The sequence below is a fragment of the Lynx canadensis genome, chromosome B3 (genome assembly GCF_007474595.2).
Source record: "Lynx canadensis isolate LIC74 chromosome B3, mLynCan4.pri.v2, whole genome shotgun sequence".
Lineage (NCBI taxonomy): Eukaryota > Metazoa > Chordata > Mammalia > Carnivora > Felidae > Lynx > Lynx canadensis.
The window spans coordinates 53,515,396-53,659,574 of record NC_044308.2 but is presented as its reverse complement, the minus strand read 5'-3'; the positions used below and the strand labels follow the sequence as shown (position 1 = coordinate 53,659,574).

General features: G+C 41.6%; 2 protein-coding genes and 1 non-coding gene across 5 annotated transcripts; 2 read left to right on the top strand and 1 right to left on the bottom strand.

Moving 5' to 3' along the window:
* Positions 1-56,764: 56,764 nt before the first annotated feature.
* SLC27A2 (solute carrier family 27 member 2) lies at positions 56,765-106,359 on the top strand. 2 transcript variants are annotated; one of them, XM_030318215.1, is made up of 10 exons: positions 56,765-57,259; positions 66,124-66,333; positions 71,368-71,526; positions 73,826-73,950; positions 86,447-86,641; positions 90,418-90,508; positions 98,613-98,811; positions 100,311-100,408; positions 104,579-104,709; positions 105,901-106,359. In XM_030318215.1, the coding sequence occupies exons 1-10, from the start codon at positions 56,782-56,784 to the stop codon at positions 106,075-106,077; spliced, it is 1,863 nt and encodes a 620-aa protein (XP_030174075.1). In that variant the 5' UTR covers positions 56,765-56,781; the 3' UTR covers positions 106,078-106,359. The 2 variants fall into 2 exon arrangements, with proteins under 2 accessions (XP_030174075.1, XP_030174076.1); XM_030318216.1 differs by lacking the exon at positions 86,447-86,641.
* A 3,280-nt stretch (positions 106,360-109,639) lies between these two features.
* On the bottom strand, positions 109,640-131,552 carry HDC (histidine decarboxylase). Of its 2 annotated transcripts, XM_030318213.1 has the most exons (12): positions 131,456-131,552; positions 129,100-129,272; positions 124,907-125,020; positions 123,851-123,973; positions 121,176-121,310; positions 120,765-120,908; positions 120,241-120,307; positions 119,249-119,411; positions 119,068-119,158; positions 114,908-115,006; positions 110,834-110,935; positions 109,640-110,702 (listed from the first exon to the last, which is right to left on the bottom strand). In XM_030318213.1, exons 1-12 carry the CDS (start codon positions 131,481-131,483, stop codon positions 109,959-109,961), a joined length of 1,983 nt encoding a protein of 660 aa, XP_030174073.1. In that variant the 5' UTR covers positions 131,484-131,552; the 3' UTR covers positions 109,640-109,958. The 2 variants fall into 2 exon arrangements, with proteins under 2 accessions (XP_030174073.1, XP_030174074.1); XM_030318214.1 differs by lacking the exon at positions 114,908-115,006.
* A 676-nt stretch (positions 131,553-132,228) lies between these two features.
* On the top strand, positions 132,229-132,343 carry LOC115517310. The gene has a single exon (XR_003969774.1). It is a non-coding gene; the product is annotated as a U5 spliceosomal RNA (small nuclear RNA).
* The last annotated feature ends 11,836 nt before the right edge of the window (positions 132,344-144,179 follow it).

The following is a 144,179-nucleotide window of genomic DNA, read 5'->3' as shown; positions in this document are numbered from 1 at the left end:
CAGTCCCATTTATAATTGCACCAAATACAATAAAATACCTAAGAATAAACTTAAGCAAGGAGGTGAAAGATCTGTACTCTGAAAACTATAAAAAGTTGATGAAAGAAATTAAAGACAACACAAACAAATGAAAAAATTTTCTAAGCTCATGTTTTGGAGGAACAAATATTGTTAAAATGTCCATAGCACCCAAAGAAATCTATACATTTAATACAATTTCTATCAAAATACCAACAGCATTTTTCCCAGAACTAGAACACCCAATCCTAAAATTTGTATGGAATGTCCCTAAGTGGCCAAAGCAGTCTTGAAAAAGAAAAAAACTGGAGGCATCACAATCCCAGATTTCAATATATACCACAAGGCTATAATACTCAAAACAGTATGGTACTGGCACAAAAAATACACACATAGAGTGGCTCAGTCAGTTAAGCATCTAACTCTTGATTTTGGCTCAGGTCATGATCTCACAGTTTCAGGAGTTCAAGCCCCATTTCTTGTTCTGCTCTGACAGTGCAGAGCCTGCTTCGGATTCTCCCTCTCTGTCTGCCCCTCCCCCATTTGCATTCTCTCTGTCTCTCTCAACAAATAAACTTTATTTAAAAAAACATAGACACATAGATCAATGGAACAGAATAGAAAACCCAGAAATAAACCCACAATTATATGGTCAATCAATTTTCAACAAAGGAGGCAAGAATATAAATGGCAAAAAGTCTGTTCGATAAATGGTATTAGGAAAACCAGACACTACATGCAAAAAAAAAAAGAAACTGGAACCGCTTTCTCACACCATACACAAAATAAACTCAAAATGGAGCAAGGACCTAAATGTGAGGCCTGAAACCATAAAAATCCAAGAAGAGAGCACAGGCAGTAATTTCCTGGACATTAGCTGTAGCAATATTTTTCTAGATATGTCTCCTGAAGCAAGGGAGACAAAAGCAAAAATTAACTATTGGGACTACATCAAAATAAAAACCTTCTGCACAGCAAAGGAAACAATCAACAAAACTAAGTGACAACCAACTGAATGGAGGAAGAGATTTGCAAATGACATATCTGATAAAGGGTTAGTATCCAAAATATATAAAGAATTTATGCAACTCAACATGAAAATAATCCAATTAAAAAATGGTCAGAAGACATGAACAGACATTTCTCCAAAGAAGACATACAGATGGCTAACAGACACATGAAAAGATGCTCAACATCACTCATCATCAGGGAAATCCAAATCAAAACCATACAATTAGATAGCGCCTCACACCTGTCAGAATGACTAACATCAAAAACACAAGAAACAACAAGTGTGGAGAAAAGGAAACCTCATGTGGGTTTGGTGGGAATGCAAACTTGTGTAGCCACTGAGGAAAACAATATGGAGGTTCTTCAAAATATTAAAAATAGAATTACCCTATGACCCAGTAACTGCACTATTGGGTATTTAACTAAAGAATACAAAAACACTAATTTGAAGGGATATATGCACCCCTTTGTTTATTGCAGCAATATTTACAATAGCCAAATTATGGAAGCAGCCCAAGTGTTCTTTGGTAGATGAATGGATAAAGAAGAAATGGCGTGTGTGTGTGTGTGTGTGTATGTGAATATTATTCAGCCATTAAAAAAAATGATATCCTGCCATTTGCAGTGACATGGGTAGAACCAGAAAGTATAATCCTAAGTAAAATAAACCAGAGAAAGATAAACACCTGGTAATTTCACTCATATGTGGAATTTAAGAAACAAATTTAAATGAACAAAGAAAAAGACAAACCAAAAACAGACTTTAACTAGACAGAACTGAAGGTTACCTGAGGGGAGGGGGGAAGAATGGGTGAAACAGACGAAGGAGATAAAGAGTACACTTAGGATGAGCACTGAGTAATGTATCCAATTGTTGAATCACTATACTGTATACCTGAAACAAATATAAAACCATATGTTAACTATACTGGAATTAAAATTTTTAAAAAGAACAGAAAATAGGGGCACCTGCGTAGCTCAGTCGCTTAAGCATCCGACTTCAGCTTGGGTCGTGATCTCACAGTCTCTGAGTTCGAGCCCTGCATCAGGCTCTGTGCTGACAGCTCAGACCCTGGACCCTGCTTCAGATCTTCAGATTCTATGTCTCCCTATCTCTCTCTCTCTACCCCTTCCCCAGTCACACTCTCTCTCTCTCTCTCAAAAATAAACAAACACGAAAAAAAGGAAAAAAAGAACAGAAAATAGACTCAATTAGCTGGAATTCTTTACATCTTAAAGAATATGAGATTTATATGAATATGATGATAATAAACAATAAAGCATACATGACAAAATTTTTGTTTCCCCACAATACCATGTTTGGGCTTGTTATATTTTCATATACATCACCAATGGCCCAAGCTTCCTGATGATGTTGTGAAAATTTACATAAATGCAAATACATTTTTACTAAATGTTGCAGACATTAAACATATCATTGAGGTAAAATACCACTTCTGTATGATTTTTTTCCCCTGACCACCCCGGGCTGATTAGAAGGTCTCTAGTCTGTGATCCTCTGGCAAATTTACTACTTGTAGTAATGTTTAACAATTCTTAAGTTATCATTGCTACTGTAAACAACTGTGTAAAGATACATGTATTTTACTGAATTGTAAAAAACCTACTTAAAGTCAAGAAAGAGTGGCACTTCCTAGCCTATCATAGGGGCTCAAAAAATGTTTCTTAACTGACTACATAGCAAATGAATACTTTAGGTTATAATAGCTCTCCAACCTATGACCAAATCTATACGAACTGATATAACCCAAAGATGCATCATTCCCAATCATGATGATGCAAAGGATGGTGTCAGCTTTCTCCAAAAATCTGCGCCAGAGAAGATACAGACCCAGATGTGTGGCCAAAACATTTAGCCTCATTACACAGAAATGACTATTGGTCGGTAAAATGAAATTCTATGTGAGGAAGATCAGAAAGTTGCATTCCTCATAAAAAACACTAGTTGTCCACTAAAAAACAAATTATCTATATGGTATTTGTGCCAAAAATGTACAATCCAAATATGTTTAGGAGTTGGACTGGACTTTTCCAAAATTCTATACAATGAAAAACTGTTCTAAATTTAGAAGAAAACAAAGGGACTAAAAGCCAAACACAATGTGTGAACATCCATTAGATACTATACCAAAAATAAAAACCAGCTCTGAAAGATAATATGTTTTAGGGACAAATGGAGAAATTGAAAAACAGAATCTATGTCATTAACTAAAGTTATACTTTTTGGGTGTTGTGACAATCTTGTAGACAAGAATGTCCTTGTTGTTAGAAGATTTTCCAGGGATGCAAGGATGATTCAGTAGCCACAAATCAATCAGTGTGATACACCACATCAACAAAAATGAAGGATAAAATCAAATGATCATCTCGACAGTTACAGAAAAAGCATTCAACAAAATTTAACATTCATGATAAAAAAAAAAAAAACTTCAGCAAAGTGGATATAGAGGGCACATATCTCAACATAATAAGGGCCATGTATGACAAACCCACAGCTAACATCATCTTCAGTGGTGAAAAGCTAAAAATGTTTCCTCTAAGACCAGGAGCAAGACAAGGATGTCCAATCTTGCCACTTTTATTCAACACAGTACTGGAAGTCCTAGCCACAGCAATCAAATAAGAAAAAGAAATTAAAGGCACTCAAACTGGTAAAGAAGAAGTAAAATTGTCACTATTTGCAGCTGACAATAAACAATTGGGACTATATTAAACTAAAAGGCTTTTGCACAGTGAAGAAAACCATCAACAAAACAAAAAGGCAACCTACTGAGTGGGAGAAGATATCTGTCAATGATATATCTGGTAAGGGGTTAACATCCAAAATATTTAAAGAATTCATACAACTTGAGATAAAAAAAATCCAAGTAAAAATGGGAAGAGGACTTGAACAGACATTTTTCTAAAGACATACAGATGGCCAACAGACACATGAAAAGATGTTCAATATCACTAAGCATCAGGGAAATGCAAATCAAAACCACAATGAGATAGCACTTCACATCTGTCAGAATAGTAGAATCAAACAGACAAGAAATAAGAAGTGGTGGTGAGGATGTGGAGAACAGAGAACCCTCATGTACTATTTGTGGAAAGGTCAATTGGTACAACCACTATGAAAAACAATATAGAGTTTCCTCAAAAGATTAAAAATAGAAATACCAGGGGTGCCTGGATGGCTCAGTTGGTTGAGCATCTGACTTTGGCTCAGATCATGATTTCAGTTCATGGGTTTGAGCTCTGCATTGGGCTCTCTGCATCAGGGCGGAGCCCACTTTGGATTTCTCTCTGCACCCCCCCCCCCACTCATCCCGTCTCCCTCTCTCTCTCTCAAAAATAAACATTAAAAAAAAAAAAAAAAAAGTACCATACCGTCCACCAATTCCACCTCTGGTTATTTACCCCCAAAAAACAAAAACTCTCATTCAAAAAGACATATGCACTCCTATGTTTATTGCAGCATTATTTACAATAGCAAAGATGGAAGCAGCCCAGTGCCTACCAACAGATGAATAAAGATATGCTACACACACACACACACACACACACACACACACACACACACACACACTGGAATACTATTCAGTCATTAGAAAGAATGAAATCTTGCCATTTGGGACAACACGAATGGACCTAGATGGTATTAAGTTTACTGAAATACATCAGACAGAGGAAGACAAAACCGTATGATTTTACTTATATGTGGAATCTAAAAAAACAGATGAACAAACAAAGCAAAATAGAAACAGACTCATAAATACAGAGAACTGGTGGTCCCCAGAGGGAAGGGAGAGTTAAAAAGTACAAACTTCCAATTATAAAATAAGTCACAGAAATATGAATTGTTACATAGGGAAAATGGTAAATAATACCATAATAATTTTGCATGGTGACAGATGGTAATTACACTTACCACAATGAATATTTTGTAATATATATAAATGTCAAATCACGATGCTGTACACCTGAAACTAATATAATATTGCATGCCAACTATATTTCAGTTAAAAATAAATAATTTGGGGGGCACCTGGGGGGCTCAGTTGATTGAGCATCCAACTTCGGCTCAGGTCATGATCTCGCAGTTTGTGAGTTTGAGCCCCGCATTGGGCTCTGTGCTGACAGCTCAGAGCCTGGAGCCTGCTTCGGATTCTGTGTCTCCTCCTCTCTCTGCCCCTCGCACATTCATGCTCTGTCTCTCAATAATAAATAAACATTTAAAAAAATTTTTTTAATCAATCAATAAATAAATAATTTGGGGGCACCTGGGTGACTCAGTCAGTTAAGCATCCAGCTCTTGAGTTTGGCTCAAGACATGATCTCATGGTTCTTGGTTTCGAGCCTCGCATCAGGCTCTGCACTGGCTGACAGTATGAAGCCTGCGGGGGAATCTCTCTCCAGCCCTCTCTTTCTGCCCCTCCCCCACTCACTCTATCACTCTGTCTCAAAATGAATAAATAAACCTTAAAATAAATAAATAAATTTTTTTTAAGAACACAAGGGAACTTTCTGGGGTGATAGAAATTTTCTGTATCTAGTTTTAGGGTAGTACAGACAGGTGTATACACAATTGTCAAAACTCATCAAACTGAATACTTAAGATTTGGCTATTTTTGTATATAAATTACACCTCTACAAAACAAAATGAAATGAGTTTAAAAAGTAAAATAATAAAATTAAAATTAAAAGTCAGATTCACTTTGTGTCATCTGAAGAGCTCAACACTTACCAAGTGATTTCTTTTTACTGCAGAACATTATTGCAGCTGATTATTTTTCACCAGGGTTCAACAGTTGATCTATGTAGAAAACAAGAAAAGTACACAACATTAGTATTTGTAAAAATGCCCATTAACCATAAGTTTACACCTTTTAACTTTCTTCCTTGTCAAATATAGATGACTAGGAATCACTGACAAAATCACAAACAACAGATTCCATTTATCTTATGTAGATAATAATTCTACACAAAAATAATCTATTCGTATCATAGACACTATATGAAACAACATAAGGTAAGCCCAAATGTGCCATTCAATTGGGCATTAAAATTAAGCCAAATTTTCTAATTTATCTCAAACCCTATGAATCAGAACATAACAGGGGTAAAGCTACAGCATCTACTTTTTATTCAAATGTCATTAGATGACTCCTTCCCACAGCTAGCACTGGGAATCACTGCTAAATTGTGGGAGCTACATAGGAACCTAAATTATTGGCCAGGCTCAAGGGAAACAAAATGCAATTCAAAAATGTTCCTCAATTTATTCTGTGCATAGTCTTCCCCAGGTAGTTACCCAAAAAAAGCCAGAATAATGTCGTTATCATCTTTCAATTTTTCCCTACATGTGTTCTAATTTCCTTCATATGGCAAACTCTATTAAATATTTAGAATGAATATATAAAGGGGCAAAAAAAGGATTTCAAACATTTAGAACCCAATAGACTGTGGAAATGAAAATGAACCCAGGAAACATTTCAAAGACATGACCGGATAGGCAGAGGTACTGAATACATGTTCTTTCGGTTTCAAAGAGAAACAACTTCCTTGATTCCAGCTCAAAGAAGTAGTGTGGCAGGATGCAATAAACACACATGAAGAAGTTGGTCAGTCATATAGAGATCAGAGGAGAGGAACAATAATGCTTATGGCTTAGCAGTTACAAGACAGGGGGATGCAGAAAAAATTCATCAATGCCTATTGCTCTAATACATATCTCTCAGAGTCTAAAAAGCCTAAAACCATCAATATTTCTTCCTGTCATGCCCCAAGATCCACAAGTTCCCATCTGCCCCCCTCCAGGAAAAGCAGCAGCCTGCTGAGGGCACACCTAGTCCTGAATGTGCCTGACAAATAGTACTACTGGCATTTTGTGAGACCTACTGCTTTTCAAGGGACTAGATATTAAAATGATGAATCTACTAAGAAAATAGGGCAACTGCTGCCAGGTGCTGCTAGCAGGGATAAGTCCTTAAATATTAAATGTAAATCACTAACTCTTCTGTTTCTCCCCCCATACCTTCTACCAACTGTGCTGCCCTAGATGAGCCCTCTGCTGCCTCCTTGCCATGTACCCCACCACAGCCTCAGGCATCTGGTTGCCTCTAGGAAAGCCTGCTGACCAGTGATTGCTTTTCCCTGCATTGCTCAGAACAGGTTTCCCTGCTCCAGCCTTAGCCACCTACAGGCCAGGGTCCACAAGGAAGCACAATCATTGATACAAAAGATAAATGACATCTGTGACAGCCCTGACAAAAACCCCCAATCACTTCCCGATGGCCTTAGGGGGAAAAAAAAGACCAAGGGGAGCCTGGATGGCTCAGTGGGTTAAGCATCTGACTCTTGGTTTCGGCTCAGGAAATGATCTCACAGTTCATGTGATAGAGTACCACATAGGGCTCCATGCTGACAATGCAGACCCTGCTTGAGATTCTTTCTCTCCCTCTATCTCTGCCCCTCCCCCCACTCACTCATGTGCACATGCTCACTCATGTGCTCGCTCTTTCTCTCTCAAAATAAATACACATTAAAAAAAGAAAAGAAAGGCCAAATTCTAACATGACTCCTTGGATATTCCACACCCTTGGATGTCCCTGTTCATTTTTCTAGCCTGATTTCTCTTCATAGCCCCCTCTCCTCCTTGTATCCCCTCATGTTTATACTCCAGAAATACCCAGTTCAGCTTATTTCCAGCTAGGAGCCCAGCACATGCTCTTCCCTTTGCCTATAGCCACCTAACTCCATCCAATCTCTTAACCAGACTAACTCCTACTTATATTTCCAATATCAATTCATACATCACTTCCTCTATGAGGCCTCTCTGATCCCCCAAATTCGAGATAGAAGCGCCTCTATGTGCTCTCATGTAATCTAAAAGTTCCCATTTCAGAGCCCCTATCACTCTAGAACATAATCTCCTATTACATTATATTGGCTATATCCTCAGTCCACAAACTCCAGTAGGGCAGGGACTTCATCTGTCAGGTCCACAGTTCTATTTCTAGCCTCTAATGCTTGACTGGCATATAGTAATGCTTAATAAATATTTGATAAATGAAAGAATGAATGATGTCTTCAATTTCTATTAGGAATGGACCAAGGGCTTTCAGACACAAGAAGGCGCTTCCCTTGTCTAATTTTTTTATTCAAGTATAATTAACATACAATGTTATATTAGTTTCAAGTATACCACATATTGATTTCACAATTCTATACATTACTCAATGTTCACCACAATAAGTGTAAAGACACTTCCCTTTTAGCAACTACCCCTTCCCAGGACCCAGCCCCATGTTCTAGAATGTCTTAGACCTTCCCAAGCTGGGGACCACCATGCCTTTCTTGTCATCAACTTCTTCTTTCTGGCCAGACCCCATCCTCTTTTATACCCCATCTCCAGCCTAGGAAAATTGTCTAAGGATGAACAATATTTGCTTAGCAATAGGAACAGTGTTGCAGGCAAACTGAAGAACACAAGAAAGAAGAGAAATTAGCAAAGCTTAGGGAAGAGAACAAAAGGAAGCACGAGAGAGAGAGAGAGAGAGAGAGAGAGAAAGGCAGGCACTGAAAGGATGTTTTGAGGTAGGGCCTTCCTACAAGAAATAATAGGTTTTCATTGAAGAATGAAAAAGTGGGTTTTCATTGAAGAATGAATATCTTTGTTCTAAAAAATAGTCACAACAGGGGTGCCTGGATAGCTCAGTCAGTTAAGTGTCTGAGTCTTGATCTCAGCTCATGTCTTGAACTCATGGATTCTGTGACAATGATATCTGGATCTGGTGGCCCCATCTGGCCAGATGGTTAAGGCTCATCTGCAAGTTCTAAGCTAACTTGTTAGGGCTTTAAAATTCTCTCTGGGGACTACGTCAAATGTGTTGTGTTTTCATGGGCTCAGAGTCCCTGGAGCAGGTGAAAGGAATAATGATTCTTTAAGCAAGATGGCAAAAGGGACTCTACACCCTGACAGGTGGCAATTAGAATGCAAGCAGAAGAAAGAAATTCAATCTCTCAGGAAGTTAGTAAGAGTACTGGCCACTGGCCAGCTTATTTTTTCTTCTTAATGATTTGCTACAGTGCTTTGAGGGATTAATACTAACAGATACCTATTTCAAAAGATGAACATATAATATAAAGGTAACTAAAAAATATATATATGTGATATCACCCCTCCCCTCTCTTCTTTTAGATCCTTTGTAAGTACTTCTCATTTTAAAAGCTCCTAATCAAGCAAACATAAAGCAATACCATATTCTTCCTAAAACTACCTCTAAGCCATACAGCTATTTCATTTTTTTTTGTTTGATTTTGTTTTTCTTCCGTCACTTTATTTTTTTATTATTATTTTTTTAATTTACATCCAAGTTAGTTAGCAGATAGTGCAACAATGATTTTGGGGGTAGATTCCTTGATGCACCTTACCTATTTAGCCCATCTACCCTCCCACAACCCCTCTAGTAACCCTCTGTTTGTTCTCCATATTTAAGAGTCTCTTATGTTTTGTCCCCCTCCCTGTTTTTATATCATTTTTGCTTCACTTCCCTTGTGTTCATCTGTTCTGTGTCTTAAAGTCCTCATTTGAGCGAAGTCATACAATATTTGTCTTTCTCTAATTTCACTTAGCATAATACCCTCTAGTTCTATCCACATAGTTGCAAATGGCAGCTACTTCATTTTTAATTTCTCTAATATCACCTTCCAAAATGTCTTCAAAACCTTTTAAAGGTACTGAATAAATTTATTTTGTAAATTTTAGCTGTTTTGGCTCTCGTAGAAAATATTCTCTACTGAATAATTCATCCACAATGATAATATGATCACTATTGTATGAATTAATATTTCCATACTATTTGTGAAAGTTATTTCTTATTAATGACCTTCTTCAAGTGTTCTCACTCCCTAAGACATAAAGTTATAATGAAAAGTTAAGAACTGACCTTCAGGCCCCATATTGCCTCCAATCCAGTATTTTCCTTCTAACAGCACCAATTCCAGGCACACTTAATGGAGGATTCACACTAATACACCAGATGCTAGTTTAACTTTCAGGAACTGAAATTTAGTGCTGTCATTCTTGGACATTTATCAACTCACCAAAATACCCAGCTGACACTCCAGTTCTAAAAGATGTCAGAGGAAAGAAAGTCATCTTTTGTTGAACTTTTGGAGCAATTAAGGTCTAAGGAAATAAACCAATCAGGTGGGAGAAAAGGTTTGCTAACGTGAAATCTAGCTCTAGAAGTAGGAACTCAGGATTCTGAAATTCAACCATTTCCAAGTACTGAAGCAAATAGTATTCATTTACATGCATACATTCCTTGCTTTTGATGTCACCCCAAAATAGAGGAAATGGAAAAAGGAAAGCTGCTGGTAGGTCTTATTTAAATTTTTTTTTCAACGTTTATTTATTTTTGGGACAGAGAGAGACAGAGCATGAACGGGGGAGGGGCAGAGAGAGAGGGAGACACAGAATCGGAAACAGGCTCCAGGCTCTGAGCCATCAGCCCAGAGCCTGACGCGGGGCTCGAACTCCCGGACCGCGAGATCGTGACCTGGCTGAAGTCGGACGCTTAACCGACTGCGCCACCCAGGCGCCCCTGGTAGGTCTTATTTAATTCTTGATTTCATCTTATGCAAGTAATTAAAATGGTGGTTTCCTTGTGTGACAGTGATGGGGGTAGGGGGTTACAAAAAAGAGAGATGGGAAAAGAGGAAGACAGAGGAAGGAGTAGCTAACAGCTAAGTAATAGCTAAGGGTTTTTATGTATATTAATTCATTTTAAAAGGCAATGACTACTCTTTTTTTTGAAAACATTGAAAGTTATACTTGCATAAAGGATTTTTTTTTTTTTTTTACATTTCCAGTTCAGGTTTTGAATCTTGGTTACAGAAAATAACTCTTCTAATGGAAGAATAACAAAGCCCAAAGACGACTCTAGTTTGTTCAGGGAAAATAAAGAGTTGGTTTCAAACACCTTGAGACTGAGGGCAATAACAAGACATCCAAGTTAGGAATGCTACTTCAACAGCTGTATGCAAAGGAGAGCATCCTGTCCATAATACGATTCCACAAGGTCTCTACTTATAGTGAAAATGGGTACACTTGAGTGCAGGTGACTCAACATTTTAAACAAAGGATTCAAATGGAGATTCCCTTTAATGATATGAGGTCATTCAACAATCAAGTTATTACAGTTAATTCCCTATGCTCCAATTCCATGATCACCAAGCCACCTGCTGATAATAACTTGCTTTCCCACAGAAGTCTGCCTACAGGGAAAGAGTACACTAGTCATGCATGCTGAAATGAACATTCTGGTCCTCCTGACAGTTATACTACACGTTCTCAATTGTCATTCTTATTTTATATTACCAGTCTCCTGAGCTAGTATTAGTGTAACTCAGAAAGATAAATCTGGTTTTGGTATGCTGTTCAATTGTGGTCAAAAACCTACAGGACAAACAACCCGTTCTGAATGCAATAAACTCATCAAGAGGCCTCCAAGGGAATAGCCAGACCACTGACCTGCTTAAGGGGCAGCAGGATGTGGTGGTTGGAAGCTTGTCCTTTAGAGTCAAACAGGCTAACCTTGGATCCCTGCTTTTTCCACTAACTCATTACAGAATGCAGGGCAAATATACTCTGTAAGCCTCAGAACCTACTGGTTGGACTGTTGGGAATGGGGGCACATGATGAAAAGGCTCATTAGATATTAGTTATCTTGAAGGCACCCTCTGAACTTTCTCTGTCAAATTATCTACATAAACATTAGGATTAAATGAGCACAGTGAGTCTAACTTCCTTCAGGACATTCTACAATAAAACAAAGCAGATAAGTGTGAATGGATAAGAAATCTTTAAAGAAAAGATGTGTTTGTGGTGGGACGGAACAGCCCTGTGAATAAACTGAGGGTAGGGAAAACAGTGGGAAGAGAAAGATTGAAAACTCGAGATAGAGGGGTACCTGGGTGGCTCAGTCGGTTAAACATCCAACTTTGGCTCAGGTCATGTGAGATGGAGCCCGCCATCAGGCTCCGTGCTGACAGCACAGAGCCTGCTTAGGATTCTCTCTCTCCCTCTATCTCTGCCCTTCCCCCACTTGTTCTTTCTCTCTCTCCCCCTCTCTTTCAAGAGAAAGAAAGAAAGAAAGAAAGAAAGAAAGAAAGAAAGAAAGAAAGAAAGAAAGAAAAGAGAATACAAGGTAGAATGACAGAAATGCAAAGGAATTGGAGGAGATAGAAAAATAAAGGGAAAAGAAAGGAGCCAAGGCAGTTGAGGAAAAGACAGGAGCACTGGAAACCAGGAGAACAAGATGGGGCAGATTCCTGGCCGCTTCTCCTTCCTTACCCAGAGCACTGCCCAGGTGAGCCCATCCCTGCCTGTCTTCATCTCAGGGTCTTGAGAGGAACCAGAGTGCCCCCCAGGGGAATCCTCTACCTCCTTTGAGCACAGTGGGTTCTCTCCAGTTCTCAGGACACGGAGCCAAGGGAGAAAGGACCCATACAGCTTCAACAAGCCCAATCCCAGACCTCACCCCTTGTGAGGACCTCCTGTCCTCTTCTCCCTCTATTCTCCATTCTCTTCTGGTGAGCTTTCCTTCTGCCCTCCCCAACTCCGCTTTCTCGTCTTCTTTGGAAACACTGTACTATATGGAAGAGACTTTTAGGATAATAGGATTCCAATCCCAGCTCAGCTACTTTGTATCTAGTGTTACTTTGACCAAGTCACTTACCCTTCCTAAGACTAAACCTTTTATTCTGTAAAATAGAGACAATAATGCCTTCCTCCTAGAGCTGTTGTGAGGTTAAATATATACGCATATATGGTTCACTCCATAAAACATGTTCCCTCCCCTCCTCCCATTTGTCTGTTCTTCTACTACTACCTCCCTTTTTCCCTCTTTCAGTCTCCCAGCTTCCCTTTCCTGTTTCCCTAACTTTCCTTCAGGTTTTTCACTCAGTCACTTATTTCCCAACCCAATTCACCTGGTCTCTGAGGACTAACCCAACCAAGAGTGGAAGGGAGGGGGACTGACCAGCACCAGGGTGGCCAGCACCAGGGTGGGCACAGGAAAACCTTGAAAAGCCCTCTTGCCTGAACACTAGTGGCATCTGAGGATGGGAAGCTAGGAGGGCAGAATTAGGGCACTAGCCCTTTCCCTCCTCCTGCTGCCCTCCATCTTCTCTGGTCCTACCCTTTTCCCTTTCCTTTCTCTGCCTCCAGGTCCCCAAAGGCAAAAAAGCAAAGCCTCAGTGAATTCTCCCACCCCTGGACAAGGTGACCTTGGGGTCATATCTGCTGGCAACCCTGCCTACCAGCCCAAGAATATCCCCTGGGACCAGGCCCCCGAGGGATAAGGGAGGTGAGGCAGAAGCACAGGGAGAAGACTCAGGAAAGGGAAATCCTGGTGCAACAGGGAAATCCCAGCCTTGGGAGGGGACATCAGCGAAGGATAAGGGGTAAGACTGTGCTTCTTTCCTACATGGGTACAGCTTTGAGTGTGATAGTGGGTGGGAGGTGTAGATAATGTTTTGATCATATTTAGTGTCAGTGACAGCTGCCAACAGCCACAGTCACTTGCCAAGTGTCCACACTGGACAAAAGTGAACACAATTTAAGCCAGTGAGTGTGTGTGCATGCCTCTCTGTGTGTGTGTGTGTGTGTGTGTGTGTGTGTGTGTGTAAGTGATGGCTGTACAGCCAAATTTCTAAACTGCTTAGCAATTACATCTAATTACCATGGCCTAACAATAAATTATTCTATTTCTTGTATAATGTAGATTAGATTTTGTTGTGAGTTGTCATGTCAACACTGCAGTCTGTTTATGTTGCATTAGGCATGCAGCTGTTCCCTGGCCACAAAATTCTGAAGCAGTGGGAATCCTGCTTCCCTTCCTCCTCTTGTTTATCCCCTGTTCATTTTTTCCCTTGCTCTCCTTGTTTCTTTTTCACTTTCCTTTCTCCTTTCCTAGCCTGCTCTTGCTGCCTTCTCTAGTGCATTTCTGCCCTTCTCATGCTGCCTTTCTCTAACAAACATGCCTGCTTTGGCTTAGTCATCTTCCTTCCCCTCTCACTTCCCTTTCCTTCCACCAGTTTGCAAGTCAGACAGCCAGAGCCTGGTCCTGCCACCTTCAAAGCCTACAGCAAGTTCCCTCTCTTCTAAGCCTGGTGTTCTCATCTGTAAACAGGGACAGTTAGAGTAACTCACTGGATCACTAGGCATGCCCGTAAAGAATTTAGCACAGTGCCTCCTGCTACAAAGTTAGTACTCAAGAGAGGGAAAGCTTTTTTTTTTCTTAACTGTATGTTTAACTCTCCACAAGTAGAAAACCTCCTATCAAATTTGAGAGTCATCCCTATGGGTATTCAATCACCAAACACTTATGGGTGCCTATTCTATGTCAAACCGGGGCTCAGTAGATGGAGGTAAGGATCATTAGTTCCTACCTCTATCCCTTCCAAAGCCTGTAGTCTGGGGAAGATGAAAACAGATACACAGACCATTAGAATGGCAAGTTCTGGGCTGTGATGGAAGGAAGGACTGAGCACCATGGAGGCAGAGGAAAGGGAGCCACCAAGCCTGTTTTGTGCAGTCAGCTAAGACCTCACAGAGAGTAATTCTAAGTTGAATCTTTTTGAAAAGGAAAGAGTTTGCTCAGCAAAATGAGGTAAAGAGGCCAAAGGAATAGCATGTGAAAAGATCCAGTACTGTGAAAGGGAAGAGAAGGTTGGGGAAGTAGTGACAGTCATGGCAATGAGATTTTAGGGTGATGGAGCTGGAAAGGTAGATTAGAGATGGATTCTGAAAGAAGTGATCACCTTCATCATTGCCATCATCATTACTATTCACTGGGTACTTGATCTTGTGCTAAGTACTTGCCATGTATCATCTCATTTTATCCTCACCAAAACTATATAGGTGGGGACTATCATCATCCCCATTTGATAGGTCAGGTGACACAGAACAGGGCTATGTTCAAGACCCATGGTTAATCCTGCAGGTAATGGGGAGGAAGAAGAGATTTTTAGAGAATGATATGGTTATAATCCGGGCTCCATTGTCCACTGTCATTACTCTCTTGGTTCTCCCTATGCAAGTGCATGCTGTCGGCACTTTTAGGAAGGTTATGCTCACAGCATGGCCTGGCATGGAGAGAGGTTGGAGAAGCAGTAACAATAGGCAAGTGGAGCCAGATTCTAGAAATGTTTCTGCAGTTGAATTGACAGAGTTTATAAATGGCCCCTATGTTGGCATACAGGACAAAGAAGAACCTCAGATGACTTCTAGGGTTTTTGGCTCAGGACAATGAGGGGACAGAGGTGCCATTAGTACAGCAGGGAAAAGAGAAGGAAGAGAAAACAAAGGAGCAGGAATTGGGATGGGAGAATAATACATTCAGTTTGAACACATTAGGCTTGAAATTCCTCTTTATCTTTGAAAACATCCTCAGCACTAAAGACAAAAGACAGATTTGTAGACATGGAATCATCAACATACATGAAAGCATTGAAGTCATGGGAAATGAATGATCTCACTCAGAACAAGAATAAAAAGAAGTGAGGAGAGGACAGAGGATGAGGATGAGTCAATACAAAGACAAGGACAGGTCCTAGGGAACACTCAACCTGAAAAGAAGAGTCAGAGAAGGATATATCAAAATAAAATGTTCAGCCTTTCCTACTGTGGCATCTTCTCTGGGCATCCAGCACAGAGCCTGACATAGTGCAGGTGCTCGACAAGCTCGAGCTGACTAAAGAAAAGGAGAAAGGAAAGAAAGGGGAAAAAAATCTCCAAAAATGCAATGACCGATATATTTAGTATTTGCATTTACTATTTAATCAGAAATTACTATTTGAAAAATATTTAATATTGCTAAAAAGTCAAGTAAGTCTATAGGTATGTGGAACACTTGCAGGTTACTATTTTCTTTGACACCTTTTTTTTTAATGTTTATTTTTGAGAGAGACAGAGACAGGATGCAAGTGGGTTGGGGCAGAGAGGAAGTCAGAATTTGAAGCAGGCTCCAGGCTCTGAGCTGTCAGCACAGAGCCTGACACGGGGCTCGAACTCACTAGCTGTGAGATCATGACCTGAGCTGAAGTCAGACGCTCAATCGACTGAGCGACCCAGGGCCCCTCTTTGACACCTTTTTGTAAGAAATCCTGAAAACAAATACCAGCATCTAATTCTTGTACACGCAATGCAAGCATCTAGAATGCACCCATTAAGAAGTTTTATTTCTAGGAAAGCTACAATTATAATTTACTTTGAAACAAAAAGTGAAGTCTTTTCCTACTAAATGGAAATTTCCAATTTACCATGTAAAAACAAAATAGAATCCTCCTGTGCACAAAAAATCCCCCAGGGGCACAAAAATTACTTGATCCCTCATTTTTGAAGATGCATGCATGATGGAACAATATAAAAGCACAAGACAGATAAATATAGGTTTTTAAAAATCACTCTGAATTTACATTTCAGTAAATGCAAAGACTAGCACAGAACAACACCTGAACAAAGGTGGCCATTCGTGAAGAGAGATGTTGTTAATTCCACATATGATCCTATATTTCTTCATTTCCTTTCTAATAAGCCTTCAGCCCCCAATTATTGTTTCTCACCAGTTTCCTTTATTTTCAAAACAGCAAATTATTAACCAGGGACCTGAGAAACTCTCACATCTGTCAACCAAACAGCCAGAAGTATCGATTTCTCAGTTCAGACAAATCTTAGCACTAAAAACATACCACTCCAGCCTCAGAGAGTATTTTAGTAAACTGTTCATGTTTAAAGCATGAATTGGTCATAGAATAAACAATACCTTGAATAGGGGAACTAGATACAAACCCCTTGAAAAAAATGAAACCAACTACTCCCAAAGGAAGTGACAAACACCCACAAGCCAAGAAGAAATGGACACTGATGCTACTCCCATTAGCCATTTAATAGGTGATGCTAACTGAATAAAAATTTGAAAAGGGAAATAAAGCAGACGTCCTATTTCTCACACCCAACTAGTTTCTAAAGTATTTTTAGTTAGAGAAAAATGAAGACTTTTGCTAAACCTCAACCACACCAGAAGATGAAAAGATCAAAAGAGCAACCTAGAAAACAGAAACAGAAAGCCCTAGTCAGCCCTAAGCTAACTCTCCTCTTGGCTTCACCAACCCTTGAATGCTCCCCAAAAACTCACCTCAGCCTGGACCTAACCCTCTCTCCCAAAAGAGAGGGTGCAGGGAGATCAAACAGGTACCCATTCCATGACCATGCAATGAGAACAGTGAGAAAAGCAAAGCTATTCTGAAGGCTCTAGCAATTACACAGAAAACAAACTGGGTCTCTAGAGGACATTCTTGAGAACCTGAGATCAACTCCCGGAAAAACACTCTTGACCACTTACCGCTACCGGAAGCTGCTAGATGGCAGATCAGAATCAGCATCTCATCTGAAGAAGGCAGCGTTGTAGGAAAGCAGCTTCACTACCAGTGAGGAATTGAGGGAGAAAAAACACTCCTTGGAAAAATACCAAAAGCCCAGAAGAGCCTCTCCTTCCAGAGTTGCCTGCTACTGCTGCCAGGGCAGAACTGGTTAATCTGGAAGAAACAAAAGGAAGCTCCCTAGAGGCTGACTTCAGCAGGATGGCTTCCTCTGTGGGAACCCAGTGTTCAGTAGGATAGAAGCGGACAAGGGAAGAAGTCACAGTTATCACTTCTGCTTACCAAACTTGTATGAGCCCTCAAGTGAAGGAAATTAGCAAACATCTTTAGAGCTCCTACCTGTTTTTCCCAGAGATGAAGGAATTAGCATTTTTTAAAAAATTATTGCAAGGGGAGTTTCACTCTCACATGGATGAAAGCTAAGCACACTCAAGCAACATTTAATGCAAAGAATGAAGACATTTCTTTCCAAACATCCTCAATTTCAACTCTGAATAAAGCAAACAATTAACCCTGAGGATGCCAAAGAACAAATGCACATACGAAATGGAGTCAAACTTTTTAGTTTAGAATCCCTTTAAGGGGGCTCCTGTTTTTAAGATGGGATTAGATGAAAACAAAATATTTTGGTCTATTTTTAAAAGAAAGGATTATGTCTTAAGTGTGTCTCAAGCCATTTATGGGTTCTCTAGAAGTTGCATCAGATTTTCAGTTAAACACTGAAACCAAATATATTTTAATGTCTCTATAACCAGAGCAAGTTGATTCCCTGTACATATCAATCCACTCTCCTGGCCAATCCTGGTACTGAGCCCTCAGGCCTCCAGAGAGAGCCAGATCAGAGAAAAAGGAAGGACTGTTCCCTGCCAAGCCCTCCTCCCACCCCTAGTCACAAGAAACTGCAGATTTCTTGAAACAAGAGTGGTGGCTTTCTCCCTTGCATGATAAAAAGAACGAAGAACAGCCTATAAGAGGAAGTAATCATTTCTTCAAGATATTTAAAATGAAAGACTTTTTAAAAAATGTTTTGGGACACCTGGGTGGCTCAGTCAGTTGAGCATCCAACTTCAGCTCAGGTCATGATCTCATGGTTTGTGGGTTCAAGCCCCGCCTTGGGCTCTCTGATGACAGCACAGAGCCCACTTTGGATCCTCTGACCCCTCCTGTCTCTCTGCCCTTCCCCCACCACTGTCTCAAAAATAAACAAACATTTAAAAAATAAAAAATAAAAAAGGTTTTTAAGTGTAATTTCTATACCATTTTTTTAACCTACTGTATTAGCAACTCCTATACCCTTGGCAACTCCCTTTATTGAATAAGCTATAAAGAAATCAGCACCTTCTCCTACAATGTTGGTGGAGAAGTTGGTAAAATAATTTTAAAGGGAAACTAAGTAGTGTCTATCAAATACAGAAATGTGTATTTTTCCATCTCTTAGGAATTAAACTTACAGATGATCATAAACACATGTAAACAAGTGTGTAAAATGTTCATTATAGCACTATCTGTGATAGGAAAAAACTAAAAATGGCTTAAAAATAGAGGACTGGCCAAATAAGTGAAGGAACAGCCATACAATGGAGTACTATGCAGCCATCAAGGGGGAGAAGAACTGGAGTGAACCATCAGATGGTCTGGGCTCAGGTCTGCCTCCACCAGCGACTAGCCAGGTGACTTTGAGCAAGTTCCCAAACCTCTCTTGGCCTTGGTCCCTCACCTGTAGTCAGGTGAAAATTATAGTACTTACTGTAGGGAATTGCTGTGACCAAGACAGTGCCTGAGGCACAGCAGATGCTCAATAAATATTAGTGAGTACCAGTTAAAGAGATAGGCCTCTTTACACTGACATGGAAAGATGTCCAAGAGACACAGTCAAGCGGAAAGAGCAAGTTGCAAGAGTATGCATGGGATAAAAATATTGGCTAAAATATTTTAAATGTGCTTGCTGTTTACTGCCTGTTTCTTCCCAATAAAATAGAAGCTCCTTGAGAGCAGGGACTTCCATTCACTGTTGTATACCCTATGCCCATAATAGGAATTCAATGAATATTTGTTGACCTAATAAATCAGGAAGGATAAACAAGAAGAAATATTTAATGGTAGTTACTTCCGAAAAATGGCATGGGGGTGGAGGGGCTGGTGGGTCCTGGTGGAACTATGTCATTGTTTCTTACAAAAGTACTGCTTACATTTTTTTAAATTCTTTTAAAGTTCATTTATTTATCTTGAGAGTGTGTGTGCACACAAGCAGGGGAAGGACAGAGAGAGAGGGAGAGACCTCTGAGCAGGCTCAGTGCTATCAGCATGGAGCCCAACGTGGGGCTCGATCCCATGAACTGTGAGATGGCCTGAGCCAAAATCAAGAGTTGAATGCTTAACTGAATGAGCCACCCAGGTACCCCAAAAGTACTGCTTACATTTTTTTACAAGGAGCTTGTATGCCCACCAGTAAAAATGGAGCTCTTAGAAGATAGTGTTTTTGTTTACAGGGAGCATCTTAAGATATATGGTTGTTCCCCTAACAGCAGACCAATGAAGGAGCAAGGGATGATCCTCCCTATCACCTGATAAGTTAATGAGTCAAAAAGCAACTTATAAAAGAAGGAAAGCACAGAACTCTCCTTTTCTTCTTGGCTTTCTGTTTATCTTTCCAAATTTAACCCTACAATCTCCAAACCAGATCCTCTGTCCTAATGTATCAGGACCCCTCTCCTTTACCTAAACATCAACTGCACATCCCCACCATGGCATCTCTGCCCAGACCACTCTCTCCTCCTGGGAAACCTTTCCCTTCATCTTCTCAATTCTAAACCTGTCCTTCAAGGACCATATCACATGCTCCACATGCCTCCCCAGAGCATTTTCTGACTTTCCTAGCATCTCTGGTCCCTCCCTCTTGGACACTGCTAGAGACTAGGTTGGATATCATACACTGGCACTTATTCTGCAATGTGCTATCTCGTCTACCACCTTGAGGTGAGGAGTATAAGGACTGAGTCTTCAGTTTTGCAACCCTTCTCTCACCCTTCCCCTCCTCCCATCATTCACACATATGAACATGCACATAGGCACACAAACCTGCATTATAAAAAAGAGACTGTCACATTAAGGAGCTATGCGTTGCGATTTTGTTCCATTTGCCCAAGTTTCTGACACCAGCAAAAAAAAAAAATTTCATGTGCCCTGTCATTGTCCCTGAAATTTCGAGACTAAGGATAGCTTTCTTTAGCTTCCTTGGTATATTCTTGTTAAATGCTTCTAAAAGCTCTAAATTGGCTTAAAATTCTCTAGTTTTTCATGTACTAACTAGTCAGAATTTATTTGATCAAATTTTTTCCTAATTAACAACCCTTAATGAATGAGGAATCCTAATGGGAGAACAAAGTTGGGATAGAAAAAGGACTTACCATACTCACAGTAAGGCCAAAGAATGACTACTTCATGCTCATCTCATACACAGAGATTCTCATAATGCATACAGCATGAACAGAGGCAGGGGGATCCCCAGCAATGATTTCATATCATTTTGAAATGTTCATTCATTCATTTATTTTAAAACACAAGTATCTTGGGGCGCCTGGGTGGCGCAGTCGGTTAAGCGTCCGACTTCAGCCAGGTCACAATCTCACGCTCCGTGAGTTCGAGCCCCGCGTCAGGCTCTGGGCTGATGGCTCAGAGCCTGGAGCCTGTTTCCGATTCTGTGTCTCCCTGTCTCTCTGCCCCTCCCCCGTTCATGCTCTGTATCTCTCTGTCCCAAAAATAAATAAACGTTGAAAAAAAAAAATAGTTTAAAACACAAGTATCTTGCCATTAAATACTCCCTTGCAGAACAATCTTTGGGTGCTTTAAAACTGATTTTACGGTGTCACAAAATTATGTGCCTAAAATCACAGAACATCAGATTTATTTGTCCCATTACTTTAAGTCCCAAAGCTCTGGGGTGCCTGGGTGGCTCAGTCAAGCATCCCACTCTTGATTTCAGCTCAGGTCACAACATCATGGTTTGTGGGTCTGAGCCCTGTGTCAGGTTCTGTGCTGATGGTGCAGAGCCTGCTTGGGATTCACTCTCGCTCTTTCTCTCTCGCTCTCTCTGCCTTCTCGCTCTCGCTCTCTCTCTGCCTTCTCACTCTCGCTCGCTCTATCTCTGCCTTCTCGCTCTCGCTCGCTCTATCTCTGCCTTCTCACTCTCTCTCGCTCTCTCTGCCTTCTCTCTGCCTTCTCGCTCTTGCTCTGCCTTCTCGCTTGCTCTTGTTCTCTGACTTCTCGCTCTCTGCCTTCTCTCTCTCTCACTCTCTCCTTCTCTCTCTCTCACTCTCTGCCTTCTCTCACTCTCACTCTCTGCCTTCTCTCACTCTCACTCTCTGCCTTCTCTCACTCTCTGCCTTCTCGCTCGCTCGCTGTGCCTTCTCGCTCTCGCTCTGCCCTCTTGCTCTCTCTCTCTCTGCCCTCTCGTTCGCTCGCTCTCTCTGCCTTCTCGCTCTCGCTCGCTCTGCCTTCTCGCTCTCTCTCTCTGCCCTCTCGCTCTCGCTCGCTCTCTGGGCCCTCTCGCTCGCTCTATCTCACTCACTCTGCCTTCTCGCTCTCTCTCACTCTTTCTGCCTTCTCGCTCTCTGTCTTCTCGCTCTCGCTCGCTCTATTTCTGCCTTCTCCTTCTCTCTCGCTGTCTCTGCCTTCTCGCTCTCTCGCTCTCTGCCTTCTCGCTCTCTGCCTTCTCGCTCTCTGCCTTCTCGCTCTCACTCGCTCTCTGCCTTCTCGCTCTCTCTCTCTGCCTTCTCGCTCTCTCTCTGCCTTCTCTCTCTCTCTCTGCCTTCTAGCTCTATCTCTCTGCCTTCTCACTCTCTCTCTGTCAAAATAAAAAAAAAAAAAAAACTTTTAAGTCCCAAAGCTCTTTATCCATCTCTGAAATCTAACATTATCGCACATGCTGCTACTCCCCTACCAGGCTGCCTTATCACCTACACATCCCCTTGACTATCTCCCTCACTTCATTCATATCTGGGCTCAAAGTCACAAATTCTGAAAGGCCTGCCTTGGTCAGCCTACGTAAAACCACCCACACACACGCCAGTCACTCTCAATCCCTTATCGTGCTTTATTTTTCTCCATAGGAAAAACACATAGCTATTATACTGTGTATTTCCTTGTTTACTGTCCAGTTTCCCCAACCAGAAAGTCAGCTGTAGAAGAACAGAGACTTTGTCTTTGACTTGATGTATACCCAGGGCCTAGAACAGCGTGCAGCAGGTGCTTGAGCAATGTTGAATAAACAAATGAATAGTAGTAGCATTGTTGTTTAGTTTCTGTAGCTTCCTAAATATGTATGCATCCTCCTCTAGAATTTGAGCTGCTTGATAACAGAGCTCTGAACTCATTCCCTGTTGTCTATCAACAGTGCTCAGCAGATAGTAATTTATCAAATGAACTGAAGCTCAAGTCTAAAGTATAGTTCTCGGTATGACACTTTTTATTTCTACTAGATTTCCATGTATAATGGAACTTACAGTTTAATTTTTCTTAGCTCACCTTAATTTGTCAGTCCCCAAAGTAGTGCCAGTTGGTGGGCCTGATTTGAATAGAGCTTGTTACAGTGGTTAGCATCAGATTTCAGACTCCTTTGTAGCTACATCTAGAAGTATCAATTTCAGAAGAGGAAGAGGAGCCTAGGGGAAAACATGGAGGCCTGAAGCACACTGAAGATGAAGAAGCAATTGCTCACTCTTTAGGGCATGAACAGAAGAGAGAGACTTGCTCTGGATAATCTCAAAAGTGTCAGGAGAAATGAAGTTTAAAAGATCTGTTTTCCACTCCTAGATACATACCCAAAAGAAAAGAAGCCAGAGACTCAAACAGATACTTGTACACCAACATTCATAGCAGCATTATCCACAATAGCCAAAAGTGAAAACAACCCAAGTGTCCATCGATGGGTAAAGGAATAAACAAAATATGGTATGGAATACTACAGTCTTAAAAAGGAATCCAATTCTCATTCATGCTGCAACATAAATAAACTTTGAAAACATTATGCTAAGTGAAATAAGCCAGACATAAAAGGAAAATATTGTAATAACTCCACTTGTAGGAGGTACCTAGCATAGGCAAACAATAGAGGTTACTAGGGCTGGGAGGAAGGTAAATGGGAAGACATTTACTAGGTAGAGTTTCAGATTGGGATCATGAAAAAATTCCAGAGATGGATGGTGGTGATGGTTACACAGCATTGTGAATGTACTTAATATCACTGAACTGTACACTTAAACATGGTTAAAATGGTAAATGATATATATTACCACTAGATAATATTAGAGGACTAGAGCTTAATTTTTAATCTTCATTACACAGCATATACATTGTCAAAACACCAGAAGTTGTTTTTTAAAAACCTTATTTTGCTTTAAAATCTTACCTTTTAGAAATGTCCCTGTCTATAATCTAGAGTTTCCAAAGATTCTTCTCAATGATCACCTCAATTTGTCCTCACGACAATCCAATGAATTATGTTAAAGGAATTTTGATTAAATATCTGAGCACTCAAGAGAAAAATTTTTCCTAATTTACTCACCCTCTTACCTTTCCTCCAACTTTGCACACCTTTCATCAAAATTAAGAGATGGAAATTTTTATACTTAAGAATACGAAGCCATGCAAATAGTCATGCTATCTTTTCTTAACAGAATAAATAGCATCGTATGTCTGTCAAAACATCTAGCTCTACTGCCAAGATAGCTAAGAAAGCCAACAAATCACCATTTTACGTCAACAGATAAACCACCCATAGCAACTGGGATCAGGGCATCCAATATTTTCATTCGACAAGTGCAGATACTTTGCTAGGCACTTTGTGGGACACAGAAGGATAAACAAAATGTGGTTCCTAATCAGGAGACACTTACGTGCCAGCAGGAGTCAGACATGAAGATGAGGGGATTCTACAATCAAAGGGGAGAACAACAGGTCTCTGCTATTGAGAATGGGACCACCAGGAAGTAGATTGAACCACTTTGTGTCAATTCAATCTAATCCCAATGAAATGAACTAGTTAAGATTTAATCAATTCCCTGAAATATAGCCATTCCAAGGGTTTCAGGTTTGTTTGCTTGCTTGCTTGCTTTTAATGCCAGGAAAGGAAGGTTGAGCTAACTGAAATGTCAAACCAAGGCTTGGTGTCAACCTGAATGGCAGAGAAGTATCTCTGGCCTAAAATTATGATTTGGACATATACAATAAAAAAGAAAATAAAACTACAACCAAGTATTCCCTGATTCTGTAAATACTTTCTTGAGCAATCCAACTGCTACTAGCAGACTAGAAACCAACTTGAACATACTGAAGGAGCATCTCTTTGATAGAAGCCCTGGAGTGTATATTATAAACCTATGCCATAAGGCATGAGAATTGCAGGGGTATAAATCATATGATGTAAAAATTACTTAATTGCTTTAAACTTTAGCTTCCTGAGAAACCTAAGTATCCATCAATAGTTGAATGTATAAACGTGTATGTGTGCGTGCACACCTGCACACAGTGGATTACTACTCAGCCATAAAAAGGAATGAAATCTTTCCATTTGCAACAACATGGATAGACCTAGAGGTTATTATAAGTTGGAGAAATACAAATACTGTATGATTTCAATTATATGTGGAATCTAAAAAACAAAAATGAACAGGCAAAACAAAACACAGATTTATAAATACAAAAAATAAGCTGGGAGTATGCACAAAAAAAGCAAAGGGGATTAAGAAGTACACTCTTCCAGATAGATAATAAATAAATCACGGAAATGTGATTTATTTATAAGAGACAAAATACATTCAATAATAGTGTTACTACACTATTATATGGTAACAGATGATACTACACATCTGTAGTAACAGATGTTACTACACATTATATGGTAACAGATGATAACTTGACTTACTGTGGTAATCATTTAATATAATAAATGGAGAATCACTATGCTATACATCCAAAACTAATAGTATTATATGTCAACTACATTTCAATAAAAAAAACACAACTTTAGCTTCCTGGTTGTAAAACTGGAAAAATTAAAATCTGCTTCTCAAGCTATTTGTGAGGATTAAATGAGATATTCACTAAATGAATAATAAATTAATAAAAGAATGCATGTATATGTAAGTTACATGTGCAGTGATTTAACAACAATAAATAATACATAACCCAATGCCTGTCGTACAGTCATTGGTCAACAAAGGTCAATGTCCTCCCTGCTTTCTCCAGAATCTTCCCAAATGACTACCACATTTCTTTTATCAGAAAAGAAGGAAGACCTCCACATTCTGAGCTATTCCACCTCTCCAGTTCTTTCCATCCTGATACAACCATCTGCCTTCTCCTCTTGTCTCTGGGACAGTGGTCCCCAGGAATATCCTTTCTATACACCATAAAGCAGCACAAGAAATAGACAGTTTTAAAGGATGAAATCAATAAGGATAAGTGGCAGTTTTAGTATTTCCTTCCTCCAGCCCAGAGGATTATTTAAAAACCACTGTTCCAGGCAAGTTTCACCCAGTGACAGAAGACATTAAAAATGTTCCTGCCCACCATACCCTCCTCTCTTCAGTAATTGAAACCTACTCACTTTCCATTCAGAAACAGTTTCACCAAACCTTGAAATCATACATACCTTCTTGGTCCTTAGTATCTAAAAACAAAGTAGAATTTTCAACCTCTTATGGTTTTATGTACTCTATGGCACTTCCCATAGTGTGTTGGGCTGAATTTCATCAGGAAAAGGTAACTCAACTCCTCCTCCCCCCATCCTCCCCAACAATTACTTCCTCTTGGTTAGTTAACCTTTTGTGTAAGAAAGTAGGTTTCCTTACATTGGCCAACATAAACGACTGACCCATTGCTAGTGGTACCATTTCCTATGTGGGACTTTCCATCCTAGATGAAAAGACTCACCACTGAGTTTTAGTTATTACTCAACTATCTCACAAAAAGAACAGAAAGAAAATCAGAAAATGCAAGAAGACAGACATTACTTTAGAAGTTAAGCCCTGGATAAGGATGTAGATTTAGGAATAGAGCAGTTTCCTGCTCTACTGTTAAAATTTCAAAAATTAAAAGTAAATTAAAAATAATATAAACTTACCACTACATTAAAATTAAGCAAGTAGGATTTCAAAAATTAAAAAAAAAAAGATATCTAAAATCCTAGGTGCTAAAAGTCACCTCTGGGGAACAGCTCCTCCCAGGAATTTGGACTATTCCACAAGGGCTTTCCTGAACAGCACTTTCAGTCCTGACATTCAAACACAAAGCAGAACAGTAGGATCCAGAAAGTTTGTTATCCAAGCCACCGCACCCAAACCAGGTGATTTGCGTTTAACTTGCCCTTTCAAATGCATTCTGAACCATGTGTTCCAGAACTAGATGACCCAGCTCTAAACCAGACAGCCTAACTCCAAGCCAGACAACTGGTATCCCTAGTTATAAAAGTCATTCTAACAGTTCACTTCCAAATGACGAATGCGCCACAGCCAAAAATGGATCCTGGCACTGGCTGTTGCCACCAGTGAAAGCAACACTCCCCTAAATGATATCTCTCTTGCTATCAAGAAAGCACAGTGTCTTCTTTGCATATAACAAGTGCCCAGGAAATATTTGGGGGCTCTATTTTTTTTTTTTTTTTTTTTTTTTTTTTTTACAGACTGTTATCATAAGAAGTCTTTATGACAAAAAGAGGCATTTACCAGAAAGGAGTTGATCTGCATCAGTTTCAGGTCTCCATTGGCTCTTGCCATCTTAGAACCTTCAAGACACAGGAGTAGCCAAACACTTAGGATCTTCTAACACTTACTCCAACCCCACTTTCTCCTTAACAGACTGTCATCCCAGAAGGAAGGAGCAGGGCCACATGGCTTTAAAGAAGCTCTTACCTTTATCTCTTTACCCGTCAGTCTGTCCTGTGCATCAATAAGTGTGAAAACTCCCTACCCCTATGTGTCTTCTGGAAAGTGCAGGAGTTCAGGCTCTTAATCAGTACTATTTCGGGGATATTTCATACATTCATCACCATTTTCCAAGCCCCAGTTCTGTAGCAATCCCTCTGCAAGGCAGTGGGATCCCAAGATAACCAAGATCTGGTCTCTGCCCTAGCAAGAACTTTTCTAGTGGAAGGGAAATGAGTTCTACAATACAGTGTGGTAAAACCTCTAATAGAGGTACCCCCTGTCTAAATATGCCTTGGAACTACAGGAGAAGACATACTCATTTCTATATGGTTGTGGAGTATCAGAGGAAAACCTCAGGATTTGAAGCGGAATCCTAACAGTTGAATACGAAGGATCTGGTTAGTTCCACAATCTAACAGTCCATGAGAAAAAATACCACTGCTAATTTTTATCTCCTCCCCTTGGCAACTACTCTATACCACCTAAGAGAGTGGGGGCCCTTTACTATGACCCGAGTTTCCACTCCAAATAGCAGGAGTGAGTCACAAACACACATCCTGCAGCATTCATGAATGTAGAGAGCAAAAGTGAGTTCATCATCACGTCAGTACATCAGTGAAGTTTATGAGTTTATAGCAAATCAGAGACCAGGCAAAGTTTAGGAAGGAAATGAGTTCTGAATGCCTTAAGTGCTGCCTTGGGCACACCACCTGTGAGAAAAGCAACCTGAATGCATTCTTTACTGCATAAGGTGCTGCAGCTGTACTGTACTGTAGGTTGGAAGAAAATCCACCCTACTATGAAGCTGGAAAACTACACTGGGACATGGTACAGGGGGTGAAAGCACAAGATGGTGAGAGGGAGGCAAAACTGTCTGAGGTAGCTTCAGAGTCATCCTGCCCTCTAGAGGTATCCTATATTTAATGGAAAGTAATAGATACCATTAAAGGCTTTGAGTAAATATTAATTCCAGATGAACAATGACAAAGTGTGCATCATTCCAGTTCTGGACACATCCCCACTCATGCTGAGCCACCTTTAGGTAGAACATGCTCCAACCTCAAGGCTTGGGATCTACAGTGGCTGAGTGGATAATAAAGCTATGTCTGGGGCATTGTCATGTTCTTACACATCATTGGGTAAGGAAGAGGTTTTTCAGCTCTTCCCTTATTGGTAAGCTAGTGTTTCATCTTGTATCCAGTCTGTCAAGGGGATGGGGCATAAATATCTTCCCAGAAAAGGAGGGTGAGACATGGGGTTAAGTGATGCCAGAAACAGGGAGAAAAGGGGAACAATGGAGATAGACACCAGAATCCTGGTTTTTCCTAGCTTGGGACCTAAGCTTCAGAGGGTGCTGACTATAGAAGCATTCAGAAAGATGGAAGGCACCTAGGAATTCTGGGTTAGTGGCCTGTTTCCTCTAGCTCTAAAGGGTTCCCTTGTCTACCATGGCATGAAATCTAGCAAGGCTGTAATCAAGAGGAGAGCAGTGGAGGAAGAAGGTAACTACAGACACTTGAGGCTGTGTTCTTGCTTCCTTGTGGCTGACAAAGAACAAGGCCCAGGTCAAGATGAAGAGAGCACTCTGAGCAAAGAAAAACCAGAAAAACCCAGCATAGACACAAGGCTCCAACATCCCTCACTGTCACAGAGCCAAATGAATCCTCCATTTACCCAGATGCCTTGGGGAGAATCAGGGGGAGGAGAAGGATATGCAAAGGTCCTAAAAAGACTAAATATTCAAAAAGAGCTTATTTGAACTGGGAAATATTACAGTATATTATTTAGCTATTTCAATGTTTGTTAGAGATTATTTTTCCCGACTCACCCATCATGCCATGTGGGTTAGTGAGAAAGAACAGATACTTTGTAAAAAATTAAACAGCCACATTTTTTCATGCATGTAATAGAGTGAGTAAACTGTGGCCTACTATACTCATTTCCATCACTGAAGACAATCTATGTATGCCTTTTTCTTGTCACCTGGAAAAGTCAAATTCATACCAAGAATGCTATATTTCTTTGCTCGGACTGCAACAACAAATTATTACAAACTAGGTGGCTTAAAACAATAGAAATTTTTCCCCCTCACGGTTCTGGATGCTAAAAGTCTGAAATCCAGGTATTGGCAATATTGGGTCCTGGACTTACTGAGGGAGAATCTGTTTCATACCTCCCTCTAGCTTCTGGTAGTTGCTGACAATCCTTGATCTACCAATGCATCATTCCAGTCTGCCTCCATGTCACATGTTGTTGTGTCTCCTCTATATCTTTGTATCTTCACATAGCTTCCTTATAAGGATACCAGTCACTGAATTTTGTACCCCCCACCCATTCCAGTATCTCATTTTAATTTAATTAATCACACCTGAAAAGATTCTGTTTACATGTAAGTCCACATTCTAAGATTCTGGGTAGACATGAATTTGGGGGCACACTATTAAACCCAGTACAAATATAATAGGAGGTTTTAATAAACAGCCAGTATTGAAATTACAGGGTACATACAGTACAGGAAGATTTTCATTTGCTACAAAGAAAGTTAGAGGTCGCCACTCTTTGGCAACACTGGACATTTTTTGTTTCTCTACATACATTATGTGCACGTTGGGGCCTTTGTACCCACTACCCAAATGCTTTTCCCCCACCTCCTTTTACATGGCTAAATCTTCTACATCTGTTATGAACTCAATGCATCTCTCTAAAATTCATATGCTAAAACCCTTACCTCCCCCCAACACACCACACCCCCTCCGCCCCCCCCCACCACCCCCCCACACACACACAGCCTCTCCAGGTGATGGTATTAGGAGGTGGGGCTTCAGGAGGTAATTAGGATTAAAAGAGATCATAAGAGTAAGGCCCTTATTGACAGGATTAGTACCCTTAAAAGACTCACTGCAGAGCTTCCTTCCCCTTCTGCTTTCTACTATGTAAGGACATAATTAAATGACAGCAGTCTATAACCTGGAAGAGGGCCCTCCCCAGAATTCAACCATGCTGGCACCCGATCTCAGACTTGTGGCCTCCAGAACTGTTGACAAAGTTCTGTTGTTTATAAACTGCCCAGGCTACGGTAGTTTATAACAGCAGCCCAAATAGACTAAGACAGCATCTTTAAGGTCTTAGCTGCATGATCATTTCCCTTGGAACCCCCTTTGGAGATTATCTAAGAAATCTGGAACTCCTCCGAGCTCCTAAAAGATGCTGCATTTCTGCATCATGGCACATTACTTACCTTACTGTAATCTCCACCTGTCTGCTTGTCTGGGCCTCTAATACCTGAAGGTGGCAACTCAATGCCCCACACTGGGCCGAGCACAGAATGTAGGAGCATGCAACCCCCATGATGAGGTTACTCAGGCTCTGAGGAACATCTAGATAATCTTACAAGTTGCTCAACCTCTTTGGGTCTTGGCTTCTTCATCTGTAAGAGCCAGACTAACAATGTCTAACATTCCAAAATAATAATGATAGTCAAGAACTCCTAATAGCCAAACATCACTATGTTCTAAGTGCTTTACATAGAGCAACTCAGTTCTTTCTGAGAAGCCCTTTTGTAAATAAAAAATTGGAGAAACCAATGTTAAGCAAATTCCATAAAGTTGTAGAACTAGGTGTCCGAACTGGAATTTGAACCCTGGCAGTCTGATTCTTGACTCTATGTGACTAACCTATTATCTCTGCTTCTCTATGATGGCACACTTTTCATTCCATATAAGAGCTGGTATGAATTTATTCACCCCAAAAGCCTACATGTGTCTGATTACCCACTGATAGGCTAGAGATACAAATTCTAGTTCATTAAAATTAGATAAATACAGAGAATAGCATTCCAATACCCTATTTAATTTTTAACATCAATATCTAAAAGCATTGGTATATTTTGAGGTGCCTGGATGGCTCAGTCAATTAAGCATTCAATTCTTGATTTTGACTCGGATCATGATCTCACAGTTTGTGAGTTTGAGCCCCGCGTCGTGCTCTGTGCTAACAGTGTGGAGCCTGATTGGGATTCTCAGTCTCCCTCTCTCTGTCGCTCTCCCACTCACTCTCTATCTCTTGCTCTCAAAATAAATAAACATTTAAATAAAAAAATTTCAATGGTCTTTTTGTCAAAGTTTTAGTAATACTATTAGGAATAATACTAACAATGCTTATATGTATAATTATCACTAGTTATAATTAGTAGGATAAAAAAATAAAGATTATAAAATTGTGTCACTGCCACTTATGCATGTTCTCATACCCTTACTCAGCATTAGAAGCTGCTGAGTAGCAGCAAAATGTTTTGTTCTGCAAATTTTTAATGGATTGTATTTATATCAGACAAAACTTTTATCAAATTTTATTTTGTCCTTTTAAGCACCTTTTTTAAGTTTGTTTTGAGAGAGAGAGAGAGAGGGAGAGAGAGAATCCTAAGCAGACTCCATGTCAGCAAAGAGCCCAATGTGGGGTTTGAACTCACAAACCATGAGATCATGACATAAGCAGAAATCAAGAGTTGGACACTTAACCAACCGAGTCACCCCAAGAGCCCCTCCTTTTACTTATCTTTAACGGTTAACGCTAAAATGCATCGGTTCTATGCATGATTATAACAATGACACTGTAATAGCTATTCAGCAATTGGCCTATGGTCCAGCACCTAGGAAATTGACATGAAAATAGACAATTTATTGACACTATTTAGACACAGACTGTTCTAGAATTGCAGGATTTGCAAAATGTAGAGCACAGAACCAGCCATCCTAAGTTTGTGCTGGAGTTTGTGCTAAGTTTGTGTTGGAGTGTGGTAGAAGAAATAAATCACAACATAAATTATTATGAAAAATTATGCAGTAATAAGTGCCTCTATAAAGGTAAAAAAAAATTGCAGTGGGAATGGCAAAAAGAGCAAGAATAGAAGAGGCTCATGATCAGGGCAGACTTTGGGGAACAGAAAGCATTTGCACTGGGCCATGAAGGGTTGGTATGACTTAGTATACAACAACAAAGAGTAAAAGCCATTCAAGGAGAAAGAACACCAGTAGCACAGTCAAAGAGGTCAAAAAAACAGAGTATCTGCATGGATCATCTAAGGTTATCTGTCAGTCTATCTGGCAAATGGGAATGTACAGAAGGAGATAATGGGGAATAAGGAAGAAAAACCTATGTTAGGGGTAGATTATAGCCTCTGACAATTATCTTGGCAAGTGATAACAGAAACCTAAATTAAGGCAATGTCAATGGGAATGGAGAACAAAGTATAGATTCAAGAAGTATTCCCAACAAAGGGGCACCTGGGTGGCTCCGTTGGTTAAGCGTCAGAATGCAGCTCAGTGGTTCATGACACCCACGCTGCTGTCAGCAGGGAGCCTGCTTCAGACCCTCTGTCCTCCCCCCACCAAAAAAATAAACATTTTTTTATTTTTTTTTATTTTTTTTTTAATTTTTTCAACGTTTATTTATTTTTGGGACAGAGAGAGACAGAGCATGAACGGGAGAGGGGCAGAGAGAGAGAGGGAGACACAGAATCGGAAACAGGCTCCAGGCTCCGAGCCATCAGCCCAGAGCCTGACATGGGGCTCGAACTCCCAGACCGCGAGATCGTGACCTGGCTGAAGTCGGACGCTCAACCGACTGCGCCACCCAGGCGCCCCAATAAACATTTTTTTAAAAAGAAGTAGTCCCAAGATAAAATCAATAACACTTGGCAACAGGAAGGGAAAAAGGAGAGGGGCAAAGTCAAAGATGATGCCAAGTTCTAAACCCTAATGGCTGGGACAATGTTGGAGGTATTGACAAAAATTGGGAAGGAAAAGTAAAACAAGTTCCAGGTCATCTATGTCAGCTCCTTGCAGGAGTCTCAGCTAGCACATCATCATTAAGCAGAAGAAGAGAACATTTCAAGTCCAACAGTCACTCTATGACTCACCAGAGGGGAGGGTGAAGTTATTCTTACTCTCACAGCAGTAAAACAAAACCTACACATTGTTAACCAGATCCTTCAGGATGCCTGAATGTTCAGAGGGTGTCGACAATGACCAGGTCTTCACTCAGAACCTCAGAATCTAACCTTGGGCAAAGTTTTAAAGGTTTTATGTTCCCACTCTTTAGCCCTTAGCTGGCTGAAATCTGAAAGCTGTCTTTTCTCTTTTTGAGGTACAGTTTTGACATATTCATTTCCAAAGATCTTAGTTTCATCTACATTAAATAGTGTGACAAAGTCTCAACTTGTAGGTCGATCAAGGAGGTCCTGTAGACTTCATCATTTGGATATTACTTTCTATCTAGTCTATCTAAAGATTCTTTTCCTATGGGTATCAATCTTTAATCACTCCACCATCACTTGATGTTATCACACTTCAGAGAACCGTTAATTTTAACTGTTTCCATGAATCATTTTCATTGTGATTTGTGGGAATTGCTTGAACACCTAGACCATTTGACACATCATTTCTGTCCATCAAGATTGCTTTGGGTAACCTTTCAGTGTACATGTATCTAAGCTCCTACACATTCTTTCAAATTTAAAACAATCTGGTCACAACTTGCATAATTTTACCAAAGTGTGGGAAGCAGACCGATTGAATATCCAAGTGCAAGAATTCTGCATGGGACTTCATCCAGCAACACAGTAAGCAGATACTTCTGCTAAACAATGGAGTATATCTCCTAGACATTTTCATAAGTCATCATAATTGAAACTTGACATAAATAAGACTGTAACTAAATACTGATGCCATTGGAGCAGAGCACCACAAAGAGAAATGTCCTAAGCTCCTATTGTAATCTACTGGGAAATTTTTGGTCCAGTTAAGGGAACACAGATGTAACTTCAAAGGGCCTCTTAAAAAGTGCAAATTCTCACTGATAAACCCTTATCTCCTCATGATTAAACTGTACAGTTCCCAGACATTAAAAAATTCTCTCATGTACATCTCAAAGAAAGATGAAGCGGTTTTTTTTTTTTTTAATCCAACCTTGAGTCTAGAGACTTTCTTCTTCTGAATTATTGATAGAAGCATGGAATTTAACTACACACAACAAGTAGCAGCAAATCTGTTTGGATCTCCTAATTGTGTCAATTACTGTGATGCTAACCATGCCCATTCCATCCCAGAGTTTAAGTAAACAGGACCACCACTCTCTGCTCTTAGCAGAGGATTTATAGGGGCCGTGTGTCTGGCACTTGAGGAGATATTGGCTTGCTCTCATCCATGATTGCATATACAACATTGTCATATAATTTTCAAAGACTTCAAAGCTCACAACCTTCTGTGAACTTACTATCTGGGCATGTTTATCATGGCAAGGAATAAAGGGAGGAGTGCTATGCAGAAACTTCAAATTATAAGTACTTCACAAATGCATTCTGTATGTCTATAAAATGTCAAAATGTCCAGGAGAAAAATGAAAAGGACAATCCATCTACCACCCATACGGGGATAAAGCCAGGCTGGAACAAATGTGGCTTAAATGTTGGTTTGGAAGGGCTGTTTGATTTTTCCATGATTAAGATACTTCATCCTAATTGTTTCCTTTGCTAAATGAGTAGTGCCTAATTGGTAAGTAGAAATGAGTTCACTTCCTCCCGCTCTCTTTTTTGAAAGTGACCAGATGTCTCATTCGGGTGAATTATCCTTTTGACATGGTACTAAGAACACAGAACAGGCCTGCGTGTCTGAAGAGGCCATGTCACATGACTCTGAGAATAGGGACTCTGGAGGCAGGCTTGGCTATAGGTGAAGCTCAGCTGTGCCACCTTGTAGTTGAATACCACTGGATAAGTTCCCTATGTGTCTCAGTTTCCATGTCTATAAAATGGGGTAGTAATACAGAACCTACCTCATCAAGCTGTGAGAATGAAATAAAATAATCTGTGCCTAGTACATGGAAAGTATTCAGTAAATATTTTATTATTATAATTGAAACACTGGACAGAAGAAATAAGAGTACTTCTTTTCAGCCCAGGAATTAGCCCCCGAAGGACCAACAAAAACCCTCTTGTTGGGGTTCTGAATTCTGCATCCCCACAGCTTTTGTTCCTACTTTACTGGAGCACTTGTAATATTGATGCCCTCCTCTGCATGAAGCACTGTGCAAGAGGCTCCTCATACTTAGGACAGCCACACAATCAAGCAGCATGTTAGCGCTGATATGATGTCAATCTCTCCATGAGTACTTTTCCATTCCTTCTCTCATTAGGTTTCATTCATCAAGTAATGACCTATCATGGGACAGCCAATGGGCTACACAAGTGCAATGTCCCAAATCCCTGGCTCTCACCAATCAGTGAGTAAATTTTTCTTAAAAAAAAAAAAAAAATTGGGGGGAGATGCCTAGATTCCCTATTTTAGCCAGAACTTTCTGGGAAGACTAATCCCAAGGGATCACAAGTTATGCATCTATCTTTCTGTGCAGTGCTGGCTGCGGAGAGTCACCGTGCCCTTTGAATGCTGGGCATCATAATGCATCATCATGACTCACAAGTAATCAATCACTGAGTGACATTTAAACATCTTGATTAACTACCAGCCGCATTTTCCCGCAGTTATTGGAAGCTCCTCAGATTGAATGTGCCCTTGGGATAAGATCTGAATCACTGTTTCTGACAGCAACAATGCATATTGCCAGGAAATGCATAACTGGGGCACAAGAATGGTCTCATTTATGTCCTTCTTCACCGTAAGGCATCTGCTTCTCTCTCTCATTAATAATACTTACCATGCTTCTCGTGGGAAGTGACACACAGACCCTTATAGCCATTTGCAGGGTGAGAGGGGGAGGAGCATCATGTTAGACACAAGTGACAGAGAGGGGAGTGGACAGAATCCAACATTTCTTAATTCCAGAACCCAGGCCTCCTAACTGCCATACCTGGTGACAAGATTTCAAGACTTTCCGCTCAGCTACTCTTTCACCAAAGTCCTACTGATCAACTCAGTTTACAACATGTTGGTGTAAGCTGTGAGCACAGCCTGCCAACAGCAATGATCATCTCCATGCCACTCTAGGAGCTGGCTGAGAGAATCTATCACATTTTCATCCTTCTGCAATCTGAAGCCACACTCGGACAGTCTCTCTCATACACTGGTGGACAGAGAGTGGACTGGCATAAGCTTCCTGGAGCTCAGTCTGGTACTGTATCAAACACTTCACACATGAGCATACCTTGGGACTCAATCCTTCCATTGCTGGGAATATACAGAAATGATCAGAGACACAACAAAAATATGGTTAGCAAGAGACAGGGCAGCACTGGTCTAAATATCGATACATCTAAAACTGAATGAAATATACTCGGCAATCAGTTAACTACACCTGGACACCCTGAAAGGTACCACCGCCCACCTGGTGGCAGATACTGGAATTGAAGGCACAATGCCAAGAATGAACTATCAAATAGAAGGGTATCTTGTAAAGTCGACCCAATTTCACTGATTGCAAACATCCCAGTTTCAAACCAGAAATTAGAAAAAAACAATTTTAATAAAAACACCACTCTCTAACCACTTTTTATTTATCCTTTTCTCCTTTTGCTGCTCTTTTATACCCCCTCATACTACCATCTAACTAGGAAGACTGCCTGCATTGTAAATTCTTTCCTTTTTTTCAGAGCCAAAGTACACATCAACAGGACTCCATTGCTGGTATGGGAGAAATTGTGTGAATAAATAAGGTAGTTAAATGTGTCCATTCTATAGAGGACTTGGAGTGACTCTGATATAACAGACTGAATTAATAGTTCAAGTACTAGGTCATTCTCATTGTTAGCCATCTTCTTACAAAACCTCAAATTCATATTTGAGATAACTCACCGATTATCATAGACTACACATATTAGGGGAAGTAATGTCATTAATTGACTATGTTCTAAATAAAGGGTTTTTTTTTTTGTTTGAAATCACATTTTATCTTGAGTCCTGGAGTTTATCTGCACAGCAGGATGTTTTCTGTTTGATAGACAGAAATTAAACCTGGACAAGCACAGTAGGTAGCATCATAAAGAGAACACAAGAGTAGAGAGATTATCCCACAGGGGTTCTGAGAGTACCTAGAAACATAAAACCAAGTTCTCACTGTCCAGGGCTGCTTTACCAGCCTCCTATGCCCACAGGCTCTTCAACGTGGCCCCTACCTACAAGATCTGAAGACCAATCTAGTCCTTTTCTGATTCTGCCCCCCTTTGTCTTACTGGCACCAAGCTTCAAGGCTCTTACATTTCTGCAGCATCCTATACACTTTTAACTATTAATTGCCTGTAGTTTTTTTCTTTAATGCTGTCTTCTCCTTGAAACCCTAAGCATTCTGAAAACAGAGACTGCCTATGTCTCAGTTGTGGTTTTCTCCCGCGTGCCTAGCACAATGCCTAGCATATTGTTGGTGCTCAATAAATTTTGCACCACAAGATTGTGATTTATAATAAAAAAAAAAAAATTCTTTGGTCTTCATCCCCATTCCTAGCCTAGAACTTCTAAAACTCTTGGAATTTCCAAAGTGGAGAGAAAAAGAAGAGCCGTTTATGTTAATGAGGCAACTTTTGGAAAGCACTTAATGTTGGGGGCTGGTTGCCAGTAGAGTGAACCACATGATCAGAAAGTTGGCGCTTTGGGTCCTGACCTCCCAGTATCCCAGAAGCCAGGTAACCTTCTCTTCCACATTCAGCCTTTTGTGCAAATCTTTGCCTAGAACATGCCCACTGAAGACGGGGGGGGGGGGGGGGGGGTGTTCTGTGGCCCTCCACCTTGCTCTTACCAGCAAATACCAGGGAATTCCTCCCCTTTGAGGGAAAGAAGTCAGTCCCTGAATGTCCTCAGGCTTCTGAATCATGTTGATTCTCTTCCTACTAGTTCCACTCTCCCAGTCACTGCAGCTGGATTTTACCCCATGTGAGGCCCCTTCACAGGCTGTATCTTATGTAGGCTCTTCCCAGCCTGGCCCCTTTTCATACCAACAGAGCTCTGGGTCTGAGTGTGAGAACCTAAAGAGAGCTACTCAGACCCTCAAAGTACCTCAAATAAATTCAAGACCTGAGACAGTGTAGAGAAAAATACTAGGAGTTGTCAATGTAAAGAAAGTTATGTTGAGTCACCCACTATAATGTACTGAATGGTCCTAGACTCCAATGAAAAGCCAGTAAGAGCATTTAAAACATAGTCTACTTGAGAGCGTGATTTATTCACAAATATGTACTGAAATCTTTTTAAATTTCACAAAGCAAAATTGTATACACGTTAAAACAATGCAAATGGAAAACATGAAAAAAATCACCAAATGCTACTTGGTCCAGGAAGGGACTCAGAAGAGAGGAATGATTGCTGGCTGCTGTTAGTGTCCTAGTAGTGATATATAACACTGTAGCAGCCAGCCTTAGTCTGTGTCCACTATGGGCTAGTCATTACACGAGTTACATTACATAAATTATCTCAGATCTTCACCATAAACTTGCAAAAGAGATGATGTCCTCCTTTTGAAGATGAGAAAAAGGAGGTTAGTAGCTCTCCCCAAGGAACACAACTTGTCAAGAGAAGAAAGATTTAAACCAGTGTCTGAGACCGAAGGCTATGCTTTATCTCAACTCCACACTGCTTTCAGGACGTAAGTTTGCTACTCGGTGAGGTCACCCAGAAGGAGCTCCTACCTAAGGTGGGTGTCTTGGTAAAAAGTATCAAATCTATTTGTCTGGGAGGTGTGTGAAAGTTACTTGAGTCTGTTGCAAACCCCGAGTTTGGTGAATAAAAGGATCACATTTGAGGGTATTAAAGGTCAAAAAGAGTTACAATTTAGACTTAATAGCACAGGTTTTAACCAGCTTACACAGCCTTTTTAATTAGAGTGGCCAAGTGAGGAGAATTCTGCATTGAAAGAATGTAGGATTCCGTGTGTCTAGAGTAGAATTGAGTAAGGCAAGTAGAAACAACTGAAAGAACAGGAAGGAAAAGGGAGAGCTGAAGAAAGACCAGCTGGTGTGGAAGACCAGAAAAGGGCAGCCGTGGGGAAAAGAAGAGCATGAAGAAAATAAGATTCTGATTAAGTGTGCAGTGGGAGTTGGGGGGTGCCTGGGTGGCTCAGTCTGACTCTTGATTTTGGCTCAGGTCATGATCTCAAAGTTCGAGATATTGAACCCTGAGTCAGGCTCCACACTGACAGCACAGAGGCTTCTTGGGATTCTCTCCCCCTCTCTGCCCCTCCTCTACTTGGGTAGGTGGGTGCTAACACTCTCTCTCTCTGTGTCTCTCAAAATAAACAAACATTTAAAAAAAAAAAAACGTGCAGGGGATTTGTGTGATCTAACTTGGAGTTATTTGGGTGAAAAGGAAAAAAGACTATAAAGACTGAGAAAGTTGAGGCTGCAGTCAGTTGTTACAGATCACTTATTCTAAAAGCCTAGAAGGAAAATGAGACAAGCTGGTTGGAAAAATTAGTTTGGGTTCTTCCTGTGTAATTAGGATTTTGAATACAATGGAAGGAGAACAAAAGGGTAACAAAAATGAATACACTGACTCCTAACTGAACTCTAGGAGAGCCTGCAGGGTAACCATGGCAACACTAGAGCAAGGTGAACCACAAGTCTCCAAGCAGCAGAGCCCAGTATCTGAGGAGCCAGGCTGGGTCACTGCAGGTCCTGACTCCCGACTCTTGCAACCATTGGCCTTAGGACCTTAGTTAAGTCCCTTACAATTCATTTCCTAATGTGTAATGGGGGAGCAATAATCATTTTCCTGTCTAACCAGCACTGTTCCTGATCAACACTAGGAACTCATTAAATATTCCTTGGTTGATTACCTCATGGAGTAGTTATGAGGATGTAGATAAGAAATCATGTGGGAAGATTTAAAAGTGTTATAAATGTCATTATTCAGTAAATGTTATTTGCCATGATAGATCAATATTTATCACGTGTTAAAGTCATAACATGATTTCATTTGTTCAAATTACTAAATCTCAAATACACATGGAGTGAAATAGCACCCTGTTCTCTGGGGGAAATTTACACCTAAGTTTTACTATGTTTAGAGCAGTGGTTCCTAAATATCCACCTGAATAAATTCCAAGAGAATCAACAAGGGCACTTTTCAAGAGGTAGAGACATTTGGGGCCCACTCCTGCAGATTCTGATTCTGTAGTTCTAGGGTGAGACTGAGGGGGTGAGGGGTTCTATACTATTTGTAGTTCCTGAGGTGATTCTAACCTGCAGGCAGCTTCGGGAAGTACTGAGAATGTTTTACAGAAATACTGACCTCTCTCAGACAATTATTAGACTGTCCTCCAAAGAGCAAAAAGCCACAGGCACCTTCTAGAACTCTGCCCTGGCAGGACCTGTGGGACAGATATCCCCACTAGTATCTGTGAGCCCTGAATTACTCTTGGCCCACACCTGCTCCCAGGACCCACTTCATTCTGTTCCTATTTCACTTTTTTTTGAAGCTGCCTCCACCTACCCCAGCCCTTGTGGTTCTGCCCTCCTTCCCAAGACCAGCTGTAGCAAGGGGAACCACCTCCTTTTCTTCTTCCTGTCCCTGTAGATAAGCACATCAGCCATTTCCCTTTTAAGGGTTGTTAACCAATGATTACTACAAAGAAGGAAAACAAAAGAGAACAAACTTGGGGAAAAGATAAAGTTTCCAGACTCTCCAAGATCTTACTGCCATGATGTTGGGCCATGGTTCTCAATTCCGATCAGGGAGAGTGAAGTAGGTGAAAACTTTGAGAGGAAGGTTTCAGGCCAAGATGGCGGCGTTGGAGGATCCTGTACTTACCTTCTCCCCTAGTTACACTGGATGTGCAGCCACATAGGGAATAACTTCCTCTGAAGAAAACCTACAACTTGTCTGAGTGATCCCTTCACGTCCCATAGCAAAGCAGGTAGTAGAGGCTGAACAGAATCTCCCCATGAACTCCACCCCAGGTGGCTTGAGGCACAATCAGGAGGGAACTCAAAACTTGGAGCTTCTCTCTTGAGGAGTGAAGGGTTTGAATTGTACATCAGGCACCCCAACTTTTAAGACCTGCACTGAGAGGCAAGCCCTTGAAACGTCGAGCTGTGAAAAGGAGCAGGACTTGAACCCAGGAAACCAGCAAGGTTTCAGAAATGCTCTTAAATAGCCACACCCACTGACTCACCTGCCCCGGGCTCAGCGCAGTCGCAGTCGTTGAGAACTAATGAGGCTCACGTGCTTTCAAAGGCCTGAGGGACAGGCATCTCATTTAGCAGCATCTAGGGTCCAGCTGGTTGGCTCATGCTCCACCCCTGTCTTGCTCTAGCCAATGGGCGCCATCTTTTTTTTTTTTTTTTTTTTAACGCTAGGCTTTTTTTCCCTTTCTTCCCTCCCCCTCTTTTTTCCCACCTGCATTGCCTAGATGCTTTCCCCCTGCCTCACTCCAGCCAGTGAGCATGCCCTCCCTCTGTTGCTCCAGCGTGCCAGTATTTCCTTGAAGGGAGCTTTTTGCACACATCTTGCTGCCTTAGAAGCAGCAGGAGAAAACAACTTGTTACGTACAAGGAAGCCCCTAAAGGACTATTAGCAGATTTTTCGGCAGAAACTTTATAGGCAAGCAGGGGTGGGGGGAGCACAATATATTCAAAGTGTTAAAAAAACAAAAAAACCAAAAAAACAAAAAAAACAACCAACTTCCTACCAAGAATACTCTATCTAGCAAGTTATTCAGACCTGAAGGAGAGATGAAGATTTTTCCGGACAAACAAAAGCTAAAGGAGTTCATCACCACTAAACTGGCCTTAGAAGAAGTTTTCAAGGAACTTCTTTAAACTGAAAAGGAAAGGTGCTAACTGGTAACAAGAAAACATATGAAAGTACAAATCTTACTGGTAAAGGTAAATATATGGGAAAGGTAGTGGATTAATTATTTATAAAGCTAGTAGGAAAGCCTATGCCTATAGTATGATGTTGCTGGTACAAAGACAAAGGAGGGTAAGAGAAGTGAAAGATTCTCAAATAATTCCAGTGAACACAATAGAATTTTGCATTCAGACTTAAGTCATGTTTTCCTTCATTTAGTCACAGGAGAATGCTATGTTATAAGTGGCATGATTTGCAATTATCCATATGTTCTTACATATTTCCTCCTATCCACTCTGTCTGCCTTTCCCCAACCACCAACTATTTCTTCATACTATTTTCTTCATCACTTTTTCAAAGCTTGCCACCTCCTGGAAGCCCTGCCTGACAAGTCCCAGTTGATGCCATCAGTCCTTTGCTCTACACCTATGAAAACAGTTCATTTCGTATCATATTAAGCTAGTAAACATTGTGCTTAGCCTTGTTAAGTCACTTCTGGATATTGTATTGCCACTCCCTGAAATTAGGATCCCTCACACTGCAGCCCAGCTTGGCGCCATCATTAATCTGCTTGTGTGCCTCAACAGCCAGCTAGAAAGTGGGAGGGACCAGGGACGCAGGGGTGGCTCAGTCCGGTTGAGTGTCCAACTTCCACTCAGGTCATGCTCTCTTGGTTCGTGAGTTTGAGCCCCACATCGGGCTCTGTGCTGACTGCTCAGAGCCTGGAGCCTGCTTTGGATTCTGTCTCCCTCTCTCTCTGCCCCTCCCCGCTCACGCTCTTTTCTCTCTGTCTCTCAAAAATGAATAAACGTTAACAAAAAAATTAAAAGAAAAAAAAAGAAAGTGGGAGGGAGCAAAAGAACAGGATGAAGAGTAGAGAATCCTGCTGCATAGCACCTGGCTTGCAAGTTCCAGGTTTCTTCCCACCGGCCCCACCAATGTGGCTCTTGGCAGTAAGACTAATTATAGACCCACCTTGCTGCTGGGAGGAGCCTGCAGATAGAAGATACTTAGTTTCTCTATCTCGACCATGAAAGGCCATGACTGATATTAAATAGTACTTTTTGCAAGATCTGCTGAATTAATCAAGGGTATGGTGTTACCTCTATAATTTCCAAAACTAGCTGCCAGTTCCTAATCTGAGTTAGAATAAATCTTGCTATTTAATTTACTTTTCAATTTTGTCTGGTTTTTTTACTTGTTTTTAAAATCAGGATCAAACAAAAGGAACTAAGAGTAAGAAAATTAGGCTACTTTTAATGAAGAAAGCTTAATTAATTTTAGATTTAAAAGCACCTTTTACTGATCCTAAAATTATTTTTAATATTTGCTGTTTGTAGCATCTTCTCTGATTTGAGACCATCTATATAGATTGATTCAGGGTCAGAGTCTGTTTTTTGTTTTTTCTGGGGTTTTTTTCCAGAATAATATTAGATTACTGAGGGACAAACAGTGTTGAGAATTAGATTTTAAAAGTTACATTGGTATGATATGAAGAGTAAATCCATTTAAAAGATTCTGCAGGAAAGAAAGATTGTACTTAGACACGTTCCTTCCAAATAGGTTCATTTATCCCTTTCCCAGAACCCTTACCAACCTTATTCCTGGGATGTTACTGCCATCTAGTGGAAGTTTCAATAAATGTGAAATAAATGCTTTCTCAAGGTTAATTTTTCTAACTTCCCCACTACTCTCCCTGCCATTCTTTTCTGTTTCTCTTTCTTTCTATCATAGGTGCCATCAGGCACCTCATTGGTACCCCAGAATAGGAAATGTTTGGTCAGTCATTGGGAAATTCCTTGAAATTTGGGGCTTTGCGCCAATAGGACAATATTTCTCTTCAGCCAAAACTGATTTGTCAGAACCATAATAAGAGAAAATAGAAATTAAAATCTTTTTTGCATAAATGAAGCAATGTACAAAATGAAAAGTATATATAGTATGGTGCCTTCTGTAAGAAAGAAAGTGAATAAGAAAACATATTATATGTCAAGTGAATCTCAATAGAGCTGGGGGAAAAATATGTGCTTATTTATGCAAAATGAAACACAGGAAAGATAAACCAGAAACTGGTAGAATTGGTTACCTAAAGGTAAAAGATGAGAATGAGTGGGAAATATAGGGAAGGGAATGGACTACCTTAATCATATTTTCTGATATTTTTACAGAATTTTGACTTTTGAGCCATGTAAATGTTTTCATTTCCAAAATATAAAATTAAATCCACAGGTTGGATTGACTCTAAACTGAACAGAGACAGAAACAAATCATTATAAGTATGATCACATCAATAACATGACCACTTGAAAGAAGAAAAAGAACTATTCCAAGTAAATTTTTAATGCAAAACTCTAATTTTCCATCATCAGGGGATGGTCTAAGGAAAGAAATCCAAGAAAATCTTGAAGCATCTTTGGAAGGTTCGTTGTTGACAGTGGTATTGATCTAGTAATTCTGAAAACAGATTTGTGTGTATTTAGAATTTCAAATAAATAAATATATTGATATTGGGAACCAATTTTCCCCACTAGGGGAGATTTTTGCTTAAGATATGGAACAGGGAGAAAAGAAGCAAACCCTATAGCATTGGATTAAGGAATTATGGGGCACTTGGGTGGCTCAGTAGGTTAAGCATCTGACTCTTGATTTCAGCTGAGGTCATGGTCTTGCAATTTGTGAGATCAAGTCCCACCTTGGGCTCTGTGTTGACGGTGAGGATTTTCTCTCTCCTTCTGCTCTTGTGCCTGAGTGAACGCTCTCTCTCTTGCTTTCTCAAAATAAATAATAAGCATTTAAAAAAAAAAAGGAATTAGAGGTATCACTTACAAATTCTTGATTTGTAAAAGTATACTTTCCTAGTTTTGTCCATTGAAAGATCCTAGAAGCCATGACCCTTTGTAGCAAGGAGTACACCTTTGTACCCTGATCTTAGCGTCTAAACACCAGAGTGCAAGAGAAGGAAGCAGGTCACATGGGAAAAATGGCTGATTCCAGGGCTAGGTCAGGGAAGATACAAGGGAACCTGTAACATACTCCTTTTTCAGAACATAACAGCATGCTCAAAGGCTGATAGGGAAATGCAAAATAAATAAAATAAATAAATAAAAGAGCCAGAAAAAATAAATAACCGAAAAAACGGGGCACCTGGGTGGTTCAGTCAGTTAAGTGTTTGATTCTTGGTTTTGGCTCAGGTCATGATCTCATGGTTCATTGGTTGGAGCCCCACATCAGGCGCCGTGCTGACAGTGCGGAGCTTGCTTGAGATTCTCTCTCTCTCCCTCTCTCTCTGCCTTTCTCGGTCTCTCTCTCTCTCTCTCTCTTTTTAAGTTTAAATAAACTTAAAAATAAATAAATAAATAAATAAATAAATAAATAAATAAATAACTGAAAGAACTATAACATGTTGATTTTTTTTTAAATACATGACTCTATACCCATCTTTAAAAAGAGAGGAAAAGAAAAAAAAAGGATGCCAACAAATGCATGTGGAAGGGACACTAGAAATAGAAAATCATCATTCTAGAATCACCATAGAAATAATAGATTCAGCCAAGAATCATCAAAGTGTGCTAAAACCATTCAGTAAAAAAATTGGGGTATAAAAGAATATTAATACAATCTGAAAGTATTGCCCAACAGAATATGTATAAGTTACAAATAAAAACACAACTTTACAATGAATCTTGACTGACCAAACTTAATATGAACAATAATGGCATAATCTGATAGCAGGTGCCTCTTGATATGACACACTGAGAAGGATACAAATCACTTCTATGGTGGTCCTGCCAAAACTGCATGACCTCTCTCTAATCTTAAGGAACCATTAAATAAACCCAAACTGAAGAACATTCTACAAAATGCTTGGCTGGACTCCAAAAATGTCAACGTCAGGAAAGACTGAAAAAGGCTGGAGAGCTGCTCTTGATTAATTTTTTTTAATGTCTATTTATTTTTGAGAGAGACAGAGACAGAGTATGAGTTGGAGGAGGGCAGAGAGAGAGAGGGAGACACAGAATCCAAAGCAGGCTCCAGGCTCTGAGCTGTCAGCACAGAGCCCAACACGGGGCTCGAACTCATGAACTGTGAGATCATGACCTAAGCCAAAGTTGGACGCTTAACCGACTGAGCCACCCCGGCACCCCGAGCTGCTCTTGATTAAAGAAGATAAAAAAGACAGATAATTAATGACAATGTGTAGTCCTTGATTGGTTCTTGATGATTAAAAATTCTATAAAAGAAATTATTGAGATAATTGGGGAAATTTGAATAAAGGCTCATATTAGGTGATAATATTAAATATATTAGATAATAGAATTGCGTTAATTTTAAATTTCCCAAGTGTTATAACTCTATGAAGGCTCTTGTTTTTATGAGATACATGCTGAAGTATTTAGGAAGAAAATGTCACAATGTCTACAACTATCTCTCATATGGTTCAACATGATCTCATCCATAAATATGTTACTGTGTATTTCAAAAATATGAGAGCACCTTAAAAAACAACAATATGAAATGCAATTTTTAAAGTTTCCCTGGTAGTCTTATTGTCCAAATATAAATCAATACTACAGAGATGATAAGCAGAACTAATCTCAGAAGTCAAATCTGACAATTTGGTCATGACAGCTTATAGCACTGTGTTAAACAAACAAACAAACAAACAAACAAAAACGATTCTGATATATGCTTAGCCTCAGCCAGAGAGAATGCTATGATTGATGACTAGGTCTGTCTTTGTGCTCAGAAGGTCCCTATATATTATCTGTGTCATGTCGTAAGCATGAAACAGGGTAGCACAAAAGAGCAAGCTAAAAGCTAGAAGATAAAAAAGGTCACCAGTTCTAGCATCACCAGTTCTGAACTTATCTTAGATAACTGGCCTCCTCCCTCTTGAAGAAATCAGAATCAGACTTATCTTCCTAGTTACTATGACTAACATGATAATGAAACAAAAGGCAAGTGTTGGGTGGTACCCATGTGTGCATTAAGCTTTGAAGAACTCTTTGAGACAGAGTCCACTTCTGTGGGTAGGAAAGAACTGTAGGGAGGAGTTCTTTAGAGTAACAGACATTTTTTTTTTTAAATGTATGAACAGATGGGGAATATTGGTAAAAATTAAAACCCCAAGAAAGAGTCAAATTGAAGTGCTAGAAATTAAAAAAAAAAAAAAACACAATACCAGAAATGAATTATTTAGATAGTCTTATCACAGGTGAGGAAAAAATTCAGTAAATTTGAACATACGTCAAAAAGTTATCCAAACTGAAACACAAAGAAAAAAATGTGAATAAAAAACTGTGCATCCAAAAACTGTTGGACAATATCAAATGGTGCAATATATGAATAATTGAAGTCAGAGAGAGTGAGGAGAGAGAAAATAGGGGAGAAGAAATATTTGAAGAGATAATGACCAAGAAATTTTCCAAAATTAAGGGACACATCAAGCCACAGATCCAGAAGTTCATAGAATCCCAGGTGGGATAAATTAAACACACCCACACATACACACCTAGTATAACTGCTAAAAACCAAAAATAAAGAGAAAATCTTGAAGATATCCAGAAAAAAAAAAATAAACTATGCACTAAGAAACAAAGATAAGAATTACAGCAGTCAGAAACTGTGCAAGCCAAAAGACAAGAAAGCGACATCTTGAAAGTACCAAAGAATAAAACTATCATACCAGACCTCTTTACCCAGCGAAAATACCACTCAAAAAATGAATGTTAAATAAAGATATTTTTTTAAAAAACTACAGCTGAAATAATTCATTGCCAGGATATCTACAATTGAAGAAATGTTAGAGGAAGCTCTTCAGACAGAAGGACTATGACATCAGACAAAAACCTGAATCTACACAATCTTGTCACATAAGTAAACACTAAATTATGAACTATGATTTGTTAGTTAATAGAGTTAGTTTTTCGTGACTGCTATATGTAGTCATCAGAAGAATTCAATGGAGACATTACAATCTGAAATAACAGAAGAGAAAGATAAGACCAGCTAATTAATGTGTTTTACCATGTCCACAGTCCCTTTAGAGGGAAAATGCCAAATCTCTACTAGTGAGTACTTAAGTACAGTGACCATGTTTATAGTGAATCAGAGGCTCCATCCCCCTCTCTATTCCCACCTTCAGGCATCCCCACAAATACACAGAGCTGACTGGAACAGGACTGTACTTAACTCAATTTCAGTAATCTACGGGCTGGAGAGTAGCCAGTGGATATTGATTTTAAGAATATTATATAGCAGCCACTCTGGAAAACAGTATGGAGTTTCCTCAAAAAATTAAAAATACAACTACCCTATGACCCAGCAATTGCCACACTAGGTATTCATCCAAGGGATACAGGTTTGCTGTTTCGAAGGAACACATGCACCCCCATGTTTATAGCAGCACTATCAACAATAGCCAAAGTATGGAAAGAGCCCAGATGTCCACCAATGGATGAATGGATAAAGAAGATGTGGTACATATATACAATGGAGTATTACTCAGCAATCAAAAAGAATGAAATCTTGCCATTTGCAACCACATGGATGGAACTAGAGGGTATTATGCTAAGTGAAATTAGTCAGTCAGAGAAAGACAAATATCATATGACTTCACTCATGAGGACTTTAAGATATAAAATAGATGAACATAAGGGAAGGAAGCAAAAATAAAAACAGGGAGGGGGACAAAACATAAGAGACTCTTAAATATGGAGAACAAACAGAGGGTTGTTGGAGGGGTTGAGGGTGGGGAGATGGGCTAAATGGGCAAGGGGCATTAAGGAAGACACTTGTTGGGATGAGCATTGGGTGTTATACATAGGGGATGAATCACTGGATTCTACTCCTGAAATCATTATTGTGCTATATGCTAACTAACTTGGATGTTTATTTGTCAATAATATATAAAAAATAATATAAATACAAAAAAAATATAAAAACAGGGAGGTGGACAAAACATAAGAGACTCTTAAATATGGAGAACAAACAGAGGATTACTGGAGGGGTTTTGGGAGGGGGGATGGGCTAAATGGGTAAGGGGCACTAAGGAATCTACTCCTGAAATCATTGTTGCACTATATGCTAACTAACTGGGGTATAAATTAAAAAAATAAAATTTTAAAAATTAAAAAAAAAAGAATGCTATATAGGCATGGGGTGTCTGGGTGTCTCAGTTGGTTGAGCGTCTTTGACTCAGGTCATGATCTCATGGTTTGTGCATTCGAGCCCCACATCAAGTGCACTGCTACCAGCGCAGAGCCCACTTCGAATCATCTGTCCCCCCTCTCTATCTGCCCCTCCCCCACTCATGTTCCCTGTTAAAAATAAACATAAAAAAAAATTTTATATAGTCATGTATATGGGTAATTTGTTTGGACTACCACATTTGCTCCAGAATATGAGCTAGAAAACTGGAAATATAATTGAGCGAGAAGGGAGCCAATGGTGAAAGATTTGCAAGATGAAGGAGGTAATCACATGTCATTAGGCAACAGAAGATATGACTGGAGCAGATTCCATGTAGCAGACAGGGGACATAATATACAGAACCAAGGGTAAAATGTGTGGCAGGAACTACAAAACATTGATAGAGAAGAGTTGAATCACCGTAACAGCAGATGATTGATAAGTTAGGTTCTGGGGTCAGTAAAATGATCCCAGACTGCTTGGGAAACCAGATTCCCAGATCACAATTTTACTCTCCATGAGGCCTAGTACATGAAGATTCTTATTGTTCCAGTGAACACGGTGGCACTTACTTCAGAACTTTGTACTTTTTTCTCTTTTGTCAACTGCTGGACTTTTTGACCCACTGCCCAGTCTTGAGGTAGGAATCCTAATTTATTTGAAATACAATGTGGCTTAGTAGATGAGTTTTCTAGGACTACTGTAATAAATTGCCACAAACTCATTGGCTAAAAACAACAGAAATTTATTCTCTCATAATTCCAAAGGACAGAAGTTCAAAATCAAGATAATGGCAGGACTGGTTCCTTCTGAAGCATCTGGGAAAGAATCCATTCCAGCCCTCTCTGTCACCTGGTGGCTGACAGCCATCGTGGGCATTCCTTGGATGACAGAGTCATTTATAATCCCTTCTCTGCCTCCATTTTCATATGCCTTCTCTTTCATGTGTCCTCTTCCTTTCTCTTTTAAGGACACTTATTATTGGATTTAAGGTCCACCCTAGTGCAGGATGACCTCATCTCAAGATCCTTAAATTAATTACATCTGAAAGATCCTTTTTCCAAATAAGGTCACATTCGCAGATTCTGGGGCTCTACTGAGTAACTATCTTTTTCGAGGGGATGGGGGCAGAGAATCGTTCAACCCACGATACCTAACTAGGAACTGAGAAACAGGTTATAGCACCTGCTCCACGGTTCATTTACCAGCTGTGTGTGACCTTCAACACGTTGGCTAACTTCCCTGAATCTCAATTCACTCACCTGAAAATGAGAATAATATCTGCCCTGCCTTTTCCCCTGGAAAGTAGTGTGTACCTAGTACACTTTAAATACATGCTAACTTAATCAATTAAAGAGTGACCGAATAAATGAATTCATCTGGAGGTGTTCAGTTTGCATTATCAAATGAGACCTGGCACTCAGGAGAGAGGTTAGGGCTGAATACTCAGACTTGATACTTCAGCATGGACAGGAACAAGTGAGGCCACCTAGAGAGAAAGACAGAAGAAAGGTGAAGCTACAAGCCAAAGAACGTTAACATTTAAGAATCAGACAGGAAGATACAACTGAAACTAATGTAACATGATGTGTCAACTAGTCTCCAGTTAAAAAAAAGAATTGGGGGCACCTGGGTGGCTCAGGCAATTGAGTATCTGACTTCAGCTCTGGTCATGATTTCACGGTTCATGAGTTTGAGCCTCCACATCAGGCTCTGCACTGACAGTGTGGAGTCCGCTTGGGATTCTCTCTCTCTCTCTCTCTCTCTCTCTCTCTCTCTCTCTCTCTCTCTCTCTCTCTCTCTCTCTCTCTCCCTCTCCCTCTCTCCCCTCTGTGCCCCTCCCCCACTCATGCTTTCTCTCTCTCTCAAAATAAATAAATAAACTAAAAAAAAAAAGAGGTGAACAAGAAGATATTTCAAGAGAAGGTAAAGTAAGAGCAAAGGGACTCAAAAGTAAAGAATTAACCAACACATTCAGGAACGGAGAAGAGTGACTGGGAAGGGTAGTCATGGCTTACAGTGGGATATTGAAAGAGGAGAGAGAGCACTGTCCAACAAGCAGAAAAGAATCTTGAGAAGCACACATAGTATCTCTAGAAGCAACAATCGCCTCACTGGGATATTTCCCTCAGTTAGAACTCCACACCAAATCAAAGGCATTCTGGTGAGAACTAGCAAGAACACACAACTTTTTCTCAAATTGTACTTTGTCTTGATTGCTAGTTAGCAAGCACAACTGGGCTGCCACAAAAGAGGGGGAGGCCTGCTCCCTCATGTCTAACACCAACAACCAATTGTTCCCAGTCTCTCTCCTTCATTCTCCAAAGGAAGGGCCAATCTCAGCATATGCCATCTCCACTGACCTTTTACCATTTCCCTCTGGATACCTACACATCCTGTACATCTGTCCCCAAATGCTACCATGCCAGGTACTCCATAGGATACCAGACACCCCTCATTTCAAGCAATGTGATTGATTCATGGCAGACAACACGATTGGAGATAAACCTTCTCATAAGCCATTAAACGAATCAATGACAAAACTCGTATTTACACTAAGTGATGTCACAAAACAGCAGGCTTCATAAGTTACACACTTTTGTCAACCTTAGTCCCCATGCATTAGGTACCTCAAGGCCTACAAAATTAACACAAGGTACCCTGAGAGATCAGGGAATTCACTTAAAGGTCCCCAGCCAAAATGTGATGGATAAGGATTTGAACCGAGGTCCTCTGACTTCAAGTCTCATGCTGTTTTCTATGACTTCGTTGAGGAAAGCTGAATTCTATTTGGGAAGGCAAAACTAACAGGCACAAAATCAAAAGCCAAGCTGTAGGTTTATAAGTTCAATACAAGGGATAGATCCTCATGGGCTGGAGGATTTGAAAGAAAGTGTTTTTGGAAAACTTTGGTCATGTGAGGTCTACAGGAAAGTCCAATAAGTAAAAAGGACATATGTGGAACTGCTCTGATGAGCTAGGGTAGGATCCCAGACTGCCTTTCCCAGGCTCTGCAAGGAGTTCTCCTCCCTGGCTCCTCAGCAGTCCTGGGGTTCTGCTGAGCAGTTGGGAAACAACTGGGCTAAAGAGGTAGAATGTAGTCCCTGGACCAGCAGCCTGGTAACTTCTTCAAAACGTGAATTCTCTGACCCCACCCAAGCCTTACTGAATCAGAAATTTAGCAGGCTGCATTTCAGCATGCTGTCTGGGTAACTTGATCCCCATCAAGTTTGAGAACCAGTGGGCTACTTCATCTCCATAAAATAGGAGGAGAGACCACCCACGTTTGAGGTTGGGGTTGCGGACTTTGAAGGGAGTTGGGAACTGCCGCTGACAGGCCTTCTGCGAGACATCAGCAGAGATGGATGAGTGGGGTGAGCAGGAGAGAAGTCCTCACCAAGGTTAGAAGGTGCCAATATTCACTCCCCAGTATTTGTGTCTATCCCCTGACCTCCTCTGGCCATGTCTCACAATAGGACAGAAAAGAGAGGGCATTTGCGGTGACCTGGCACTCTGGGTAGAAAGTTGAAGGAAACAAGGGGTCCAGGAGGCTGCACAGAAGCTGGCCATGAAAAGACTAGACTTGAAGAACTAGATCTGAGTGAAGGTAGCCGGCAGGCTCAGTGGGTGTGGGGCATGGGAGAGGTGGGGGCACTGAGTAAGGACACTGGGGTGGAGAAGTTCTGTGTTTGAGGTCTCAGTGCTGAAACAATCCAAAGTTATATCGAAGCCCAAGATTTGGGTATACTTGATACTTCACTGTTGAATGTATATTTCTAAATGGACACACTTGCATAGAAACAAGTTGTATATAATAAACAAAATAAAAGTATTTTTCTACATTTAAAAATATTTTAATTTCTATCTTTTTTTGTATGTTTTAGTTTTATCTTCATCCTTTCTGGAATCCTTTCTCCCTTTTGTGTGTATTTTTTCCTTTTTCGTATATTTCTGTGGTAAAATATACTTGGTGTAAAATTAACCATTTGTAAGTGTCTGGTTCAGTTATACCTTATTTTTTAGTGCTAAAAGTGGTATTCCTTTATGAAATAAGAATAAAAACAGGCTGTAGTTGGTGGGCAGGGAGCTGTTTTTACTTGAAAAATGTAAAAGTTGGTATTTTATTTTGGGTTCCTAACTCTGTTTTGAAATGCTACTGGATTGGGAAATTCAGACATCTCTGAACCACTGCCTTAAAGGAGAGTTAGGGTTTAGAGGAAGAGAGTTCAAGGTATTTGAAAGAAGCCAGAATAAAGCCACAGAGAGAAAAATGTGCAGGGCAGTTTTGGAGGTGGGGGTGGAGGGGAGGAGGGTGTAGACCAGACGTGCTAAAATAAAGTGTTTTTGAAAAGGAGTAGTTGGAATGAAGTTTGGGTCCATTTTCAAATATTTAGTGCCTGGCGATGTTCCGCTTATTGTGGCAACTCAATAAATGTTTATTGAGTGCAGTGAAAGTTCGAGTCAGATTAGGAAGAGTGAGAAAATAAAATCTGAACTTCATTTATAAACCAGCATTTCCCAGCAGAGGTTCCTGGAATGTGTAACCTACTGATCTTCTCCACCCTCAAGGGCACCAGCCAGGACCCAGAACACGTGGTCAGCTCCAGCCTAGGTGTATTAAAACATGCTGTTTGTATATAACAGCTGGAGAAGATGGGAAGCAATGGGGAGCCACTGAAGATGACTAAGCAGTGGAGATATAAGATGACAGCAGTATTTCCAGGAACACTATTAGCCTGGTGGTAGTGCACGGTGGAGCCCAGGCTGGAAGCTAGAATCATTGGGAAGAAGAGCTCCAAGATATATAGGACTGACTCTACTGCAGCTCCATGGGTGAGCCTTGATTGGCTTAAAGAAATCAACATTTCTGTTCCCCAGGCCACAGAGATTGGTCTGGGGATGGGCATATAACCCAATTAGACAGATGATAGATAGATAGATAGATAGATAGATAGATAACCTCCTAAGAAAAAAGATTCTCACATTTCTGTCTGGAGTTGACATGGGAAGCAAGCATGTAGTCCGAAGGGGTTGGTTGGCAAGCATCTTTGGATCATGAGGGGAGAGACTACGTGAGAATAGAGGTGGTGGAACAATGGTGAAAGAGAAATGGGTTCCAGGTCCTAACGGTGAAAGGGAAATGGGGTCCAGGTCCTAGCACCAAAGCCACCAATGAAGGCTTCTCCAAAGCCTACTCTACCCCTGGACTCTGAAGTTACTGCTAAAATTCTTATTTCTATGCAAGCCAGTTTGGGTCTTGTTTTCTTTCGCTTGAACTGAAAGACTACTGATGCACAAGGCTGAAGTGATCCTCAGCATAAGAGAGAAGAAAGGGGTCATTCGCAGTGATCTAGCACTCTGGAAAGTAGCTATTCGAAGACATGACAAGAGGGTTCTAGGAGGCTCCCGAAAAGACCGGCCATGAAGGGACAGAGGTGGCACGAGGACATAAAGAGAGGGCTGGCTCTAGGGTGCCTGGGTGGCTCAGTTGGTGAAGCATTGGACTTTGGTCCCGGTCATGATCTGATCTCACGGTTGGTGAGTTGGAGCCCAGCATCGGGCTCTCTGCTGTCAGTGCAGAGCCCACTTCAGATCTTCCGTTCCCTCCTCTCTCTCTCTCTCTCTCAAAGATAAATAAGCATTTAAGGGGGGGGGGGTGGCTCTGAGCTTCCGCATGAAAGAAGCGGTGCCACAAGAATGATTTCTGTCCTGACCCCTCCTTTGATTAACACTACAGCCTACTCCTCAGGGATAACCAAGGCCCCCACCCCATTCCCAGGGAAATGATGCAACCAGTCACTAGCTGGTAGCTGGATCTGCCATGAAAGACTCGGGAAAGGGAAAGAAAGTGTTGTTTGAGCAGGTCCCAGGGATAAAAAGAGGGGGCTTAGAAAATGGAGGAGGGGAAGATTGTGAAAAAAGCAAAGAAAAGATTGCTAAAGAACATGGATAGAAACTTGGAGAATAAGAGGGCAGCATAATGTGGTTGCTAAGGGAGGGCCCTGGGGCCAGATACCAGTTTCAAAACTCATGAGTCACTTATTCGCTGTCTTAATTTACCTATTTGTAAATGAGCCTGAAAGTGCCACCTTCAGGTGACTGTGACGCTCCAGAAACATTACAGAGAAGCCCCTAGCACAGTGTCTGGCAGGAGGAAACGTTCATTACTTGTGGCTATCTCCTAAGAATAAGAAGATGAATGCGGGAAGGCAGGAGAGGAAGGAAACAGAACAGTGCTTTACCTAGATCCCCACCCTCCTCAGTAGCAAGCAGCAAGTATTCACTCCATAGAAGCAGCACTAAGGGAAATTAAAAAAGAGGGTCACACTAAAAAAATAAAAATAAAAATAAATAAATGGCTTTTGAGAAATGCAAGTGTTTCCTTAATTTGCTCTGTGTTGTAATGTTCTCTGACGAAGCCCCTTAGTAAATGTCTGTTGAAGTGGGCTGACACTAGTTGAGAATCGTCAACATACAGGAGAGAAGAATCACGTAGAACCAAATATTAAAAGTCAAACACACACATGTCCAAAACCGCCGGAGCTTGGTTTCAGCTGGCAGAGTGTGGCGCTCCCCCACGCCCAATCTGGGCTAGCTGGACCCGGCGGGGCCCGACTAGGATCACAGTGTCCCGTCCTCACCTACAGCCCAAGGACTGGGGTGAGGTGGAGGTGACAGTCTCGGGTGTCTCTGTTCAACCGTGAAATCCTCGCCACAGGAGACGGCCCGGCAATTGGGCTGCGGGGGAGGGTGCAAATCTGACAAGACACCGAGCGGAAAGCCCCTGGGCCCAAGAAGGGAGAGATGGGATTCTAATTTGGCAGTGGCGCCTGGTACCCGTTGCTAATAAATAACCGGACTCACATTTACAAGGCGCTTCACTGGTAATAACAGCAAGTCGTTTGTATAAGGCACCCTGCTAGTGGTGGCAGTGAACAGCGGGACGCTTACGTTATCTCCTCTAATCTCAACAGCCACTAAGTGCCTCTTGTCATCAGCATTCGGACAAGGAAACCGTGGCTCCGAGGTGGAAGGTACTCGGGTCACAACGCAGACCGCCGGCGGCGCGCGGAGCGCCTCAAAGCCTCCTTCCCCGCCGGGTGGGGGGGTGGGGGGGGAGAGACCACAGGGCCGAGCGCGCAGGTGGCTGCACACCCACCAGGGGGCGGGCTCAGCCGGCGGGTCCCTCCTGTCACCCCGGCAGTCCACACGTCGCTCCACTTGCCCGAGAGCCCGCGCTGGTGCCGGCAGCGCAGGTGCTCCGCCGCCGCCCCAGCGTCGCCGCGCGCCCCCCCGCGCAGCCCGCCCGCCGTCCGCGAGGAGCCCTCCCCGCCGCCGCGCTGCACGCCCGGAGCGCACCTCCTGTCCTCGCGGGGACTGGGGGCCTCGCCGCTGTCATGCTGCCCGCCCTGTACACGGCTCTGGCGGGGCTGCTGCTCCTGCCGCTGCTGGTGAACCTCTGCTGCCCCTACTTCTTCCAGGACGTGGGCTACTTCCTGCGCCTGGCCGGCGTGGCCCGGCGAGTGCGCAGCTACGGGCAGCAGCGGCCGGTGCGCACCATCCTACACAAGTTTCTGGAACAAGCGCGCCAGAGCCCGCACAAGCCTTTCCTGCTTTTCCGTGACGAGACGCTCACCTATGCGCAGGTGGACCGGCGCAGCAACCAAGTGGCGCGGGCGCTGCACGACCACGTCGGCCTGCGCCAGGGAGACTGCGTGGCGATCTTCATGGGCAACGAACCAGCCTACGTGTGGCTGTGGCTGGGGCTGGCCAAGCTGGGCTGTGCCATGTCGTGCCTCAACTCCAACATCCGCGCGAAGTCCCTGCTGCACTGCTTCCAGTGTTGCGGCGCGAAGGTGCTACTGGTCTCACCAGGTGAGCCCGGGGACCGCCCGCCCTGGCAGTGGGCTCCCCCGCACCTTGACAGACCAGCCACTGCATGGTATAGGGGGTTGGAAAGGGAACTTCAGGTCCGAACTGGAAGTGTAGAGGGAGGGGATGGCAACCCTTCCTCAAGACGCTAATGGTCATTAAAACAGCCCGTTGTGGAAGCTCTTTCAGGCACTGTGTTAAGCACCGTGCAGTACATAGTGTTGATTTAAATCCTCACATAACACAGGGCTTACTATCGGGCTTTGTAGGTGAGACCACCGAGGACCGTGAAGCCTTAGGTCCCAGGTTGTAGAGCTGAGGAGAGGGGTTAACCAGAGCTGTCTATCTTCAGAGTCCAGGCTTTTAACCAAAACCGACAATATGGGCATTAAAATGCAGAGAGTCTTGAGTGTGAACTATAGAGGATCCCGAACGTTCTCACCTCTGCTGTTTGATTGGCTACATGATCACGAGAAAGTCATTTTCCCTTCCTGTCCCGTGGTGTCCTCCTCTAATAGAGGGTCTTCACGGCTGCTTCGGGCTCTCAAATGCTGTTAGCCTCTCTGGATTCTCACTGCAGAGAAGGTTACCCCACCTGCTCCCCAAGAAGACTTTGGGGATCTGCTGCAGTGCCCTCGTCAGTCCCCATTACATCTATAACCAAAGCGACCGTTGGTTCTGTAGTTCCCTCCTGCCACACTTGAAAGGATGATCCTTTCAAGAAAATCCCCAACAATTTCTAGTTGCCTGAGAAAAGAGACGATTTAATCTCGTAGTAACTGGAAGACTCTCTTAAACCTATTACTTTACCTTTTGGTTCCTAAGAAAGTATCACAGTGATCTTTTTTACCAATTCAGGAGGGATTTAAATACTACTTGCCTGCATAGTATCTCAGGCTTTGTGTGAGGGAGGTCAGGGACTGCAAAGATTAGGTCTGTAATCAAGTCTTGTAGCACAAACTTTTGAGGTTAGGTTTAGAAAAGCAGATGATATAAAAACCACCAGGTAGAGAGTCCCCACAAGGTATAAGCTAGTTGCCACAAAAGGACAGGGAGAAAATAAGATGAATTACTTCAAGGATGTTACACTCCAGTAAAAGAACTAAGCCACATACCCAAATGTCTGTGAACGTGATACCCAGAAGGATGTGGTAAGTATGCTGAAAGAACTACAGAGTTGGGCGTTGGGGGGTGGATAGAGGCAGGGGATGAGCAGAGAGTGAAAATTCCTGGAGGCATTGACACTGAGCTGGGCAAGTGCAGTAGGGGAGAGGGGATTCCAGGCAAGAGGAGCCCCAGAGGCTGTTTTCATCAGGTTCATAACACAGATGCTTCATTAGAGTTTTGCTATGTAAGGACAACAATAGTGGTAGTTTTTAGAGGTTGTTTACTGAAGGGACTCTACTGTTGAGAAAATAAGGACTCAGGGAATTCAAAGAATGGCCAATGGCAGAGGCCTCACTTCCATGAAGGGGATTAATTTTCCAGTGCCAACTTTAATCAAGGATCAAGGCATAGAGATAATCTGATCTCCACTTCTCTCCTCTCTCTGAGTTGTACAAGGAAAAGCTTAGATGAGTTGCTTCACTGGACTTTGATTATCTCAAAGGCTTAGAATTCTCTCATATATCTTTGAATAACGACCTAGCAATACCTAGCATATAGTAGTAATTCAATAATGTTTGTCAAATTAATGAGTTCCATTATTCTGGTTGGTTGCAATAGGCTTTCTTCTCTGAAGCATAAGAACCATTGGGTTAGGCATGAGGACATGAAAAATGATGTAAAAAAGTTAAATATATCCTGATTTGAGAAAATCCATTTAGATCCAATCTCCCAGGCCCAGCCTCACCCTACCAGATTTGCTTACCTCCCAGTTCACCTCTGGCAGTTGGCTGTAGGAGAGAGGTGCTCTCCTGGGGTCTCATTGCCAGAGAGGGAGCTGGTCGTGAGCATAGGATGGGCTGGGACCATAGTAGGGAGGGTCTGTGCATAGGATAGTGGAGGACAAAAATGGAAACATCAAATAATAATGTACTCAAGGGCTGAGATCTCAAGCAGCCCAAGGTCTGAACAGAGAGCTAGCTTAAAGACATTCTCTAAAATTTTTCTTCTTACCCTGCTCATAACTAAAGGTTGCAAGACAGGTGGTTGCATCTCCATCAAAATAAACTAGCACTTTGCTAGCATATTCAGGAAGGCCAGCAGTTCTTTTTCCTTAGAAACAAGAAGGGTAGAAGCAAAACAACTTTAAATCAGACGTTAATGTTATTGAATCTGAAGAAGGATAGAATTCAGATTATTCTGCACATTGAGTATAAGTGGCCAGTATTCTAAAAAGACCTTCCTACAGCCTCTTGAGAAAAATAGGGAAGTAGATAGCTAGTAGAAAGGTGACATGGCTGCTTGTGGATATCAAATGATAACAATTATGTAAGTCCTGGTATGACTGGGTAACTTCATGACAAAGAATTATGCTTGATTCTGGGACTATTTAGAAAGTGAGAGTTCGCTTAAGTAAGAACTTTAAAATAATATTAAGAAGATATATAACTACACAAAGGTAATATGAATATGTATTCTCCTGTTAAAGATTTACTTGTTGCTGGTGAGACTTAACCTTGGTTAACATCTTTCTGACCTCAGGGCAATTTGTTTTGTGGGGGGGAGGGGAAGAGGTGAATGCACGCCTCTATCTGAAGGTGTTCTAACTCGTACCTTGTCAATGTACAGACCAGACAATGGGTTCTTAAATGTGATAATTCCAAACTGCCTATGCTAAAAATGCAAAATCACGGTTACAAATGGCATTTGAAAGGCTGTTTTCAGACTGTCTCCAAGGGCTGTCAAGAACCAGTTTGTGTTTCAGGTGCCTTTTTGAATGAAGAAAAGGTAAAGCCTTCAATCCTGACTTGCCCATATACCAACCATTTCACAATCATCCTAGAACTTTGATCAAAACACATTTCCTTTCATTGCCTCCTTTTCAGGTCCCACTTTATTGATAAGCATTTCTGGGGTGTTTGATTTAACTCTGTCAGATACCCATTCAATGAGGCAATGGAGTAGCAGAACAAGCCTCTAGATTAAATGCCTTTCCTAGCAGAAAGCTGCAGAGTTAGCCAGTAGCATCTTACCAGCTCAGTGGTGAAGACTGGTTCAGCTCGCCACCTGCCCTCTCTCCCCACTTTCTAAGAATGGGCCCAGGTATTCATAAATTTCTTCTTCTTTTATTAAAAAAAAAAAAGCAGAGAAACTTCATATGCTATCTTGATTTCTTTTCTTTTTTTTTTTTTAACAAGATAGATTTTAAGGAAGGGAGGAGAAATGTGGTAATCACTCAATTTTCCATCACTCCAGTGTGCACTGCTTTCTCTGAGGTTCTATTTCAATCCATGGCTTAAAACCAGACCATTGAGGAATCATCAGGTCTGCTCTACACCACTGAGATAACTTTCTGTGAATACTGTTTTTCAAACCCAGGCTTTTAATAAAGCTCAAGGCTATGCTTTTCAAAGAACATGAACAAGAGATTGTCAGTAGTACTCTTCAAAGGCAGATTCGACATGCTTCATTTAACAAGTACTGAGCAGAAGGTCAAATAGGCAGCATCTTCTAAAAAGTAAAGCCGTCTTTCAAAACTTTAACCTGAATGGCTGATATAAGGAGACAGGAATCCTATAAACCCAGTATATTTCTGTTCGTTTTGTATCTGTCTTTTCATACATAGACTCACTGAGCTTCTGTCCCCATTTGTAGAAATTGGGTTACTGTATCTTTACCACAGGGTTCTTGTGAAAATTATGACATAAATTGTGTAAAGCTACTCTACAAATTGGTCTATACAAATGAAAAATGTAAGGACTTTGCTATCAGTAAGGATGCAATGTATAGTGGATGCTGTGATAGACTACCCAAATCCCCTCTCAGGACTGAGATGCTCATTCCTTATCTGTTGGGAGCATTGGCAGCTAAAGTTCTCAGCTGAGACCACTTCCAGGATTTGCCCTTGCTTAAAAAGAGCCACTGTGCCCAAGGTTAAGCACTACCCTCCCCCCCCCCCACCCCTGCCTCCTGCATCCAGTGACTGGTTCATGGGCAGGGGTGAAGGTATACCCACTTTCCTTAGTTTGGAACAATCCTGAAGGGCCATCCCAGGCCCAGAGTCCCCATAGGATCAAAGGATCAGTTGAGCGAGTCCCCTATGTGACTGCATCACTGTTCAACTTTCCCTGTATCCAGTCCGCTTCTCTTACAGCCTCACAGATGTCATTCCCAAGAACATTCCTGCATGTAAACCTCAAAACCCAGAGTTCCCAGCAACTCAACCTGTGCCAAGTAGAATTATTTGAGCTTTTGTATCCAAGTGGTTGATTGCCACTTTTAAGTAAGCAGACTTTATGGTAAGAATTAACACACACACACCCTACATAAAAAATCTGTGAAGGGGAAAACATGTACATCCAAATGTAGTCATAAAAAGCTTAAGGAAAGACACTAAATAACAAAGAGATAGTTAATAACTGATATTCACTTCCAGAATTTCCTTTCAAATTTCAGTTTTATAGCAGCATCTCTAGGGGAAGAAAGGCTGCTACAATTGGACATGTTAGGTGTGTCTAATATGGTTGGTGAGTCACTGGACCCTCAGGTCAATGCCCAAATGCTAATTGTACACCAGCAGCCCAGAGGACATGTAGGGAAATTGTGTTGGGCAAGGTCAGTGGCCTTCCCTACAGCTGAGATGCCTTCTCCGAAAGGTATCACAAACTAAATGTTTGGTAGGGTAGGAAGATGAATGTAGTAGAAGATATATGACACCAAATTGCTTGAACTGTAATCAAGCATGACACCTGCTTAATTACATTTTCTTTTTCCTTTTTTAAAAAATGGAATGTAAATTTCATGCTGAAAAATTTATCATGGTCTTCCACGCAGTCCATTTGCCTGACTTACACCAGGGACTTGGGCCCTGCCCCCATCCCAGCCTCTTCTTCCAACCTTCTTCCCTCCTGTTCTACACTCCAGTCAGCTTTAGCCTCTTAGTTACTTTGGTACCATGTTGTGTGCCCCCCAGCCTTTACATAAGCTGTTCCCTCTGCTAGAAACAGGCACAGCCAATCTCAGTTGATCGTCAACTTGTTGCCAATTCCTGTTTATCTTTCAGGTCTCCATTTAGATGATCCTGCCTCTGGGCTGTCTTTGTGTTCCTCCCCAAACATCATAACCCCTATTGTGACACCTAGGACACCTTATTTTAATGGATAATTTCCTCCCCCATTAGGCTCTATAGAAACAGGGACAGTATCAGTTTTGTTCACTGTTATATCCAGTGCTTAGAACCATGCCTGGTACATAGGGAGCACCCTTTAGATAGATATTGAATAAATGTTGGGAAAGAGGGAGGGAGAGAAGAAAGACTAATCCAGGTAACTTATAACACAGTATTTAAGTATATAGCCTCAGAGGAGGGAGGGAGGGAAGGAAAAGAGGGAGGAGATTTCTTAATTCTTGAAGTAGCAATTGTTGTTGTCATTTTTAATTTATTGGTCTGGGCCCTTGTATGCAAGGCATATCTGTATTATAATAATTATTTCATTGTGCATTATATTTTATTAGAGGTTTATCAACTCATAGTATTGTAAGATCTGAATCCTTTAAAATCAACAGCTTTAGGGGCGCCTGGGTGGCTCCGTCGGTTAAGTGTCTGACTTCAGCTCAGGTCATGATCTCGTGGTTTGTGAGTTTGAGCCCCGCGTTGGGCTCTGTGCTGACAGCTCGAAGCTTAAAGCCTGCTTCAGACTATGTGTCTCCCATCTCTTGGCCCCTCCCCTGCTCATTCTCTGTCTCTCTCTGTCTCTCAATAATAAGTAAATGTTAAACAAAAATTTTTTAATCAACAGCTTTAGTTTATTCCTCTGTCTCTTCCACACAAACACAATCCTTTGTGCACATTCTTTGAATTACAAGCACTTGTTGAGCACTCACTACTGTTGACTATGTGAAGATGATTAAGTTATGATCCTTAATCTCAAAGTTTTCACTAATAGAGGAGAAAAAGAACAAGCAAGTTGTACTATGTACTAACTACTCTGCCAGAAGTATATGCAGGCCCCTGTGGGAGCACCTCACTTTGTAGAGGGAGGGAAGGCAACAGAGAGAAGTGTCACCAAGGGTGAGTCTTGAAGGGTGAGCTGGAGTTTTCCAGGTGACCCGGATGTAGGAGGGCACTCAAAGCAGGTAAACCCATTTGGACAAAGGCCATGAGATGTGAGGATATGGGTACATTCCGTTCACATAGATCAGTGTAGTTAAAGGAAAGGGGACAAGAGATGGTACTAAGAGATGACATCAGAAAAGTCCCCAGGGGTTAGACTGTGAATGAGCTCAGGACCTCACATGTTGCATAAGGAGAGTGGACTCACCACAAAGGATGAGCAGCCATTGAAAGATTCTGAACAGGGCAGTAACAAGAAGCCATAGTGTAGCTGATCAGTTGGAAGCAAGGAAAGATTAGAGATAAGGAGATTGATCAGGAGGCTAATGGGATGATCAAAGTAGGAAATAATGAGGATCTGGACCAAGGCAGTGGTAAGGAATGGGATGTTTTTATAACAGTCATATTTTTGGTTAATATTTTGAAGTGCTGAAGGAACCTGTTAAAATAAAAGAGTAGAAAAGGAGAACGGAAGTTCAAGGGGCCAAAAGGGGGAGAAGCTGATCTGATGGAGGTTAAAAAAATATTTGAGGCAAATAGTTTATTGAAGAATGGTGGCCAGGGGTGCCTGGGTGGCTTAGTCAGTTGAGCATCTGACTCTTGATTTCGGCTCAAGTCATGATCTCATGGTCCTAAGATTGAGCATGCATCGGGCTCTGTGCTAGTGTGCAACCTGCTTGAGATTCTCTCTCTCTTTCTCTCTCTGCCACTGTCCAACTTGAGCGCTCACGTGCGCACACTTTCTCTCTCTTTCTAAAAATAAAAATAAATAATAAATAATAATAAAAGAATGATAGCCAATAGAAACTCCAGGAGAAAACTCAGGAAGTATGATTATAGTGTGTTACTTCTGCAGTGAATAATATTTACATAGTTATAATCTTGTTGATCCTGATTATTGGTGTTCAGCTTCTAGAACCAACCAATAAACAAAGCTGGGAAGATGGAATTATAGCCTCAGAATAGATGTACATATTATTAACCTAGACAACATAAAGTGGAGATAGTAACTGTTGGGAGTGGACAAGGGTAAAACAAGGGTAGGGATCAAAATTGATAGGTCCCAAGGTAGCAGGAAAAGCACATTGTTTGGTGACAGACAAGTGACTGTTACAAGACCTAGGTTTAAAAAAAATGAAAAGTGATTTTGCCTCTAGGCAGCAGGTTTAGTTTTTAAGAGGGATGGGGTAAGGGACTGTTGATCTTTATTATAGACTCTTTTGTACTCTTTGATTGATTTTTACCATGTGCATGAGTCCTCTGGTTAAAATGTTTTGAAATTTTTTTTAATGCATCTGTCCAGATGATATTTTTTGTTTTGATGGAGACATCATATATAAACATCTGAAAAACAAAGTATATAGGATGCATTAGGTATAGCCTACCCAAGGTAATTCCTTCCGGTATTGGGTCACCTTCCTGTTAAGTATATTCACCTCAGCTATCACAAGTTCAAGATAAGTAAGCTTAAAGGTGATCTCATCTTGTGATTTAAGGGCACATAAATCAAGTAGCAAACATGAAGGTTTTTTTGGCATTGACCTATAGTAAAAAATATATTTGTCTGTGGCCCAGTACCCAGACACCCACATAACTGAAACAAATTTTTAAAAAACTGATACTTCCCTCTTACTCTGTGTGATACATTCTGAAAATTTATATTTCCTTCTATTTTAAATTTTTTTAATGCTGGTCACTTCAAATGATTTTAAAAACCCACTATTGTACTGTGCCCTATGGTTTGAAAAACATGCTAATCAGTCCTGTTTTTTTCTCATACCAGAAAATGTGCTTATGAAATTTGGAGGTTGTTTCTCAGATAAGCTGAACCTCCCTTGGGGAACTATTTGTTACTGATATGTTAAATATATATATATATATATATATATATATATATATATTGGGGCACCTGGGTGGCTCAGTCAGTTAAGCATCTGACTTCGACTCAGGTCATGATCTCGCAGTTCATGGGTTCAAGCCCTGTGTCAGGCTCTGTGCAGACAGCTCAGAGCCTGGAGCCTGCTTCAGATTCTGTGTCTCCCTCTTTCTCTGCCCCTCCCCCACTTGTGCTCTGTCTCTCTCTCTCAAAAATAAACATTAATATATATATATGTGTGTGTGTGTGTGTGTGTGTGTATATATATATATATATATATATATATATATACATATATATTATATAAAGTTCACTTCTATCATCTTAGTTAGCCTGGCTGCCTTGTTTTCATTCCTCGTCTCCTACCTTAAAATTGTCTTTTTTTCTTTTTCATCACTAGGGGACACAGATATTAGGAATAACCAAATTCATTTCTGGAGTATTTTGAGATGTATACCAGACATACTTATAAGTTATATGCTTATATATCTTGGTTTTTATCCACGTGTCCATTTGTACAGATTTCAACCAACTATCTGCCGCTTATGAAACCATTAAAACCTAGCCTTCCCTCAAACTTTGAAATCTTGTGATATTTTTCACATGTAGCAAATTCCATGTTTAATATCATGTGACTATAAGCTCCACTTGTCATGTCTACACAGTTCAGCAAAAATTATGCCAAAAACATAATTACTGTGAGGCTTGTTATACTAATAGAACTTTTTAAAGTGGACTAATTTAATGTGTTTGGATTTTTTTTTCCTTATTAAGAACTACAAGAAGCTGTGGAAGAGGTGCTACCAAGCCTGAAAAAAGATAATGTGTCCATCTATTATGTGAGCAGAACTTCTAACACCGATGGGGTTGAATCTTTACTGGACAAAGTGGATGAAGTGTCAACAGAACCTATTCCAGAGTCGTGGAGGTCTGAAGTCACTTTTTCCAGTCCTGCCTTATACATTTATACTTCTGGAACCACAGGTAAAAATAAAGAGAGGATTCTCAAAGAAATGGACCAATCCTGAAGGAGTTAAAGGTTGGGTTAGGTTTTCAAATGGTCTTTTCCTTTGGCAAAACTTACCCAATAACTAATACTTAGAGGATTTAGCTCTTTCACCTGTGGGAACTGATCTTATTTCATAGCATATAATCCTATTTGGGTTTGCCCAGGCTACACATATTTCCCCCTAGTTGGTATGTAGAACAGATAAATAGGTTAAGCAAGAAATACAAAAATAATAGTGAGGATGGATGGATGAAATTTGGCACTGAATAGGTTTTTGGAAGTTTTAAATGATTGTTGGATTTTTATTACATTATATTCCAAGTCCACACATAATGTCTAACCAATTATTAATGGGACTCCAAAGAAGACATTAGGACAATAATGGGGTTGTATTTTACATAAATGTTTTTACAGCTATCTTCCCATGCAACACTGACTTGGTGCTGTGGGTATAGGATGGCTGTAGCCCAGGGCCTAAAATAGTGTATTTCATCCAGTCTAGGATATCTTCAACTGTAAACTGCACCATAACTTTATGAGCCGCTAAGAGAAAACACTGCCAATTAACAGTGTTATTGGAACATTGCTATATAGAACATGCACTATTAAAGATAGAATGCACTATCCACTCTCCTATGAGCTTTATGGTCTATGTTCATACAATTCTCCTACCATCCTTAAGACAGATACCAATCTTATTCCCATTTTACCAATCCAGAAACTGAGAGGGTAAGAACTTCTCAAGACAGATAGAAGTGTCAAGATTCACCTTGGTAGGCTGACTCCACAGCTCATAAATCTGACCTCTCTGCCACAATACTGCCCAGTTCTTCCATTTAACAGATATGTGGTGTCTGCCTAATATAGGCCAGGGAAAACATTATGAAAATGTTAATAATATGAGGCCTGAGGGATATAGTTAGAAGGAGGACAGGAAGCCAGTATCAGCATGCTGACCATTATTACTAATATTGGAAAACTAAATATGTGAATCTTCTCTCTTTTGATTAAAATTTTATTTATTTTTTTTAACGTTTATTTATTTTTGAGACAGAGAGACACAGAGCATTAATGGGGGAGGGGCAGAGAGAGAGGGAGACACAGAATCGGAAGCAGGCTCCAGGCCATCAGCCCAGAGCCCGACGCGGGGCTCGAACTCACGGACCGTGAGATCGTGACCTGAGCCGAAGTCGGACGCCCAACCGACTGAGCCACCCAGGCGCCCCTGAAATTTTAACTTAAGGTAACGCACACATGAGTTTCCTTGTAGAACACTCTAACTGATTATAGGTAAAACTAAGGTTTCCTTTGAGCCTTTTATCTCAACACCAGCCTATAAACACTCCCTCCTTCACCTTAACAGGCCCTCGGCACCCATCTGCTCTCCCAGTTTTCAGACCTGAATGTCAACTTCCCTTCATACAATCACTTTCACTTAGTGTTTTCTTTAAGTAAATGAAGAAGGGAGATTGGGAATGGCATATTAAAACCAATGCCCAAAGCATGTCCATCCTTTTTCCATCTGCCGGCAGTTATATCCTAGCATGCCAACAGAATGGTGGAATGACATAGTTAACCAAATCCTTCCCCTATGTACAGATACTACCTCAATATATGAGACTTCTACCCTCATTTCTTAATAGAATGGTAAAATTTAATTGTAACCTTTGGGAAATGATTGAGAAAAATGGAGTCCTTGGTTACTGACAAGGAGTTCTTGTCTTAATGCCAGACATTAGACCTGCAGGTTGGTCTGCAGGTTTTAGCAGTCAAATATAAAACCCATTTAGTAGATCTGCAGGTTTTAGCAGTCAGATATAAAATCCATTTTAGGGAGAAAAAGAGAATGGAGGGGCACCTGGGTGGCTCAGTCGGTTAAGCCTCCGACTTCGGCTCAGGTCATGATCTCATGGTTGGTAAATTCAAGCCCTGCGTTGGGCTCTGTGCTGACAGCTCAGAGGCTGCAGCCTGCTTCAGATTCTGTGTCTCCCCCTCTCTCTGCCCCTCCCATGCTTGTGCTTTATCTCTCTGTCTCTCAATAATAAATAAACGTTTAAAAAAATTTTTTACAGGAAAAGAGAATGGATACTCCTTAATTTAATCCCGCAATTCAGAATTTATATTTAATTGGAAGATAAATGGTTTGGTGTGTATTTACTTCTCTCCTTATCTCTGAGTAAAATATTTGCTAAGTTACTCTAGTAAAGATTACATAAAAGAACTCATTTAATCAGTTGGAGAACAAAGTTCCTCACAGTCCTTAGCACAAAATTACATAATACCCACCAAACATTCGTATTTCTTCACTAACACAAAATCTTAAATTAGGAAATTTTTGAAAGTACTTCAAAGCAGCAAAGGCTATGTATTTCATTTTTAAAAATATACTATACCCCGTTCATGCTCTGTCTCTCTCTGTCCCAAAAATAAATAAACGTTGAAAAAAAATAAATAAATAAAAATAAAAAAATGGGGCGCCTGGGTGGCGCAGTCGGTTAAGCGTCCGACTTCAGCCAAGTCACGATCTCGCGGTCCGTGAGTTCGAGCCCCGCATCGGGCTCTGGGCTGATGGCTCAGAGCCTGGAGCCTGTTTCCGATTCTGTGTCTCCCTCTCTCTCTGCCCCTCCCCCATTCATGCTCTGTCTCTCTCTGTCCCAAAAATAAACATTGAAAAAATAAATAAATAAATAAATAAATAAATAAATAAATAAAAATATACTATAGAGCTTTTACTATCCAGACAATTCTTTTCCATGGATACAGTTGATTTATTGATGCCTTCTTCTATGTCTTCGTATTAGTGTAGAATGGGGCATTGATACTGACACAATGCCACTGGCCCTCTGTCAAAGAAAATGAATTTTGAATTGTGTTTACAATTATGGTAGTGTGCTGGACATACTGCTTTGCCTTATAATGAATGGCTGTTTCTTAGGCAATACCGATCAAAGGCACCATCAAATATGGAAGGGTCTGAGTCTGCAGAGAACTATCTTCCTGTTCACAACGTCCATTTACCCACTCAGGTCTTAACCTCTAGCCCCAGCTCCTTAGTAATGGCTTTGTGCCCTCCCCCCACTAAACTGACTTCCCCTGGGAAGCAACATAATTTTTTTTAATGTTTATTCACTTTTGAGAGAGACAGGCAGACTGTGAGCGGGGGAGGGGCAGAGAGAGAGGGAGACACAAAATCCGAAGTAGGCTCCAGGCTCTGAGCTGTCAGCACAGAGCCCGTCATGGGGCTTGAACTCACGAACTGCGAGTGGAAGTTGGACACTTAACTGACTGAACCACCCAGGCACCCTTCCCTGGGTACAATATAAATATATCCTTTTAATACAGTCTTACCAAAAAAGTGACAAAAATTACATGTAAGAAATTGCAAATATACCGAAACTACACTGAGATACCATTTTTCACCTTTCAGATTGGCAAAAATTCCAACATTTGAGAGCATACATAGGCAGGGCTATGAGGAACAGGTACACCCAGATATTGCTGGTGGGAGAGTGAATGGGGACAGCCCCCATAACTCTCAATGTGGCAATACCTATCAAAATGACAAAAGATGTTTATCTTTTGACCCTGCAATCTCACTTCAGCAAGTTTATCCTACAAATACAGCATCGTTCATACTGCAAACTACCATGTGGACCAGGCTATTCACTACAGCATCATTTGAAATAGCCAAATAGTTAAATAAATTATAATGCAACATACAAAGGACTTGATGCAACTGAGAGAGAGGGAGGGAGGGAGAGAGGAGAAGAATAAATGAATGAATAAATAAATAAGGGAAATTTCTTTGTATAAATGTGGACAGGTTTCTACCATACATTGCTAAGTAGAAGGGGGAGAAAGTGCAGAAAGGTGTGAATTTTTTAAGGTTATTTACTTTGAGAGAGACAGAGAAAGTAGGGAGAGTCAGAGGGGGAAGGAAAAAGAGAATTCCTTTTTTTTTTTTTAATAATTTTCTTTTTTTTAATTTCTTTTTTTTAACATTTATTTATTTTTGAGAAAGAGAGAGACAGAGCATGAACGGGGGAGGCACAGAGAGAGAGGGAGACACAGAATCGGAAGCAGGCTCCAGGCTCTGAGCCATCAGCCCAGAGCCCGATGCGGGGCTCGAACTCACAGACCGCTAAATCGTGACCTGAGCTGAGGTTGGACACTCAACAGACTGAGCCACCCAGGCACCCCAGGAAAGAGAGAATCCCAAGCAAGCTCTGTGCTGTCAGCGCAGAGCCAGAGGCGGGGCTCAAACTTACAAACTGTGAGATCAAGACCTGAGCCAAAATCAAGAGTTGGACATTTTGCTGACTGACCCACCCAGGTGCCCCTGGGTGGAGAAAGGGCAAGAACAAATAAGCAACTCTTCATATTTGCTTATATTTATATAAAGAAATTCTAGAACAATACTTAAAGAATGCATAAAAGTGATTATGAAGGAAAGTGATGGGAATGGAATAAGCTATTTAATGTCTCTGAATCTCAGCCTTCTCATCTGTGGATTAAAGAATATAATTTTATTTACCTCATTAATTATGAGAACTAAACGAAATTTGAAAATACCTTACAAGGTGGTAGGCACAAAACAAAAATTTGATAGACATTAATGCCTTTTTCTTCTAATTACACCTAACTCAGGTGACAATAAGCTATGGTCTGTGTGCCAAATACAGCCCCTCCCAACCTGATTTTGTAAATAGAGCTTTATCAGAACACAACCGTATTCATTCCTTTCTGTGGTTGGCTGCTATTGGCTATAATAGTAGAGTTGAGTAGTTTTAACAGAGGTTGTATGACCCTGCAAAGCCTAAAACATTGACTATCTGGTCTTTTACAGAAGAAATTTGCTGGCTCTTGATGTAACCAGTCATGGCCCTCTCCTCTGCATTCTCTAACCACTGGATGATGGATTCTCCTAAGCCAGATCTCTCTTCCAGACCACTGGTCTGTGAATGATTCCATCCTGACTCACTCATGCCTTCTCTTGTATCTTTGCAAAGGTCTCCCGAAAGCTGCCAAGATCAATCACTATCGCCTGTGGTATGGAGCTAGCCTTGCCACTGCAAGCAGAGTTAGGAAAGATGATGTCATCTATACCACCCTGCCCTTGTACCACAGTGCTGCGCTTATGGTCGGCCTCCATGGATGTATCATCACTGGTAAGACTTTTCTCTCAACAAGGCACTGGAGTCCAGTACACATTCATATGTGCTCAACAGGGAAAGTGATACAAAATTTGCCTACTTTCCTGTCTGCCAGGGACAGCGTTTAATTCAATGTTAACAGCAAAGCTATTTGGCTCACGTATCACCAGCAAGTATCTAGAATCATTTCTATTTCCTCGTGCCTGCTAGTCTGATAAATAATGCCACAGATGTTCAGGATATCAAGGAGGAAACTTCTTTAAAACATTTTTATCCAAGTTAAGACACTTGATTCTTAAGTTCTGTAAATAATTCCCCTCTGTCATTTATGTCTTCCGAAATCTGCATGTGGATCTCCATCTGCATCTGATGTAAACTTCTCCCTTAGCCGTCCCCATCCTACTTCGTTCTTCCCCCCTCACGCAACTCCTCAGCTCTGGTCAGAATACCTTGCTTTCCATCTCTTCTCTTTCTTTCTGAAATGTTGCCATTCAAATTAGAGTTGCCATTTTTTTCCTTTCAGTAGGCTTTATGCCACTTGTATACATTAAGACTCAGTCCAATGTCCACCTCTTCCAGAAAGCCATCTCTAACTCTCTAAGTAAAAAAAAAAAGTTAATTTTTCCCCCGTGCGGCATTTCCTTTTAAATACTCATATATGTATATATAATAACATATATCCACATACATATATAAATGCATGCATGATGGCCCAAGCCTCTCTTTTTCCCTCATCAACTTATTGATCAGCTGTAAAATACTTACCCCAGCCTCAGTACCAACCTCCACATCAGCCAGGAACAACTGACTGGGCCTGATCATATAGCTGGGCTCTTCAAGAACTGGGGAACTCTGAGGCTCCCAAAGGGACTAATTCACTGCTCACACATTTGCTTAAGCACCAAAGAAAGATACATTTTAAGGAAGAAAAAATCATATTTAAAAAATCTTTTCCTCTTCTAAAACATCACACTCTTGTATATTTAGGAGTAAAGCTAAACTAAGAGCATGAAAAAGTATTTCTGAGATGTTTTTATTTCACTTTACTACATCTTATGACTATAATTTGGTTGGGTGTGATATATATTATTTTTACCCATTGTAATATGATATAGTTTCACATTGATATATATATATTTTTACCCATCTTTCCCTATTGCTATTATAACAAATTACCACAAACTTAGTGGCTTGAAAACAACATAATTTTTTTCTCTGTTTTGAAAGTCCGAAGTCCTATAATCCAGGTGTCTGCAGAGCTGTATCCCTTCTGGAAGTTCTAGGAAAGAGTCCATTTACTTGCTTTTTCCAGCTTCTAGAAGCTGCCTGCATTCTTTGGCTTGTGGCCACTTTTGCTGTCTTCACAACACATTCCTCCAGCCTTTTGTTTCTGCATCCATCCCCTTCTGCCCTTGACCTGCCTGCCTTCCTGTTAGAAGGCCATTTATGATTACCTTGGGCCCACCCAGGTTATCCAGGATGATCTTCCCATCTCAGAATCCTTAACTTAATCACATCTACACAGTTCTTTTTGCCATGTAAGGTAGAATGTTCACAGGTTGTATGGATTAGAACATGGACATCTTTGGGAACCATTATTATGTCTACCTCACCCATCAAAGAATAGATTTCCTGCTTGTTCAAGACCTTGGCTCTCCATTGCCTGCAAAGTTAAGTCTGACTCCTCTACCTGGCACTTCCAAGTTCTCCATGATGGCACCCCTGGCTGCTTCTCTAGGCTCATCTCCCATGAGCCACCCCCTGTTCACCACTCCAGTTACAGGCCAACTGAGTCTTGGCTATCTTCCAACGCCTTCTGGACTGTCCTATCTTTTTGTTTCATACTGTTTCCTCTGCCTGGAATTCTCTTACCTTTATTCATATTCATTGCTCAAGACACAATTCAGATCTACCTCTTCCAAAATATGCCTTTCTCAGCCCTTGCCCCCAAGCAGAATTAATACACACACACACACACACACACACACACACACACACACACACACACTCATGTTCACATTCCCTTAGAGATTCATTTGAAACTCTTATTTATTGCACACTAATTTTTATTAGAAAGATGTTTGTATGTGTCTTTTCCCTCACTAGATTGAAAGCCTCTGTTTTTATCCTGGTTAAAGCCTGGTTTTATCCTAAACCATGTCTTATTCATTTTTGTATTGAATCTAATTGATACTCAAAACTTGTTTGTGAATATAATTCACATTTAAAGTTCTACCTTTCAAAAATGACAAATATAACCAGGGAGTTTTTTGTAGCATCTCTTTATTAACACTTTATATACACTTCTCTGTAGGTGCTACTCTTGTTTTGCGGAACAAATTTTCAGCCAGCCAGTTTTGGGATGACTGCAGAAAATATAATGTCACTGTCATTCAGTATATTGGTGAACTTCTTCGGTATTTATGCAACTCACCCCAGGTAACGCTTCATTCATTTTGCTTCATTCATTTTGAAATGAATAAGATAGAAATTCAAGTAACTTTGGTCATGCTAGGTTTCAGCTGCTTCTCACACATCTATCAGTTTTCAGTGTAGACTACAATTGTGTCATGATAAAGTGCTTGGCACCACACCTATCATATAGAGAGGATTTACTAGGTGGCAGTTGCTATTAATATTATTATTCCCTACCTTTTTACCTGTTTTCACATCTCGCCCTCTGTCTAACATATCCTCCACTTCCCTATTTGTTTAAAGCCTTCTCACTGTCAAAGCCCAGTTCAAATGATACCTCCTATGTTAAACCTGTTTGGTCACTCCAACAAAAGTCATCACTCCCTTCCCTTACATCATTTGATTTCTACCCCTTTGTGGCCCTTGTCACATTGTAAGTGTTTGTCTTCATACCTTTTTTTCTCCCTAAGCTATAAAGACTTTGATGGCAGGGACCACATCTTGCATCCTTACTTGTCTTATACCACAAGACACACAGGAAATTTTTACTTAATGTTGATTAAAAAATCCCCTTGAGGCTTTGAAACCATTTGACTAAGTCTGTCAACAAGCTGGGAGCAGACGCCCAAAGTTACTCCAGAGGCCTTGGATCTACTCTGTTTGCAGACGTCCAGATGTCTTGATGGGGCTGTTCGAAAGAACTTCTCGTTCCTGGTCCCTCCACTCTCATCAGAGGTCTGGCAGCCTTTCCGGGGGCCAAATCAAGGTTTCTCAGTGGTGACACTGCTGACATTTGGGGCCCATTCATTATTTGCTGTATGGAGTTATTCAGTGCACTATAGATATTTAGTAGCATCTTTGGCGTTTACACAGGACATGGCCATAGTACCTTCTCCCTCCCCCCAGGCTGTGATAATCAAAATGTCTTCAGACATTGCCAGATGTCCCCTGGCAGGCAAAATCAACTCCTGTTGAGAACCATTAGACCAGACAATGCAGTAAACTCGGCAGATTCTGCTTCTTTTAGTCCTTTCAATCATTGTAAGACAGCAAACTCAGAGGATCACTAAGTTGATAAATTGCTATTTAGAAGCACCTGTTATGTTCAACTTGTATAACAGCTACTGTGTGACTTGGAAAGGAATCTAGGATGCTCCTGCCCCGGTTCTTCCTCTCCTCACTTCATTCAGTCTTTGCCCACAGATCAGCTCATCATAGAGGCCCCTCCTACTAATTAACAAATATATCACCTCATCCCTTACCATCCCTCTCATGGGTGGGTACTGTCCCTCCTGACATAGTACAGGTTTATATGACAATTGTCTATCTCCCCCAGTTAAATGAACATTCCGTGCACCAGGGGCTTTGTTCACTGCCAGATCTCCAGCACTGAGATGTGCATCCGGCACGTTCTGGGCATCAACAAACTCTGTTGAATGAACCTCTAAATTCTGGCCCCTGAAAGATGTATGATTAACTTAAGAGAGGTAATATGTTCCCCCTGAAATGTTTAGGCTTAGCACATATTATTCTGATTTGGGCAGCAGATTCAACAGCTTCATGAGCGTCATAATTAGCTATGAGCTGGATTAGGACCTTTCCCACAGCAATTTCTGTTGATGTCATTATTGAATTTTTTTCACATTAGTATCCCATCTGGCCTTCAAGATTGCATGCCTCTCTATTAAAACTCAAAAATCCGTATGGAGCCCTTCTGTTTGGCTTTTCTTCTCGGCCTCAAAGGCACCCCTTTGTCAGTTAGAAGTCTCCTGGGGGAGGGTGTGTCAACTTGAAGAAAATAAACATGTTTGTGTAGCTCTTTCAGGCTTACACACACTCACACGTATAAACACTTCCACCTTTGTCCCTCCTTATAATGTTGTCTCAGATGCTGAAAAAAAAATGTGATTTGGGTTTTATATCCTCAAAATATATGTTGATTTGTTGTATAATTCATGGAATATATCAAATCTAGAAGTGGATATGGAGTTTCTGTTTGCTCATGCTTCTCCCCTACCCCTGATTTCTGGTTTGTTTTAAAAATACTTACAAGAATTGTAAGGAATGATCAAAGTTACCTCAAAAAAACTTTCAGTTAAAGACTTTTTAAAAATGATAGGAGCTTATATATAGAAAATCCTTAAGACAAAAAACTGTTTTTACTAATAAATGAATTCGGCAAAGTAGCAGGGTACAAAGTCAATACACAATAATCAGTTGTATTTCTATACACTAACAATGAAAAATCTGAAAAGACAATTACAAAAAACAATAACATTAAAAAACAATGACATAAGATACTTAGGGATTAACTTAACCAAGGAAGTAAAAGACACATATAATGAAAACTAGAAAACATGGATGAAAGAAATTAAAGAAAACATAAATAAATGAAAACACACCCCATATTCACAGATTGGAAGATTTAGTATTGTTATAATGTTGCAGCTACCCAAAGTGACCTATAGATTCAATGCAATTCCTATCAAAATCTCAATGACACTTTTTGCAAAAACAGAACAAACTTATCCTAAAAGTCATAGGGACCCCAAATGGCCAAAACAACCTCAAAGAGAACAAAACTCGGGAATTTACACTTCCTAATTTCAAAACTTTCTACAAGCCTATAATAATCAAAACAATATTGTACCAACATAAAGACAGACATATAAACTGATGGAATAGAATCAAGAGCCCGGAAATAAGCCCTCATATGTGTTGTCAAATGATTTTTGACAAGGGTGCCACGACCATTTACTGGGGAAAGGACAGCCAGTCTTTTCAATAAATAGCACTGGGAAAACTGAATATCCACATGCAAAAGAATGAAGTTGGACTCTTACCTAATACTGTATACAAAAATTATCTCAAAATGGAAAAAAAGACCTAAATTTAAGACTTAAAACAATAAAACTGTTGGAAGAAGACACGAAATAAAACTTTATGACATTGGATTTGGCACTGATTTCTTGAATGTGACACCAAAGCCATAGGCATCAAAAGAAAAAATAGACAAAGTGGACTTCATAAAAGTTTCAAAATTCTGCCTCAGAAGACACTATCAACAGAGTAAAAGTGCAGCAACCAGAATGGGAGAAAATATTTGCAAATAACATATCTTATGAGATATTAATATTTAGAATATATAGAGAACTCCTAGACCTCAATAACAAATAAAGAACCTGATTCAAATATAGACAAAGGACTTGAATAGACATCTCTCCAAAGAAGACATACAATGGCCAATAAGCATATGAAAAAAATGCTCCACATCACTAATTATTAGGGAAATGCAAATAAAAACTACAGTAAAATTCCACTTCATTCTCATTATGATGGCTACTATAAAAACATAAATAAATAACAGCGAACAACCAGCATTGATGAGGGTGTGGAGAAATTAGAATCCTATTGGTGGGATGTAACTGGTACAGCCCCTGTGAAAACAGCATGGCAATTCCTCAAAACATTCAAAATAAAATTACTATATGATCCATCAATTCCATTTCTGGGTCCTATACCCAAAAGAATTGAAAGCAAGGTCTCAAAGAATTATTTGTATGTTCATGTTCATAACAGTATTACTCATAATAACTAAAATGTGGAAGTAACCCAAAGGTCCAAGCCAAATTTGGACAAACCAAATATGGTATGTACATACAATGGAATATTATTCAGCCTTAAAAAGGAAGGAGATTCTGCAGTATGCTACAACATGGATGTACCTTGAGGACATTATATTAAGTGAAACAGCCTATCACAAAAAGGCAAATACCGTATGATTCAACATATATAAGGTACTTAGAGTAATCAAAATCATAGAGGCAGAAAGTAGAATGGTGGATTGCCAGGGACTAGGAGCAGGGGAGAATAGGGAGTTATTGTTTAATGAGTATAGCGTTTCAGTTTTACAAGATGAAAGAGTTCTGGAGATGGATCGTGGTGATGGTTGCACAACACAATGAATGAATTTAGTACCACTGAACTGTACATTTTAAAATGGGTAAGATAGGAAATTGTATTTAACCATATTTTTGGTTAAATGAGTAAGATAGGAAATTGTATTTAACCATAATTTTTAAAAAATAGATCACAATAGAAAACCCAAATTCTAGGGCTTTAAAGGGAGCTTAAAGAAAGACTGTGTCAAAAGGACTTCTCAAACAACGTGGATAAAAACTAGAATGCTTGGTGGAAGGCTCTGGATCAACATAATCAGAAAGTTTCTCGCTCTTAGAGCTGCCTAGAATAGGCTGTCACAGGAAGGGCTAACACCACCAGCCCCCCCAAGCAGTGGATATCAGTGAGGCAATTCCTGCCTTAGCTGAGCAGATAAAACAAATGACACCCCTCCACAGACAAAGCATTTCTCATCAGGAGAATCTGAGACAACGTTGGAGGGGTGGAGGCTTGTCCCTTGTCTTAATCATATTCAGTAGCTCCTCGGATAGAGCAGAGGACCAGGGAGAAATACTGGCAGCCACCATTAGCCTGAGGCAATAATGTAGTTCTCAAGAGGCAGGACTCTGCAATTGGCAGTCTGAAACCCGATTCTACTGTTTGAGTAGGATAGTTCAACTCTCATTTCCCCATCATCCAGCAGGGTAAATGATAGTACTTACTTCATAGGGGGCTGTGAAGACAAAAATGAGATGATGTATACGGAAAGCATGTACAAAGTACCTGGCTCTTAGTAAATAATCAACTAATAGTAGCCATTATTATCATTACCTTCAGTACCAAAGAATGTGCAGCTCATAGTAGGTGCTCCACACATATCATCAAAGGAATCAGTGAAAATTCTTCCCCAGAGACACGAAAGAAGAAAGAAGAGAAGACATCCAAACTAGTCAATCACTTTCATGTAGGGTTGAGTGGGAGTTGGCTCGCAAAGCTGTTGACTAGTGAATTTATGGTGTTATTGATTGTAGAAAATTATTGCACCATGTTACCTGTCTTCCATTGTTGTATTTGGCACTTGGCATCCAGCGTACCTGTTTACAATGAAAGTCCACTCTGGTTCATTTTCTGCAGTGTGCAGCTGTCATGTCCCATTTTGTTTGTGTAGTTGTCTAAAAAAACAATGTAATTTAGGGGGAAAATATGTGGTGGAACAAGATACTGCTAAAGCTCAATATTACTCCAGTAGGATGGTAGAAGCTGTAGGATGGGTGTAAATGAGGTTTTGTATTGCTTGCTAGGCATGTGGCCAGGGTGGGAGGAGCAGAGGGGAGAGGGAATAAGGAACCAGAAAAGAGTTCCAGGGGCCACACATAGAAGTTGTCAAATTTGGAAGGGGAAAGAAGACAGACCAGGACCCTGAGTCCACTGAATAGACTCAACTTACTTCCCTACTGTTAACTCCCTAGCATCATCTGCCTTCCTTCCAAAATTAGGTAGCCCCTGTGGTCCTTTCCCAGCCTAAAATCTCTGTCCCTGCATCACCTCCATTCTGACAGAAAACAGAATGAAGGGGTATTTAGCAGCACAGAGGGAAGAGTGACCAGTTTGACCTGTCAGGGCCAGGCCAGAGGCAGGGGGTGGGGGAAGGGAAAGAAAGCAGAAAAACAAATGAGGGAAAGAGAGCAGGATCAGAGAAGTTTACCCAGAAGGTGAGTTTGGAAGGGTGCAGAGATGGTTTCCAACCATGCACTTCTAAAGAAGGGCTTCTGGTTACCCAGAGCAGTGTACGCAGAGTGGAAGGAAGGGTCTGGCATATTGGGAGCTGAAAGCAGTGTAGTGGGAGGCAAGGCTGGTTGGCTGGGCCAGGTGACAAGGGCTTTGTTTTGTGAGACTTACTTGTGAATGACAAAGCACCACTAAAGGGCCTTCGATGGAAGAGTGATGGGGAGAGAGGGTGTTTTTAGACCGTCCCTTTGGCTTCACAAGTGGGAAGATATGCTGGAGGGAGAAAGCCCTCTTTGGTAAAGCAGAGAAATTGAGGCTCCTCCTTTGATTCCTGTCCAGTGGCTGCTTTCTTTTCTCCTGAGGGAGCCGGGCTGAAGTGTAGCAAGTTAGTTGTCAAGATCATGGACTCAGGAGTTTGTTTGTTTTTTTAAGATGGTGAATGCCGGGGCGCCTGGGTGGCGCAGTCGGTTGGGCGTCCGACTTCAGCCAGGTCACGATCTCGCGGTCTGTGAGTTCGAGCCCCGCGTCGGGCTCTGGGCTGGTGGCTCAGAGCCTGGAGCCTGTTTCCGATTCTGTGTCTCCCTCTCTCTCTGCCCCTCCCCCGTTCATGCTCTGTCTCTCTCTGTCCCAAAAATAAATAAAAACGTTGAAAAAGAAAAAAAAAAAAATTTAAAAAAAGATGGTGAATGCCTTCTGCCTTCTCACCTCTTGAAAATCTTCCAAAAACAAGGAGACCAAGGAAAAGACATATAAACTGCACTTCTTAGAAACTAAGAGGCATTGCAACAGGAAACTACATAGAACAGAGAGCTGAAAGATGAAGGTCACTGACATCACAATACTAAGAAAGGTGAAACCTAATAGGTCAGTACCAACAAGAAGGAAGCCAAGTGACTTCCTGAAACCTGAGAAATCAGAGGCACCAAATACAACTAGAGATGGGATCAGGTTTCAGGCTTGAAAATAGGAGGATTTTGGAAAATTTGTGTAAGAAGTAGCTGGACCTCTGCTCCCCTCTCACACCCCTTTAGGAGACAAGAGGTTTATTCTCTTGAGAAGACCTTGAAGAGCTGTGAACCTCAAGGACAGCAGGGATGAGGGAATGAGGGCAGTGGAAGACAGCAGGGATGAGGCACTGAAGATAGAGACTGAGTAAATATCTACTTATTAACCAGAGAGACCGCCAGCTCCCTTTCCCTGCACAGCTTCTAGAACTCCGTAGCTAATTTATGCCTATAAGCAAGAGACAGAGAAGTCTGATCCTCAGGTCGAACTACCCTGTCACAGGACCATGCAGCCCGCTTAGCAATAGTCACTGCCTCTGCACACAAAGCTGCTCAAACATCTTTTACTTGCCTTACTTCTGAACACGAACAGACGTCAAGGATCAGCAGACACCCAAGGAAAGCCTCCAGTATGAAATATCACCAAAAGAATAGAAGAAACAGCATCAACTCAAAGAGTTGGAGAAAACTTCCAAAAACCTATAATTAATATCCTCAGAGCTGTTAGAAGAGATATTCTATCCATGAAACAAGAATAGTATGCTACAAAAAAAACTAATAAAACCTCCTGAAAATAAAAATATGATTTAAATTATTTAATTCATAGAAAGTTTGGAAGATAAATTTGGGAAACCTTGAAGTTGGAGAAAAGATAAAGTGTTGGATGTGAGGGGAGGCACGATAAGAAAATAGAAGATCAATCCAAGAGGTCCAACATCTAATTAATAGAAAATCAGGAAAATAAAATAGGGAAAATGGAGAGGAGGATATTATCAAAGAAGCAATACAAGAGAACTTCATAAAGGGATGAAGAAGATGAGATATGTGTATATATATATATATATATATATATATATATATACATACATATATAATATAATATATATATACATATATATTACTAAGCTATAAAAAAGAAGGAGATCTTGCCATTTGCAGCAATGTGGATGGACCTAGACAGTATAATGCTAAGTGAAATAAGTCAGACAGAGGAAGACAAATACCATATGATTCCACTCATGTAGAATCTAAAAAGCTAAATGAACAAAAAAGCAGAAAACAGAATCATAAATACAGAGACCAAGCTGGTGGTTGTCCGAAGGGAGAGGGACAAGGGTATAAGTGAAATAGATGAAGGGGAGTAAGAGATTCAAACTATAAAAAAGCCATGGAGGCAAAAAGTATAGCATAGGGAATATAGTCAATAATTGTGAACCATGAGTAATGTATGGAATTCTCAAATCAATTTGTTGTACACCTGAAACTAATAAAACATTATATGTTAGCTATCCTTTAATGAAAAAATAAAGAAGGAATAGAACTTTAATATTTTTAAAAAGTGAAATGAAAACAGTAATGGTCAGCCTATTTGTACATAAAAAGAATGCTGAAGAGATATAGCATTTTAAGATAAAAAAAATTAAAAAGGAAAGAAAATTTCCCAAAACTGTAGGACAGATTGAAAGAGCCAGGGGGGTACCAATAAAATGAGTGGAATTAGTACTTTTAACACTACATCAGGATGAAACTTAAGACTACCAAAAAAAAAAAGAGAGAGAGGAAAGATTCTATAAGAATAACATTTGACTTGGCAACATCAACACTGTTAGCTGCAAGACTGGAAGCTGGAAGGTCAGTGCCTTCAAAATTCTAAGTAAAAAGTATTGCCTCTCTAGAATTCTATATCCAATAAAATTATCAATCAAGTGTACAGTAAGAATATTTCCAGACTTTCAAAGTCTCAAAGTAAATTACCTCCTCTACACTCTCCTTTAGGAAGTTACTAGGGAAAGTGTTCCATGCAAACAGGAGAGTGAGGAAAGCTGAGGAGCCAGGAGCCAGGAAAGAGAGACAAAGGGAATCCCCAGGCCTGGAAGGTAACCAGTCCGGACTGGGGCAGAAGGCTGAAAGGAAGCATAAGGGTCTGAAAAAGGAAATTCTAGCATCTGGTGGATTTCACCATAAAGAACATTGTATTTCGAGGCTGTTGGGGGGGTGAAGAAAGACCTATGAATCGAAACTAAGAACATGAAGCAATGGGGCAGGAGGCAGTTAATTCTAGGAAAAATTACAATTTACTCAAGAATTTGATCACGGCATATTCCTTGGTTCATCAGTAGTGTATTATGAGCAAAATAATGTGAGCACTGAAAATTGATTTAACCAATAATTGTGATATTGAAAAAACTGGAGAGGATGATAGAGAGCTTCACCTTCCTCTAGCACAATAGAAAATCAATAAATAATGTCTAACAGTGATGAATCAAAAGATAGCAGAATAAACATTTAACTTAGAAAATGGAGAGAAGAGGAAGCAGCTACAAAAATGGAAGGTGTCTGCGTCCAGATGGTAAAATAGATGCAAAGGATGGAGGCAGGTAAGCAGGGTGGTGACATTCTCCATTTAAAAGCCTTTCAGTATGTTGAACGTTAAACCACGTGGGTGCCCCTCTTTTTTTTTTTTTTTTTTTTTTTTTTTTATTTAACGAAAGGAAAGACTTCTCTCTAAGTCACATAGATTTGGATTTGAATCTTGGAGCAACTGTGTTGTTACCTGTGTGATCTCCGGCAAATTATTTTAATCGTTTTGAGGCTCTGCTTCCTCGATTATAATTGAGGCAAATACTGTTATTACCTATCACATTTCGGTATGATTCTGTAGAAACATGAGTAAGACAATAAAGGTCAAATACCTGGCACGTAGTAGTAAAGCCCTCTATAAATGTTTTCTGTTTACTCTATTTACCTGGTGCTTTCCATTCCTCTCTGGGCACCCTGACCTCTCACCTTTCGGTCATTAAAGCCTGGTGTAGATTTAACTCCCCAGGGTGTGTTTGCATGTGACCCCTCACCTCTGAAGTGGAATCGAAGGTTTGATCCTTGTTAAAGAAAAAATGAGCCAGTGACCCTTGACCTAAAATACGGCTCCTTTGAGGAGTGACTTTGGTGATAAGGAAACACTGCTTCTCCTGTGGGAAGGGAAGACTTGAGTCACACCCGGTACCCTCAACCAGTGGTGAGCAAAACTTAGATGAGAACCAGACATCTCAGAAGGCTCCAGGGCCCTTCATTTCGTGTGCACAAACACTTCCAGCTTAGAGACTTAATCCCCTGCTGGTGTAATAAGATCCTTCAGGTCATGATGAAAACTGAGCTGTTGGTATTGTGACTCTGAACCCAGCTAACTGCCACCCGCAGGTGACAGCTGCACCTGTGAAGCTGGCCTGCTTCCCATGCACCACAGGCACCTGCAGCTCCCCTGTGCCCCAGGCCCTGCCGGTGTCCTGATGTCCCAGCCATTAACTGTCAGGCAGGGAACTTGAGGGCTTCCTGGTGGAGGTTATTCCTTCTTTTATTGCACTGTAGGAAAAACACAGTGCAGGTGATATAGAGATGTATTTGGCCTCAGAGGAGTTAACAGTCCAAGCGGGGGAGACAGATGTTCACCACCCATTAGGAAAGGAACTAGGAGGGTGATTACGGGCTGCATATGGATTAGTAAGGTCTTGGGTTTACACATTGGAATGCTAGGTTGGAGCTTCTCACACAGGCCTGGGAGCAGGTAAGCCCCAGGTCTGGAGGTTATTTTTAAGCCAAAGTCAGTATTCTTCAAATATTTTATGATGTTTTCTTCCCAGAGGGGGAATGAGGGATAGCACTGTGGGGGGGTGAGGGTGGTCTCTGAAAAGCTGATAATTCTTACTGGGAATAGTGCCTTCTGGAAGAGTGCCCCTGCGATTCACCATCCAGATGGGGACACTTGAGAGTGAAAGCATGTCATTGATAAGCACATCAGGACAACAGCATAAGCAGGACTGGCCCCGACAAACTAGACGTAGGGTCTCCCTGCTTAGAGGTACTTGGTGGTTATAGAAGGAAATACAGATGGTCCCCAACTTATAATGGTTTGACCTATGATTTTTTGGCTTTACAATGGTGTGAAAGTGATCTGCACTCCGTAGAAGCCATACGTTGAGTTTTGAATTTTGATCTTTTCCCGTCTAGCAATATATGGTACGATACTCTCTGGTGGCACTGGGCAGCCGCAGTGAGCCTCAGCCCCCAGGCAGCCACATGATCACGAGGGTGAACAACTGATACCCACACAGCCATTCTGTTTCTCACAGTATCCAATCAATTACGTGAGATAGTCAACACCGTATTATAAAACAGGCTTTGTGTTAGACAATTTTGCCCAGCTCTGTAGGCTGATGTACGTGTTCCCAACACATTTCCCAACACATGTTCGGTAGGTTAGGTGAATTAAGTGCATTTTTGACTTATAATATTTTAATGGATGGTGACTTAATTGGGATGTAATGTCATCATAAATTGAGAAAGATCTATAGATTCAGTGACCTAGGGAGCTGATGAAGACAGTAGGTTCCCACTCAGTCATAATGTCTAAGGTTCATGCAGGTTCAGAAGGCTTCTCAGGTAACTCTCCTGAACACCCTGGTTAGGAACTACTACTAGCATGAGACCCCTGGTCCCTACACATTTCCTCCTCAGAAAGGCCACACAAGGGCCCAGTTTTTACCAGTGACCAGGATCTGTCCACCTCTCTGGTTAGGACTTATGAAGGAGGTCAGGCCTTTTGACCAAGGAGCTACTCAGAAATGAAATCCATCTATACTTCTCTCCTGACCTACTGCCTCCTCTCACATGAAAATCAATCCAAGGTTTGTTTTGGTTTGGTTTTTAACTGCTACACCCAAGGCCCTCCCCCTTATCAGAGAACGACCAGCCTCTCTATTCCAACAGTTCTTTTTCAAAGAGGGACTCTTACTCCAAACTAACTTCACAATGATTTCACAAATTAGGAAATAATGTAGGAAATGCTCTTCAGAACATTTGCTCTTGTAAGCAAACTGCAATCCGATCAAAGAAATTAACACTTGATGTGAGAGGGGAAGCTTAGTTACCAAGCACTCTTACCCATTCCATTCTGTTTTCTGTTAAAGGTCATAGAGTTACAGAATTTTCAAGTTAAAATTATACTTATTTACCTTTCTCTACCACCAGACTCTGATCTCCTAGAGGACATAAATTGCCTTATTAATATAAAACATCATTTAAGTTACTCTGGGCTTGTTTGGACATATTTTTAGGGGCCTCATAAATGATTGCGGTTGCATAGAAACCAGCCTGGTCCTAACTCCACCTCTTGGGGACACAAGCTGTCCTTTCAGTTCCTTACACTCAAAACAACTTTTCCTTTGTGATTTGTGTTTATAGCAAAGCACATTCCTCCCAGGCCACCTGAGGCAACTGGGAGCCAGCTTCCTCTCTCTCTTCCCTTTCCCAATCCCACTGGGACAGTTTCATTGTATACCTGCCTCTGGGTCTATCTGTGAAATGAGGACATGATTAAGAGTCTTCTCTCCAGCCCCCTGAGGCCCCCACAGTAATGACTCTGTGGAAAACCATTCCTCTCTCCTTGCACTGTGTTCCCGGTTTTCTTCTTCCTCACCACGTGAACATTGTGCTTCAGATTGTCAGTCTTCGATAGATCTTTCCTCCTTTCTGACAGTTCACTGAGATTCACCAGCCCCATCAAGAAAACAGTCAGCACACTGTTCTAGCTTCAGATTGGATGCGAATTAAATGTTGACATTACTTAGTTCTATCAAATTATCTCACCTTGCCTCTTAAAAATCAAAATGAAAAAAGCCAATTCTTCTGGTCATTAAGTCAGAGTTCCAGCCGGCGGCTTAAACTGCATGTGTTGGCAGGGAGGAGGTGTTATGTGTGTGAGTAACAGAAAAGATGTGCACAAAGGTGAATTCCTAACCAACATGAATATGTAGAAACATGAAGGCAATCACTAGTGTATAAGTACGGGCTTCAGAGAGGTTTCAATTTGGTCTCTCCTCCTCCTACCACAGAAACCAAATGATCGTGTCCATAAAGTGAGAATAGCAATGGGAAATGGCTTGCGAGGAGATGTGTGGAGGGAATTCATCAGGAGATTTGGGGACATTACCGTTTATGAGTTCTACGCTGCCACTGAAGGCAATATTGGCTTTTTGAATTATACGAGCAAAATTGGTGCTGTTGGGAGAGTAAACTACCTACAGAAAGTAAGTACACTGAAATATGAGAGTATATGTAGCCAGTTTTCAGAATGAAGAGACTTTTTTTTTAAGTTTATTTATTTATTTTGAGAGAGACAGAGACAGCATGAGTGGGGAGGGGCAGAGAGAGAGGGAGAGAGAGAATCCCAAGCAGGCTCAGCCCTGCCAGCACAGAGCCCAATAAAGCACTTAAGCTCACGAAATCATGAGATCATGACATGAGCTGAAACCAAGAGCTGGACACTTAACTGACTGAGCCACCTAGGTGCCCCAATGCAGACACGTCTTAAGAGATGTCATGATGACGTCATTTCTTACTGCATCAGAGCCATGGCCAATCCATGTAACCAAGAGAGAGGATTTGATCCTTCTCTATGACAGTGAGCACAAAGTGACAGGACCCTTTAATTTTAAAATCTTAATTTCTCTTTTTTTTTCAAATTTTTTTTTCAGTTTGTCCTTTCATTGTGAGAGAGAGAGAGAAACAGGGCACATGAGTGGGGGAGGGACAAAGAGAGAGGGAAAGAGAGAATCTCAAGCAGGATTTGCGTGCTGTGAGCACAGAGCCCGATGTGGGGCTCAAACTCATGAACCAGGAGATCGTGACCTGAGCCGAAGTCAAGAGCTGGACACTTAACTGACTGAGCCACCCAGGCGTCCCTAAAAATCTTAATTTCTCTTAATAACAACCTATTACACCTTTGCTATCTGCAACTTATGTGAAGTCTTCCTGATGCCATTTATACACGTATGTGACCAAACTCCAGAAGGTTGCCAGTTCCATAAGTTTACCACACACTGTGAAATCACAGTTACCTGGGGAGTTTTTCATGTATGCAGGTGCAGGGTGTCACCCTCTGAGCTTTAGATTTAGTAGTTCTGAGGCAGGGCCCAGGCATCAGTGTTTTCCAAAAGCCAGGGCTGAGGAACTGCTGTGTAGACCTTCGAGAGAACTGGAATGCACTCCAGTTCTAGGATCTTATGAACATTTGTATTTGCCTGCAAACTCCACCGGTTATCTCTTATGTGTAAGCCAGCTACCTGGTAGTCTCTCTTTCCTCACAGTCACTTCTGGCCTAGGGTCTCTAGACAGTCTCTTTGCATTTTTTTTTTTTTTTTTTGCTTTTGAGAAGTCTTCCAGGTGACCCCCTCTTTTTTCAGAATTCCAGCAACATTCAGCGATGCTGAGCCTCCACATGCGTGAGCCATCGCTGTTGTCATTACACCTCTGGCGGCCCTTCCTGCCCAGCTGGCCGTGAACAGATACACCAGAGCTCCCAGGCAATGTGTCCCCAGGGACTGATGGGCAGAGTACAAAGGATAGCAATGCATGTGCATGAGAGAGCTGCCCCAAGAGATAAAATTTCAGCACCTTGCATCCTGAGTGACCTTGGGCGAGTCATTTATGTTTCTTAGGCCTCAATTTTATTGTTTGGAAAACAGAAATAAAAAAGAGAAAATGTAGGGCCTAGTGCCTGGCCCAAACTCAGTATTTAGCATAAGGGGAAAAGGTTATTGAAAGAATTAAATTAAATAACTTCTGAAAAAAATTCTTAGAGGACATAGCCCAAGGCCTGTCATATAAAGTCTTGAATAATTGTTAGCTGTAGTGATATTATCATCCTGTTCCTCACATCCGGGCCTTATCACGAGGCATTCTCAAGCCTGGGGAACCACTCTGACATTGACAGCCACACCTGCGCCACGCAGGTCCCTCCACTGCCCTCCACATCTATACCATACGGTGCGGCAGCCACTAGCTATGTGTGGCCATCTAAATTTAAATTATGTAAATGGAATTTTCAGTTCAGTTCTTCACACACACTAGCCATGTTTCAAGTCCTCAGTAGCCACCTGGGTTCAGTGACTACCATGTTGAGCAGTACAGATGTAGAACATTTCCATCATTACAGAAACTCTACTGGGCAGTGCTGCTACAGACTAAGAATCAATTTCTACTCCCCACTGGAACCACTGCTGATAAAGTCAGTCTTTTCTAGTTAGCTTCAGTTCTACTTGTACCAAGCCCAGACGCTGGAGACCCAAGTCTAATGTAGTTCAGAACAAGAAAGGGCAGAAAGTTGAGTTGAGACACAGTGCAAGGTATCTATGTTGTTACTATTGACCCTCAAGAAGATGAGTTTCAAGGAAACTTTTGTTTTAAACCAAACCTAAGGACCTTAGAAGTCAGTGCTATGTATTAATAGTTCTTCCAAAAAAATATATATATATTTTTTTTTTTCTTTGCTCCTCATCCATGGACTGCCATGTTTTATTGTCAGTTTTTCTACTTAAAACAAGAAGAGGGGTGCCTGGGTGTCTCAGTTGATTGAGCACCCACCCAGCTCTTGATTTTGGCTCAAGTTATGATCCCAGGGTCATGGGATTGAGCCCCACCTCAGGCTCTGTGATGAGGATGGAGCCTGCTTAAGATTCTCTCTCTCTCTCTCTCTCTCTCTCTCTCTCTCTCTCTCTCTCTCTGTGTGTCTCTCTGTCTCTCCCTCTGCCCTTCTCCCTAGCTTGCTCTCTCTCTCTCTCTCTCTCTCTCAAAAAATAAAAGCAAAACAAAACAAAACAAAAAACAAGGAGTTATTTTTTAACTGAAGCAGAAAGGGAAGAAGATGCCCCTGCAACTGATGTGGAAAGAAACATTGGTTACCAGCCCCAAATTTTTTATACTCTTGCAAATAAACAAGCCCTCCATTTGTTGACTATGAATGCTACTTGCCTTGTAATGGTTATTTGCTACTATTAAATATAAAATTTGAAATGGACACAATAATCATGGCTAATCATTACTTCTAAATCCTGTCATATTTAGTAGGGAAAGTAATAGTAGAGAGTATTAGTAGGAGAAAATAATATACTGATTACTCTTACTGCACTACATATATTTAAATTCTTATGCCATTGAAATATGTAAAATATGTATATGTAAAATATAATAGAGTTTTAATAATTTTATAGCCATAGGCATGAAATAATTATACCATTGAACCTTAAATATATTGGAGAACAGATGGAAACATGAATCATCTAACAGCGGCATATAGGATTTTTAAAATCCATTGTGATATGTTCACCAAAACATGTGTATTGAGAGTGTTCATAACAGCATCATTTTTAATAGTCTAAAACTGGAAACAGTCCAGATGCCAGTTAACAGAAGGATAGATCAATTATGGCATATTCCTGCAAGGAAAATTCCATGGCAATAAAAAATAAACCACTGAAAAAAAAATTAACATGGCTAGATGAGTAACAGGTATTATGTTCAGTGAAAGCAGCAGCACAAAGGCATATATTTCATTTCCTATTTCATTTATTTCAAGTGTAAGACGAATTGATGGTGGGGCACCTGGATGGCTCAGTCAGTTAAGCATCTGACTTTGGCTCAGGTCATGATCTCCCAGTTCATGAGTTCAAGCCCCATGTCTGGCTCTGTGTTGACAGCTCTCTACCCCTCCCCTACTCACTCTCTATCTCTCTTTCTCTCAAAATAAATACACATTAAAAAAAAATTTTTTAAGACTAATTGATGGTGGTAAGTCAGAATAGTGTTTACCTTGAAAGAAAGGGGGCAAAGGGAAAGTTTTTACAGTACTGGAAATGTTTTATTTCTTGGTCTGGGTGGTAGTTACATGGATGTGTCCATATGTAATTTTATCAAGCTGGACACTAAAGATAATGTACTTTTTGGACTTCACGTATGCTGTACCACAATAAAAAGGAAAAAATGTGAAGGAATTTGTATTTAAAATGATATGTGTTCATTTTGCTAGAAAGTCATAACTTATGAGCTGATTAAATATGATGTGGAGAAAGATGAACCTGTCCGAGATGGAAATGGATATTGCATCCGAGTTCCCAAAGGTACAGTAGATTTTTGCTCAGCTAACCTGTGCCCTTTCTTAACTTGATCAAGTAACTGTTAAGAACTAGCATATCATTGCTAAAATGAATATATGGTAAAAAAAAATTTAGAGTGGGGGGATAAAAGAGGTTTATTTTAAGTACCCTCAGAAATAGTTACAGAAATTCCAAAAGATACTAATTTACCACTACATGTAACATAATTATACTTTGAAACCTAGCTTAACTTCTTAATTATGAGGTAAGTGTTTTGAGGAAAGGGATATGTAATCATGGTTGCAAAGCTATAGTTAGCTTTACAAGGTCTACCTTCAAGCTTAGACTACTGTGCATTTGTCCAAGTATGAGTGTAAATCATTATTCCATAAAATACTAGCATTTTTAGAATTACAAGTGTGTGGCCACATGGGATACTGTACTTTGTGTGTATGGTCTATATGTATGTATAGGATGTATATGGACATACACGTGCACGGATAGTGACACTTCCTTCAGCTAGCTTGTTGCCAATGGATTGTATGGCAACAGTTTTGTTTGGTTAGTTCGGTTTTTGGTTTCTTTGGTTTTTGTTCTTTAGCATTCACCACTTCTTATCGTTGTGTTATTTTGCTCCAAAGCTGGGCATTTTTTAACATTTCTCTCCAGGAGTGAAAAATGCAAAGTTGCTAACTGAAAATTCTCATGACCTCTGTCGCTCCCACTCTACCATATATCTGAATTCAGACATACCCTACCTGTTTCAAAACCCCCTGTTCATTTTTTTATCTTTTTTTAAAGTTTATTTATTTGGGAGGGGGAGGAGTGCAAGCAAGGGAGGGGCAGAGAGAGAGGGAGAGAGAGAATCCCAAACAGGCTCTGCCCCAACGCAGGGCTCAATCCCATGACACGGGGCTCGATCCCACGAGCCTGGGATCATGACCTGAGCTGAAATCAAGAGTCAGACACTTAACCAACTGAGCCACCCAGGCACCCCTATCACAAATTTTAAAATCTGGGAGTAGTTTGGAAAAAAAACCTTATATGCTAATTTCAGCCCAGGGTTAATTTAATAACTGGAGCAATGTCCATTGGCAGGATTTAGGCTTAGATGAGGGATAAACATATTTTCTGTAAAGTGGGATAAAAATTATTTTGAACACAGTTGCTTTTCAGAGAATTTAATATCAACTTTACTAACAAATATATATGGAAGTTCAAGATCTAGTATTTGGAAAATCTATGCATATAGTCAATCAAAACAGATTGAAAGAGAACTTTATAAGTTTGTGTCTTGGAAATGCTATAAAATTAAGATGGAATGATGGGGATATCTCACTTGTGAGTTGTCTTAGGTTGTGGAAAATTAAAGATTGAGGTAAAGGAGAAAATATCTTCCATTTGTAAGTTCAGAAACTGATTCTTACTAATATATGCAAATTATTAAAATGATAAGCATGTAAATGTTGCTACCATACATAGAAAATGAAATCAATGTTTTATCAGCTTTATAAATGATTTATAATAAAGGTAACTGAAGGGGTACCTGGGAGGCTCAGTCGACTCTTGATTGCAGGTCAGGTCTTGATCTCAATGTCATGAATTCCACACTGAGTGTGGAGCCTACTTTAAAAAAAGGAGGAGGGGATAATTCAAGAGGCGCAGGAAGATGGCGGCGTAGGAGGACGCTGGGCTCACCGCGCGTCCTGCTGATCACTTAGATTCCACCTACACCTGCCTAAATAACCCAGAAAACCGCCAGAGGATTAGCAGAACGGAGTCACCGGACCCAAGTGCAGACGAGAGGCCCACGGAAGAGGGTAGGAAGGGCAGCGAGGCGGTGCGCGCTCCACGGACTGGCGGGAGGGAGCCGGGGCGGAGGGGCGGCTCGCCGGCCAAGCAGAGCCCCCGAGTCCGGCTTGCAAAAGCGGAGGGGCCTGACGGACTGTGTCCGACAGCAAGCGCGACTTAGCGTCTGGGAGGTCATAAGTTAACAGCTCTGCTCGGGAAGCGGGAAGGCTGGAGGACAAAGGGAGGGTGAGCTGCGGAGCCCCCGGACGACAGAGCTCAGTTTGGCGGGGAACAAAGGCGCTCGCCAGCGCCATCTCCCCCGCCCATCCCCCAGCCAAAATCCCAAAGGGAACCGGTTCCGGCCAGGGAAATTGCTCGCTCCGCGCAAACACCCAACTCTGTGCTTCTGCGGAGCCAAACCTCCGGCAGTGGATCTGACTCCCTCCGGCTGCCACAGGGCCCCTCCTGAAGTGGATCACCTAAGGAGAAGCGAGCTAAGCCTGCCCCCCCTCCCGCCGTGCACCTTGCCTTCCCACCCCAGCTAATACGCCAGATCCCCAGCATCACAAGCCTGGCAGTGTGCAAGTAGCCCAGACGGGCCACGCCACCCCACAGTGAATCCCGCCCCTAGGAGAGGGGAAGAGAAGGCACACACCAGTCTGACTGTGGCCCCAGCGGTGGGCTGGGGGCAGACATCAGGTCTGACTGCGGCCCCACCCACCAACTCCAGTTATACACCACAGCACAGGGGAAGTGCCCTGCAGGTCCTCACCACACCAGGGACTATCCAAAATGACCAAGCGGAAGAATTCCCCTCAGAAGAATCTCCAGGAAATAACAACAGCTAATGAGCTGATCAAAAAGGATTTAAATAATATAACAGAAAGTGAATTTAGAATAATAGTCATAAAATTAATCGCTGGGCTGGAAAACAGTATACAGGACAGCAGAGAATCTCTTGCTACAGAGATCAAGGGACTAAGGAACAGTCACGAGGAGCTGAAAAACGCTTTAAAGGAAATGCAAAACAAAATGCAAACCACCACAGCTCGGATGGAAGAGGCAGAGGAGAGAATAGGTGAACTAGAAGATAAAGTTATGGAAAAAGAGGAAGCTGAGAAAAAGAGAGATAAAAAAATCCAGGAGTATGAGGGGAAAATTAGAGAACTAAGTGATACACTAAAAAGAAATAATATACGCATAATTGGTATTCCAGAGGAGGAAGAGAGAGGGAAAGGTGCTGAAGGGGTACTTGAAGAAATAATAGCTGAGAACTTCCCTGAACTGGGGAAGGAAAAAGGCATTGAAATCCAAGAGGCACAGAGAACTCCCTTCAGACGTAACTTGAATCGATCTTCTGCACGACATATCATAGTGAAACTGGCAAAATACAAGGATAAAGAGAAAATTCTGAAAGCAGCAAGGGGTAAACGTGCCCTCACATATAAAGGGAGACCTATAAGACTCGTGACTGATCTCTCTTTTGAAACTTGGCAGGCCAGAAAGGAATGGCACGAGATCTTCAGGGTGCTAGACAGCAAAAATATGCAGCCAAGAATCCTTTATCCAGCAAGTCTGTCATTTAGAATAGAAGGAGAGATAAAGGTCTTCCCAAACAAACAAAAACTGAAGGAATTTGTCACCACTAAACCAGCCCTACAAGAGATCCTAAGGGGGACCCTGTGAGACAAAGTACCAGAGACATCACTACAAGCATAAAACATACAGACATCACAATGACTCTAAACCCGTATCTTTCTATAATAACACTGAATGTAAACGGATTAAATGCGCCAACCAAAAGACATAGGGTATCAGAATGGATAAAAAAACAAGACCCATCTATTTGCTGTCTACAAGAGACTCATTTTAGACCTGAGGACACCTTTAGATTCAGAGTGAGGGGATGGAGAACTATTTATCATGCTACTGGAAGCCAAAAGAAAGCTGGAGTAGCCATACTTATATCAGACAAACTAGACTTTAAATTAAAGGCTGTAACAAGAGATGAAGAAGGACATTATATAATAGTTACAGGGTCTATCCATCAGGAAGAGCTAACAATTATAAATGTCTATGCGCCGAATACCGGAGCCCCCAAGTATATAAAACAATTACTCATAAACAGAAGCAACCTTATTGATAAGAATGTGGTAATTGCAGGGGACTTTAACACCCCACTTACAGAAATGGATAGATCATCTAGACACACAGTCAATAAAGAAACAAGGGCCCTGAATGAGACATTGGATCAGATGGACTTGACAGATATATTTAGAACTCTGCATCCCAAAGCAACAGAATATACTTTCTTCTCGAGTGCACATGGAACATTCTCCAAGATAGATCATATACTGGGTCACAAAACAGCCCTTCATAAGTTTACAAGAATTGAAATTATACCATGCATACTTTCAGACCACAATGCTATGAAGCTTGAAATCAACCACAGGAAAAAGTCTGGAAAACCTCCAAAAGCGTGGAGGTTAAAGAACACCCTACTAACGAATGAGTGGGTCAACCAGGCAATTAGAGAAGAAATCAAAAAATATATGGAAACAAACAAAAATGAAAATACAACAATCCAAACGCTTTGGGACGCAGCGAAGGCAGTCCTGAGAGGAAAATACATTGCAATCCAGGCCTATCTCAAGAAACAAGAAAAATCCCAAATACAAAATCTAACAGCACACCTAAAGGAAATAGAAGCAGAACAGCAAAGGCAGCCTAAACCCAGCAGAAGAAGAGAAATAATAAAGATCAGAGCAGAAATAAACAATATAGAATCTAAAAAAACTGTAGAGCAGATCAACGAAACCAAGAGTTGGTTTTTTGAAAAAATAAACAAAATTGACAAACCTCTAGCCAGGCTTCTCAAAAAGAAAAGGGAGATGACCCAAATAGATAAAATCATGAATGAAAATGGAATTATTACAACCAGTCCCTCAGAGATACAAACAATTATCAGGGAATACTATGAAAAATTATATGCCAACAAATTGGACAACCTGGAAGAAATGGACACATTCCTGAACACCCACACTCTTCCAAAACTCAATCAGGAGGAAATAGAAAGCTTGAACAGACCCATAACCAGCGAAGAAATTGAATCGGTTATCAAAAATCTCCCAACAAATAAGAGTCCAGGACCAGATGGCTTCCCAGGGGAGTTCTACCAGACATTTAAAGCAGAGATAATACCTATCCTTCTCAAGCTATTCCAAGAAATAGAAAGGGAAGGAAAACTTCCAGACTCATTCTATGAAGCCAGTATTACTTTGATTCCTAAACCAGACAGAGACCCAGTAAAAAAAGAGAACTACAGGCCAATATCCCTGATGAATATGGATGCAAAAATTCTCAATAAGATACTAGCAAATCGAATTCAACAGCATATAAAAAGAATTATTCACCATGATCAAGTGGGATTCATTCCTGGGCTGCAGGGCTGGTTCAACATTCGCAAATCAATCAACGTGATACATCACATTAACAAAAAAAAAGAGAAGAACCATATGATCCTGTCAATCGATGCAGAAAAGGCCTTTGACAAAATCCAGCACCCTTTCTTAATAAAAACTCTTGAGAAAGTCGGGATAGAAGGAACATACTTAAAGATCATAAAAGCCATTTATGAAAAGCCCACAGCTAACATCATCCTCAACGGGGAAAAACTGAGAGCTTTTTCCCTGAGATCAGGAACACGACAGGGATGCCCACTCTCACCGCTGTTGTTTAACATAGTGCTGGAAGTTCTAGCATCAGCAATCAGACAGCAAAAGGAAATCAAAGGCATCAAAATTGGCAAAGATGAAGTCAAGCTTTCGCTTTTTGCAGATGACATGATATTATACATGGAAAATCCGATAGACTCCACCAAAAGTCTGCTAGAACTGATACATGAATTCAGCAAAGTTGCAGGATACAAAATCAATGTCCAGAAATCAGTTGCATTCTTATACACTAACAATGAAGCAACAGAAAGACAAATAAAGAAAATGATCCCATTCACAATTGCACCAAGAAGCATAAAATACCTAGGAATAAATCTAACCAAAGATGTAAAGGATCTGTATGCTGAAAACTATAGAAAGCTTATGAAGGTAATTGAAGAAGACTTAAAGAAATGGAAAGACATTCCCTGCTCATGGATTGGAAAAATAAATATTGTCAAAATGTCAATACTACCCAAAGCTATCTACACATTCAATGCAATCCCAATCAAAATTGCACCAGCATTCTTCTCGAAATTAGAACAAGCAATCCTAAAATTCATATGGAACCACAAAAGGCCCCGAATAGCCAAAGGAATTTTGAAGAAGAAGACCAAAGCAGGAGGCATCACAATCCCAGACTTTAGTCTCTACTACAAAGCTGTAATCATCAAGACAGCATGGTATTGGCACAAAAACAGACACACAGACCAATGGAATAGAATAGAAACCCCAGAACTAGACCCACAAACGTATGGCCAACTCATCTTTGACAAAGCAGGAAAGAACATCCAATGGAAAAAAGACAGCCTCTTTAACAAATGGTGCTGGGAGAACTGGACAGCAACATGCAGAAGGTTGAAACTAGACCACTTTCTCACACCATTTACAAAAATAAACTCAAAATGGATAAAGGACCTAAATGTGAGACAGGAAACCATCAAAACCTTAGAGGAGAAAGCAGGAAAAGATCTCTCTGACCTCAGCCGTAGCAATCTCTTACTCGACACATCCCCAAAGGCAAGGGAATTAAAAGCAAAAGTGAATTACTGGGACCTTATGAAGATAAAAAGCTTCTGCACAGCAAAGGAAACAACCAACAAAACTAAAAGGCAACCAACGGAATGGGAAAAGATATTTGCAAATGACATATCGGACAAAGGGCTAGTATCTAAAATCTATAAAGAGCTCACCAAACTCCACACCCGAAAAACAAATAACCCAGTGAAGAAATGGGCAGAAAACATGAATAGACACTTCTCTAAAGAAGACATCCAGATGGCCAACAGGCACATGAAAAGATGTTCAGCGTCGCTCCTTATCAGGGAAATACAAATCAAAACCACACTCAGGTATCACCTCACGCCAGTCAGAGTGGCCAAAATGAACAAATCAGGAGACTATAGATGCTGGAGAGGATGTGGAGAAACGGGAACCCTCTTGCACTGTTGGTGGGAATGCAAATTGGTGCAGCCGCTCTGGAAAGCCGTGTGGAGGTTCCTCAGAAAATTAAAAATAGACCTACCCTATGACCCAGCAATAGCACTGCTAGGAATTTATCCAAGGGATACAGGAGTACTGATGCATAGGGGCACTTGTACCCCAATGTTCATAGCAGCACTCTCAACAATAGCCAAATTATGGAAAGAGCCTAAATGTCCATCAACTGATGAATGGATAAAGAAATTGTGGTATATATACACAATGGAGTACTATGTGGCAATGAGAAAAAATGAAATATGGCCTTTTGTAGCAACGTGGATGGAACTGGAGAGTGTAATGCTAAGTGAAATAAGCCATACAGAGAAAGACAGATACCATATGGTTTCACTCTTATGTGGATCCTGAGAAACTTAACAGGAACCCATGGGGGAGGGGAAGGAAAAAAAAAAAAAAAGAGGTTAGAGTGGGAGAGAGCCAAAGCATAAGAGACTGTTAAAAACTGAGAACAAACTGAAGGTTGATGGGGGGTGGGAGGGAGGGGAGGGTGGGTGATGGGTATTGAGGAGGGCACCTTTTGGGATGAGCACTGGGTGTTGTATGGAAACCAATTTGTCAATAAATTTCATAAAAAAAAATAAATAAATAAATAAATAAATTAAAAAAGGAGGAGGGGAGAGGGGTAACTGAAAATGCAACTTGAATAACATTGCATTACATTTTTCTGAGTGTATTTTAATTACAAAGAAAGTCTTTAATTTTTTCATTGTTGAAGACAGGTTTAGTACTAGCCTCTGTAAGGTTAAAAAATGATATTTGTTGGGGCGCCTGGGTGGCGCAGTCGGTTAAGCGTCCGACTTCAGCCAGGTCACGATCTCACGGTCCGTGAGTTCGAGCCCCACGTCAGGCTCTGGGCTGATGGCTCAGAGCCTGGAGCCTGTTTCCTATTCTGTGTCTCCCTCTCTCTCTGCCCCTCCCCCGTTCATGCTCTGTCTCTCTCTGTCCCAAAAATAAATAAAAACGTTGCAAAAAAAATTTTTTTAAAAAATGATATTTGTCGATTTAGGGGCCATGTTTTAAGATGTCCATTTTTGAGTGTATGGCAACAGTTTTATGAGAATGTTAGTAATAAAATTTGCCTACTGCTATCACATAAAATGACAATTTACTTTCTTCTCTCTTAGGTGAAGTTGGACTCCTTATTTGCAGAATCACACAACTCACACCCTTTAGTGGCTACGCTGGAGGAAGTGCTCAGACGGAGAAGAAAAAACTGAGAGATGTCTTTAAGAAAGGAGACCTCTATTTCAATAGTGGAGATCTCTTAGTGATTGACCATGAAAATTTCATCTACTTTCATGACAGAGTTGGAGATACTTTCCGGTTGGTTTCTTTGAGTTATTGAGTCAAAAACAAACACATGCACAATTTGGCTTACTCCTAAATTGGAACTGCATTCCACTTTGGCTGCAGTGCCCCATTTCCCTCTATCTCTTTGGCATGTCCATCCAAACTTCTATATTCCCAGAAAATAAGGAGCAAACCACAGGAAGTGTCACTCTTCCTACAAGTGTCACTCCTGCAATGCACAGATAAGTTGGTTGAGCAACACCAGTTGAGAAATAGGCAGAAAACCTGTGCCTGATTTTTGGAGCCTAACTAACAGTGTATCCAGTTTCTCTCATTTATCCTCAGTTGTTACCAGTCACCCCTAGGATAGCCCAGGGTTTCACACTATTTCCAGTCGTGGGGCTTTTCTTCAGATAAAATCAAATGCAAGCTAATACGGAGCTGATCTAGCTGAAGAGGAAGTGAGGGGTTCTGAAATCCACTATTCACCTCCCTCCCACTCTCCATCCCTAACCATTCCCACAGAAACCCAAGTCAGCACCATGAAATTTGAAAGTCATTATAATAAGACCATGAAACTAATTCCCAACAACAGCATGGTCCTCCAGCTTCTCTCATGGTCCTTTCATGACACTTTGGTTTGATCAACTTCCCTCCTGTGCAAGCTCCCTGAGGCCAGGCCTTGTGTCTGCTGGTTCACTCCCCGGCACCTAGCACAGTGCTTGACACACATAAATACTTTTGCGTGAATGCATGCGGAAGGGATGGAAGTTGTCTGGCTGTAGTAGGCAGAGCAAGAATACAAATGAGGAGACCTGAGCTCCTAGGCTCACCCCTACTCCTGGCCAGCTGTGCTGTCAAGGCTGGTAACCTTTTTCACCCATGAAATGAAGGTCCCAATGATCCAGAGTGTTCCTTCCGTTTTGGAGTATTCCATGACTCAGGATCCATACCATGATTTTATGCAACCTTCATGTTACTAAAAAGATACTTCCAGGAGATCTAAAGAATTTTTAAATGTAGACAAATTTTAAAGCCTTATTAAGTAGACGAGTGTAGGTTGGGCACTAACGTTTTAATCTCCCTGTAAATAAAGCATGGTATTTTATTTGCTACTCAAAGCTTTCTCATTGCCATGAGACCCTGAAATACAGGTATGAAACCAACCAAAGTTAGTGAGTGAGAAAAGTGGGAGACCTAAACACAACAAAAAGTTATTGAGATTTGTTCTTGATTTCCAGTACCTTTCTTAGGCCAACCTGTATTTCAACATTAGAACATTCTTTGTATCGTGTTTCATGTGGTGAGATTGGAATTCCACATTTTATTATTTAAATGCCTTTGTCTATGCCTTTGTCTTTTGTTTCTCAAGTAGAATGCCTCTCCTGTGACTAAGTTCCAGGGGATTTGAGAGCAGAGATGGGAAAAGAAATGCAGACACCTTGCAGGGCCTAGAAGAGATGCGTGCTCTGCCATGGAACCGTGGGCCAGGGACCACCAGTAACCTCTGCTAACCTTGCCTTTTCTTCCAGCTGGAAAGGGGAAAATGTGGCCACCACTGAAGTCGCTGATATCGTAGGACTGGTTGATTTTGTCCAGGAAGTAAACGTTTATGGAGTGTCTGTGCCAGGTACACATAAGTCTCTGTGTAAACCTATACAGTAACTGAACATCATTTTAACCCCATGGCAAAGTTTGTCATCACTTTTGCCTCCCTGCTGGAGAACCAGTCTCTTTCAGCCACCTGGGAGTAAGGGGCTGATGTCTGGTTTATATTCCATTATAAATCAGCCAACTCAGCACATCTGAACTTGGCCTTCCTCTGTGGCTCAGCTCCCCAGCTGTTCTTGGGCTCTCAGGCAAGCCAGATCTCTGCAAGATGCAGGGTCCCATGCTACATTTGGCATGCCTCGAGAAAAGACGTGTCAGGCTTGATAGCTGGGAAATGGTATCTTGGCCTCGGAACCGAGTATCACAAGTAACAGCAAGTATATTTGCTGGGAGAAAAAACTGAAAAGGAGCTGCCTTTGTCCAGACTTCTTTTAAAACAGATCCTTGACCCCAGCTCACCCCAGTGAGTTTCAGAATCATCACACAGAGTGGTGTCACCAAGCCTTCATCTGCAGATCTGCCTCTGCCAGCAGAGTGGGGAGAGCTGAGGTCTGACTTCGGGTCCTTGGCTCCAGTACCTGGGGCTGTTTGACTTCAGACAAATCACTAAAATTAGGGGTAATATCAGCCCTGACGTTGAGATTGTTAAGAGAACTCATTCGCTTCAATTATGTAAACACTAAACATACACCTACCAGACGTATACATGAGTGCTGTCATTGGAAGAAATCGTTTTAATTATATAGATGAGAGAGGATTAAAACTTCCAAATCACTGTCCAACTCTAAGGTGCTAGGGATATTAGTATTCCCCCAGAACTCAGTATTTGGGATTCTCACCTATATTCAAAATAGAAATCCAAGAGTCTCTCTTTCCTAAGCTGTGGTGGTTTCACATAACTTTGTGCTGTCTTTTTTTTTTTTTTTTTTAAGAATATTTGAGATTTTCTCTTCCCTGTTCCTCTCCAGCACAACGACAATGATATGATAGGAAGTGCAGCCACATCTCAGGTCACAGAGCGTGACCTGAGTGCACGCTGCTCATGTTGGAACGTGGGCTGAATTAACACGAGAGCCCATGGCAAGGTTGTCAGTCATCACACTGCGCTGGGCTCTCACAGACCCCACCTGGCGTGTTGTGTGCACCTCTAAATGCTGGATTTAGGTAGCAACACAAAAGAATGTGTATGAGAAGGTGAGAGAATCTGGGGGAATGCATTGGAAGGATCGAGTCCACTGCTCTTCAGAGTGGGGCCCCTGGCCCAGCACCACTGGGGAGCTTGTGAAACAACATGACTTCTCAGGCCAACCCCAACCCTTACTGAATCAGAATCTCTGGAGTGGGGCCCAGGGACCTGTGTTTTAACAAGCCATCCAGTGATTCTTAAAAGCAATGAAGTTTGACTTGGGGGTGATGAAAATGTTCTAGAACTAGATAATGGTGATAGTTACACAACATTGTGAATGTATCAAATACCACTGAATTGGGCACTTTAAAATGGTTAAGATGATGAATTTTATGCTATGTGTGTGTTACCACAAATTTTTAGAAGATACTAAATTTTGAGAAGCACTGAAGCCTCGTCTGACCAATCATCAGAATCATCTGGGAAACTTTCTTTTTTTTAAGTTATTGAAATTCAAATTAATTAACCTGCAGTGCAATATTAGTCTCAGGTGTAGAGTACAGTGATTCAGTCTGGGAGAGTGTTTAAAGCCTAGATATAATGGATCAGAACCTCTGGGGTTTGGGACTCAGACACTTCATGTCTTCTTTTAGTCCCCAGGTGACTCTAACAACCAGTAAGGTTTGGGAGTCACCGATCTAGAACAAAAAGGAGATTAATGGTTTTCACATGGTTGGAAGGCAGTCAAAGTAGAACAAGGAGCAGGTGTGCTTGCCATACCCACAGCGAGCAGAATGAGGGCCAAGGGATTGAAATGACCAGGGAGCAAATTTTAGCCTGAGATGTCTCCTATAACCAGAGAGATTAACAACACAAAAGTCTATCTCCTGAGATGGGGAATGGCCCACCAGCTGGGGCATGTAGAGAGTCTGGATGTCCACTCAAGATCCTGTGAGAATTCTTGCTGCATTGAAATATTAGAGATAGGGGCACCTTGGTGGCTCAGTCAGTTGAGCATCCAACTCTGGATTTTGGCTCAGCTCATGATCTTAGGGTCCTGGGATGGAGCCCTGAGTCAGGGTCTGCACTGAGCATGGAACCTGCTTGAAATTCTCTCTCTCTCCCTCTGCCCCTCCCCTGCTTGCTTGCTCCCTCTCTCTCTCTCTCCCTCTCAAATAAGATGGAAAAAAAAAAGATTAAAGATAAACTGAGAAGTGTCTCTCAGCTTTTAGATTCTGTGATTCTCGATGCCATGCCAGCTGCTGGCTGGCCTGACAGGCACACGGCCAGCCTTGCTGCAGCCCAGAAATGTGGCAGGTCTATCTAGAAGGCAATCTACCAGGGTTACTTTCAGTATCAAAGGGCTCAGCAAGGCCTTCACAGATCTCAGCTTTGGACCAGGAAGGTACACCAAAGTGTAAGCCCAGTTGACTGTTATTAGATGTCACACCAGAACTTCCCAACTACTCTCTAGAACTTTTTGTTCTCAACAGAACTTTCTGCAGTGATGCAAATGTTCTATATGTGCACTCTCCACTATGGTAGCCAATAACCACTACATGGCTATTAAGGACTTGAAATTGTGGCTAGTACAACTGAGGAATTGAATTTTTTTTTAGTTTGTGTTTTTAGAATTAATTTTGATAGCCAAATGAAACCAGTGGCTACCATACTGGACAGTGCAGCGCTAGAGAAACTCTGGCCAGAACAGTTGTAAACTGGAACCTCCCCCCCGGAGCTAAACTAGCCCCAAACCAACCCCTGGGAACTGGGGCAGAGATCTGAGACTCAATAGGCCTATTCGTCTCTCAGTTGGGCATTGTCTCTGTCAGAGCAAGAGGCAAGGAGCCAGTCAGTGCTGAAGATTTCTGTTGCATCAGCCTCTGCCTTGATTGGAAAAGAAGCTTATTGGAGACATTTGAGATTCCTAAGATGGTTGCTTTTGAGCAAGCTACGAGGGACCCCTAGAGAAAGAGGGTCCTGTGCCCTGTCTCCCTCCTTCAGATATGAGGCAAATCGTAGAGGCGTGCATTTCCTTTCTCTTAATGTTTCCTCTTGTTTCCTGCCTTCTTTGGAGCCACAGGTAAACACACAATCACCATGGGAGAGGTTTCAAAAGCTGGGGCCCAGGTGACAAAGGGCACAAGGCGGCCCCTTCCCCTCTCTGATTACAGCTAGGTAGTTCAGCGAAGTGGATCTCAATGGATCTCAACTCCCACCCAGTCTGCTGGATCAGGCAAAAGATGTATTAATACCTAATTATTGCTGTCTTTACAAGAAAACAGTGTAGTCATTGTGCTTAACTCCTCCCCACTTACCTTGCTGCCCAGACAGGAAGGAGCTGCTGGATCTTGGTCTCTGTGGAGACACAGCCTTGGGGAATATAGCTCATCAATGGGAGGGCCCACAGCCGCTTGCCTTTGCACCTCCCATCACCCTCCTGACTCCCAGCTTCTCTGAAATGCAGAAAGGCAAAATCTCAAAGGTGGTATTTGTGTCTGGACGCACAACAGACCTGACACTACACCCTAAAGAACAACCCGAGCCCAATTGTTCATGACTGTGGAACAAGGACTTCTCACTGGAGTCCAAAAAAAAAAAAAAAAAAAATTCCCTCAGCCACCAGTAGGGCCTGTTTTCTACTCTGGTGTTTTCATTTAGGCTGCTGAGAAGGATGACCATTGATTGCCTCAATCTGGTTTCCGACTTTGTCTATTGTTTGCTGTGTGAACTTGAACAAGTCTCGTACTATATCTTTAAGCCTTAGTACTTTCATCTGTAAAATGGAGATCATATTTATACCTTTTCAGAAGGTTGTTGTGAGGGTTGAATGAAATAGTCCATAAAACACACTTAGTATAGGGTCTGGCATATAATGAAGATTTAATCAGCGTATAGCTCTTGTTATTGTTGTTATAGTCACTTTAGAATAACTTCCACATATACCTGAAATAAAAATTCCGACTATCCAAAAGAAACCCATGTCAATGTTCTCAGCCCACTTTGAACTAGGAAAACATCATAAGTAGTATAACACGTCTAATTTTTTCTCTTTATTTCTAGGTCATGAGGGTCGAATTGGCATGGCCTCTATCAAAATGAAGGAAAACCACGAATTTGATGGAAAAAAACTCTTTAACCATGTTGTCGATTACCTGCCCAGTTATGCAAGGCCCCGGTTTCTAAGAATACAGGTGAGACTTCTTGTTGTTGAGTTCAATTATCCTCTCTTTCTTGGAGACCGCTGCGTCTTAGGGAACAACTCCCTTCTACCACAGTGACCATATTGGCCAGATTGTCACTACCCTTGCCAGGAAGCTCCACAAGGAAGCAGAAGTATCAGAAAATAGAGCTAGCAGAAGCCAAATCCTGATCCCCTTTTCCCTAAAATGACAGACCAGATCATTCAGCAGTAGTATTAGCAAATAACTCACAAAGTCTATGGTTTGATGAAGGATGACAGATACTTAAAATGTTTCCAGTTTTAAAGGATGGAAAAATCCACTGAAGCTCTACACCTTCCTACGGTGTGAAACTTAGTTGGGAAGCATTAGCCAGTTGGAGCTGTCAAATGTTTAACTATCACCACTAGGTGTCCCACATCACTAGAGGGATGTATTTTTTCGCAAACATTAATCCATGTTAGCCTAACATTCTCTCACTTTTGGACTCTGAGCAATATGATTCTGTAGCTGAAGACTTGAGAAAAGAAATGTTAGGCTACCAGCTATTGTGGAAGTTGTATGTTATTTCTGTTGATGTTCATAAAGCATGGACGTTTATAATGAGATGGTGGAGAGACATGAAAATTGAAATACGCTCAGATCATCCATCACCTGTCAATTGAAGGAAAAAAGCTTCAGCCTAGTGGACAAACAGGCTGAGAAAATAGAGTGGTCTGTGTGTAGATGATCCCTAACCCCACCCCACCCTAAATCTGGATATTTTAGTAAAACCGGAAGCTCACTAAGCAACAGACTGCCCTGCAGGGGAGGGGTAGAGGGAGAGAATCCCAAGCAGGCTCCATGCCTGCAGTGCAAAGCCAGATGTGGGGCTCAAACTCATGAACCATGAGATGATGATCCGAGCCAAAATCAAGAGTCGGACACTTAACGGACTAAGCCACCTAGGCACCCCTGCTCTGTTCTGCATTTCACCCTCCACAGCCCCTCCCTCCCCACAGGTGATCTTAAAGCCTCAGAGGAATGAAAAGCTACCTGCACAGAGGGCCCCCTAGTGGAGCTTCTGTAAACAGGAGGTATTGAACTAGCTTCCCCAACCTCTCAGGAGCCAGAGCTACCAGACACCCCACCCTCTGCCATTTGCCCGAACCCTAATCTGTTCACAAAACACTGCAACAGTGTGGATTGTTTGATGTTTTCCAGGACACCATTGAGATCACTGGAACTTTTAAACACCGCAAAGTGACCCTCGTGGAGGAGGGCTTTAATCCTGCAGTCATCAAAGATGCCTTATATTTCTTGGATGACAAAGCAGAAATGTATGTGCCTATGACTGAGGACATTTACAATGCCATAAATGATAAAACTCTGAAACTCTGAATATTCCTAGGAGGATAACTCATATTTCCAGAAAGAAATTAAAAGGACCTAGTGCAACCACTTGATATAATCCAACCTTAATTTGATTGAAGACTGTAACATGCCATTTTTTATGCATTCCAATAATGGGAGACTTTTAAAAATTATACCCGAGCCATTGCACGTGAAAATATTTAGAGATGATTAGTTTTCAGTTTGCACCTACTGTTTGTATTTGCAGACTAAGCTTGTTAGAGGGTGCATTATTTTTAAAATATGTAATAAAATAGATGAATGCTAACATATGAGATGGCATTGTCTCTTTCCTGACTTTACTCTACATGCAAATCCTGAGCCTAAGAGCCTCATTGGCATCTTTTCATAGGTGTCCTACTCATAATGATAATGGCATCCTAGGTTTAAAAAAAAAAAAAGGCAAGAAATTGAAAGGTGAGGGGGATGCAACACCAATGAACAGTCCAGCTCTACTGTGAAGCCACCTCTCCCCTCCTATCTGGGCCACTGTCTACAAATTGCATTGTCCAGCAGGTGAGAATGCCAACTATAGTTTTTGAAGGAGCCTAAGTCAACAGCCTCATAATTCTATATATTGAAGGTGTCAGTAGATATTTTTTAACTCCATCAAGGCTTGTAGGCTCGAGTGTCTTCAGGAATCACATGAGTAATGTGGACGAGAGAAACAGGTCACAAATGAATGTGGCAAACGTGAGGGTACTACTTAGCTTCAGTTGGCTGATTATTGTCATGTGGGAATACAGTTTAGGTACTTCCAAGATCTGATTATTTAGAAAACAGAAACCCAGATATTCATGTGAATCTCCCAGTCTTTTAAATTTGTGAAGTTTCAAATTTTATAAGACTTCCACGCACCCAACAAAATGGATGTGTGGACCAGATAAGTCCCAGATCTCCAGTGAGTACCCCCAGTCCCATATACTCCTCAAACCTGAGCTGGTTTCACTCCACACCCAGTCTCCTATCAAACAGCCTATTTATTTAAGGACCCTGTGCCCTTTGACATGATGCAGGTGGGTTTGGGAACTTCAAGGAGCTCCTTCAGACAGGCTGTTTCTTCTTACACTCAGCTGACTCCCTTCCTCAACAGAACTCCTTAACCTCTGCATATGTTAGCTACAGACAGTTTCAGGAATAGGTCCTCAGTAGCAGCAATCAAGACATGTTTACTAGAGTTTTTCCTAGGAAACAGGAATGTCATGGTCACTAAGTCCATGTCAAGGAAGTATAATCCAAGTATACCCCAGCCTCCTTAAAAGAAGTGGAGTTTCCTTCCCTAAAGGACATCCTCCGATGACCAGGAGCTGGCAAGGGGCCCCAATTCTCCCTCAATGTAATCCCCATAAGGCCCCAGGAAAACATATCTAGGGATCCTTAATGATAGATACAGGAGAGGTTGCCGCTCTCACCCCCCACACAGTACTAGAAGTATTTTTTAAACTCTCATTCTTTCAAGTGACTACCAAGAAGATTCATGACCTGAATCCCTGTCCCCACTCATTATGCCCAATGATGACCATTTCTGAGTGCTTAATATGTATAAGGGACTTGAGCGTGGCCTCAGGAAAACTCTGGATACCCTTGTGTCTTTGTGAATTTTGCCAATAATTTAGAACATTGTTGTTTATGAGTTAGCACTTAAGAATGTTTGCAAAATTCTAAGTATCTCTGCCTTCGCTATATTGATCTCCCAGCGAGAATTGAACCCAAGTGATGGGAAAGAGCATGACTTCTGTTTTCGGAAGTATCACGTTGTGCAGTTGTGTCACTTGTGATTGTGTTACAGTGGATCTGGTGGTAAGCAGAGGTTATCTCAAAGGGCATGTTCTCAGATGAGACACCAGCACTTACACTGTTAGCCAGAACATTAGTGTGCCTGTAACCAGAGCCTACTGGAGCCTGACCACCTTTAAAGCCACATTTTACATTTTCCAGTTAGAAACTCAGAAACTCTCTCTCACAGCCTGATGGCTTCCTCAGCCTCCACTTCCTCCAAACCTCTGTGATTCTGGCCAGGAACCACAGGTCCACTCTGACGGATAGAGACACCAGCACAATATCCTCAATACCCGGGTTCGCATGTGTGTGCATAAAAGTAAGCCCATGACAGATCATCAATTTTAAATACTAATTTCTCTCTTTTAAAAGGGTCACAAATTGTGGCTGTAAACATACCTGCACAAATCATCAGGTACAAATGGATATTTTTTAAAAATATAAGCTGATATCCGTGTAAATCATTCAACAGGTCTGATTTTAAATGTATTGTTTGGAAACGTAGTCAGTGCATAGATAGGATGCTATAGGCTCCCAAATAATTTGGGGATAAAACTAAGAAATGTCAGCATCTGAAATGGAAGCTAATGAGAATCACTATAAAAATGAGTAAGATTAACCAAGTGCAGTGACCTACCTAACAGATGATTTGTTAATGTGTTACTCATTTGCACATCCACTCAATAGGCATTTAGTGGGTGCCTGCTCTGGACCAAGAGATGAGATGAGCACTAGTGTGATAGAGTTTTCCAAGCCTCTATTTAGGAAGTCAGGTCAGACCTTCAAGGAAAGCTGACTAGAATGATCACTGGAAGGAAATGTCAACATGAAACTGCGCTCTTGACAAAGACTATCTCCTTGACCAGACTCCTGCCACGTTCCTCCAAGCCATCTTGTCGACCTTGGCCACAAGGCCAAGATGGGCCTCTGTCTCCCAGCCTCTGTGGGAGGGTAGGAGTCTAACTTCAATGCATACCAGTTAGCAAACCCAGATGCATTTCACATGAACCAATGCTGTCTTCTTGCCTTTTGTCATTTTTCAGTTCCCTGACTCTACCAAGTCCCTACTTGCCTCCTTCTCTACCCCTCATTCTCCCTTTAAAATGCCCAGTCACCTCTGTATAAATCAAAGTTGAGTCCAGTTTATCTTGGACTCTTTTCCCTATTGCAATAGCATATTACTGATTAAAATCTGTCCTTACCACTTTAACTAGTATCCAGCTTTGTTTGTTTACCATTTATGCCGTTAAAATAACCAATTTCAGAGCTATCTCATATGGAAAGAAAATGGTTCTTGGCATATAAATTAACCATAGTCAGGTTGCCTGTGAGCACAACTTTTATTTGACTACAGCGTCCAGAAGAAGAGAAAATGTACAAATTCCAAACCTACAGAGGGAACATTTAAATGTACTGAAGGACAGGGGGCCTGCTAGACTGGGAGCTTCTGATCAAGTACAAGCCTGAACAGCACGGTATGGTGGAAATGGCATGGGCATTATTGAAGACAAGGAGACCTGGCTTTCCCCACTTACAAGCTTTTGTGACCCAGAGCCTTAGTTTCCTCATTTGTCAACTGGAAGTCACAGTGCCTGACTCAAACTGCCTGCCTTCTTCATACCAAGGGCTCCTCCAAAGTCATTTTTTCATAGTTAAATCCAAATCTTTAGCATCCTGCAAAGTAGAATCCATAAGTATATGCATTTAGGCTCCAGGATAATCTCTTATTAATTAATCAATGTTTCAATGGTCAATTAAGTCACACAGGATATTTTTTTTAAAGACAAGTACAATTTATTTCTATGTTATATTTCATATCACAAGCTGAACCACAGAAGCTGCCTGTCCGTACACTACCTTGGGTCCTTTCTCTCTGACCAGACTGCTAGAACATTCTGTACCATGCTGGCTTAAACTCCCCATTTGTATCCTGTTGTGGGTCATGAAATTCTGTGAGAATCTGATAAAGTTATAGGCTCTCTTAAGAAGAATGCACATACACATAATAAGCACACAAATTCAGCACACAATTTTGAGGAGTTCAGAGACTCCCTGAAACACATTCTTGGGTTCTGGCCGAAAACCCTGATCTAAACCATTGCCTGCAGAGGGCAACAGGGCAACTGGAGCCCACACTGAGCGCTGCATTCGGGAAAGCTGGGGACACTGTAAAACTTGATTAGTTTTTTGAAGGCACTTTTCTTTAGCATCATCATTTCTTCTGGGAACCTAGAGAAGATTCTGGCCCTAGAAGAGCCCTTCACAGAGCCATCTGTGGGCAGTGGCTTCTGAGCACTCACAGGCATGCTGTTGCAACTGAAGGAACGCACTGCCTTCTTCTTATTTTGCACGGACAAATAATTGAACAGGAAGGAGGACAGCTTGTGCTTGGTGACATCCGGGGCCTCTTCTGAAAAGCAGTCGTCGTCAAGTGGGTCCAGCAGGGTTTCAAGATGGCAGCTGTCTTCCTTTCTCACAGGACTGGCTTCCACATGTTGAGGCTGCTTGATGATCTTCCTGGCCTGGGCTGGGTCATATCCGGCCCCATTGACAGACTGAAGGGACATCCCATTGGCCAAGGCTCTGGGTCCCATTGTTTGGGAGATGAGGTTCCCAACCTGAGGGCTAGGTTGGGAAGTACAGTGCTGACTCATGATAAGAGTGGCAGCATCTCGAATGAGATTCCAGTCTCTCAGGATGTCATCTCTGGTGGTGAACTGGGATGTCACAGTGAAACGAATAATCAGTTTGTCCTGGATAGTGGCCGGAATGAGGAAGAGACGACCATCTCTAGCTAATTCCTTTAATACACTTTCTGTGAGACAATTAGGACCCTGTTTGAAAAATAAAGAAAGTGAACTCTATATTACATTCCCAATAAGCATCCCCAGAAGCCCAGCATTTATATTTCTAAGAGGCTAACCAGCCAATACTATTAATCATAAGCCATAGAAGATGGCATTACCTTTAGACGAAAAACCACCAGGCCAAGGTGCCTCTTGGCAGGAATTTCAAAGAAAGGGTCATTTCTGACCAGAGATTCAAAATATTTTGCCATTTCAGTTCCCTAGAAGTGTAAGTAGAGAACAGAGTTTAATAATCAGACAAGGGACAGTTCCGCATAAACTTTCATTCTGCTAAACGGGTTTACACCAGTGACACCTTTGAACTGCAGAGTTGTGAAAGTCTTCTGCCTGAGTTTCTTCTCCATTTGATTTTGTTTATAGTCCAAGCTAGAAAACCTCCAATGGCTCCCTATTACTTGTCACATCAGATTCATCTCAAGAAATCACTTCTGAGGGCTCTTTTTCAACTCGCCCCCAGAACAAGAAGGCATCAATGCAACCTGGCCTCATATCTTGGTTTCACAGCTTTTTGACTGGTTGAGGTGGCAAGCGAGGGCAAAAACCCAACCTATTCTCTGCATTCCCAGCCACGTACCTCGTGTACCAGCTGCATCTGCCCAAAGGAAGACATCCTTGTTTTTACAGTATGTAGAGGCACCATGGGGCTGTCAACAGCTGTGCCCTCACCCTAAGCCTACATCTTTCCCTCACCTCTCAAACCTTTTCAAATCTTATACCTCAAATGCTATTTCATTTCCCCCCCTTTTTTTTTTTTATATTACACAGGGTACATATTTTTACATATCCTCCCCACATATGTCACGGAAAACTGAACCAGTTTATCAAGTATAGAATTTCTATTTGAGATGATGGAAGAAGTTCTAGAAATAGTAATGATGGTTGCACACATTGTGTGTGTACTTAATGTTACTGAATTGTACACTTAAAAATGGTTAAAGTGAAATTTTTATGTTATGTATATTTTACAATAAAAAAATGGAAAGCTTTGTACCATATTAACCTTTCATTGAAGTTTATGTCATTTTTTTTTAAGTTTCCTTTTTTTTTGTTTAACCTAGGATTATTAACCAAACAAGGGCAGGTCTTAACTTTTCTTTCATTTTAAAAAAATTTCTTCAAGCATCCGGAAGGATCTCAATAAAATATTTGCTAAGTAATTTCTATCACCTGGTTCTCATTGAATCACCTGGTTTTCGGACTTGATACTTGATTTCAAGAGAACTCAAAAAATTCAGCTAAGCACATCTTTGACCATGTTGAAGCAAGTTGCTGCAAACCTCATCCAGACCCCTTTCTTTCTGGGAGGGACCACTATGTAGTCTATTTAAAATGGTCTCCAATCACTGCCCAAGAACTTTTCATTTTCAAGTCCTAAAGCTCTGAGAGAAGGCACCCTTCTAAATGTTTTCTAACTATTTTATACTTTTGCAATTCATGTTCTAATTTCGCCAGGATTCTCCCCATATCTTCTTCCCCTCCAGGCCAACTTCCACACACCTGCCCTACCAATTTTGATCTTTCCAAGTAAATGTTTCTTAACTCTACATGAGTACCATTAAGACATCTCAGGTACAGACCTAGAGTCAGGCTAGGTAAGGACCATGAAGCTGACACTTTTGAGCAAAGAGACCCAGAAGTCATCTTTGTCCAACCTCTTCATTTTCCTAGGAGGGGCTGAGAGAAAGTGACTTCCCCAAGGTACAAGTGGCAGAATGCAAGTCTCCTGGTCACCAAACACATGCTCCTCCCACCATGCTCTGCTGCTTCCTACAACATAAGCTGTTTGCAACAAGGTAGAAACAGGGGCCAAGGGAAAAGGGAAACCACACAGCATCCCTGCCACCAGAAACCACCTTTATGGACGAATAAAAAACCTCCTGCTCCCAGTGCCCTGAACCACTCTAGGTCAAGGGTGGGCAAACTATAGTCCCAGGCCAAATACAGCACCCCCCAACCTGTTTTTGTAAATAAAGCTTTGCTGAAACATAGCCATGCCCCTTTGTTTATGTATTGTCTATGGTGGCTTTTGGGCTAAAATGGCAGAGTTGAGTAGTTGCAACAGAAACAGTATGGCCTACAAGGCCAAAAATATTTAGTGTCTGTCTTTTACAGAAAAAGTTTACTAATCCCAATTCTAGGTGACAGTAAATGATTGGTGATGATGATGATGATGATGACGACAATGATATGTTGTCATTAGAAGAAGGGGGAAATGGAAGAGGAAGGGAGAGAAGGAAGAGGAAGTAGGAGAAGGAGGAGGAAGGGAAGAAAAAAATATTCATCGACTGTTAGCTGAGCATTAGGCCCTGTACTATAAATAAGGTCTGTATATGTATTATCTCATTTAATCATCACCATAAACCACTGAGAGAGGTATTACCATTTCCCATTTTATAAATTAGAAAGCCAAACACAGAAAGTTTAAGTAAATTGTCTAAGATCACCAAACAGTAGGTAGAACTAAAACACCAAACCCAGATTCCATTTTCTAAAGCATCACTGTATTACAGAGGGATACACAACTTGGTTTTCTATAACCTTCAAGAGCTCACATAGTAGAAGATAGCCCAAAATTGTGAAGAGAGAAGACCTTCCACTCTTGAGCAGGGTAGTATGGGGCCGGTCTGGGTGACCACCCCAAGCATTGTTGTAAGAATCTAATAAAACACTATAAGGTATTTTTAAAATTTAAGATGCTATGCAAGTCATAATTGTGAGCACAGTCAAGTTGAAGAAATAAAATTAACTAACATCAAACAACTCTGTTTTAATTCCACCTCTTACTGTTGTGGGACATTGGTAATCTTTGAGCCCAGTTTTGTAAGTGCGCTTGAATAGGTGATCTTAGGAATGACAAGGAAGCAGTGATGGGGACAGATGGAATAGTCAGGAAAGCTCCTGGGAGAAATGGAACCTAAACCATTAATAACATATGGAGAAGAGAGAGCAATCCAGGAGGGCAAAGTGAAGGTGAAGGTGCAGAGGCAGGCTGAGGATACAGCTGAAATGGGTCATTGAGAAGCCTGAGCTAAAATAAAGGCTGATAACCAGGTCCTTGAAAGCCAGGCCTAGGAGTGTGGGGGAGCTGATAGGAATTCAGAGCTTTGACTTGTAAGAGGAGCATCAGGGGAGTTGACCAGCACCTACACATTGAATACCCAGTCCTAAGAGTTTTCCTGATGCCTTGTAACCTCCACCGTCTTCATTCCTCAGCCACTACCTCCAATCATGGGTCTGAGGATTTAGAGTACAAAGTGCCTAACATCCCTCAATATCCTAGGTGACAGTCACTCATTGATAAATGTCCAGTTGACAAATACCTTGACGTTTATTACAAATGGAAAATTACCAACAGTAAACCAGTCTTTGTTACTGCTTCAACCATCTTATTTGGTTTTGTGTTTACTTAATGAAGACGGAATTCCTAAAGGAAAGGTAGATGGACAGAGTAATAAAGGACAATGTCTTTGGATTTATCTAATGCTGTGGCTTTTACCAATGGCTTTGTCTTACTCATAGGCACTCAGAGAAATGAGAGAAAAACACTGCTGGCCAAAGTTCTCAGTGAAGTCCCACCCCTTTCATGAAGAATGTGACAGAGAGACAATGCCTGTCTCACCTCTGGGTCTTGTTTCTAGCACAATGATTTTTTTGTTGCTGTTGTCGAATTGAGTCAAAATAAATTGTACCAAATAGACTTTCAGTAAATACCTACTGACATGATGCAGAGATGTTTGTTCCAGACTTGGTAGGTCTACCTCTCACAGCCAGAAGAGCCATGTCTCAGGTGTAACCATAATAGGGACTCAAATTTTCAGACTGCTGTGATAATCGGAAAATTCTTAAAAGGATATACTGCTACCGTAGACACACTAGCTGCTCTGTGATTTATTTTCTCTTTCTCTCTCTGCAAACCAGGCACTGGGAGCATCACTCCCAGGTGCTTGATGATAGCAGAAGGAATAATGAGACACTTATTCAAGGGGAGACAGCAGATAGCCCTTGGTGTCATGTTTTGCTCAGTGTCCCTCTAACTAACAAAGAAATGGCTACCCTAAATAATCAAGTCCCAGGAGTCCAAGAACAGGCTCAGACACCTGAGCCAACACCACAGGTCCTCTGGGCAGAAACCAGCCTTCCTCCCCATGAGGACACATAGCAAGACTACATACATGTCTGACGTGTGCTTGAAGATTCTTCACCCCAAAGGACCGAATCACGAACCAGAGTTTAATAGAACGAAACCGCCGGCTCAGGGGGATCTGCCAGTGCTAGAACAAAGGAACACAGTGCTCATGGTTAGAGGCAAGGGCACTGCTCCCTCATGCACTCCTCAGCTTTATCATCCCCTGCCTGCCCAGACCTCCAGGGACAGAAAGTGTCACCATGACTCCCAAAGCTGTTGCTAAGGAGAAGCTAAGGCAAATTATCCCAAGGCTGCCCTGTCATGTGACCAAGTCATGGTGAAGGTGGCCACTAGTTACCCTTGTCCAAGAGCAAGACAAGTGGAAACCAAGCCCATGGCCCTGAACAAAGAAGGCATTTTGCTTCAAACGCTGCTTTAAACATTTCATCTCAGGCTGAAATTCAAGATAGGGGCAATACATGTTTTCTCTAAAAGAACCTAAGTTTCTTGAAGTGCAGAGAATAAAGTTCTATTTCTATTCCCCCCTGTAAAATGTAAAGTATAGTGGTCAAGAGCTGGGATGCAAGAGCCCCACAGACCTGGGTTTCTCCTCCAGCTCTGCCAGTTACTATCTGTGACCTTGGGCATTGCTGCCTCACTGGCTCCTGGTGAGACAGAGAATGGACAGCACTTCCGAAGGCAGGAAAAGAACCAATGCAAAGAGCCTCACAGGAAGTTGTCAGCAAGTGTTGGCTTTTTAGATGATAAAAATGTGAGCTACAAATCACAGCAGGATTTCTGCCTAGGACCAAGATAATCAATATTTAACCTGACTGTCTTGTCCTGACTTCATCCTGTGACACCCCTGTGCCCACAAGAGGCATCATTCCAGCTTTCAGATTTGAAATGAACATCCACATCTCGGCCTCTGTTTAACCAAAATTGACCCTTTGTTCCTAGTGACCAATTCAACAGAGCTCAAAGTTCAAGGTTCGGGGGGCACCATAGATCTAAACATTACCAAGCCAATTTCAAACTGATTTCGCAGATCTGAAAACAGACCAGTGGGTTTGGAAAACATTGGAAGTTAACCTGATGAGTAAGGTGGTTTCTAATGACCTCTTCCTCCGATGGTCAGAAAGTAAATGTCAGAATACTTCACCATAATTTCTGTTGACTAAATATAAATATTTGTCCCACTGAGTATTTATCTACTCATCCACAGGATTGCCAAATCCTCAAAACTGTACTCACCTTCACCGTTCACCCTTATTTCCTGACCCGGCACGCTCCCTTTGGGGACATTCCCCCTTTGTTGATGGACAAGGTTCTCCTACATCAAATACTAAGCCTTTTGTTTTTTAAGCAAAACATTCTAGTGGTGAGGACTGGCTTGGGGACTCATTCACCAGAAAAGTGCATCAAAACCTGGACACAGGACAAAATTTCTGTGACAGAGAAAGCAGTCAACTCTATACCCCTTGTTAGATAAACACTCTAGGAGAATAATGAATGGATAATAGGAGCCTTCTCTAAAAATATTGTTTCTCAAATTGTTATGGCCAATTGACTGCTTCATCTCACCAGCAAATTAAAATGAGAGGCAGAGGGGCGCCTGATGTCTCCATTGGTTGAGCATCCAACTTCGGCTCAGGTCATGATCTCCCAGTTCTTGGGGTCGAGACCCGCGTCAGGCTCTGTGCTGACAGCTCAGAGCCTGGAGCCTGCTTTGGATTCTGTGTGTCTCCCTCTCTACCCCTCCCCCATTCACGTTCTGTCTCTCAAAAATAAATAAATGTTAAAATAATAATAATACTTTTTAATGAGAGGCAGAGATTATTTTATTTTTTATTTCTTCATACTCTTTCGTATACCCGGTTTTTCCTCTGGCCATTATTCCAAACCCAATCCATGCTGACTCAGCAGGGTGGTTCTAGCTGATATTTTCTGTTAGAGCAGGAAATTTGGACTTACAAAGAATGACATGGATCTTCTTGAACTCGAGACATCCCCAAGCCTCCTCTGTGTCCTTGCAAGGTTTTGCAGGTCTCCCCTGCCAAAGGAAGATAATGCCCCATCCACTAGTGGGAGCTGGATGTCAGAAAATCTAGCCCTAATTTTAGGTGGTGCCAGGGCCTAAGGATGAAGTCCCTAAGTCTTCTCTCCCAGGAAGGTGCTCTGTTTCTGGCTTATCTCAAACATGGCTGGCCTTCAATTTAAAGCTACAGCAACCTGAGTGAAAAGGAGTTTGGGTCAGAACAGCAGTGAAGACTCCCAGGATCACAACAAACAGAAGCTTCAATTTTCTAGGACTTTCTTTGAGACTTGAAAATTAAATCCATACAGTTAGAGGTGGGGGAAGGAAAAGGATAAAACAATACCTTCTGGATGTAGAAATATAAATAATAAGGCTAAGAAATATAAATAACCAGTGCTAAGAAAAGTTTAATTCAATATTTTTATAAGTTATCTGGAAGAGAGAGAGCACCATTAAATCTCCAAACTGATGGGAATGAACCACAGGAACATCTTGAGATACTGGTGTGAACAAACAGACAAAACAAAACAAAAAAAGTAACACGAGATCCAAAGTGGGCCGAGGTAAGATAATACTCTACAATTATGATCCAAATTCACTTATAGGAGGATGGGCACCATTTCACACTCAAGAAAGAAACAACTTAGAATTACCCTGAAAGATCCTGCCCCTTAGGATGCTGGGGGAAAAAATTTTTTTTTAATTAAAATTTTCTGAAAACCTACCAGACAGGGCAATAGAGATGAAAGAACCATTATTTGTCTATTTTTATCAACTTCTACAGGGTCTGTAAGCTTACTACCTGCAATGGCAATCAACAGTCTCAAAAATCTAAAGGAAGTGTAAACTGGCCTGAGGGAGAATAACCAATAAAAATCAAGAGATGACAGAGCTATTAATTTAGGACTAAATGGGCAACACATCTCAGCTGCCCAAGGAGACAAGACAGAACCATCTCTTTACAAACTAAATCTCACAGACATCAGGCATTGCTCTCTCTGCCTCACTGCATTAATTCATTTAATCCTCACAACAAGCCTAAGAAGCCAATATTATCGTCATCCTCATTTTACAGATAAGGAAACCCAGAGAGAGAAGTTAAGTCATTTGACTAAGGCCACACAAGTTAACAAATGGAGGAACAAGGAGGAATAAGGAGGAACACAGGCCATCACCCTTTAGCACCTAAATGCTTAACCATTTTGCTATAGCAAATCTCTACAGCTTAAGAGTTTTTAGGAATATTAGCCCTACCGTTTATTGAGCATTTGGCACATTCCCAGTACTGTGTTAAGTGATCTACACGTACATTCCCATTTCAGCCTCATGATACCGTATCAAATCCGTGCCAGTGTGCCCATTTTACAGATGAGGAAGCCACAGCTCAGAGAGGGCCGTTAAGTTTCTCAAAGGCCCGCTCAGAGAGGGCCGTTAAGTTTCTCAAAGGCCCACTGCTGGCATGGCATTTCAAACCAAGCTCGTCTCTCTCTGCTCTGCTGCCTCCCGTTGGCCACGGATATATAACTGGTTTACATCTCTGTCTTCCCTACAATTAAAGGAAAGGCTTGTCTTCAAACTGAGGAGTAAATCTGAAAAGATTGTTTCCACAAGAGTCAGTACAGGCTGAAACTGTGGGTAGGTTCAAGAGACCGAGCAAGGTACAGCTAGTTGGGATGGCCAGGACTGCTCAGAGGCGTCCAGAAGCTCAAGAAGTTTGGTCCCTGTGCCCCATCACCTCCCATGGAGCCTCCCACCTTGTCTCTGAGGGGACAAGAGATAAAAGCGATTTAAGCAAGGATCCTCTTTCCCTACCCAAGGAAACTCTCCACCCTTCCCCGATGCTGGGCAGTAAGCAGAAAAGATTATCCAAGATGGAGACAGAAGGGAACTGATCCACTCATGATAGAAAAGACATTTCTGGGAATTAAGGAATGCCACACATACTCAGGAAATGTGCATACTGCCTCAGAGGTTGGTCTCGTTTTCTAGGCTTTTTAACAATTTTCTGGGTTTCATTGCATATACTTAGAAACCAAAGGCATACAGCAGTATATTATGGGATGGGCTCACAGTGTGCTAATTTCAGACAGGAGCCAACATAAAAAAGACCCTCTGGGGCCAGGTGCAGCCAGTTTCCATCTCAGAGGCCACCATTCCTGGCCACTCACCATGAAGTCAGTGGCCATGCCCGAGTTGGCATGCCTGAGGTAGATGGGGTTCACGCTGAAGGTCTGCTGCAGCTTGTACTTGTCCTTGACCCTGTGGGTTTCCAAATGGGATTAGTGGCTGAGGCCTCTGCAGAGGAAGCAAGTCTTGCCCATGGGCTAGAAGCTTGGCTGTCACACTCACCAGAACCCAGTACAGTCAAAGTGCACCATCATCCACTTGGAAGGATTAAAGGTGAAGGAATCGGCATACTCGATGCCCTTCAGAAACCCCCGGAACTCGGGGCACAGGAAGGCAGTGCCTGCGTAGGCAGCATCGATGTGGAGCCACAGCCCCTCACTGGCACCTGGGGAAGCAAATGTCACCCGGCTGGGAGGCAGGACTGGGGGTGGGAGTAGGGGTTACCACCAACCAGCTCAAAGGCATCTCTCTCCCTGTGCAGTGGCTGGTGGGCTTCAAGAGAAGAGAAGAAGGGATGGTCCACTATGGCTGGAGGATGTGGAGATGGGAGCAGGGGGGCACATCAATGGGAGTGGAGCCTCCTAAAGGGAAAGTCCACAGAGCCATACCTGGCCTTTCTTTCTAACTGGCCAGAGGGTTGACATCTTCTTGGCATCAACCTAGAAGTTCCTGGCACAGAAACTAACTTCCCACCAGCCCAAATGTTAACGCATCTAACACCAACTTTAGAGAGGGGACGTCTCTCTTTCCTAGTGGATTTCTTGCTTGGGGACTTTAAACAATCTGCTTTGGGTCTCTTCTCTGCCTTTATCTTCTCCTATGGCTTCCCCTAGCCTACCATTTTCCTTTTCTTAGCCTAGGAGAGAAAATATTTCACTGTGCCTCATTTACCCTGGGTTTTGCATATAGCTTACTTTGAGTAGATTTCAGCATACAACTGAGAGGGCAAGAAAACCTGGAGACCTCCCAGTGTTGTCGACTGACAGGATGCAGGGCAGGGATCGAGGGGCAGCTCTCTAACTCCTCGCCCACCACTGGGAAAAGCTGTGACCTGACTGCCTAGGAGAAGGCATTTGTGAGCTGTGGTGGCTCTTCTTACTGTCTCTGCAATGACCAGGGAGGATCATTCCACAGAGCTAGTTTTGGGTTCTTGCTGTAGGGAACATTCTGAAGTTCATTACTTGTTTTCCTAGCCAGATAGGGCAGACACTTACAGATGGGGCCCAGCTCTGACAGGCAGTCAAATGCACAGACCCCTGTGGTCCCCAGCGTTGCACACACCTGAAGGAAAATAAAGGAAGTTAACGTGGGAGGGTGGGCTCGTGTGACACATTTGGCCTGAAACAAAGATTCTAACCACAGGTATTCTCTACCCCACCCATCCCACCTCAACAGTATGTATTTCACATTACACTTTACCAAGACCCACAGTGAGAAATATATTTTATAAAGCAATCTAGTACATATGTATGTGTGTATTTGAAATAAAAGTCTCACCAAACAATACATACTCTGGCTACAGATAGTCTCTATTCTACTTATTTTTTCTTATGCGGGTTATGATCCACAGAATTTATTTCCTAACACACCAACAAACAATAACTCATAATTTGTAAAACATTGTATTTGACAACATCTCTGCTTTTCTTTGCAGCAGGTTACTTGCCTGAATTCTGCCCATACTCCTTCCTCACCTCCAGGTTCTAAAATTCTAAGCTTAGAACACATTCTGACTTACAAAGACAGGCACCAAGCCCCTCTCCTTGTCCTCTTTGATGGCTTTCTGAAGAGCTTCCCCTCGGAGTGAGAAGTTGTCATCCACAGGCAGAAATTTCATCTTCACAAGAGAAATCAAACCAGCTTTTTCTACTGATGAGTGAGCCTAGGACCATGGACACCTGTTAGCAGTGTCATCCTGGGATGAGCAGCCCCCTGGCCCCCCACCAAAAAACATACTGCTGAAGCCAGACTAAAGAAATCAAAACTAACATTTGTTGTGTGTCTTCCCCTTCGGTTCCTGGAGACTACCTCCAAGGCCTGCACTGCCCTGAGCTCCAGCATACTCATGTCTAGAAAAAAATTACTCAAGAGCTAAGACTCCAGAAGCCAAGCCCTAACCCCAAGGTTTGGCCTGTATTGGGCAACTCACCTGGTCAGAGGCATAGGCAATGAGCCGGGTGTTTAGGGAGGACTCGTCTGCCCCAGGTTCAGAAGCTTTCATTTCTAGGATTTTGTTCTTCCTTGCTGCCAGCAAGGCAATCAAGGTGGACTCACTGACTGTGCTCTGTAGTGGAAAAAGGATTACCAGTGGCAGCCTCTCCTTGAGTTCTCTGGGCATATTCCCCAGGCTTCTAGATGTGGTGTGGTGGTGGTGGTGGTGGTGGTGTGTGTGTGTGTGTGTGTGTGATAGCCATTCCTAAGAAGGGGCTCCTGCCAAAGGGGCTGTCCTTCCTCCCGACTCTCAGGCCTATTCCACATTCTCCCTTCACAACACCTTGTGCACTCCTGGGACACCTCCCTCTCCTCTCATTTTCTAGGGAGGTAATGAAAGCACATTTTCACCTAATACCAACCTCTTTATTCAGAGGCCACAGAGACCAACAGGAGAATGTTCAGCCTCAGCTAGGTACAAATTTGCTTACAGATATGTTTGCTCCCCACTTAAAACTTGCTGAACATAAAGAACTTTCAGTTTCTTAGGAATGGCAACAGTTTGTTTCTAAAGGCATAATCCAGAGAGAGAGGACCTGGCCTATGTGAGAGGCTAGTCACTTCGGCCTTGATACTGTTGCCAATGGCTCTCGTGACCTTGGGTTAACATTGCCTCTCTGGAAGATTCTTTTCCATTTATAAAATGGAAAGCATCCCTCTGGCTGCCTCCCAGAGTGGGAGGATTGATCATCCAAATGAGGGTTGAATAGGATTTCATTCTGGCCACACGATTATGGAAGTCCTGTGTGCCCCCTCAGCAACATTACAGAAATCTTGGTTTCTCATCATTCATTCACTCAGTCTTTGGTGCCTTTGCTTCTTGAAATCTTGAGGTGACCGACATCTGATAGCTCCTTGTTAAAAAGCCTGGCAGACAGTGTCATGGGGAGTGGTAGAGATCAAATCCCATTAGATATTCAGTAACTGGAAATTACTCTGCAACAAGGAAGTCAGCAGAATAGTAATACTAATAATAATGCCACCTTCCGTCTACATTGCTATTTGTAGTTTACAAAACTTTCTGTGGTCCCTTCGGCTCCTCATAAAACCTCTCTGAGGTTATTGTGACTCCTGTCTACAGATGAGGATAGCAATGCTCAGAGATGTTACAGGACGGAATCAAGTTCACACGGCTGATGAATACAGGAGAAAGCAGAGTTTGTATTTAGACAGGCGGGGGGTCGAATCCTCACTCTTCTACTTATCAGCTGAGCAAGTGGGACAAGTTTTTAATCTCTCTGAGTTTCAGGGCTCTCATCTCAAAAATTAGCGATGATAGTATTTACCTATGGAGTTCTTGAGATAATTAAATGAAAAGCAAGATCGTGTACAGCAGACATTTAGCATGTCTCCCAGATAGAATACCTGAAGCTGTAATCATTTTTGCAAACAATAAAGAAGTTCCACAACATGCAGTAATTTGTCTTCCTTGTGAGGATTTTAATCTTGCTGCAAGACTGGAGAGAGAGAGGGAGTCACTTAGCTAGCAAATGAGCCCAGCAACCTTTCTGGTTCTCAGCTCAGGGCACCATGGCTGGTTTTATTTTAAGGAAGAGCTCATTGAATGTCCATATCCACTCTGTGAGGAAAACATTATTGTTATTATTATTAATTATTATCATCTCTGTCTTATAGAATATAAAAGCAGGAAAATTACATATTACAGTGGAATTTAAGAATCTGAGAATTCTCAGAGCATCTGGGTGGCTCAGTCGTTTAAGTGTCTGACTCTTGATTTTAGCTCAGGTCATGACCTCATGGTTCGTGAGTTCAAGCCCTGCATCGGGCTCTGCGTTGATATTGTGGTACCTGCCTGGGATTCTCTCTCTCCCTCTCTCTCTGACCCTCCCCTGCTCATGTTCTCTGTCAATCTCTCTCTCTCTCTCTCAAAATAAATAAACATTAAAAAACAGCTTTAAAGAAAAAAGAATCTGAGGGTTCTCAAAGGTCTCAGAACCAAGCCCTCCTGAATATCCAAGGTTTATAGACGCGAAAGAACCTAGCAATGTGCACGGTCTGTGGGAGGCACTCAGCAAGCTCCATTATGCTGATTGCTCTTGACAAAAAAAGAAATATTTGAGGAACTATCATCTGACAGATATCCCACTGATAGGGTTATATGATAAGATAAATCGATTTATGTCATTAATTTTTCTTACTACCAAGGGTCTCCTGGACCCAGGAGGGAGGGAAAGAAGTTTCTACTTGCCTTTTTTTTTTTTTTTTTTTTTTTGGTCCATTGGCCATAAGGTGTTAAATAAGACAAGGAAGGGGAGTTGTCAGTTCATAAACTAGGAAACCTGAATCAAGCAATACTGGAAATGTGATAATGTGTTGATTTCTCAATCTGTTTCAAAGGAAAAAGAAAGGAAGCGTGGAGGCGGCAGCAGTGTTAGTGGCGGAGGTGGCAGCCATGACAGTGGTGGCATCAGTGATACTGGCGGCAATCAGGACAGTGATGATGGTAAAGGCAAGAGCGGTGGCAGCGATAGTAGGGCAGTAGATGACATAGGGGAACCTCCACGGAGAACAGGAGAATTGCCTGGGCAAGGGTTCAGCTGATCTTTCACTAGTCAGCCCTCAAGCTGGGAGGAGCTTTGCCAATGGAGGCACCTGCAAGACGCCGCCTCCCTGGCTGCCAGGTTGGTGATGCAGGAAGTGCTCTGGGAGTCCCAGCATTTTTGCCAGCCAGTCCATGACGTTCATCTCCAGCTCCGTGCATGCAGGGCTGGAAGCCTGAAAGAGGGAAAGCAACTTCATCCAGACAGCTCCAGGACACCAAATGCAACTCCACACCGGCCCCAGAAACACATCTGTCTCTGCCCTGGCCCTCCCTGGATCCCTGCACTACCAGTGAGAACCTGACCTATCTTCCCCCTGGACAAGGGGTCAATGTCAGTCCCTGGGCCCCATTCCTACCCCATCCTTTACCAAACCAAAAAGGGAAGAGAATGTAGGGCTTTGGATTGATGCCACCCTCAGTGAAGTGGAGTCTTTCCTAACTCCAAAGCTCTATGGAGAAACAGCCCTAAAAATGATTGCTTCCATTTGGCCTCCCTAGTCTCCCAAATATCCAGCCAAGTGGCTTTCTGAAGGCCAGGAACAAGTTTTAGGACTAAGAAAAAAGCACTCCTTCCTGGAAAAGACATCAACACTCCCCCTCACTCCTCTCAGCCTTCCCTCCCCACAACACACCCTTCAGGCTTAAAATATAAAGCTGTTCTAGGAGGCTTCTGGCACAGTTTAAAGCTGTTTGGTGCTGAGGGGGTTATTAAGGGAAGTCTGAGGCTATATCCCTCACCTCTCAAAGACAAGAACACAGGGAAAGTTGTACCCACAGGCACCAAAGTGCTTAGTTAGGATCACAAACCGTGGGAATAACCGGATCTCGGTCCAAATCTCATCTCTGCCTCTATGAGCTGTGTGAGCTTGGGGAGATGAGTTACTTAAGCCTCAATTTCTTCATCTACAAAATGGGTCACTATTCATGATTCCACAGGGTTAAAGGATAAGATGAGGTAATTTATATAGAGCTTAAGCCCAAAGAATGTAGCCATTGTTAACATTTAACTCGGAACCCACTTCAGAGGTCAGGACAAAACATGTCTGCCCCAGGATGTCACTTTCTGCCAGCTGCCACTGGTTAGAGCTACTGCCATCGTTACTCACCCAGGTGAATCCCAAGCAGTTGATGGCATCGGCCAGCATGTCTCCCAGCAGTGATGGCCACGAGGTGAGAGCCGGGTAGTAGGCGTGCATGTGGGGGCTCTGCCAGTGTACCACCTGGAGGCAGAGCACGTACATGTGTGGCACCAGGAGGCTCATCTGGGAGGCTTTCCTCTACCAGACACCCTCTCTGGCAGGGGGAGGCACCCACTCTAGAGATGGGCTGACACTTTTAAGACAGTCCAGTAAATGACACAACTCCGTAAAAATAAAACAGACTCATGGTGTTCTTGCCACCCATATTCCTCATAGTCTAAGCTGCTTCCTCAGTGGAGCATTTGTGCAAAGACCAGAAGGGAATATGCAAAATGAAAACAGGTATAGTAATTAGGGTTGTGGATTCTGGATAGTGTGCACATTAGTCTCCAGTGCTTGTCCCCCATGCCATCCTGCCCAGTAATAAAGAGGAAGAGGAGACTATGAGCTCCAGAAGAATAGGCTACCTGCCTCATCCAGTTTCTTGTGAAAAAAAAAACACCCTTTGGTCTATGGACGCTGAGCTCCCTGGGCACACAGCTCCTGCAGAGGATCAGGATGCAGAGATTCAAAGCTGTCCTTAGCTTTCCAGTGGGGATGGTGAAAGGAGAGAAAAGGGCAGGGGAAGTGCCAGCCCAAGGGCATGGGACCCCCACCTCCAAGTTAACCCCTGAGCCCACAATCAGGTCGAAGAGCCAGATGTAATCAGGAGCCAGGTGGAAAGACAGGGCCCCACATTAGACTCGTTGGTTATCTAATCTGACTTCATCTCCCTGTTTTATGAACATGCCCTTTTCATTTCATGTTTTTGAGCAATACTGTGTCCCCTGACAGGAAGACACTTCCCATACTGACAGAACCTTCCAAAACCTGTTAATTCTTAGAAAGGTACTGAATACCCATTTCCTCCACAAACCCTTCCCCAGTTTCCCAGCCCCCTTTGATCCTTTCCCTGAACCCATGGAACATTCTCATTCTAGATAGATGTTCCACTCTACTGAGAACTCATTAGTCAACATCTTAGTGTATCATCGAGCTATTTGGTATGCACAAATTATTTTTATCCCTCACTAGCAAGGGTAGTGTCCTAGACAGTGCAAGTGGTAGGAGGAGCATATGATTAAAGTCCAAGGACACAGGTTGCAGTCTTTCCGTTGTCCCTAACCAGCTGTGTGAGTTTGTAGGTTTATTGTGAAGCTAAGGAGCTTAAGCTCCACGGTCCCATGTTTGCATGGGTCTTTTCCAAGAACCACACTTAATTTTATTTTCTTACAGGGGATCTCAAAATTTATATGTGATTCAGACCCCATAAAAACAAGATAGTCCTCTATACCTTTCTTGACCTCAGTTTCTCATCATAAAATAAATCTTGTTTCCTGGGGCTATCATGTGGATTGGTCTAGGAAGAAATTTGCCAAATGAAAAGCACTAATGTTCATGGTAAGTTAGTCACACGGTAATAGACACATCATTTATCCTGACTTGACTCAGATAATCAGACCTCTTCCTCCGATTTTTGCCAGACAAAATGTGTTCTACCTAACAATATCTCCCCCTTTCCATGCTTTATCTTGTTTAATCCTCACAAGACCCCTATGAGGTAAATTCTACCATTACCCCTGTTTTACAGATAAGAATGAGGGCTGGCTAGTGTGAAGCAGCATCCACGTGATCACACCCACCTCACAGACACAGATAACTGTGCCAAGACAGAAATCCAAGGCTGTCTAACCCCACAGCCCAAGCTCCTAAGCAGGATGGTGTCCTGCCTGCTCCCACTGTGCTGCTTTCTCTCCCATATGAAGAGAAGAGGTTTTCCTTTCTTTTTTTTTTTTTTTTTAATGTTTATTTACTTATTTTGAGAGAGAGCACACAAGCATGTGCTCAAGCTGTGAAGGAGCAGAGAGAGAGGGAGAGACAGAGAGAATCCCTAGCAGGCTCCATGATGTTGGCACAGAGCCCAACACAGGGCTCAAACCCACAAACCGTGAGATCCTGACCTGAGCGAAAATCAGGAGTTGGACGCTTAACCAACTGAGCCACCCAGGCGCCCCTAGTAGAGGAAGTTTTTCTAAAGCAGAAGGATAGTTATTGTTTGTGTCACGGCATGGAGAGAAAAATCAATCCAGTCGTCAATGAGGGGCTGGTCAGAATGAGAAAGCAAAGGACCAACTGCTTTCACGCCATCTCTCAGAGGCTGGTACGGCCTGTGAGATTAGATGGAAGACGGGGCCCTCATTATCAGTGTCCTTAGTGACGGTATTTTGGAAACCCCAGAGAAGGGCTTCCATCCCCTGGCCCTATCAAGAGCCAATTATCTGTCCTTGCAAGACAAATATGATAAGATAGGCTAGAGGAACACTTATCAAAGACAGGCAGACCTCTGGGTCCAGAAGTGAGTCTCTTTGACCACACACCCCCAGCAACTGCTGGAATTGCAATCAAACAAATCAGCTCACTTCCACCTCTTCTGACAGTTGCTCTCAGTCTCACTACGAAACTACAGTTGGCCCCTCAGGAGATTACACTTTACAGAACGAAATCCATGAGATAATCTTATCGGGGAGCTAGCTTCCTTGGTAAAGCTTTACGATAGGGAAATTTTCAAAAGATGCTTATGAAATAGGCTGAGTGGTCAGACAGAGCTGTGTATTTGGCTTTGTACAAACTTGCCAACCAATACGTTTGTAGACACTTATTCTGAGTTTAAATAATTTAGCATCCCTGCCTCCAGGCACATTTCTGTCACATCTAAATCTCTTAGAGGATGATGGTTGTAAATCTCAAGTCAGCCTCAGAAAGTCGCTAGACACATGTGGTTCAGGGGCCCCTGGGTGGGTCAGTCTGTTAAACGTACAACTTCGGGTCAGGTCATGATCTCACGGTTTGTTGAGTTTGAGCCCCGCACCAGGTTCTATGCTGACAGTACAGAGCCAACCCACTTCAGATCCTCTGTCTCCCAATCTCTTTGCCCCTCCTCCTGCACTCTCTTTCTCCCTCTCAAAAATAAACAAACATGAAAGGAGGGAAGGAAGGAAGGAAGGAAAGAAGGAAGGAAGAGACTAGACACGTGTGGTTCAGGACATCAGTGTCCCCAGCAGGCAGAGTGAGGACAGCCTGCTTGTTGGAGTGCTGCTGAAAGGCAGTGCCTGGGTGCGCAGGCTCAGGCTGGAGTACTCTGTCACACACTAGTAGGGATACTAGTACAGGAGAAAGAGCAGAGCTTTTGGAGTACGACTGGCCTCGGCTAAAATCTTGGATCTGCCAGCCATGAATTCTGCAACTTTGAGAAAACAATGAATATCCCTGAGCCTCAGTTTCCTCATTTCTAAAACAGGGATTGTAGGATCACTGTGGGATAAAACAGGCTGGCCTGTAATGGGGCTCATCCAGTGCCTGGCATGTGGCACGGAGCTCAGTATAGGCAGCCCTTCTGTGGGAGGGGGACTGGTACACCTTAACACAAGCACCTTGGCACGGCTCCTCGCCCCTGGTGGCCAGGGATGGCTCACAACCCACAGAGGTGGGCTCCAGCTCAAGCACCAGCCAGCCTCTGTCTGTTTCCTGGCCCTTGCCAGTGCTGTCGCCAGCCTGTGCTCTTTGTCACTGGAAAGCTCCTTCCTACTCTTGAAAAGTACCTCAATCATGAGATCCCCCTTGGTAGGGAACGACAGGGTTCCAGCCTCACTCAGCATCCTGGGCCTCCCTCCCTGACAGGGTGCCCTCTGAAGGTGTATTCTGGGCCTCCTTCCCTCCCTTCAGTGAGTCACAGCATTCTGTAGGAGAGTCCCTGGCTCTCCCAGCTGGGGCTTCAGGGACTGTCTCCAGCCTCCTCTCTCTGTCATGCTATCCACATCGGCCTTTCCCCTCAGACCCAATTTTCATTCTCATCTCATCCGATTAGATTTCCACACATCTGTCAGGCCAGGCCCTGGGGTGTCAGCCTCCTACCCAGCATACAGGTCAGCCCTCGCATCAGAAACCTAATTTCGGTCACAGTCCTGGCCCTCTACAGCCCACAGGCCAGGCTTGTGTGTTGGTGTACAAGGGGCAGGCATCCCAGGCTTACCCAAGGCAGGCCTCTCTTCAGGCCTACTGCCCCCCCCCCCACCTCCTCTGCTCTAAAACCCAGAATCATCTTTGTGGCAACTGTATCTCACCCCAGGCATGATGATTCGCTCAATATCCCCAAAGATGCTGTCCCAGCTGTCAGGTTCCTCGGGAGCACTGTCAGGCAGCTGGGCTCGCAAGTAACCAGGACGCACGTCTGGAGTCACCCGCCGCTCCCGCACGGTGCTCAGGTACTGGCAGATGTAATCCACCATCTCTTTTCCTACAAAGGGGGAGTAGAAACCAGCCTCATGTCCCCTGAATGGGCCCGGCCAATTCATGCCTGACCCCCTTGGCTCATGGCCAACAGACTTGGTGAAGACGGAAATGGATTCATGGGCTGATGGGGAGAGGGTCTGATCCCCAGCATCAGCCTTGTCTTCAGAATTTAAGAAAATAAGTGAGGGTGGCGCGCCTGGCTGGCTCAGTCAGCACAGTGTGTGACTTCTGATCTCGGGGTTGTGGGTTCAAGTCCCACATCAGGTGTGGAGATTACTTAAAATAAATAATTTTTAAAAAGAGTGAAAAAATAAGTAAGAGGATGAATGAATGGTGGGGGGAGTGTGCAAGTGAACAAATGAAGAAGACGGAAAATCTTGAAGTGTAAAACTCTAGCACCGAAGTAAAATATTTCTTTTTCCTCCCTCTTCCATTATCTATACCAATCTTGATTGTCTCTCCTACCTTTCTTTTCTTCTCAAAAACAGAACATCTAATTAATTCATTACTTGCAGGTTTAGTAGAAACTCTGTGACTCTTTCTATCCAAAAATTGTTACACACACACACACACACACACACACACACACACCCTAAATTCCTATGCCATGTTCTGATACAAGCTGAAAAATCTGCTTGCTCACTATTCCCATTGGACTAGTAATTCCTCACTTTTGGACTCATGGGCTTCTTTGAGAATCTGATGAAAACGGTGAGCTTGCACACACAAAAAATATGGTATATAATTTCTGTGGTTCAGGGAATCCTGAAAGCACAACCACACCCAGACTGAGAACGGGGCACTAGCCTGAAGTCTTGGGGAAATGCAAAACCATGTCTTAATCACTCCACTTCTCTCCCTCTGTTTGCACCAATACCTCAATGCCTGGGGCATTTCTTAGATACTCAAAAAAAAAAAAAAATTGTCAAACATATGAACAAATAAAAAAGGAAGAAAAAGAGTCAACTCAAATACTCTGGAGCCACTGTAAATTATTTCCTTTTTCTCCCAGACAGTGCCTCTGTCTCTTGCTCTAAGTCTCTCTCTCTCTCTCTGCTTCTCTCCCTTTCTGGGTCTGTCTCCCTCCCTCTGTCTGTCTCTCTCAATATCTAAAATTCCTCCTTAGTACTCCTTAAGCTTTTCTCTCCCTGAAAAAAATAAAACAGAGAAAAGGAGAGGGACCCCTATTTCTTGTCTCTGCACCAGCTCTGCAAAAATTCTCATGTGCAGGACCAGCTCCAGAAAAAACTGTGAAGGAGACAAAGAGGGATTTCGACACCCTCCTCTCCTCCCTTTGTGCTCTCCTCCAAACCTCCCACAGCTGATGCCTCTTGTGACTGTAGTGGCACCCCAGCAGAGCTCTGAGAGCACTAGACCTTGCCCGCCACTTGTCCAGGGGCGGGCGGAGATGTATTTGTGTTCTCCGCACAGGATACATGTCTACGGGAACCTGCTGACGACTTTTGGGAAGCGATGGAGTAAGCCAGCACGGGCAGACAGGTAGAGGCTGAGGTGAGTTACGTCTGGGTGGAGGAGAGAGAGGAAAAGTTGCATTTCACATGGGACAACAGCTTAGAGCAAACACATTTTAGACGATATAACCTACCAGCGGGGATGAGGACAGAAAAAGCTACGGAGAGAAAAATGGTTAGCAGCTGTCCACTGCTCCGCTTAGCCAGCCATGCCTGAAAACGGGTTAACCATGGCTTCCTTCTCACCACACAAGGGCTCCAGACAGAGTAGCTGCTCACTAAACATTTAGGAAATGAGGGACTACATGAAAGAACAGTGCTGACACATCCACGCAGAGAGAAACAAATATAAAGAAAGGCTTTTGCAGCGACGACAGAATATTGGGGGAAATTTTTGTTGCCACTGCAGAATATGAATTCTTTTCCCCTTTCGCGGATCAGGAATCCGAACCCTGTGTCTGTGGGACCCTGGACCAGAAAAGCGCGACACACGGGAGAGTGGACGGAGAGGAGAGTGGGCGTGTGAGGGGCAGGGGGAAAGCCAGGTTGAGAAAAGTTTTAATTTCCCATCCTGCATTCTTTCCTCAGGAAAAAGCTGCGCGGAAGCCAGCTCGCAGAGGGCAAGTCTGATACTCCAGTCAAATGACACCCCCAAAACCTAAGGGCGGATCACCAGCACCAGCTGCTGCACGGCATCAGGGTGCCCGTCGCTCACCTCTCTGCCTGTACTCCTCGGGCTCCATCGTGTCCCTCGGGCTGCGGGCCGGCCGCGACTCCTTCTCACAGACAGACACGGAGGAGGTGGAGGATGGGCTCCTGGGCAGCCAGTGTGGGCCCTTTATTTAAAGTGTTCTTTCTTCCACCTTGGCTCCACCCTTCAGAGGCCCTTCCTCTAGGCCTGATTAACTCCACCCCTCCTCCCCCCACCCAGGGCTGGTCAAGAGATCCAGGATAAAAGGCGCTTCTAGATTAAACAGGCCACTTAGCAACCCAGGCCCTCGCGTCAGTCCCCGTCAGTTCTTTCCGCCCCTCCATTCCCACCACAGAGCCCCCGCCTGGGACACAGCACAGCCCGGTAGCCCAGAACAAAGCCGAGGGGAGGCAGAAGAAGCCGCACAAGTTATCCGTTATTCCTCCCGCTACTGCTTCTCTGTCAGCAGCGGGCAGGGAGGAACGGGCACCCCTCAGACAGGCCGCCCGGCCGGCAGGCCGCAGGGCGCTTGGGGACACGCAGATATATATTATCATCTCACGCGATGGGCTTTTTAAATTGCCACTTAACACACTTACCGTTGCAGAGAAATGAGAAAACACAGAGAGGCAAAAAGAAAAGAAATGGAAGCCTCACCCAGACTTTCATGGCTTTTAGCACTTGACAGGGTGCGTGCGTCTGCACGTGTGTGTGTGTGAAAGGGCAGGCCTCCTCTGCCGCGAGGAGAACAGCGCCTCTCTCTGAGCTTACTTCTGAGGGAAAAGCGATCAGATGCACGCTCTGGTTTCTCTTCAGATAGCATAAATCTTTTGCCATTTGCTAAAGATTTCTGTGGAGAGGTAAAGATTGAAAGGTGATCAAATGCTGCGAAATTGCCACATAGGGGCGCCTGTCAGTTAAGCGTCGGACCTCGGCTGGGGTCATGATCTCACGGTTCTGTGAGCTGGTGAGTTCCAGCCCGGCGTTGGGCTCTGTGCTGACAGCTCAGTCTGGAGCCTGTCTGCTTCGGATTCTGTGTCTCCCTCTGTGTCTGCCCCTCCCCCGCTCATGTTCTCTCTCTCTCTCTCTCTCTCTCTCTCTCTCTCAAAATGAATAAACATTAAAAAAAAATTGCCAAATAGAATAGACTTGTTTTGTTTTGTTTCCTGTCTTCATCTTTCTTGTCCTCTCGATGGTATTAGACAGATACTACTTCCTTGTCCTTGAGGCGCACAGTCTCTCTGGGCTTCCAGGAAATGGCTTGTCCCGCTCTCCCATCTACCTCTGTGCTGTCTGTCCCCTCCAATCAGGCTGTGGACGTTGGCACGCATACAGGTTTAAAGCTCGCATCAAATTTATACCATGAGGCCCTCCCAGTTTCTGAGCTCCAAAATCTTTTATCCAACTGCCTCCTTGACAAATCCCTTTGCATGGTGTCAGCCGACTCTGTGTCTGATGAGAACCCTCTCCTTGGTTTGCAGATGGCTGCACTCTTGCTGTATCTTCACATGATAGAGAAAGAGAGCACTAGTATCTTCCTCTTCTTATAAGACACTAATCCCATTAGGAAGGCTCCACCTTCAGAAAGTTATCTAAACCTAATTTTCTCCTAATACTATCACTTTGGGTGTTGGACTTCAACATGATGAATTTGGCTGGGGGACAGAAACATGCAGTTCATAACAGAGTGCATCTTAAATCTGGTGAAATCTGAATCAAACCTAATTAATAGTATTGTACTGATGTCAATTCCCTAGTTTTCACGTTTTACTAAAGTTTTGTAAGATGTTTTCCATTGGGAGAAACTGGTAACAGAATGATTCATGGACTCTGTACTATTTGTGCAACTTCTTCTGAATTTATAATTATTTTGAAATAAGAAGTTGTTTTTTTTTTTTTTTTGTTAATTGCTACTGAAAATTTTACACCTACTAAGATGGCTATAATCAAAAAGACAGATGGGACTCCTGGCTTGCTCAGTCAGTAGAGCATGTGACTCTTGATCTCAGGGTGGTGAATTCAAGTCCCGTTTTGGATGTAGAGTGTACTTGAAAAAGAAGGAAAAAAGACAGATAATAACAGATGTTGGTGAGGGTGTGGAGCAATTGGAACCCTCATATATTGCTGGTGGGAATGTAAAAATAACGTAGCCATATTGGAAAACAAGTGGTTCTTCAAAAACCTACACATAAAATTCCTTTATGAATCACCAATTCCACTAGGGGGTATACAGTTAAGAAAAATGAAAATTTATGTCCACACAAAAATTTATACATGAATGTTCATAGCAGCATTATTCATAATTGCCAAAATAGGGAAACAACCCAAATGTCCATCAACAGATAAATAGATAAATAAAACGTGGTATGTCCATACAAATATTATTTCACAATAAAAAGGAATGAAGTACTGATACATGCTACAACATGGATGAGCCTTGAAAACATGCTAAGTGAAAGAAGCCAGTCACAAAGGACCATATATTGTATTTATATGAAATGTCCAGAAGAGTCAGATCTGTAGAGACAGAAAGTAGCTTACTGGTTACCAGGGGCTGAGGCAGGGGAGAAGGAATTCAAAGTTGACAGCTACGGGGGATAGGGTTTTTTAGGAGGGAGGGGTGATAAAAATGTTTTAAAATTGATTATTTTGATGGTTACACAACTCTGCAAATACGCTAAAAACATTGAATTATTCATTTTAAATGGGGGATTTTATAGTATGGGAACAGCTCAAAAAAGCTGTTGATTAAAAATTTAAAAAAACAGATGAGGAGAATAAGTATGCCTGAGGAGCATAAGATCTTTGAGGAAAAATGGTCTAGTGGATTTGGACTCCAGTGATATGACCAATAGTATAAATCTTTTATAGGACCAGGGGTAGAAAAATAATATTGACAGTGATAATAGCCGACGTTTATTGAGCACATAAAAAGTACCAACCGCCAAGTTCAGTATTTTAAATAGAAAAGTTTCAGTTTAGGGGTGCCTGAGTGGCTCAGGCACTGAGCAGTTTCAGTGCCTGAGCTGAAACTGAGTGGCTCAGTTGATTTAGTGTCCAACTCTTGACTTTGGCTCAGGTCACGATCTCACAGTTTGGGGGATCAAGCCCCACATCAGGCTCTGGGCTGATGGCGCTGAGCCTGCTTGGGATTCTCCTTCTCCCTCTCTCTCTGCCCCTCCCCTGCTTGCATGCTTTCTAAATAAATAAATAAATAAACATTAAAAACAATTTTTTTAAGTTTCAGTTTATTTTCTCTTCAAGTGTTACTTCTGCTCCATTATCTCTCTTCTATTCTTCTGCAACTCCAGTTATGCTATGTTAACATTTTTTACCTTATCTCATAAATATATATAGTATTTATGTGTGTGTTATGTATTTTATATAAGTTATATAAATTACATGTATAATATATATGTTTTACATATATATATATATATATATATATATATATATATATTCTTTTCTTTATTTTCCATCTTCTTGTCTCTCAGAGTTTCAGTTTGAAATGTTTTCTGACCTATCTTCGAGTTCTGTCTTCAGATGTATCTAATATGATAATAAACCTGGTTATTGATTTCTTAATATGTTAAGAACATTTTTCAGTTGTAAAATTTTCATTTGGTTCCTTTTTTACACTTTTCAATTTCTTACCAAATCTTTTAATCTTGACTATTAAGTCCTTGAACATAATAAACTTTTTTTTAAAAATTGCCACTAAACAATGTAAAACACCTGTATAAATGGAAAGACATACCACATTCTCAGAGAGTAAGACTCACCATCACAAAGTTATCATTTTTCCTAAGTTAATTTATAAATTTAACACAATCCCAGTGAAAACCCCAGCAAGAATTTTGGGTGTTCTGTTTTGGATTTCAGTAGCTAGTTTTACAGTTCAAAGGAAAAAACAAATAAACTAGGATTGTAAGGAAAACTGTAAAGTAAAAAAAAAAAAAAAAAAAGGAACTAGAAGATTCTGTTCCTACCAAGAAGGTATTAAAATATATTATGAATCCTCAAGAATTAAAAGAATGAGAAACTGATATATGAACAGACCAAAGGAAAAACAAAGTCACCTTTTTAGTTAGGTTTATTCCTAGGTATCTTATTGTTTTGGGTGCAATTACAAATGGGATAGATTCCTTGATTTCTTTTTCTGCTGCATTTCTGTGTATAGAAATGCAACAGATTTCTGCATGTTCATTTTATACCCTGTGACTTTGCTAAGTTTATATATTAGTTCTAGCAATTTTTTTCTTTGGTGGAGACTTTTGGGTTTTCTACATAGAGTATCATGTCATAGTAAAAGTTTGACTTCTTCCTTGGTGATTTGTATGCCCTTTATTTCTTTTTGTTTTCTGATTGCTGAGGCTGACTTCCAGTGCTATGTTAAATAGTAATGGTGAGAATGAACATCTTTATCTTGTTCCTGACCATAAGGGAAAGGTTCTCAGTTTTTCCCCATTGAGGATGATATTAGCTGTGAGTCTTTTCTATATGACCTTTATGATGTTGAGGTATGTTCCATCTATACCTACTTTGTTGAGGGTTTTTATCAAGAACGGATGCTGTATTTTGTCAAATGTTTTTTCTGCATCTATTGAGAGGATCATATAGTTCTTATCCTTTCTTTTATTATGTGGTATATCACGTTGATTGATTTGTGAATATTGAACCAGACCTGCAGCCCAGGAATAAATCCTACTTGATCATGGTGAATAATTATTTTAATGTACTGTTGAATTTAATTTGCTAGTATCTTGTTGAGAATATTTGCATCCACATTCACCAGGGATATTGGCCTGTAATTCTCCTTTTTAGTGAGGTCTTCATCTGGTTTTGGGATCAAGGTAATTCTGGCTTTGTAGAATGAGTTTGGAAGCTTCCCTTACATTTCTATTTTTTGGAAAAATTTGAGAAGAATAGATATTAATTCTTCTTTGAATGTCTGGTAGAATTCCCCTGGGAAGCCATCTGGCCCAGGACTCATTTGTTGGGAGATTTTTGGTTACTGATTCAACTTCTTTGCTGGCTCTGGGTCTATTCAAATTTCTATTTCTTCCTGTTCCAATTTTGATAGTTTGTGAGTTTCTAGGAATTTGTCCATTTATTTCAGAATGCCCAGTTTGTTGGCATATAATTTTTCATAGTATTCTCTGATAATTGTTTATATTTATGTAATGTTAGTTGTTATCTCTCCTCTTTCACTAGTGATTTTCCCTATTTGGGTCCTTTCTCTTTTCTTTTTGTTAAGTCTGGCTAAGGGTTTATCAATTTTGTTAATTCTTTCAAAGAACCAGCTCTTAGTTTCATTGATCCATTCTATTGTTTTTTGTTTCCATATCATTTATTTCTGCTCTAGTCTTTATTAATTCCCTTTTTCTGCTGGCTTTAGGCTTTATTTGATCTTCCTTATCTAGCTCCTTTAGGTGTAGGTTAGGTTGTGCATTTGGGACCTTTCTTGCTTCTTAAGATGGGCCTGAATTTCAATACACTATACCTCCTCCTTAGAACTGCCTTTGCTGCATCCCAAAGGTTCTAGACTTCCCTGTTTTCATTTTCATTTGTTTCCATGTATTTTTTTATTTCTTCTTTAATTTCCTGGTAAACCCATTCATTATTTCTTTTTTAATATTTATTTATTTTTGAGAGAGAGGGAGTGAGAAAACACAAACATAGGGCAGAGAGAGGGGGAGAATACAGAAGATCCTAAACAGACTCTGTGCTCACAGCAGAGAGCCCAACATGGGACTCAAACCCATGAATGGTGAGATCATGACTGAGACTAACTGACTGAGCCACCCAGGTGCCCCAAACTCATTCATTCTTTAGTAGGATATTCTTTAACTTCCATATATTTGAGGGCTTTCCAAATTTTTTCTTGTAGTTGACTTCAAGTCTCATGGTGTTCTGATCCAAAGATATGTATTGTCTGATCTCAATCTTTTTGTACTTATTGAGGGCTGATTTGTGACCCAGTATGTGCTCTATTCTGGAGAATGTCCCATGTGCACTCAAGAAGAATGTGTATTCTGCTGCATTAAGATGAAGTGTTCTGAATTCATCTGTTAAGGTAAAAGATCTGTACTCTAAAAACTATAGAACACTTATGAAAGAAATAGAAGAAGACACAAAGAAATGGAAAAATATTCCATGCTCATGGATTGGAAGAACAGACATTGTCAAAATGTCTATATTACCCAAAGCAATCTACACATGTAATGCAATCCCTACCCAAATACCACCAGCATTTTTCACAGAGCTAAAACAAACAGTCCTAAAAACCTGTATGGAACCACAAAAGACACCCAATAGCCAAAGTAATCCTGAAAAGAAAAAACAAAACTGGAGGTATTACAATTCCAGATTTCAAGCTATATTAAAAGTCATCAAGCTAGTATGTAACTGGCCCAAAAACAGACACATAGATCAGTGGAACAGAATAGAAAACCCAGAAATGCACCCACAACTATATGGTCATCTAATATTTGGCAAAGCAGCAAAGAATATCCAGTGGAGAAAAGACAGTCTCTTCAACAAATGGTGTTGGGAAAACTGAACAGCAACATGTGGAAGAATGAAACTGGATTACTTTCTTATACTATATACAAAAATAAATTCAGGAGCTCCTGGGTGGCTCAGTCAGTTAAGCGTCCAACTCTTGATTTCGGCTCAGGTCATGATCTCACGGTTCATGAGTTCAAGCCTCACATCAGGCTCTGCACTGACAACATGGAGCCTACTTTAGATTCTCTTTCCCTCTCTCTCTTCCCCTCTCCCACTCATGTTCTCTCTCTCTCTCTCTCTTTCTCAAAGATAAATAAAAATTTAAAAAAATAAATTCAAAATGGATGAAAGACCTAAATGTGAGACAGGAAACCATCAAAATCCTAGAGAAGAACACAGGCAGCAACCTCTTTGACCTTGGCCACAGCAAGTTCTTACCAGACACATCACCAAAGGCAAGGGAAACAAAAGCAAACACTAACTATTGGAACTTTATCAAGACAAATACCTCCTGAACACCCAAGGAAATAATTAACAAACTAAAAGGCAACTGACAGAGAGAAAATATTTGCAAATGACATATCTGATAAAAGGGCTAGTATCCAAAATCTATAAAGAACTTAAACTCAACACCCCCCCCAAAAAAAACCCAGTTAAGAAATGGGCAGAAAACATGAATAGACACTTTTCCAAAGAAGACATCCAGATGGCTAATAGACACATGAAAAGATGCTCAACATCACTCATTATTAGGGAAATACAAATCAAAACCACATGAGATACCACTTCACACCTGTCAAAATGGCTAAAATTAACAACTCAGGAAGCAACAGGTGTTGGTAAGGATACAGAGAAAATGTAACCCTCTTGCACTGTTAGTGGGAATGCAAACTGGTGTGTCCACTCTGGAGAATAGTATAGAGGTTCCTTAAAAAGTTAAAAATAGAACTGCTGTACCACCCAGCAATTGCACAAGTAGGTATTTACCCAAAGGATACAAAAATACAAATTTGAAGGTGTACATGCACCCCAATGTTTATAGCAGCATTATCAGCAATAGCCAAACTATGGAGAGAGCTCAAATGACCATAGACTGATGAATGAATAAAGAAGATACACACACACACACACACACACACACACACACACACACTGGAATATTACTCAGCCATCAAAAAGAATGAAATCTTACCATTTTTAACAACATGGATGGAGCTAGAATGTATTATGCTAAGTGAAATAAGTCAATCAGAGAAAGACAAATATCATATGATTTCACTCATATGAGGAATTTAAGAAATGAAACAGATGAACATATGGGAAGGTAGGAGAAGAGGAGAGAGGGAAACAAACCACAAGAGACTGTTAACAATAGAGAACAAAATGAGGGTTGATAGAGGGCAGTGGGTGGGAGATGGGCCAGATGAGTGATAGGTACTAAGGAGGGCACTTGTTGTGATGAGCACTGGGTGTTGAATGTAAGTGATGAATCACTGAATTCTACTCCTGAAACCAATATTGCACTGTATGTTAACAAACTAAAATTTAAATTAAAAAATAAAAATACAAATAAATTCAAATATATACAGGAACTTAGCATGTAATAAAAATGGCATCTCAGATCAAAGGGAAAAAGATGAACTACTTAATAAATAGTGAGGGAATAAGGATAACCATCTGGAAAAAAGTAAGTTATATTCCTCACACCCAGAACTTAGGTAATATTTTTAAATCAAATTTTTAACTTTTAAAAATAAAAGCATACAATTACATGAAACCAGCACCATAATTAAGATAATAGTTTCACAGATGTATGCATATGTCCAACTCATCAGATTATATGCATTAAATATGGAGCAATTTTTCATCTATCAATCATACCTCAATAAAGCTGTTAAAAGAATAAAGATGAAAATTCCACGGAGGAAATTTAGGAGCTTTGCTCAGCAACCTTAAAGTGAAGAATATATTATAACTATGGCTCAAAATCCAAAATCATGAATTTAACCACATTAACATATGTGCACACATGCACACATACACATACACACACACCTACACAGAAGGAAAGTCAAAAGATAATGATAAACCGAGAAAAAAAAAATTTACAACACACAGTACAAGGGCATGAAGAAAAAGACCATCATCCTAATAAAAAATTGGAAAAAGAATAGTCAGAGAAATGAGCAGAAAGGGAAATATAAAACCCATAACTGAGAAAATCAACTTAAATCTACACTGAACTATCAATTTTTACTTAATGGATTAGCAAAAGACCAGTTTGATCATACATTCTGCATGTGAGGCTGTAGGGAAACAAGTGTTCTCAAGCAAAGGCCTTGGCATGGCATTCTAGAAGCACCTACCCAAACTGCAACTGTACCTACCTTTTGACCCAGCTATTCCACTTTTGGATATGTTTGGACTGGTGTGACAGGACAAGAACACTGGGTTTTTCTCTGCGGCATGGTATATAATAAAAAAAAGACTGGTAACAACCCAAATATCTGTGGCTAGGAGACTAAATAAATCATAGCACAAGCACACAACACACCACACAAAAGAATGAGCACAATCTGTTAAAAAAGAGACAACAGACAACAGACAACAACCTTTGGGTTTAGCTGTGTGGTGGGAAACGGAGAAGGGCTATAGAGAGCAAGAGAGGAGAACCACCTATAAGAAGAAAAACCTGGCCCCAGAATGTCATCTAAAGCAACAGATAGCAGGTTAGCTGAGGTCAGCACTTTGCAGCCAGCAGGAGGTAAGTGATAACCAGCACAGATTTATGGAATATGAAACTAGAGCATACTCTTTTCCAAAAACATGTGTACTTGCAGGGAGTGGGGAGAAGAAAGTCAGGTGAAAGACTGGATTTGGGGTGGGGCGGGGATAGGGGTTGGGGTGTGTGATTAAAGATGGGGATGTAAACCATTTGAATGCGGGCATTAAAATTTATATGTGCAGTAATAGGCACAAGAATTGTTCATCGTAGCATTGTTTGTAATAGCCAAATGCTGGAAATAACCTAAAATCTTAGAATGGACACATTGCAGGTATCATACAGAGAGCAATACCACACAGCAATGAAATTGAGTCAGAGGCATAAGCAACAACACGGATAAATCTCCAACATGATGTTGAGTCAAGTAAGCAAATTACTAAAGAATGGTTCCACTTAAATAAAATTCAGAAATAAATAAAACTATTACTTAGAGGTGACATACATGTGCTAAAAATATACAGAAAAAGCAAGGAAACAATCATCACAAAGTCAGAAAACTCAGAGAGAAGTATATAGTTGAGGTGGGCAGAGATATTTCTTCTGGAAGTTTGGGAATCCATTTTTTAACCTGGGTGTCAAACTATCCATGCATGTACACGATTTTGAAAAAAAAAAGTGATTACTGTTTTATACCCATAAGTTAGCATACCAGACTGAATATACCAAATGTGTCATGTTTTGTAAACCTATTTACTTAAATACATATTTATATAGAATACCTTTTGCTATCAGTGATATTCTTCAGCAACATCTTTTTTAATAGCCAAAATCTATTTAGCCAATCCCTATTTTGAGCATTTAGGTGGTTCCAAGTATTTTACTGCTATAAGTTATGCAGCAGTGAACATTCTTGTAGTTTGATTTTTGTACATATCTTTCAAAATGATGATAGAGAAAATGCAAAGATTTAGTTTGAGTGTGATGTTGCGGAAAAAGAAATTAGAGCAATTCTTGCATACAGCAATTTCCTGGGTTGCATGTTTGGAGGCCTGAATAAGGGGAAGTCATGTTAGACATGACTGATATCTGGAAAGGGCTTACCTGCACAGGCAAGTCCTGTGTAATTGTTAGTACTGTCACCGGTTTTGGTACGAAATAGAGGCACGTTTATTATTATTTCAATTCCTATCACCTCTTTTTTTCCCAGCTTCATAAATATAACTGACATATAACATTGTGTAAGTTTAAGGTGTGCAATGTGATGATTTGATACATGTACATATTGTGAAATGATTACGACAGCAAGGCTAATAAACCCATCCATCACCTCACACTGTTACGGTTTGTTGTTATATGAGAATATGAATGCTGTCCTCTCATAGCAGCTTACAAGTATACAATCCAGTATGTTAACTGTGATCACCTATACACTAGATCCCCAGAACTTACTCATCTTCTACCCTTGACCCTTGAACAGCATGAGTTTGAACTACATGGGTCCACTTTACATGGATGTTTTTTTTTTTTCCAATAAATATGGTACAGGACCATAAATGTATTTTCTCTTCCTTATTTGTTTTTAATATCTTATTTATTTTTGAGAGAGAGAAAGAGCATGAGCAAGGGAGGGCAGAGAGAGAGAGAGACACAGAATCCAAAGCAGGCTCCAGGCTCTGAGCTGTCAGCACAGAGCCCGACACGGGGCTCAAATTCATGAACTGTGAGATCATGACCGGAGCGAAAGTAAAGGTCAGATACCTAGCCGACTCCCATCCTTCCCCTCCCCTTCTCCCCTTTTCTTCCCTTCCTTCCCTGCCCGTTTTTAAAGAAAGCATGCACATGAGCGGGGGAGAGGGGCAGAGAGAGAAAGAGATAATCCTAAGCAGGCTCCATGCTCAGTGTGGAGCCCGACACAGGGCTTGGTCCCATGACCCCGGGATCATGACCTAGCCAAAAATCAAGAATCAGATGCTCCATCAACTGAGCCACCCAGGTGCCCCTCTTCCTTATGATTTCTTAATGTCATGTAGCCTTCCAAATATTTTTCTATTTGGAGCGCTCATATTTTATTCCCCATTCATCTCTCTTCATATGCCTACTTTCCCTCCCCACCTTACCTCACCTACCACACTCATACTTACTGTGTAACCGCCCCCCCACCGCCATGATTTCCTCTCTATAGACACATCACACACACCTCACCTGTAGACATGTACATACACATGTACATAAACTTTTTAAAAATTTAATTATACTGTACTCCAGAAAAAGAATCTGTTTAACATGTTAATGGTTGCAGAGTATTCTATATACTGCAATTATTGCATATACTGCAATCTTCAACCAATCCTGCATTTGGACAAGTAAGTTTTTTGTCGTGTTTTGTCGTTAGTAAGAGTGAGGCTAATTCTGCCATCTTAGATATTTCCCTAAAATATATTCCTCAAAGTAGAACTTCTGGGTGAAAGAGTTTTGATCCATTTACAAAATACCCTCCAAAAAGATTGTATCAGTTTCCCCATCTCTCCACACATGGGGATAATGAGCTCTGTTCCCTCTTGTTTTTGGAGATGTGAACAGATTAAATAAAAGTTCTAGCAACAATTCTTTATTTTTATGAAATTAGCTGTTTTGAATGCTTAGGGAAAAAAATGAGATGTGAAGTCTTCCACGTCTGGTCTATCCTTCCTGCTTATAACTGAATTAAGAAATTAGTGGGGTGTTCCTTAAAGCCAGGCAATAACAGAAATAAGAGCCTGGAACTCCAACTTCACTGAGAAACTCCCAAAGATATATTATGCTTGCCTGATTAATGCGGAATATGTGAACTGGAAATGAAGTTTGGGCTATTATTACCAATGAAACAAGATTTAGTGTAAACAGAAGGATTTATTAGGACTTGAGACAGGGGAGCTATGTCATTCAAGAGTTGCTTAGAACTGAGGAATTTATTTCATTTTCCACCACATATTGAAAGATTTTTGTGCCCATAGCAATGGTATTTTGCCCCCAAAATATGCACTGGGTACAGATGTGAGCCAGGGTCAGTCTATAAGAGGTTACATGGTGGGGAGGAAAAGCAAGTCCATCTTCCTTCAGGGAGGAGCCAGCTGTGCCAAGAGTAATCAATCAGGCTTAAGAGCTCACTTGGGAAAGTAGCATAAGGATAGAGTGGATAGAATACTGCCCTAGGACAGCAGAAAATCATACCTGTTTGTCCAAAGGGAGAGTGTAGGGCTAGAATGAGTGCCCTTTACATACTTTCAGTAGAGCTCTGCCCCTTCTACGTATTTCCTCAAAATATAATTAACAAATGCTTACTAAGTACTAACCATTATGCCTTGTGGCTTTTATGCATACTATTTGATTCAGTCTTCATAACAACCTTATGAAAGCCATCTTCTAGCTCATCCTTGAGAGATTGAGTCTCAAGGTAATTAAAATGTTTTGCTAAAATTACACACAATAACTGAAGGAGTCAAAATTCGAACACAGCACTATCTGTCCAATACT

Bases quoted from the DNA above. Each gene is read 5' to 3' on its own strand.
- SLC27A2 (XM_030318215.1), top strand. From the start codon at position 56,782: ATGCTGCCCGCCCTGTACACGGCTCTGGCGGGGCTGCTGCTCCTGCCG. The intron at 73,951-86,446 runs GTAACGCTTCAT...CTCCTACCACAG, and splicing joins ATTTATGCAACTCACCCCAG to AAACCAAATGATCGTGTCCA. The intron at 104,710-105,900 runs GTGAGACTTCTT...GATGTTTTCCAG, and splicing joins CCCGGTTTCTAAGAATACAG to GACACCATTGAGATCACTGG.
- HDC (XM_030318213.1), bottom strand. From the start codon at position 131,483: ATGGAGCCCGAGGAGTACAGGCAGAGAG. The intron at 121,311-123,850 runs GTGCCTCCATTG...TTTCCACTACAG, and splicing joins AGGGAGGCGGCGTCTTGCAG to AGCACAGTCAGTGAGTCCAC. The intron at 120,308-120,764 runs GTAAGTCAGAAT...ATTTTCCTTCAG, and splicing joins GGGGCTTGGTGCCTGTCTTT to GTGTGTGCAACGCTGGGGAC.